Raw genomic sequence first — 131,661 nt, forward strand, 5'->3', positions numbered from 1 at the left:
TTTTTCACTTAAACTTGAGTGTTACTGGAACTTGACTTCCAGCATTACATGAACACTGAAGTTACTGTAAATATCTGAAAATAGATACAATGGAATCTCTTTGGTATGTGTGCGCACACTAATTTTGTAGGATTGACATATATTCACTTAAACACACCAAAGCAAAACTGTTTGTTTTTTAAAAGCTTTTGTTGGCTCTGTAATGAGCGACATAATTTCAGATCTTTTCAACAATGTGAATAAGGTTGAGGTTATTACACGTGAAGAGGCTAGCTCATGCTAATTCTATACCCACCACTAATTAACTACCTTTAGGAACTGTATGTTGAGGAGAAGAAAAAGTAACTTTAATTCTGAAGTCCTCCATTTACTTTTGGGTTATCTTGTACACTGCAGTTATGCTTTTTGTATAATTGTGTGGGAAGATTTTCACATCTGATATGTGAAAGCATGAAAAGCCCTTTTTAGCCAAAAGTCTGTACAACTTGAATAAGGAGAATAGTCCTTTTTGAAAATGCTCGTCAGGAGTGACGGAGAAATCTGTACATGGATGGGTAAGAGGGAAGGATTGAGTAGAGAGCTGTAGGTGACCAAAGGTGAATGGATGTAATAGTGTGTGTGTGGGGGGGAAATGTAAAAAAACCATAAAATTCTCTAGGGTGTGATAAGGTTAACAATGGCCTTGAGCTCTACACAGGAATAACTCCTGGCCCCAATCCTGTGCTTGACTAATATGGATACCGAGAAGCCAACATGTACATACAGCTGCTGAGTTAAACCTCAAGATTAGCAAACTGAAGTTCATTGTTCCTGCATAACTTGGACACAAAATGATCTTCTCCACATAAGGGTATCCTATGTTTAATTGGCATTGTACATTCATAAAACTGAAGTAATATGGCTGCTCTTCTTCCACCCTGATGGTGCAGATGTCTAGCTGCACAAACTAGAGAGAGCAATGTGCCTTTGGAATCTTATCCTGTAGGAATGTAGAATTGTTCACTTCCACTGTTTCCCATTTAAATTACTCTCATTTTTCTAACTCTTCCACTTTTGAGTTTACCTGGGTAGTAAATAAACATGCAGAACTCTGCAAGAGCACTCTCTAACCTAGACATGGCATGGAGTATGAAACATGTAATTAACTGGGGAATGCTTGTAGAAGGTACTGAGTAGCATACAAATAAGACTACAAAGCTTTGGATGTTTAGCCAAACTTATGATGATTGTTACTAGTGACTCTTGCATGCCTGTAGACTCTCAGTAGTCCTCCATTTCTGTCTGACCTGATACCTTGATCTGTCCCATCCAATGTAATTGGAATCAGGCCTACTTCCTTCCTGTGGCATCTTTTCCAGCAAACTTGTCTTTCAAAAGATCTATTACATCATCTAGTCACTCAGTGCTAATACAGGATTGTTTCTTACAGTGCATTTAGTTTTAAAAGTTCTAAAAGTAACAGTGGTTCTGCTATGTAACTAATCTGTGTTTTTCAACTGAAAATTTCCCTTACCCCTTTCTTGGGATGATCCCCATTGTGGGGGAAACAACCACTCTACAGATCTTAGAACAAGCCAGAATGGGTTCTGTGGATTGGTTTGAGTATGTGACAAAGCTAAAAGACCAACTAAAGTCTGAAATGATCCACAAAAAGCTGCATTCAAAACCCCTTTTTTCTTGAGGACTGGGGTATGTTTCATGTGTATTTCATGCCCAAATCTGAACTTGTGCTAATGCAGCATTTTTGCAGGAAATGCCACACTTGAAGCTTCAGACTGTAAAGGGCAAGTTTCTGAGATGTTAGTGCCAAGCAACTTTGTTTGTAGCTCTACCTACTATTAGCTGCTGTTTCTTTAAATCATCTGGCAATGCCACTTCCAAAAAAAGACACGTACTCAGTATTCTATCACTCATGATTCTAATTGGCTGGGGGAGGAGGTATACTTCAAAAATCTCTGAGAATTGTGCAGCTTAGTTTAAAAACTCAATTCCTATCCAAGTTTAGGTTTAAAACTGCTAAGAGTGTTTAGCTAGGCAGTACTAAATGCTGAGTGTTGCTTGTTTGGCTGAATAAATATACCTAATTTTGTCTTGAACAAAGTGTTGCATACGTGGAAAAACATAGTGAATTAATGCCACGAGCTTAATCCACCGACTACAGTAAACTGATTTCTGAAGTGAACAAAGTGTGAACTTGTACATCAAGTTTTATTCAGGAAATGCCAATAACCAGTTTAGCACTTCCTATTCTGTGGTATTTGATTCTTAAACATCTGTTCATGTGAGGACACTTGTCAGACTACTTACTGCAGGTTTTTCTCCTGCATCTGTTTATATCCTCTTTCATTACATATTAGGTGCCTAAACCTGGACATCAGTCAGCTGCAGAATTTTGCTGTACTTCTAATCTTCCAAAGGATCCTATACTAAGGAGGGAAAAACTGCAAGATTTGATGACTCAGATACAAGGGACTTACAACTTCATGCAGGTATGTGTCTTGTTTATTCTGCAAGTACACCTACAGGGCTTGGGTCCCCATTGTGCCAGTGGTAATATTGTAGCAAATTTGTAATAACTTGCTTTGTTACTGGAGTAGAGCTAGTTACTATTGACTAAATTAATGAGAGTTTTTAGCAGACTATAGAATATTTAACTTCTGTGATCTTTTTTTGATCTGAACAATCCTAATTTTTCCCATTTCATGAACTTGGTAATCTTTCTAAGGAGTCCATCCTGGATGTTGATAAAGCTTCACCAAGTGCTATTTGTTCATCACAACTACCGTCAGTAACTCCAGCAGGTAGTCCTGTAGGTAGGTAATATCTTAAATAGAATCCAAGTTCTGGAAGTTGAATGGAGCAATGTTTCACTTGCACTGTGCATCACCAGTAGCCATAATGGAAAAAAATTCTGTCTAGAATCTGACCATCTCCTTCACAATGTCTAAATCTAATGGCTAACATTTCATTAAATGGCCAACAGAATAATTTACAGCAACACTTAAATATGCATGAAGCTGCAGTGTTGTGGAACAATTGTTGTCTTGCAACCTGACACTTATACATGGTCAAGTTCTTATGGCTCAGTACTTTCACCTCTCACCTAGGATTCAGTCCTTCAGATTGTACTTGTGTACCTATCTACGACACAGAACGTTTTATAATAGAATTCTAACAACCTATGGAATTCCTACACATACCTATTGCCTCTGGTGCAACAGTTAATACTGAACTGCCTCTAGTTATGCTGGTGCTATTAAGGTTTGAAGGGTAACAGGACTGTTTTTAAAAATATATGAAGAAATTGTGTATTACAAAACAGGAAAAGAAGTCAGTTGTAATGTGTTTTGGGGAATGAAAGAAAATCTAAATGTTCATTCTTCTACATCTGAAACTTTGAATAAATTTGTCTTGAATCATTCAAGTAATCTTAATGAAATAGCTGTTCCATACATAAGTCTTTCTGTTGCTGGAGACTGCTTTGACCTTTAACTTCACAAGATGAAACTACACTTCCTAAATGTGAGTGACTTAATTTAGGTTTTAATTTATTCAGCTTTCTGGTGTGCTTACTGTGTGATGTATAGTAAGGGCAGTGTAGCTGCCCAAATTTAAGGATTTAAAAAAAAAAAATCAGATCTTTGAATTATGCTGAAGCTGTAGTTAAATTTAAGGCAAATATGTTGCTTGACTAATCCCTTACTCTTATTTTTACAAAGCTTCTAAAGAACAGAAACTGTCAAGTCAAAATGACTTTCTTCAACAGCCACCACAGGTAAACTTAAAATAAGGGTACTGCTCTATAGAATTAGACAATTGTGATTTTTTTAATAGGATTTATGTATTGTGCTTTCAGAAATAACTGAGGAATTGTATAGGGAAATTATGCCAAAATATTGCTGTCCTGAGACAGACCAAATTTTATTTGGTCTACCAAATTAAAACAATATAGAACTTTAAAATCAAGTTGTTGTTTTTATAATCTCTTCAAAGCTAACTCCCACCAGATATATAGCTCTATAGTCTAGGCTATATATCAAAAAAGCATTGTAAGCCATCTTAACTTCAGTGTAATAGCAGACGAGTGAAAATAACATTTATAAGCTCCATTTCACAGTATGGAAGATGTATTTGGATTTAGCTTTCCATTGCCAGCACAGCTAATGGAGGGAGAGAGGGGGAGAGGGAGAGAGAGACATCTGTTGGCGGAAGAGAAGCTTTCGAGCTCCAGAGCTCCTCTTCAAGTCTGGAAAAGAACCAGAGTTGTGCAGCTAAATACACGGTGGGACAAATAGTTAAGCATAAGGGGTTAATACAGGTGGCAAGAAACCACTTAAAATGAAGTGAGTGATTATCACTTCTGCAGTCACAAGACCAAGGAATATTAGTAGGTTTTGAATGGTTGTAATGAGCCATAAAACTAGTGTCTGAGACCATGACTTTTAGTGTCTGGCAGAGTTATGAATTTAAGTTCCCAGGCTCATCTTCTGAAGATGGTGTTTTGTGTAGGTTTGCTTTGAGGATGAGGACTGATAGGTCAGATATGAAGTGATCACTTTGAAAAGTGTTGGCTCATATGTGATAGGGTGTCTTGACTTGTCTTGTAATTTTTCTGAGTGAGTTCATTTGAGAGTGTAGAGATTTATCTGATTTCGCCCACACAGTTGGGGTATTTAATGGACTGGATGAGGTACGTCCTATGTTCTGAATAGGCACATGTAGGATCTGCACTAATCTAGGTAATATGAAAAAATCAAGAGAATTGTTTGCATTGCCTACCAGGAGATGGTTGACCTTGACTTTTTAGTGTGCCTATTGCAATATTATCTAAGAATAATCGAGCATCATCCTCCAATAACGGTATAAGGAAGAAATTTCCATTTCACTCATTTCAGACCAGTAGCACTTGAGTTTTAAATAACTGTTTCAAGTGGCTCAGCTAATATATTTAAAAGCAAATCTAAGAGCAACTTGAAGAAAAATTAGGATGAATTTTCAAAAATACTGTATGACATGTGTTGTCCTATTTAGAGCAATATCTAAGTGTCAGGAACCCTATATAATGGCCTATAGGCAGACATAAATGTTAGCGAAATTCCAAGCATTGGCATGAAAATGCTAATTTATAAACTAAAGCATGCACTTTAACAAAACTGCCAGAAGGCTTTTCAGAACTACTAAGTTTGAGGGTTGTTATCTCCAATTAACTTTATCTGAAGTAGTTTCTCTTCCTGCCAGGCTGCTGCTTCTCCCATTACCCTGCATGGCTCAAATACTTCCTTAGCATCTGCTGATCACACTCTTTCTGGTTCCGAAACTGATGATCTTATGACACCACAGACACCACAGGTAAGATATCAAGACAACACTGACACTTCCCACTGGAGTTTCGTTGGCCTTCATTGTGTTCCATGTGATAACTATGTTCTTGCAGAAACCATTTGGGGCCTTCTTTAAAGACATTGACTCCATTCAACTGCTTAGAGGTACTGCTGCTGAGTAACAAAACTGTTTTCTCTCCCTGTGCATTGTCTTGATTCCAGGAACCAAACAAGTCTCCCACACAGAAAAGCAAAATTTCTAAGCCATTACAGCAACCTCTGTTTTAAGGGAGTTTAGAATAGCACTAGCAAATACATGCATAGTATTGTGCAAATGTGTTTTGGTTATAAAGTACTAACAGCATAAAAGGAAATTGGGAGGCGGGGGGTGTCATTTTTTTTTACCACTTACAAGAATTATCTCCTTCGTAGTGACTTGAAAATACTGCCTTCAAGCCTGTAACTCTATTCAGTGTGATACAGATATTTTGATTAAAAAGTAACCTATGAGGAAATGATTGAATAGGACAGTCTTGCTTTTTGAGGGGAAATTATCGATTTTTCTGGGTAATAATTGGCTAAAGCAAACTGAGAATGCCATGCTACACATGTAGTTTTGTAAAAGATGTAGCTCAAAGTAAACACAGTGGATCCAAAGTGAATGCATCAACACACTACCTTTTATTACGGTAACACTTTTTCAAATTATAAACTTCCCTATTTCTGCAACATTCTACTGATAATTAAGTTACATCTGTTAAGGCTTTTGTCCTTTCAGACATCAGAACCACTTTCTCAAGAGATTGAGAATTATACTTCATCTCAGCCACCTTATCAGACAAGCCCATGCATCTCTGAGCCAGTAATATCCAAAAAGATTGAAATTGCCCAGGTGAGTAACTGCTTTTCACATATGGTTAAATCTCTGCTCATAAACTTAATTTGAACAACTCAGTCAAAATTAACAATGTAAATCTGAGTGACTAGGTGCTTCAGATCTAAATTAGGTTTTCCGTTTTACTTCGTATGCTAAATACCTGGTCTCAATAGTGCATCTCAGAAAGGTGGAAGCTTTCCTTTTTGTTAACCCTCTGCTTAGGGTGAGTTTTAAATTAGTCTTTCCTATCTACAGTGCTCTGATATGCTGCCAAAGCATTTTGCACTGATTGCAGCACACTTCATTTTAGCATTGGAAGGGACAAGTGTGGAGGCTTAAACAGCATTAATGTACTTGCACATAGGCATTGACTTGATACTGAAATGACCAAGGAAACTGTTTCAGCACTACGGTACTGACCACTTTGGTAATTAAACATTGAACCTTTCTGGTGGGAAAGAGGTCACCATACTTCTTTGTCTCTGGGATCAAGGAACTACTTTCTACATTTTGAGGCATACTTAGATCTGTATACAATAGGAGGCACTTTAATATCTTTCAGTTGTGGAAAAAGCTGTCTATGTCCATGTTGTAGTTTCCTTTTGTAGGAAATGATGATGGTTGGTATGTTTAGTAGTCCATGGACATTCTTTCACTTAATCAATAGACTGCAATAGAAGTACTGATTGCTGAGGATGCACAGCAAGATTTGAAATTGTAAGCAAAAGCTATTCTGTTGCTTTGCTATGTCCAAATGTCAACCTGCAGAAACTGCTGATTTTTGATGGTTTGTTCCAATGCCTAGACTAACTTTTTGTATTACTGCCTGATAACTATCAAGTGACCTCACTATGTATTTTTGTTCCTTCCTCAGGCAACTGTTCCCCTGCCAAGAGACCCACAGTCACCACTGCCTACTTCAAGTACCTCCATGTCACCAGTGTCACAGGGGCAAACCTTTCAATCTCCTCCAGCAAGCAGCAGTTCTGTTACCATAAATGCAGCTCCCTTTCAGGCTATGCAGACTGTAAGTATAGCTCTTGTAGAGGATAAACAGGAAAGCACTCATGACAAGAATGCTTAAAAATTATTACTTCAGCCTTAAAACTATTAAATGCACTGTCTAGGTTTCAGCGCAAAACTTGATAGCACATACTATAACTGAGGACCTCTCAATGTCAGTCTAGTCATAAATTTTGGTTGCTCCTGCCTTTCCTTCTGTGCTTCATTAGTAGGATATTTCCATGAGCTGAGAAGCTCTTCTGCTGCCATTGTGTAGGTCAAAATCAAGCACCACACCTTGTTAACAGTCAAATATTATTTATAATAGGCCAGCAGCTGCAGGTGACTGAATTCCTAATATGCTAATTTTTTAATCTAATCTGTTAATGAAATTCCTGTTAGTCAGGACCCCTTGTTTGTAAACCTTTTCACAGTTGACATGCTAGACATGACTGAGCCAATTAACTTCTGAAAGTACCAGTGGGGGTTGCTACATATCAAAATAAGGCATTGCTTTCAAATCATGGGGCTGGCATGTTCTCTACTAAAGTTAAAACCTAAATTTTTGACCAACCCAGATGGTAGTGGTTTTATAGCTCACTGAGCTATGTCCAGCCATGCCTAAAGATTAAGGATTTGGCCCTGTTTTCAAATGACTGAGTCTAGTCTGACCATGTGTTGCTGGGAAAGACATGCAACTAAACCATATGAGGGGAAGGAAAACTGGAGATGCCTGTTGAAAGGCATGCTGCTTCAAATGATCACATGGATTCCTCTCCATGTGCCTGAGAGAGATCATGTTCTCTTAACCAGCGGGGTGTGTTGGAGCTGTGTCCTAGATGTCCTTGTGACACTCCATCCAAGGGTGGAACAGGCCCAACCATTCCTCAATTCCTTTTTGCTAGCTATGGCAGTGGTATAGAACCCCTGCCATTTTGTCATTCTGCATCATGCTAGTGTTAGTTGTAGTGTTACTTCTTTTTTCTTTTTTTTTCTGCCAGTTGGCAAGAGACTCATCCTTTTAGGCTAAATGCTCCTTACCCTACAGAGGCTCTATATGGCAGAGACAAAAATCTTTGAATCAAAATTTGCCCCCTGTCTGAAGTTGGTTCAGCTTAATGATCAGGTGTCTATTTTGCCTAGAAGACTAATGTATTACATGGAAAAAGTCACTCAGGGATCATGCTGTCTCTAAACAGATTCAGTGCTGGAAAGGTTTGCCTAAAATTGTTCCTGCTGGAGCACTCTATGCAAGCCTCCTCAAATATCAAAAGGAAGGACGTAGCTAGATATAATTCCTTCCCTTCATCCCCCATTGAGCTATGATAGGGAATCATCTCCTACCACATGCTTCCTGCTCCCTCCTCCATTTGGGTAGCAGAGTGGGAGTTGACTAGGCATTCAGGGGAGGACTCAGTCAGCAGGAAACTACCTTGGGCTAACAGAAAAATCCCTCCTCCTACCCCTTATGTGCCCCATCCTAGTACTTATATTTGTATTAGCCCTGGATGCTCTGGAGTGTACAGCCATATTCATTCAAGCCTACATTTTCTGCCACGTCCAGGGTTAGATCCCCTGCTGAAAGAGGCAGTATAGCTCAACCCAGTCAGGTCAGCTAGTACAGGCTCAGATTCTGGAAAGGCAATGAGAATATCCTCCTAGCTTCTTTCCTCTCAATTTCCAGGGAGGTCCAAAGTACAATTGAGGATCTTCCCTTTGAGGGTAAATGAGCTTTTTAATTCTAAAATGAATGAGGTCCTCCATTCCCTAAAGGACTCCAGGGTGACTTTGCATTTTTTTTTTTTTAACTGTGCATTCCAACCCCAAGAAGGAAATAAGACCAGTCTTCCTTCAGGTAGCATCTCCTTGCCCATTCCTATTATCAGCCTCAGGGCTTTAAAGCCACTGAGAGAAACATGAGAACCTTAAACACTTTGTGCAGCTTGAATTCTGGTACCCAAGATAATGACTCATCCATGAGATGGCTTTAGATTTCACATTGCTTTATCCTCATGAGCTTGTGGTTGGTTTCTGGTGGCTGGGAATCTCTGCCATCCCAACAGCTTGTGCAATTAGAGGTAATCTATAAAATAGAAATAATAACCTTGCTGTTGTCCCCTGGATAATTAGTATACCTTATTTGCAAATGATAGTTAATTATTTTTATTTCTAATAGTTTGTCCCATCCCAAAAGAAGTTCAAATTGCATAATCTCAATATAGTGACAGAACTTCATATAGATGGCAGAGTGGTTTGCTTTCTTATACAGACTGCCTGCTTGCCTTTAACAATTCAAGCTGTCTCCCCACATTTCATAGTATATCTGTCACTGTACCATAGGATAGATGGCTACCTTAGTATGTGATTTGCAGTTAAAGGTAGAAGCTGAAGTGCTCGCCTCGTTGGGTACAATTTTGAATTTCTTGTCTCACTGAAGGTAACAAAGGTCCTTGTAGTGCCCAGCCACTTTACAAGACACTAGTAATGGTTCCACTACTAGTATTGCTAAAGGCCAAACAAATCTTCCTTTTAAGATTCTGAACTTGTCCATGCATCATTCTTAAAACACTCCCAAAAGCATTTTTAGGACTGACACTAAGCATCAAACAGCTTGTGCCGTGGCAGCTATTCTTCAGAAAAGGACAGCCTCAGAAAAGAATTGCCTCTGCTTGGTTAGTATATATGTGTAGTAAAAATGAAAGCAGAAAAGCCGCGTGCATGTGGTTAGCTGCCAAGAACCTGTTTCCCAACCAAAAATTTTCTAACTCAGCTGGTGCTGGGAATTCCAGTAGTGAGACTATTCACTGAGGTGGTACTACATCTCTGGACCAGGGTTTGGGTTTCAGTGAGTTTGGTAAAAGCAGGCTATTGCCAGCAATAACTAAACATTATAGTAAGAACTTTAAAAGTTAATTGTCTGGTGTTTGAAAAAGGTATGGGGTTGGGATGGGAGCCTTGGGTAAGGCACTAGACTAGGGCTTGGAGATCTGAGCTGAAGTCAAGGCTCTGACAGACTGTGACCTGGTGATGGAGGGCTAGTCACTGTGCCTCCAGTCCCTGTATCTAAAATAGGGTTAACTTCCACATTTAGTCTAAATAGACTAGATATTCTTTAGGGCATAAACTCTAACCTGCTATGGGACATGCAGAGGGTATAGCACAATTAGGCCCTGAACTGAGTCTTTAGGTGCTACTGTAGTATAAATGGTGAAGTATTAATCAACAGTTAAGCTTTTGCTTAAATAAAACATACTTTTTCCAGGTATTTAAGGTGAATGCACCCCTGCCTCCACGTAAAGAGCAGGAAATAAAAGATGACTCCTCATACTCTGTGGGATATAACCAGAGTTTTTCTACAGCAAGTACACAAACTCCTCCTCAATGCCAGTTACAGTCCACTCATGTTGCAGAGCAAAACTCTCTTTCACAAGAAACTTTGCCAACAGGTGAGGAAAATTCTTTGTACGTGGCTGTATCTTTCAAGTGACACTCTAGACTGATGTGACTATCAAACTGACACTTCAGTCTGTTAATCTGCTCCTGAACCTCTACTGCTTTTAATCCAGTAATCCCCTGCAGGTGCAATACAGGTAAAATGGAGTTTAGCTTTTATTCAATTAAGTCTGTGCAGTTGACAATGTAGTTGCATAGGTATTGCTGCCATTAATAACCAGTCCAGATTGCTCTCGCTGTGTGACAAGTAGCCAGCCTGACTTTCAATCCCAATTGGAGTTTGCAGGGATAGCAGTCTGAAACTAGTTACTTGTAAACAAAGTAAATTTGCCCAAATCAAATGAGAGCGAATGATCATTTTGACAGTCACTTCTTGGAGTAGAATTGTAATTCAAGGTGACCTGTTTGAGTGTTTTTGCTGAAGTATACTATTTTGAAACCCGAATTTTAAATTACTAACCTGGTGAAAAGGGATGTTCTAAACAGTGCACATGCATGCACTGGTTGCAGATGTAATTGGATCTTGGTATGATTGTGTGTAATTCCCAGTAGGCAGATTTAGTCACCAAGAAATGGTATTTATTTGCACTAAATAAAGATTTAATTTTGTGATAGTGGTGAACTGTTTCAGATAGGACTAGTCTGTCTGGAATCTCCAGTATTAGGCAGTAACCCTTTTTGTAAGTTGTCTGTTGCAGTATTTTTCTAACTTTGAAATGTCTTGAACTACTTTTGTGCAGGAATAAGTACTGTACAGATGGTACATTGATAGTATTAAAGGTAACAAATTAGTGTTACATGATTTCCATCTACCCTCAGAATTATCTTTTATCTCTAAGATAGAGGCTTCTGTCTTCAGGATTAAACTTGTATTTTCAATTTTCTTGTTTTTTGGGGAAAAGTTATTTTTGACTCTTGTAGTGTGCTTGTTTTGGGAACTCTTCTGCATAACTTGTATTAGCTGGAAAGGTCCTGGGAATAGAGGTAGTGGCAATAAGTGAGGGGAGAACTGCTTTGCACTGAGGACCAAATACTGAATGTATGTCCTAATGATGTTGGAGAAGGTAAACAGGAAAGGCTTCTAAGAACTCCTAACTTAAATGTTGCTACCTTTGCCACCATTTTCATGGAAGTAAAAATGTAGAAAATACATGGATAAACAAAATACTTGATACACAATGTGAAAACTGTCATAACTTGTTACTGAAAATCTCCCCCATAAATATAAGGTTTTATGTCTCCATAGAGATAAAAATACCAAGATTCTCTGTATTATGTTTAAGGAGTGATTAAGAGGGAGGTTCTTAAGCCATGGTAGGATGTTCTTGCAAGTCCCAATCCAGACTGAGGCAAATCTGAGCTGGAAGATTTTTAAATTTCAGATGTAAACAAGAAGCATCACTAAGTTCAAAGGCAAATCAGGAGTCTGTTGCATATGAAATTGATACTGCTGACTTGTCACTTTATAAATAAGTCATTCAAACTCTGCACTCAGATAAGCATTTGCAGTTGCCTTTGACCTCTGAGATATTATGTGCAATGAAGGACAGAGCTTTGTTCTTAAACCTGCCTGAAACAGGGATTGCACAAACTGTCAGTCTTTTCTGTTTTGGCAAGTAGAAATCTTGACAAATTTCTTTGTTTTTACACAAAAAACAAAAAGGGCATCTCTCAAGGCACTCCTGCTATATATTACAAAAAGTAAAATTAAAGAGCATAAAACTCCCTTCCCCCATAAATCTGATTCCCTTTAGAAGCTCACTTCCACTGTAGCCTGCACAGATCCAAGAAAACTTCATTCTGGAGTTGAGAACATTCTACCACTAGCCCCACATAAATCTAAGGGAATCAAGTGCTCTTGGTGGTTGTAACTGGCAGGATAACATGAGACAAAGTAGTCTCACATAGCAATATCCCCAGCTATTTAGGGCTTGACAGGTCAAACCACCAAAACTTCAGGCCAGAAACCAATAGGAAAGTAGTGCAGATCATGGGACATTGTTGTCATGTGCTGCAACTGAGAAACACCATTTAATAGGTTAGCCTCCACTTGCTCCACCAGCTTAAGTTTCCGGATTGATCCATGGGGTAGCCTTATGTAGAGCACCTTCAAATAATGCAATGTTGAGGTGACAGACATGGACCACTGTACCAAGGGCAGGATCTTACGTCAATCTTATGGCCAGGCACAATGATGGGCATTCCTGGGCACTGCAATGTTGGTTGGGGTTGTTGGATTCCCTAGTTGCGAAGATTAGTAACACATGCTGGGAACACAACCTTGATCAGAGTAGATTGGGCTCACCATATCTGGTTGTTTCCACTACTCTTAGCAGCATCACCTCACTCTGACCTGGACTGAGCATCAGCCAACTAACTCTCCTTTATTGCCAAAAATATTCATGGTGTACTGTGGCTGCCAGACTCTCTCTATGCGAAGTTTACTATTTTAGTTATCCTATGACCTAACAGGAGGACAGTGCTAGCTTAAAACAATGAATAAACTCTTAAATGTCTATATATGGACTCGATTTGTCATGGCTTGTCACAGGAGAAATATATAGCAAGACACTGAACAGATCTTGCCTGAATCTGTCCAGAATGGGTTCAACCAGTTTCTTCTGGGAAGTAGAGGGCTTGAATAGCGGTACTTGTTTGTAACAATTTTATGCCTTGTGCATCAGTTCTGTTCAGTGGTGAAAGGTATGGTTCAAAAACTTTCTGTGGGACTAATGGAAGGAACATTATTGCTTATTTTTAATGCCGGAAATAAATGCTGTAAAACGTACTGGGTTTAGTGCTTCCATCCAACATTGATTTCAATGCTGAAATAACTTATAGGTATAATAATTCACTGTCTAATTTCTTTTTTTTCCCTTTCTTAAACAGTTAATTACCAACCCGACGGAGCTGTTCCTGTAAGCAATGGTAGCCTTGCCTTTTATCCAGCACAGACTGTTTTCACCAGACCCACTCAGCCTTATCTCAATAGTCGTGGATCTGTTAGGGGATCTGCCAGAGGTGGGAGATCACTGACCAATTCATATCGTTCCCCTGGTGGCTACAAAGGTATACTTTCACTTGCTTCACCACCTCCCTGTGAAGGGATCAGTTCTAGCTGTAGTAGGGGATATAGCTCTAGAACCAGATACTTCTGTGCATTAATCCTAAGAGCTAATAGCATTGAAATTAGGAAAGTAACATACCGTATGTGAAACATTAGCACTTTATAGTAATTGGCAGAGGAGTATTAAAGAGCCGGGACGGGGCTTGTAAGAGGGGCTCAACTGCCTGTGCTTCAACAGGCATGAGCTCACTCCTCAACTCTCCTCTGGACCCCTCTGAACTAGTAGTAAACAGGATTACTGGATTACTTTGAAGAGAGGGATGGGGAGGAGCTGGAAGGATAGGCGCTTGGGGGCCAGTTCTGGCCCATGGGTCACGTTTGACAATTTTGCTATGGAGTATGGTCCTACAGTTTGATTACATGGACTTTGACAGATTGAACAAAGTATAAATGGGTCACACTTTATCAATTTGAGAGTCTGAAGGAACCTCGTTAGTTGCTGGTACTGCTTTGGTTTTGCTGGTACTAGTAGCTTACTATGCTCATATGAGTAGTGTTCACTTTATAACTACAATTAGCCTCTTGTTGTAACAGTACCTAAAATGCGTAAGAACTTGTCACCAGCTTATGATTACAGTAGTTCTTCATTTTGGCAAAGTACAGCATCTGGGCTTAAATCTGCCATGTCTGAAGGGCATTGCTTTAAAATCCTGCATTTTATGCAAGTCCAACATACTCAGTCACTTTAATGGCAGAGCCAATTTGAATAATACTTATGAGTACACTCTCTTGTGTCTGGGTGCTGTTTTCGTAAGTTACATTGTTAATGTAATTGAGACTCTTGCGGACTAGATTGACCATGTTCGGAATAAGAGTTCTAATAAAATGCTGTTATGAGTTTTAATTTTGACATTAATGATTATGCCATGCATTTGACTTCAACACAAAGCTGCTCTGAAATACGGAATAAATTGTGCATGCACACATTTTGTAAACTGTTTTTTTTTTTAAATGAATGCTGACAGTCCCTAAAGGAAAATTCTTATTTGAATGTTGGTAACATAAACTGACTCTGGCATTTTAATTTTATATTTTGAGCAGGTTTTGATGCTTATAGAGGATCCCCATCAATACCTAATGGCAACTATGGCCAGCTGCAGTTTGCTGGTAGAGATTATCCTGGAATTCCGTATTCTCAAAGGGTAAGGATTTACTTTTTTCTTGTAGCTTTCATGTGTCCTACATTTTGCAGGAAGTTAATGAGGTTTGGCTACAAACTAGAAAGTGAGTTCAAATTTCATAATACAAATTTTTTGTTGGTACAATACACAATGCTATTTTTAAATTTACTATTGTTTCAGATACCTCTTCTGCTAAGTGCTTTGTAAAATAATCTGATCTCTCCTACTAATCTTGGCTGACAACTAGGTTTAGACCTGAGGCTTGCCTTTCCTGACAAAGTGTAAACAGGATGTTGAACTGGAGGAATTCTTTCAGGACCCCTTGTAGTTTGATTTTTAGACTGAGGATAGTATAGATTGATCTGTGTTCTCTCCTAGCAGGTTAGATGCTGTTGGCATCAAAAAACTGACAAATATATTAGGCAATTTGCCTGCACATCCTTCAGGGAAAACCAAAATTGCTTATTTCCATTTTTTCAGAAGGTTGCATTAGACAACCACTATGCTCATCTACCACAGGTTTCTATTGTCATTCTGTGCTCTATAGGGGGCACAGGAAAACAATAGTTTGGATTGTAGGACCCTTCATGTCATCTTAATTCCAGTTTGAATGGTATTTTTCCCAATGCCAACTTGCTTTCCCAATCTAGAGGAAAGCAAGTTGGCTGAAGTTCAAAGTGGGTAGGGCTGGTGGATTTAAAAGATGCATCTGCTCCCAGTGTTGGGAGGTATGCCTACCCCTAGCATTGTCTTCTCTGCTCCTGGGTTCCTATGAGCACCAGTAGCCAATACTGTCTTGATCTACACATAGCTACCGAGATTCCTCTTGGTAACAGACTGCCAAATTATTTATGCCTTGTTATCTTGAGATGGGTTGATTGTAATGTGCTGTACCAGGGACTACCATTGACTGACAGGTCATCTTAAATAATGCTACTCATATGGAACTGTGTTCAAATGTCACTAGTGTCTGACTTGCACTGAACTGCAAATGGAAATACTGTATTGACTTTAAATCGCCACATGGTTTGGGTCCTGGTTATATTGGACGTGGTTCCAACTCCTGATGTCTGGGATGCTCAGGCTAACATGTCAAGGGTTCTTCTCTGAAGTTTAAGGAGCTGAAGGTGCATAGTAGTAGACAGGAGGATGCTCTGCTGTGAAATCTTTCTCTTCACTGGTTCAACAGAGCTTGTATTAAGTTTCAAGAACACTGCAGTACCTAAGAGGGTAGACTGAATGGCTGGAGTTTGGCAAATAGGAAGTAGATCTGTGAATATTGACTAAGGGCTGGTCTACACTGGGGGGATGGAATTGATCTAAGATTCGCAACTTCAGCTACGCGAATAGCGTAGCTGAAGTCGAAGTATCTTAGATCGAATTACCTGGGGTCCACATGGCACGGGATCGACGGCTGCGGCTCCCCCGTCAACTGCGCTACCGCCGCTCGCTCTGGTGGAGTTCCGGAGTTGACAGTGAGCGCGTTCGGGGATCGATATATCGCGTCTTAACGAGACGTGATATATCGATCCCGGATAAATCGATTGCTACCCTCCGATACGGCGGGTAGTGAAGACGTACCCTTAGCCTCTGGACATATGGAAAGCAATTTATGATCATGTATATTTTGTACGTCAAAAATCCCCAAGCATATACTAATTAACTTTCTAAGCAAACTAAGTGTACTGCCTGTGCTACAGAATACTAACTTTCTAGTTGGTAGTCTCATTCTTAAGATAATTAAGAGTACTAACTAATACTTTTGTTCCTTCTAGGATGTTAATTACCAGCAGTGCTATAAACGAGGAGGAGTAACTGGCGGTCCTCGATCAAACTCAAGAGGTAAGGCTAACATGATATCCCCAACCATGTGCCTAAAACATTTAAAATGTAATTATATTCTGAATAGTAATGGTATAAAAGGCATAGGGGTCACAAATATAACTTAGATCAAACTTCTGTTGTTCCAGAGTAAAAATCCTATTCAAAATAAGCACTAAACTTTGTCTGGGATCTCCAGTCTAGCAGTCCTCCCTGGCTAATAAATCATTGCAAGTACTAAAGATTTTGCAACTAGAACAGTTTAATTCTGACAGATCTAATGGTCTCCCATACCTCCATGTCTGCAGTATGAATAGAAGTAGAAAACATTCTTTAAGATGAATAGAAATATTCACAGGGTGCCAGTTTTGCATCCTGTAGCTGATAGCTAATCCTATTTCACTCAAGTCTTGGTTGGCCAGCTAAGTGTGTGTGTGTGTGTGTGTGTGTGTGTGTGTGTGTGTGTATCTATATTTAATCTTATCTATATCTCTCGCTCTAAGTATTATTTTGTGTGTGTATATGTATATAATCTTAGCACCTGTCTGTAGATAAGCTGTCTAGCAAATATGGATCCCAAAAACTTGGGCAAGGTTACACTTATATGGGAAATAGCTTTCAGTGTGAAGCTGTCATATTTTAGGTGCAGCGTAACTTCTCTCCAGGTTGGAATATAAACACTAAACAAATAGATTTTTGAAACTCAACCTTACTGATCCTGAAATCTTTGTTTGAGTACTAATAGGATATTCTGTATGCAAAAAAAAATTGCAGACTAAAACATTATAGGGTGGGGGAAAATGAGCTTGCTGTGAGTGAAGGAGAGAGGTCCCTGCTTTTTATTGCTGGGCATGGAATAAGTGAGGGAGTGGGGCTGCAGACCAAAATCTTAATTGTTTACTTTTAAAACCAAAATTTTGTTTTTAAAGTTATAGAAAAGCTAGTTTTACCAGGTCAGCAACTTTAGTACTAAGATCTGATCATGAAATCCTTAGTTCTTGTGTTTTAGGTTACAGACGAGAAAATAGACAGGAAGAAAATTGCTCATCAGGTAGAACTCGAGGTAGAACTCATGGTAGAGAGTACTTCAGAAGAAGGGAATTGAGGAAACCAGATGACTAAATGAGAGAAGCGGAGACTAAAACAATCTTGTAGCAGAGGACTGAGACAGATACTACTTCAGTTAGTGTTACTAATGAAGTTTGGTTTTTCCTATACTAAACTTAAAATGTTAGTTTATTATCTTCTTTGTAGGAAAAACAGAACTTGCCTTGAACATTTGGGGTGACTTATGTTTACAAAACTATTACATGCATGTCATGTTCTATCAGTGTACTGCATCTTAAAACTTTACTTGAATGAACAGCTAATGTAGTTTTTCCCTTTTTTTGGTGGTGTGCAGAAAGTTGCTTGAAAATGGTTTTCAGATTAAGACACTTCTAATATCCATGACAGTGGTACTGCATTCCTTATTTGTCTAGAGTAAGCCATCAGGACACACTAGAACTGACTTCATCAAACTAATTTAGCTTCCATATCTCCTCCTGAAAGCTTATAAGAAGGGTTGCTTCTGAAACTTAATCCTCCAATTGGTCACCATACGACCTTGAGCTAATCAGTAAAAATAAACATCCCGTACTCTGAGAATCTTCAACAGTTGGTGTACACTACTTTGGGATTAAACCTACATGGCAAATAGTTCTGCTAAAGCTGTATTTATAGCTGCTACCATATATCCTTTAGGGTGTGGAGAAAGACTAGTGAGCAATGAACAGTCTTTTGTTTAGCAAGATAGTTTTGACAGTGAATAAAGATTTGTTCTCACAAGGCTCCTTTGACTATTTATTATTGTAATAATTGTAGTACATTTATATATACAGTAAACATGCATGCAAGAATACCCATAAACTTTCAGGTCTTAACCTTAAACCTGCACTTTGAAAATTATCCTTCTGTCCAATTCTAAGAATCATTTACCGTTGCTAATGATCTTTAACAGCAGGATGGAGTGATTCTTCTCAGGTGAGCAGTCCAGAAAGAGACAATGAAACCTTTAATAGTGGGGACTCTGGGCAGGGAGACTCCCGCAGCATCACCCCTGTTGACATGCCAGTGACAAGCCAAGCTGCTACCATACTACCAGTGCACGTTTATCCCCTTCCGCAGCAGATGAGAGTTGCTTTTTCTGCTGCAAGAACATCTAACTTGGCCCCTGGAACTCTAGATCAGCCCATTGCATTTGACCTTCTGCTGAATAACCTTGGAGAAACTTTTGATATTCAGCTTGGTAGGTTTAATTGTCCAGTGAATGGCACCTATGTCTTCATCTTCCACATGCTGAAGCTGGCTGTGAATGTTCCACTGTATGTAAACCTTATGAAGAATGAAGAAGTCCTAGTGTCTGCATATGCCAATGATGGGGCTCCAGACCATGAAACCGCTAGCAATCATGCTGTCCTACAGCTTTTCCAAGGGGACCAGATCTGGTTACGTCTGCATCGGGGCGCTATCTATGGAAGTAGCTGGAAATATTCTACCTTTTCAGGGTACCTCCTGTATCAAGACTGAAATCAGTGTAATGTTTACAAAAGCTGCTCCAAACAAATTGGTGGAGGGGGGGGAAACTAGCTGTGCACTTAATACCGATTTCATAGAAATATGGTTCCATTATCTGGGAGATGGTGGTCCTGTTTTGCAAGGTGAAATTCTGGATCGGGTTACTGAATCAGCACTAATTTGGCACTTTATCAATTGTGATGTAGCCTTGCTAGTTAAGCTGTGAATGTATATTGTTTGCACTTATCCTTTAACTGTATTGATGTCCAGCTTACTACACTACTGATATAATTGCCTCAAGTATGGGCTATTCACAATGCCTTGTTGTGCCTCAATAAAACAAATTAATATGCATTTTAGTATTTATTTTTATAGTGTTTTTTATTATACAACTCTAGCCAGAAACCTGGTCCACTAGCTTGTGGTGTGAAGTATATTGTATTTTTAATCATGAAAATTTAGTCTTCACCCTGAATTTTAGGAAACTGTGCTTGAATTGTTGAATTTTTTTTAGATGAAGAGACCATTGGCTCATTGTTTGTTCCCTCTGCCAATGCTGTATATTCTCCAGAGCTCTGTCCTTTCCAGTGCTAAATGAATCAAAGTAATGGCTTGGACACTACTGTTGCTGGTATTAACTTCTAGATCTTTCAATTAAGAAATTGTTCCTGATTCAATCTAAATTAATCTCATTTTAGATGTCCCAGGTAATCTAGTTATATCCCTCTACATTTTTCCAGGGATATTCACTTCAGTCTCCCTTTAGTTATCACATAGCCTGTTAATACACTTCATAGTCTTAAACTTAACAGTTCCTCTAGACCCCTAATCATTTGTTCTGTATATTCCTTTCATTCTGATGTTCCTTGTATTGAATTCCAGAATTGAAACCAGTGTTTTAAGTGCTGTATAGAGGGTGTAAAACTCCACTGTGGTGTATGTAACCCAAAATCACACTTGAAGAAAGCCCAAACGTGCTGCAAACTCCTAAGCTGTTGACTTATCCCAAGTCTCAATTTGGTAAAATTGCTTTGAAATCTTGCTAAATGGACTTGAGTTTTTTCAATCTTTCTATCTGAACTCTAAGGTGTATCAGGATATTTCTCACTCCCATCTAAAATTTCACAGTATTGTTTAATATGCAGATCTCATTAACTCCCTCTTTAGTCAGCTTAAGCTAATCGGGTCTCACTTATCCCTGCAGCAATTCATTAGACAGCTCTTCAGTGTAATATTACCATATAGCAAAGTTGTTCAACCAGTGTTCTATCCGTGTTGGCTGCTCACGTCACGTTAACTGGAGTATAAGTACAGCTTTAAGGCATTGAAATGCAGTGCTTCAAGTACAATGTAAAATGTCATCATTCTGTGGTTTCATATATGTCTCAATTACTTAAGGTATTTATCTGAAGAAGGGAGGAGGGTCATATGCAAAGATCTGTTTTAACTGAAGCTTCATGGTCTGTTTATTTCTAGTTGCAGTTAGTCCCTGACCCAACTGAGGTATTTAGGATAGAATATGCAGCTTGATGTGTATTTCTAGGGGTAAGTTCTACAATTGATAGAGCAAGAAAAGCAGCTCAGTTGCCATTTTTTTTGTATTGGCTCTGCAACAGGAAAACGGAAGTTCAGTAAACAACTATAACACGGAATACATCAGATCTGAAGGAAAAAGTTGCCATTTTAGGCAGTTTTGATTACCCTACTTATAGAGTGCAGATGTACTCTCAAACTACACTACCTTCATCTGCTAATCATGTAATTCTGTCCAAACTATCAATTCCATGGCCAGGAAGGACCATGCTGATTATCTAATCTAACCAGTAAAACACATGCCATAGAACTTCCCTGAAACAATTGTTGTTCAAACTAGAGTGGGTCTTTTTAGAAATATAGTCTTGACTTTAAAAATTTCCAGTGATGGTAAATTGTTCCAATGGTTAATTACCATCACTGCTGAAAATTTACCCCTTTATTCCCACCTGAACTTGTCTAGTTTAATCTTAAATCTAGCAGACAAAACCCTGAAGGCTAGAAGAGCCCACTATCAAATATTTGTTCCCTGTGTAGGAATTTAGACTGAAAGTCACCTCTTAACCTTCACTTTATTAAGCTAAACCAAGTTGTCTGGCAAGATTTCTATAAAGATGCTGGGTATCCATGGTTCTGTTATCCCTTAAGAATATAGATTTTTTTTTTCTCCATTCAATTGTACTAAGGTTAATTACCAGGTGATAACTGCAAAGATCACTTTTTGAAGCCTTTTATTTGCTTGTCTCAATCCTGATTTCTCCCCACTTTTCTATGGCTCTTCAAAAATTGCTCATAGTTCTGTGAATTTGCTAATATCCCTAACACTTTGGTATGCAGATCATCCAGAGCTGTGTTTAACTTGTGAATACCTAAGTAACCTTAATCCCACTCCAGTTGTGTAAGCATAGTGTAAACGTGCTAGTTTTGACTCTCCACAGTAAAGTGTCCAATAGAGTGGCTTCTCCTTCCTTTCATATCAGGCAGTTCCCTATCAATAGAAATTAGGCTGCTGGAGGGTATGAAAGTCTTAACTATTTTCTTACTTTGAAGCTGTTTCTGGTTTTCAAGAAATGTTCACTTAGACAAAACTTGCACCAAGTATTGTGCAACAAAAGAAACTAATCAGGTATTTAAATTTTTTTTCTCTGCATCAAGGTAAACCAAAGATACAGCTTGTAGTGATTTTTTTTCTACAGGCAGATATAGGTAAAGTCTCAAACACATGTGAAGTTGTTTGCCTAGAACTGCTGCCTGACTTCATATTGTTGGTTAGCTTTAAGCTTCTTTAATCCACTCATATCCCAAAACTGTTTCTGTTGATTCCCTTCCTGCATGATCATTTCAGTTTGGCTTGCCTAGATTTTTAGCAAGTAGCAGCTGTTAAAACCCTTAAATTCTTCTCCAGTTTCCAATTCCATATGTTCATACTAATCTAATAGAAATGATTCAAGGTAGGAGTCACAGCTGGTAGTAATTGTATATCCCAGTTGACCATGCTGCTTCAAGTGAATTTTCTAGCTAAAACGTGACTGCATCTAAGTGCAACTCTTCTCATCTCTTAAATGCTGAGATGTCTTTACCAATCCACACTTTTATAACTGACTCAGCTCTACTCATTAGCATGCACACAAGCACCTAGATGTTTGCAAACTATGTGGAGGGTGAACAGATTTCCAAATAAGCCCTTTTCAACAATTCAGAATACATACTCTGGACTATAACTGTCTGTAATAATAATAGCTCATTCTATGCAAGTGAAAAGCATGAAGATATGCTAAAGTATATTAGTTGAAACAAATTCTTACCAGTATACAATTACCTTGCTAGTTAAGGTTATAAACAAAATAGATTATGGATGGCCGTAGTAAAGAATGTGATAGTTCATAATTTTTATCAAAACTTGAAAGATGGTTTATGCAATTTCAGCTGTTAAAAGATTTAGACAATTTTACATAAACTCTTAACTCTACACTACACGGCTTTTTTATCAAAGCTACAACTATTACAAGAAATTAGTGTAAAACACATGGGACAGTACCTCAAATGACTGTCTTCCTGTTTACAGTTCCTGTATTGACTACCAGCAAGTCCTCTCTCAACACTAAGGATTTTAACAGTCGTAGTCCTAGACTAGATGAAGTTCTAGTAGTTTCCAATATTCTCACCATAGTGTCATCAAAATCTAGGCAGCAGAGTAGACAGTTGAAGACTAGTACTCTAAACAAAAACATAGTAGCAGCACACAAGGTTCAAGAAAGCACCCAAAACCCAGTGGAGAACAGTCTGAGTTTTGATCAGGTGTTTGTTTAGGTCATTCATAAGCGCATAGTATATCTGAAAGCTGCAAAGTGCACAAATACAAGTAGATATTGTACAATCTCAGTTTAGTGTAGTTGCCTAACCCTAGACTGGTTGATGCCCTGGTCCATGCTTTCATCCCATGCCTAAACACCTACACTGTGGCAATCTTTGGAAATACTGTGTAAATGATTCTCTTTAAACTCCATGTTTTTAATCTAACAATATGTTCAGACTAAAACAAGACCTAGATTTATATTCATCTTTTTGGGAAAGCATTTAAGCTGGTAAATCTCAATGCCTTTTGAAAATGTTTAAGCAAAATTGTGGATGTGGTATGTAGGGTTAATGTAGACCTTTTCTGCACACTTAATCCTTTCCCCTTTCATCACTCTTTACTCATTTGTTGCTTTTTGAATATCTGCACTGCTAACACATCTATGCAGGATTCAAATTTAAATTGTAGATTTCATAAATCCATGGAAAAGAGGACACAGCACTACTCAGTTCTTGGTAAATCTTTTTTACTGGGCTAAGTCTTAAAATATGGTAGTATCATAATTATCTTACAATGGCTGCTGGAGACAACTTGTCTCCTGGCTGCAACGTAAGACAATTAGCATTAGGTTTTGTTTCAAATTCTGTTGAATGAAAAGCCTGTTTATAGTATACTGTAAAACAAGTTTCCTTAACTGTGGATTAATTTAATGGAATAGTGGAATAAACTTGAAATGGCAGTATTGAAGCTGACTTAAGATTTTTGCTTTTTCAGGCTACAAGTGTATTGAGGCAGAGATACAAATGATCTGCCAGAATTGTTGCATTTGACATAATTTTGTAGTTAAAGAAATCCACATCCAGCTGTGCTAAGATGTAATAATGTCATTACTCATCCCAGTAATGTCACCTTGGCTTTGCTATTTACCTCTTCCTCATAGACCACCTTCAATACAATAGACTACAGTTATTCTGCCAATAAAATAGGTAATAGATTAGACTAGTTCAGAACTGACAGTCAAAGCTTTATGACCGTGGGCCACCGCAAATAGCTTTTGATCTGCAGATTTGCCTTCCTAATCATACTAGGATCAAATCCTGATATTTGCCTTAGCTATTTGACAAATGGAGAAATGGCCTTGTATAACTAACCATGTTGTTGGAACTAGATAAACTAGTTTTATCTTGCATAGACATTTGTGAATAAGTCTTTATCCTGAAGTGTTGAACTTGAAATATGATGCTTGCCTTCTAACTGCAAGCAGTATATACGTTTGTATTTACTGTCTGAATCATTTGCTGAAGGATGAGAAGATCCAGGTGTGATGTTCCCCTCTGGTGTTATCTGGACTGGTGATCTGCTAGATCACCCCAATCCTTGACTCTGAGAGACAGCTTTACCCTGCTCTGTTGTGAGAACCCCCACTCCTGGGCTGTTCACACACAGCCTCTGGCAGATTAGCTACTTCCAACTGAATGACTAGCCAATATCGCCAGTCCTAGACACAGCCCTAGGAACCTCCATCTTGCAGTGTCCAGTTATGCCCGCTGGATGCTACAAACTCATATGAGTTTGTCAATTTAACAAAGAAATTGATATGTACCAGGCTTGTTATCCCAAGGGGAGCCTCTGACTTACTGCAAACCAAATGCACTTCTTCAGGTACAATAAAGAAACAAATTTATTAACTCTAAAGATAGATCTTAAGTAATTATAAGTCAAAGCATAACGAGACAGATTTAGTCAAATGAAATAAAAGCAAAACACATTCTAAGCTGCTCTAACACTTTCAATGTCCTTATAAACTTAGCCAGCCTAGGGTGAGAAGCATCTGGTTACTTTTCAGTCAGGCTCTCTCCTTTGATCAGCACTTCAGTCACTTGGTGGTGGTGGTGTCTGTAGATGGAAGAGAGAGAGCATGGCAAAATATCTCTCCCTTTTATCATGTCCTTTCTTTCCTCTTGGTTTTTCCCCCTGGTCCCCTTCAGACTCAGGTAAGCATTACCTCATCGCAGTCCTAAACTGCAAACCAAAAGAGTGGTACAATCTAAGCCAATACCAAGTACTTCATCTCATGTAGGAACAACCCCTACTCTAGGGCACCGCTCCTCTACCTCCAGGTACATGTGATGGAAGGACCTGAAGGTGTCTGCTATCTGGAGGGTTACATTTACCTGTGATGTGGGATATGAGATTTCCCCCGTACCAACTTCCTTTCCCTGCCTGTAAGACAGCATCTATCTCTCATCATTCCTATCTCAACTGTCCCTCTCTTATGAGTGTAAAAGTTTATTCTTCATCAGCCAGTAGTGGTGATTTGCCCACATTCTCCTATAGCTCCCTCCCCAGATTTTGGATCTGAAAGGGAATCTAGGCTATCCTATTGCTCTAAACATATAGACTATTGGGCTCCAATGTCATGGTACCCATCTCCCTGATCCCCTTCTCCACGTCCTTTTGGTGCCCCATTGTGGCAACAGTAAAACCCCTGGGGGCTTTTAAGGGAATACTATCCTCATGCACCCTTTCATACTGAGTAAGGCAACAGCCCACACCACCTCAAGCTCCTCCAGTTCAAATCCAACAACTGGAAGAACCCTTGAAGGAAGAACTACCCATATCAGCACTCACAGCAATCTCTCCTGTATCATGATGTCTGGCTGATAAGAACTCATAAAAAGAGTAGCTGAGGCACTCTAGATTCTACCTGAAGTTCCTCAAACTATTAAACAGTCTTATATGCTTCCATGTCAGGACAAGATGCCTCCCAATTCAGCCTGCAAGAAACATGTGACACATTCCTGCTACCATTTCCCTGACTGCTAAGAAGACAGAAAATAGTAATGGGAGCAGAATATCTATGCTCTCCAAAGGTGGCAGCTACAAATGAAAGGAATAGGTAACCCTACTCCAAGATGACCCCAGCTTAAGCATCTCAACCTCAACCGCTGAGACTTCTGTCTTTAAAATGTGTTTTAATCCCCTTTCCCACCCACCCATCCTAGATAACCAGCTATGTAAGGAGAAGAATAATGCTACTATTACATATAGATGTGACTTTAAAACACTGAAAAACCTAATTACATTTCTGTCCAATAGCAGGCTAAACTGTTGAAATGCTTGGAAACTGTTACTGGACCATTGACTTAGTTTACTGTCTCTCATTTAAGTGAAAACCCCAGAACAAAGAATACTATATGTCTTGACATTTTTTTAACCTCAACACAGCATCCTCTCTTCATTGTTACCATCCTTCTTATAAAAGATGGAGCACTACATAAACTATCACTTATTTGTACAAGAAATGAGGAAATACTGAACAAAGTGTCATGAAGGACAATATCAATTTCTTATTGAAAATGCCAGATTTGCTGTAATGGGGGTGAATATAGGACAGCAAGGTACTTAAACGTAGCCAGTTTAAAGCTGCGCTAGTTTAAAGCTGCAACAGAAAACCACATAAGCAGAAACAATATCCCTGATAAGGGGTGGTGTGAAGGTTTTTGATGCAAGGGACTAGGTTTCTAGTTTCATTTAGGCCAGTTGTGTACTGACAGAATAGTATTACAATCTGAACAATGTGACCTATGTGACATGACTTTGTAGTCTTAAAATTTTAAAAAGTACCTAAGTCATTTGGGAGCCAAGTCCATGTTCAGAAGTGCCTAAGTCACTTGGGTGCTTTCAAAAACAGCCTTTGTTCACTTGGCAAGGGGTAGGTACACAGACCATACATAATTGCTATCATAATTGGCTCCTTAACTAGCAGTCTCAATAGAGAAATGCTAAAGTTACTCTCCAATTTAGGGGGGATAATGTAGAGCAGTGGTTCTCAACTTACTTACCATTGTGTTATGTGGGCTGCAGGTTGCGAGCCGCTGCGCCAGATACACACTGACCTACACAGCCCTGTGCTGCCAACCTGCCCCTTCCCCTGCAGGCCAGACCCACACCATACACTGCACCAACCCTCTGCCCAGCTCTCCACTGCCCAGAGCCACCCCCCACCCCAGACTCCTATACCCAGCACCCCCTGTGGCTGCGGGGCCAGGAGCAGAGCCCCAAGTAAAACCTGGGGGTGCTGCAGCACTCCCCGTGAACCCCTAGTTCCTGGGCCTGTGCTGCCCTTCACACCCCTCCTCCCCACTGCCCGGAGCCCACCCAGCGACCCACTCTCTCGCAACCTGCCCTCCTGCCGCAGTCACCGACCCCACTGCCAGCAGGAGTGCTCCAGCAGGGCTGCTAACACCTCTTCCCCCTCAGCCGGCCCCACCCCCTGCCAGACAGGGAGCAGCAAATCTTGATTTTTTATTTATTTATTTTTTTTTTAGCACATACTGGAGCTGCAGCAGTGTGCTAATTGGACCGCATGTGGCCTTCGGGTTGAGAAATACTGGTTTATAGAAACTCATACTGTAGCTGCTTTCAGGAGAAGAGAGTTCAAGCAGCAGGGTAGGCAACTTGGGTAGTCTTAGCGCTCCAACTATTGGTCCAGGCTGTTGCCTAGAATATTTTCTTCACCCTAACTTCAAGGACAGCCGTTAGTGAATACTTACCTCCATCATTTTGCATGGAACTAAAAATCTGTATGCTCTTTAACAATTAAAATTGTCCAATTTAAGGAAAACACAAGTTAGGCTGCCCCATTTCCTTCTTTTCTTTCTCCCCCTGCCCACAATTGAATTATCCTACATACTGATGTATGAGAGTAGATTTATGTATCCTGGGAATGTGGCTAACCTGCAGAGGTGAAAGTAAGCCAGTACACCCTGGTATGCCGTACCGGACGCTTCCCCAGGTGGTAATTTAAAGGGTCTGGTGCTCCCAGCAGCAGCTGGAGCCCCGGGCCCTTTAAATTGCCTCCGGAGCCCCGCCGCCGCTACCCCAGGGCTCCGGCAGTGGGGCTCTGGCGGCAATTTAAAGGGCTCCGGCCGCTGCTACCACCCCGGGCCCTTTAAATTGTTGCCAGAGCCCTGCTGCTGGAGCTGGCAGAGATTTAAAGGGCCCACCGTGGTAGCGGTGGCCCAATCCCCGCTGCCAGAGCCCTAGGCTAGCGGTGGCAGCCGGGACCCCCGGGGCTCCATTGGCAATGTAAAGAGCCTGGGGCTCCACTGTGGTAGTGGTGGCTGGGAGCCCCTGGCCCTTTAAATCACCACCGGCGCCCTCGGCCACCGCTGCTACCCCGGGGCTCTGGGAGCAGGGCTCAGGTGGCGATTTAAAGGGCCCGGGACTCCACTGTGGTAGTGGCAGCTGGAGCCCCAGGCCCTTTAAATGGCCCCTGGGGCTCCTAGCCACCTCTGCAACTGGTAGCTCTGGCATTGATTTAAAGGGCCCCGAGCATCCAGCTGCCACTACTGCAGCCAGAGCCCGGGGCCCTTTAAATCTCAATTTAAAGGGCCTGGGGCTCTAAAGGCCCTACCTCTTCCAGTTGAGGCCATGCCCCTTCCGGTTGATGCTCCGCCCCCTGTTCAGGACTCTGGCGTACCGGTAAGTCCTTTAAGTTACTTTCACCTCTGCTAACCTGACTTCACTGGAGTTATGTCAGATTAACATCAATATAGCTGAGTAAAATTTGGCCTTATGAATAAATAAAGTAAAATTTACAACTATGCTAACTTGATGAAGTAAATATTACCCATGTAAAGGGATTGATTACCTGCCAAAAATTCAGAGGCACAACCAGAATTTTCCTAAGGAGGGGGCCCGAAGTGGAAGACATGGAGGAGGCAGCATGAAGAGAGAGCATGCCAGGATTCAGGGAAGCAGGGAGCTGGGTCTGGGGGAGTCCTACGGCTCCAGCTCCAGGAAGAGCTACTGCCTGCCTCTGCACCCTCAGCTGTGCTGGGCGTTGACAGCTTCAGTCGCCACTTCTTCCAGGACCAGTCCCAGCTGAGGACCTCTTATCCCATCCACCCACTGGAGAGACCAGGACTAGTTGGGACCTCTTCCTCCACTTCTCTCCTACCAGAGAGATGAGGGGAGACTGAATTTGTGGTAGCATCTATGGCCAAGAGGACTCCCACCCCACATCTGCCTCCCATTGCACCCCTGTAAGAAAGTGAAGGAATTTCCTTCTCCCTACCCTCCTATTGTATTTGCATAATTGACCAGGAGCATTTTCAAGGCTCTTTTACCTCTCTTTAGAAGGTTAGTATTGGTCCCTGGAACTAGTTAACTGCATGATATAGATGTCAAACAAGTGCCCGTGGGCTGGTTTAAACTAGCCTGATGTATGTATTTGGCCAGCAGGGTAGATACAGATTCTTTGCAATGTAAGCTTACATTTTTAAAAGTGAGTTTCTAGTCCTCATCGTTGTGAAGAATTCCAAATGTGAATGGAATACAACTGATGCAGTGCTGTCTTCCTGAATCTGCAGATACTATGACATTTCCTCAGTGTCAACAAAGCCTCAGCCTGTTTCTTCAGCTGCAAAATTGGGATGATAATAATACTTAACCACTACATCGAGATTATGTGAAGCTAAATTCACTGTTAATAAAGCACTTCTAGATCCTGTGATGGAAAGGTCTCATGAAGAAACTATTTTTTACATGAAAGAAAATGTGGCCTCATCTTTATTGGTAGAAAGAAACATGACTGCTAAAATGTAGTTGAAATCGGATGCTACAACTGTGGGATGTTATAAAAGAAATAACTATACTTATCAGGGTGAAGGGATGAGGTAATACTAATTAAAATTTCAAATTTTCAAAGTCCATTGGTTATACCTACATTGTCTCTAGTTAAATTGGGTCATATGCACTTGAGAAATGCAATTGTGGGACAAGCAAATACTTTTCTGTTTTGTAAAGAATTCAGGTATCTTGTCACTTGGGAACTTGTAAATGTTTAGGGCTACACTATCAATGGCCTTCATAATATAGCTGATTGTGTTTATTTTTATACCTCTCAAGATATTTCTATTTTGGTAAAATTGGCAATATGACCATCTTATTTAAAACCAGTTGAATTCATCTCTGAACTATTAGGTGGGGCCATCACTGATAGGTAGGGCCCTACCAAATTCATGGCTATGAAACCTGGTCTCCCCCTGTTAAATCTGGTCTTTTGTGTGCTTTTACCCTATACTATACAGATTTCACAGGGGAGATCACCGTTTCTCGAACTGGGGGTCCTGACCCAAAAGGGAGTTGCAGGGGATTGCAAGGTTATTTTAGGGGCGGTCACAGTATTGCCACCCTTACTTCTGCGCTGCCTTCAGAGCTGGGAAGCCGGAGAGTGGCAGCTGTTGGCTGGGTGCCCAGCTCTGAAGGCAGCACCCCGCCAGCAGCAGTGCAGAAGTAAGGGTGGCAATACCATAACAGGACACAGAGAAGGCTACTGTCTTCCACACTGAAGGGCCAAGACCTGTTAACCTATAAAATCCAAAACCCTTTTTAGGGCACCTCGCTGAGTAAGACACTGGCCTAAAAGCACAATGGATTGATTTAAATCCAAGTGGAAAGCCTCAATTTAAATCAGATTATAATCAACTTTTCTATTTGTACTTCAATTATATACTAAAGAAAGGGGCATTCTCATTGGTTGATATAACCATTAAAACGTTGATTTTCAACTAACTAGAACCTTTACACTAGATTTGATACATCTTTTTGCTAATAGCTAGGAGGGTACACTGTAACTATAAGCAATTATTTCTTACTCTAACTTTTTAGAGAAGGAACAAAGTAGAGCCACCAATCTTGGCCTCTGAGGGACTCATACCTTTCAAATAGAGAATCCCTGCTCCACTAGCAGGGCAAGCTGTGGGGGCATCTTGAAGAAAAGACTCTGGTTGCTGCAGCCAGCTTCCACCCCTTCTAAACAAATCTATCAGCTAGAGGGGCTGGTGCAAGGATCACCTCTACAAGCTGCAGGGGGAGGGGACAGAAACACCTAAACCAGGGGTTCTCAAACTGGGGGTCTGGACCCCTCAGGGGGTCATGAGGTTATTACTTGGGGGGGTCGCGAGCTGTCAGCCTCCACCCCAAACACTGCTTTACATCCAGCACTTATAATGGTGTTAAATATATACAAACGTTATTTTAATTTATAAGAGGGGGTCACACTCAGAGGCTTCCTGTGTGAAAGGGGTCACCAGTACAAAAGTTTGAGACCCACTGACCTAAACCCCCCAAACACCTTCAAGCTGCTGAGTGGAGCAGCTTTGACACCCTCCCCATAGACAACCCCCCTGAACAGTTTCCAGGGGAACAATCTCTCCCCTGCCCAGGAAAAAGCTGGAGGGAGCACCTGTGCCTATGCTCCTCCCCCCCTGGGGGAGGTGCACACCTCCATCCCTCCACCCACTTAAGCAAAACTCCAGTTGCGTGGCGACCGGGGGCACCTGTCACCCTCCCGTCAAACAGTAATGACAGGACCAGCGGCGCCGGGAGGGCGGTCAAGGAGACAAGTTTCCGTACCACAGCATGGCCGCCCCCATGGGGGACAGGGCGTGCTGTGGTAGCCGCCGTAAAGCAGCTCTGCAATGCCACTGTCCCTTTCCGTACAACAGTATGGTGGCCTCCTTTCCCTTGCCCCGGCTGCAAGAAGCTGAAGGAGGCGCGGTGGCCGTAAAGCAGCCCCCATTTCCCGACGCCCGGCTGTCGCGCGCACCGGTGTGAATGGCCGCGGGGAGCGGAGCGAGCTGGTGATTGCGGGGCGGGGGGCGGCTCTCGGGGCGGCGAAGCGCTGCCTCCCGGCGTCGGGGGCGACATGGATCCCAACAGGATCATCCAGGCCCTCAAGGGCACCATCGACCCCAAGCTGCGCATCGCGGCCGAGAACGAGCTCAATCAGGTGAGGGGGCCGAGGCCGGGCCCTGCCCCTTCGCCCGCGGAGACGGGGCCCCGGCGCGGGGGGAGTCCCGGTGATCGCCCCCCCCCCGCCGCTCCCGCTCCCGGCGGCTGGGGGAGTCTCCGCACTGCTCTGCCGGTCCCTCGCCCTCTTCCCCTCGCGCTGCCCGGGGCCGGGGGCTGCTCGCCCCTGCACCACAGCCCGTGTGTGAGTGTGCGGGGGCTCCCCCGGCCCCTGGGCGCTGCCCTGTGGCTCTTCCCCGGCTTGGCCAAGGGCAGGCGGATTCCCTCTGTGCCCTGCCAGCCCCCTTCGCTCCTGGTAGGGTAAAGTGGGGGCGGCAGAGGGGTCAAGAAAACCCCCGAGGGAGCCTGGACATCCCCGAAGCATCTTGCCCGGGAGCTTCTGCTTCATGGCTGCCCCGGCCACCACCTGCCGCGCGTCAGGCGTCCTGTGAGCGCTGTCAGCGCTGGGCCTCCATGCGCTGCTCTCAACCCTGCGCTGGACCCCAGCCCCAGTGATGCTAGTGCTTGTGGTGCTCATCTCTATGGGGAGTGAAGGCGGGGGGGGAGGGCAGCGAGGGGGACCTAGCGAGCACCATAACTCCCTCTCCCCCTTCACCTGAGCTGTCTGTTGAGCCTGTGCGGATGGGGGAATCTGTCACTTTCAGCATCTGACAGCTGGTTTTGTAGTCTCTGTGGAGTGGTGATAAGGGCAGGGCCAGCTTGGTCCTAGGCACCAGTGGACTCTAACTACAGACAGCTCCTAAATGGAAACAATGCTTAAAGGGATTGTCAGCTGAAATTTAAAATGGTATAAACCTGAAGTACAATAGAAATATTTCCACAATTAACAGGAAAATCTGATGAGACATTTTGTTGTGAAAAAAATATTCCCCTGCAGTGTTTGAAAGTTAAGGCATTGATACTGCAACTGGCTATGTATGAAGAGACTTCTGTGCCGCTGTGGAGTTCCACTGACTTCCCTGGGAACCTGTGTGGTTATAGAGGTCTGCCCGTGTAGCACCAGTTGCAGGATCAGTGCCTTCACTTTCTTAACTAAGTTTGTGAGCTTAAAAATATGAGTCAGGAAATGTCAAAGTAAAGGTTGCACCTGAATTCTTAATTTGGTGGTCTTGTACATGTGCATTAGACTTGAAATACATGATTGTGTACTAGTTTTTCAAGTAATACATATAATGTACAATACTTCAGTACATTGTATGTGCAGGTTGCAATGCTTGTGTGCCACACACCATTCACTATGAATATTGTACATTGACTCTCATGGATTCCTGATATATACATTAGATGTATAGATTATGCAGTGTTTGTGTATATAAGGTTCTGGAAAAACTGTGATACTCTTTCTCAGATATCACAGTATATCAGGTGGTCATATATTTAGACTACTGTAATGGCACGAGGGTATACAGTTAAGTTTATGCCTGCAATCATAATTTTGACACTTCCTGAGTTTTGGTTTGTCATACAATCTTAAAATTCTCGTAACATAGGTATTTTGATGGAATATAGAAGAATAACTTCAGTTTTGAACTTATTTTGAAGAGACCCACCTTTCGGGGTCTTCACTATATTAATTGAAATGATTAATAAGGCTTCGCAGGATTCAGGTTCAGTTTAGAAATTTGTCCTTATTCTAATTTTCCACGCTTGCAATTTAAAACCACTCCTGAATTAGTTATATCTAACACTCTCACTTTTAGTGGTGGCAAGTTCTGTTCACTGTTGATTGATAATGGGCATTTGAAATGCTGTGAGGGGTGGTTATATCAAAATGTTGCCACCTTCTTTATTTTACAAAGTCCATATTTATTTAAAAAACACAAAAACAAATGCATCAGTGCTTGTTTTATCCTTATTAAAAACAATATATGGGAGCAAAACTACACTAACAAACTGCTGTATGTTTGGCAGGGTTGAGCAAAAGAATGATTGTCTGGATTCCTGGATCATGTTCCTGACTGTGTCATTGATTTGTTGCACATGAGTGTTACAAAGCTTAAAGAAAGTTTTGAAGATTTTTGGGATCATCAGATGAAAGATGTGATGACTGCAGATTACTAGCAATATAATTGTTGTTCAGGATTCTGGTTCAGTTTCAAGGTTGCAGGGGTACTTAACAATGTTTTAAAAAGCATGTATTTTTTTAAGGAAAACTGACAGGATTTTTTAATCTGGTTTAAAAAGTGATTCCTGGAATTAAGAGAAATGTGTAATATTTTTGGAGGCCTCCTGTTCCTAGAGTGAGTGAGCATTATGGATTTAACTGACACGTATCAGGTTATCTTGTTATGACATACTAATGCATACAGCACTGGCTTTAACACTAATCCCTGAATGAATGGAACAAAAATGTTGCCTGAAGAATGAAAACTGAAGATAATCAGTTAGATATTCATTTTTGCCCTTGGAATTCTGAAACATTTCAGTGCTAACCTGTGGAGCAAGGCTTTAAAGCCTTGTCAAACTATAGTAAATCCTATGACAATACTGACCTGGAATTACACTTTCATATCTCAGAATCCAGATGCTGATTTATGTCATATGCCAGCAATTATACCAAGAATACACCTCTTTTGGTCACTAACGGCTTGTCTAAACACAAAAGTTGTACCACCTTATACTGGTATAGTTAAAGCAGTACAATCCCCTTAGTGTGGACACAGTTATATTGGTATAAAGATGCTTATACCAGTACTACTTTTTCCTATGGGCACGTCTTCACTACCCGCCGGATCGGCGGGCAGCAATCGGTCTATCGGGGATCGACTTACCGCGTCTAGTGAAGACGCGATAAAATCGATCCCTGATGGCTCTACCGTCGACTCCGGAAATCCACCGCGGCAAGAGGCGGTAGCGGAGTTGACGGCGGCACGGCAGTGGTCGACTTGCCGCCGTCCTCACAGCCAGGTAAGTCGACCTAAAATAGGCCACTTCAGCTACGCTATTCACGTAGCTGAAGTTGCGTATCTTAGGTCAACCCCCCGCTGTAGTGTAGACCTAGCCTATGTGTGAAGAGGAACAAGTTATACCAGTATAGCTGGGTCCATAGTAGAGGTTGTACTGGTACAACTATTTCAGTAAAAAAAAAAATCACACCCGTAGTTAAAATAGTTTTGCTGGTACAAAACCTTTTTGTCGACCAGGCCTACGTCACTTTTGATGAAACTGGCAACCTTTTATGTGTGTAATAGTGAAAACATTATTTAATTAAAAAAGAAATGCAAATAAAACTAATAGTCCACACACAGTTTTTTAACCAGTGTTTTTTCCTTTAAGAACATTCTGTTAATCCTCTAGTATCCCTTCTTACTTCCTCTTCCATCTCCGGAAAGCCTTTCTCTGGTGAGGAGATCCTGAAGCATTTATCTTGCGCCTTATCACCAACCTACCTTCAATTAGCCAGAGGCAATTTGTGGAGATTTATGCATGGCCCTCCTGACTTCCAGAGACTCCAGGCCCTAGGTCTCGCGATAGAAAGATGGAGTTTGGGACCCAATATGTTACAATCTCACTACAACCACTTGACTTGCACAAATTTATTTTTCAAAACGTAACAGATAAATGTGTATTATAACTTGTAAATAGATTACATTGTTTCTTCTGAGGCTTACTGAATTTATATATCTGTAGAGAGGGAACTGATGAAGAGAATACTTTGCACTGATACATCCATTTTTATTTGAGATCTCAAATTACTTTACAAAGATTAAGCCTCCAAGCACAAAGCAGGTTAGAATCAAACCAGTTTTGCAGATGAGTAAACTGAGAGCCAGAAAGTTAAGTGATTTGGCAAAGGTGTTGCAGTGACAGAACTATTAATTGAACCTACAGAAGGAATCTTGATTCACCTTTAGTTGGTGAAGAATTGTGGGGCTGGACAGAGAGCTAATGATTTCTTTCCATTTCTTTGAATCCAGCCCAGTGGATCATGTGTGATCCAAATTGTATTTGTTTTGGAGTTTAGGCAGTGACTCATTCATTGTGCTACTAGCTCTTTTTTATAAAAACCTCAATTTTAAAACCCCCATCCCAAATTATAAAAAAAAAAAAAAAAAAATCCTTCTTTGAGTAGTGTCCTTATGGGTGCTCCATTGTAGGTGTGTCTGCACCTCTGATCAGAGAATTTTCGTGGCAGTCTCCATTCAGCCTGCCTCCCCCCCCATGCTCTGCCACGAGGCTAACCAACAATGTGCAGACAAACCCTCCTCAGTTTCTTCTCAACCGCCCCTGGCTAAAGATGGAGATTTAGCTGTCCATTAGCAGATCATTAACTTCTTCAGAATTGTTAATTTTAGCTACCTTTTTTGGAGCTTCCTTTTCTTTTTCTTTTTTTAATCTTTATTATTAAAAATAAATAAATCCTACTTTATTTTGGACATCATTTTTCTTTGACCCTCTCCTTCCTCTCCCCCGGGTCTGGGAACCCCTCTGTACAGGGTATGCCTGATTCACAGGGCTTCAAGAAGTGTCTTAGTTGCAAGGAATTTATCCTGGTGACTGACACTCAGTGGGTCCACTGCCTGGGGAGAGAACCACATACCACAGAAATGTGGTTTGTGCCAACAACTGATGGCCAGATCCAGAAAGGTTAGAGAACTGAGCTGCAAGGCTCTCTTAATACAGGTGGCCCTTCAACCACCCTCTGAACTGTGTCAAGACCTGGACGATGGGAAGCCTCACTGCAACCCTCTACTTCTAAGGGAGGTGAGCCCAAGAAGACACCCACAAGCCACTCACGCAAGACCTCTAAGAAAAGGGCCATGAGTCTCCACAGCAAGCCCTGACCTATCCGAAAATGATTTTTGGCTTGCTCAGTGTCATCAGTACTGATGGCACTGAAGCTCTCTAAGTCCGGTACCCAAGGCTCACACGGTACCGCCCCAACAGAGCATGTTGGGCTGCATAAGGACCCAAAGGGCACAGGCAAGGAATCATCAGTACTGACTGGGTGCGAAAAATCCAGAAAAGCTGCCCTGGGGAAGGCTCCTATGGTGTGGACATCAACATCAGTACCATCTTCGTCATGCCAGGCACCAGCAGACCATACTATCAGGTTCACATCACCAACTCCTTCGGTGCAGACATCTCGGCACCAACAACCACCACCGGTACCGACGCCTTTAGCACTGCCAGACTTCCGATACGCAACAGACCTTTCGTGTGTGGTGCACTGGATTCTCCTTTATTCAGTACTGGGGCCTCAGTACCAAGTCCACCCAGAGCTCCAGACTCACTGGCAACATCATGCCATACTCCACCTTTTTCATCCACTGAGTCTGATAGTGAGAAAGAAGACGTGTTCTCCCGCTGCTCCTCTCATCCACCCTACGGTGCCCAATTCCAGTATGGACCTCAACCATGCCATCCCTCTGATCCCCAGTCTCCTTGGTATGGGCAGCCATTGTACCAACTAGCGCCCCTCCCCAGTGGCCCTAATGGGATCGTAGGCAGGCACACAGACATCGTGCTTCCAATGGCACTAGCGTGGCCCATCAAGAGCCAAGGAGACATCCTCCTTCAGCTGCTGCAACGAGGGCATCCTAGCCTCCTGAACAATTAAGAGAAGAACAAGAGGCAGAAGTCAAGGAGAAAGCTATCCCCCAGACTAATTTCTCATCGTCATCACCAGACGAGGTGGGGATGCCCCCATCACCATCGTTGGCAGATGACTTTAAGCTGTTTCAGGAGCTGGCCCAGCGGGTGGCAGAGGCACTGTAGATAGCACTACAGGAGGTGACTGAGTCACACCACAAACTAGTGGACATTTTACATTCTTCTACCTCATCCAGAGTGGCCCTCCCTATTAATGAGGCCCTCTTGGACGCTGCCAAACTCATACGGCCGACTCCTGTGTCGGTCCCACCAACATGCAAGCGGGCCAACAAAAAGCATTATGTGCCAGCGAAAGACACGGAATTTCTCTTCTCCCACCCACCTCCCAGTTTGATCATCTTGGATGTGGTGAATTCAAGAGGCTGCCAACCCCATCTCACATCCACACCCTACGACCAGGACTGGAAGCATCTAGATCTTTTTGGGAGAAAAATATATTCATCAGCCTCTCTTCAGTTCCATATTGTGAACTAGCAAGCCTTAATGGCAAAATACAATTACTTAAACTACTCAAAACTCATTTCCTTTATTGAGCAGCTCTCAGATTTGTACAAAGAGCAATTTAAAGCAAAGACATCACTCCAGTGTGCACTCAATGCATCTGACACAGTGGCACACTCCATCTCTACTGCCGTCGTGATGAGATGAACCTCTTTGCTGCACTTATCCAGGTTCCCCAAAGATGTGCAAACAACTGTGGAGGACCTTCCTTTTGAAGGTACAAAACTGTTCACTGAGAAAATGGATGCTTCCCTCCTTACTTTAGTTTAAAAGATTCCAGGGCTACTCTTTGATCGCTCGGAATCTACACACCTGGGCAGAAGAGAAAAGCCCCCAGTCTTCGTTCAGACCCCGTTTTGTCACAGTATTCATCTCAGAGATTTTATGAACTCCAGAGAAAGAAGTCCAGGTTCCCCAAATGGAAACCATCAGACTCAACCTCCTTCTTCCTAGCCATCCACCTTAAAATGACAGTTTGGTGGGTTAGTCAAGGTGCCTGTAGACCACTCTCCTCAATGCTATCCAACACTGAAAAACCTCCCTCATCCCTATGGATGCCATCTCACCCCGCTCCGCAGCACCTGGGAAAGGATAACCTCCGACAAATGGGTTTTGGAGATTATTCGAGATGGGTATTCAATCCACTTCACAACTCCTCCCTGCCAACATCTGTCCCCATCCATCTTCAGGGACCCTTCTCACAAGAGCCTGCTATGAGACGAGATTGACCATCCCCTCAGCGTAGGAGCTGTAGAGCCAGTGCTCATACATCTAAGAGGCAAAGGCTTTTACTCTCGCTACTTCCTGATACCCAAGAAAAAGGGAGGTTGGAGACCCGTACTAGACCTCAGAGTGCTCAACAAATTTGTCAAGGCTCAGAAGTTCAGGATGGTCACATTGGCAATGATTATCCCAGCATTAGAAAAGGGAGACTGGTTCTCGGCCCTTGACCTTCAAGATGCTTACTTTCACATTTTGATCATATTGAATCACAGATGACACCTCAGATTCACACTTGGTCAAGACCACTACCAGTACAGAATACTCCCTTTTAGCACCTTAGAGGTCTGCAGAGTATTCTCCAAAGTCATCTTGGTAGTTGCAGCCCACTTAGTCTCCCAGGGCATTATGATTTACTCTTACCTGGATGATTGCCTCCTCACGGCGTGTTCCTTCACCAAAGCCCAGCGCATTACCCAGACTACCCTGGATCTATTCAAGAACCTGGGCCTGCAAATCAGTGCACAAAAATCAACATTAATACCGGTACAGAAACTAGAATTCATAAGAGTGGACCTCGACTCAGTCCAAGCGAGAGCGCTCCTCCCACATCACAGATTCCTCAGTCTCTCCACACTTATAGAGACAATGCATCCAGCCCCCAGATATTGGACAGACATTGCCTTTAGCTTCTGGAACACATGGCCGGGGCACATCGCTGATACTTCATGCAGGACACTGCATGAGATGCCTCCAATCATGGTTCAGTTAGGTTTACAGACTGAAAAGGACAACATAGACAAACTGCTATTGATGCCCACCAAAATCAAACAATCCCTGAATGGGTGGAAAGACCCAGCAAACACCTGCATGGGAATCTTGTTCGTTCAACCTCCCCCATCACTACTACTCACTACCTACGCATCCCTCATAAGATGGAGCACACATCTCAATGGTCTCACAGTACAGGGCAAATGGTCTTCATCTGAGACGTGCCTTCATATCAATTTACTTGAACTCGGAGTGTTCAGGAACGTATATATTCACTTCCTGCCGATGATCAGAGGCGCACACACACAAAGATCATGATGTATAATATAGCCTGCATGTATTACATAAACCGACAAGGAGGCGCGAGATCACCCTCTCTTTGTATGGAAGCACTAAAGCTATGGAACTGGTGCGTTTCCCACACTGTTACAATATCAGTGGCTTACCTACTAGGAGTACACAACATGACAGTGGACAGTCTCAGCCACAAATTCCCCCACAATCATGAGTGGAAGATAGACTCAGTGGTACTCTGCAATATATTCCAATGGTGGGGGGACACAGATAGTAGACTTCTTCGCTACTTCTCAGAACAAGAAACGCCCATGGTACCGCTCCAGAACAGGCATCAGCCAGCGCTCCATGGGGGATTCTCTCCTCCTCTCATGGGAGAAGGGCCTCCTTTACGCCTTTTCCCCCATTCCCTCTATTGCTGAAAGTCCTGGTTGAAAGTAAAAAGAGAAAAAGCAAACATAATATTGATCGCTCCCACCTGGCCCAGGCAGATGTGGTACCCTTACCTGTCACAACTGGTGCTGTGTCTACCGATGACTCTTCCAATCGCTCCTTACCTCCTCTTGCAGAGTGAGAGATGCACGCTTCATCACCAACCTACAGATACTACAGCTCAAAGCCTTCATGGTTCCAGCACTTAGAAACATCATGTTCTGAAGAGGTACAAGAAGTGTTATTAAAGTGGCTATCCATTGCATTTACCTACAGAAGTGGTCCAGATTCTGGATCTGGTGCCAATCCAAAAGGGTCACACCAGATACCACCACTCTACCCATAGTCCAGTGGCTCTCAACTTTTCCAGACTACTGTACCCCTTTCAGGAGTCTGATTTATCTTGAGTACCCCTAAGTTTCACCTCACTTAAAAACTACTTGCTTACAAAATCAGGCATAAAAATACAAAAATGTCACAGCTCACTATTACTGAAAAATTGCTTATTTTCTAATTTTTACCATATAATTATAAAATAAATCAATTGGAATATAAATATTTTACTTACATTTAGTGTATAGTATATAGAGCAGTATAACAAGTCATATGAAATTTTAGTTTGTAGTGACTTTGCTAGTGCTTTTTATGTAGCTGTTGTAAAACTAGGCAAATATCTAGATGATTTGATATACCCCCTAGAAGACCATTGCATACCCCCAGGGGTATGCATACTCCTGGTTGAGACCACTGTCCAAGACTGTTTGTTGGAGCTCAAGTAATTGCGACTTTCATTAGCTTGTTAAAAGTACACTTAGCAGCAATAGCAACCTTCCACCGGAAGGTGGAAGGGTACTCAGTTTTTCCCCACCTGACTATGAAGAGGTTTCTCAAAGACATAGCGAACCTCTTTCCCCAACCCAAGCTTCCTGCCCCATAATGGGACCTCAGTGTAGTATTAAAAGGACTGACTAGACCGCCCTTTGTACCTGTGGCCACTTGTTCTTTAACTCACCTTTCCATGAAGACAGCGTTCCTGATCGCCATTATCTCGGCAAGAGGATAGGGAAGATGCGCTATCAGAGAGCAGCACTGATAGCGTATCTCCCCTTCACAGTGTTCTTCCGTGACAAAGTTCCACTTAGACCACATCCCAAGTTCACCCCAAATTGATTTCCGCATTTCACATGAATCAACTCATTCACTTTCAACATTTTATCCCAAGCTTTATCAGGATAATAAGGAAGCCATCCTCCATACGCCTTTTATTTGGATAGGACAAGAGTTTTTAGAAAATCTCCAAGTCTCTTCCTCGCCGTTGCGGACAGGTCTAGAGGTACAGCGATTTCAGCTCAAAGACTCTCTAAATGGGTCTCAAACTGTATCAAACTCTATCAGATTTGCAACTTAGCACCCCTATCTACAATCTGCACACATTCTACGAGATCGGTCTCCTCATCCGTTGCATTCTCCAAGGGTATCCCTGTATCAGAAATCTGCAGAGCAGCTACCTGGGCATCTGCACATACCTTTGCAGAACACTATGCCATCCTGGGGGACTCTGCTGCAGACACCAGATTCGGCGCCATGGTACACTCATCCATAACAGACTCGACTCAGAAGCCCCAACCTCCAGTGGGGGGATACTTCTCGGGAGTCACATACAGTGGAGCACACATAGGGACACTACTCAAAGAAGAAGTTACTCACCTTGTGCAGTAATGATATGTATCCCTATGAGTGATCCATGATGTACCCTCTTCTTTGGAGTTCTCATCATAAACTCTGTGGCAGAGAAGAAACTGAGGAGGGTTTACCTGCACACCGTTGGTTAGCCTCATAGCAGATGATGGGGGGCGGGGGAGGCAACGCATGCGTGGACTGAGTGGACGCTGCTACCAACATTCTCCAGTCAGCAGCACAGGGACGCAGATACATCTACAATGGAGCACCCATAGGGAAGTTACTCAAAGAAGAACCATTGTTACTGCACAAGGCGAGTAACTTCTTCCTTCTCTGCAATTCTGTGTGTTTGAGGGCTTTTCTGAGCCTTCTTATAACCAGCCCTCCCAGGGTATAGTGTCAAGATGGAAATCCTTACCTGGTTTGCTGAAAAACCTGGTGGGAAACAAATAGACTCTGATCTTTCTGCTCAGAGTTGGCAAAAGAGACCTGCCAGTTTGTGCATGATGGTGTGTATCCAAGACCAATGATCTAGATTCCTTGAGCCTGTATCAGTCTCCAGAAGCCCTTGCATATTTGTTGTGTTGCTAGCTGTTACTGCTGTGGCATCATGTCAGGCTATGTTGACACTACAGCTTATATCAGCGTAACTTATGTTGCTCGGGGGTGAATAAATCACCCCCCTGAACGACAACATAAGTTACACCAACATAAGCGCCAGTGTGGACACATTTCATTATGGAAATTATCATTATCTCATTATGGAAATGCTAGATCAAGGCATCCGGGCCATGAGAAAGAGACCTCATCGTGTATTTCTGAGCAGTTGAATGAGGTGCAGTCCAAGAAATGATGTAGTGTAGTTGTGTTCAATTTTTAGTTTAAGTTCTGACCTTTCAGCTAGGAAAACCATCAAAACCACTAGAGCTGCCAAATGTAAGTTATCTGAAGAGTATTGGTAAAGCCCTTCCACAGGAGATGAAATAAAGAAAGCTGCTGTCATGCAGACACTGGGGAAAAGCTCTTTGAAACATCCATTGTCTGGAGCTGAGAGAAAAGAGATCATAACTGACTAATAACTACAGATGTTGCTGAGGCTGAAAAGTCACTGAACCATGCAGAGTTCCCTATTCCTCATGCAGGAGGACGCCCATTGAATTGTGGCAGTATACTGCTATCATATTTTCACCTTTTAATCTGGCATGCTTTGCTCAGAAGTTCACTAAGCAGTGTTTCCACTTAGTTCTTCAGATGTTCTGAAAATGGAGTGTCTGAAAAGTTCCCAGAAAATACACAAAAACTTGTGGCTTTGAAATCTAATCTGTCTGCACTTGATTTTAATTATGTATGGCTAGTCCAGTAGGTTTTCCAGATTTTTAACTTTTCTCTTATGTTACTATAAATTTAATCCAACAGTTATATTGCATATAACAAAAGCATTTGCCAAATATATTTTAATGTTATTTAAACGATTTACTGATTTTAAAAGGGAGTGTGGTAGCATTTCCATTAAACTCTGAAGTGCTATGTATCTGTGAAGCAAATCAATATGCATTTGACTCTTTTAGGGTAAGTATTTTTTTTTTTTTTAAATAATTCAGGCACTTCTGCAGAGGTTATTATTTGTAGTCAGTTTTGTCTAAGTATGTAATATCTCAGAATCTCCAAGAAAGTGCCTTTGTCACATCACTAATGCCACTTCCTTACCTATCTGTGCTCAGTTTCATAAATAAATATTTATGGTGCCGGAGGGGGTGAATTCGACAGAAGTGAACTTCCATTCAACTTCCCGTGGAAAGTCTCCAAACACTGTAGTAACTCTCTCAAAAATGGTCATCCTAGTTTTCTTATTCATTTGGCAATGCAATATTTTAAATTTAAAAAAACCCACGAATTTAACTTTGTGTTGTTTTGTATAAATTTCAGTCGTACAAGATCATAAATTTTGCTCCCAGTCTACTACAAATCATAGTTTCGGATCAAGTTGAATTTCCAGTACGTCAAGCAGGTGAGCTAACTTCTTGTTTCATTTTCTTCCTATTGTAAAAAGTCAATAAGATGTTAAAACAAAGTGGTGAACTATTGTCATGTCATTAAAATTGACTCTATTTTGGCCTTTGAATTAATATAGGTCAGTGAAGGAGCCATAATGACTTAGTGATTCACTTTCCGGTGTGGGGGTGAAATCTGGTTATGGCACACCAAACCTTCTCCCTTACTTTCTTGTGTTTCTAGTGATCTCTCTTAGATTAGTTCGATTGCCCTCCCTTTCTGGGCAAAATTTGGATATACAGGAGGGCATGAGGAGCTCAGATTTTTTCTTATGAGGAGAGGTGGAGCCCACATGAAGAGGGTATGTGGAGATCGGGGATTTTATCTGAATGGGTCTGTCACTGTTTTGAATCCTTAACTTAGAGAAATAGAAGTCCTTATTAACATGGCCAGAGTCAATGCTAGATACTTACAGACCCTTCCCCCAAAAACAGATCTCAAGAAAGATCCCTTAGATAAGTTATGGGTATATAGCTAGCTAAATGCATCTTGAAGAGAATCCTCATATGCATGTGATACCGGGTGTGTGGTATAGTTAATATTAAGCATGTGTGTAACTCTTTGCAGGATCAGGACCTAAATTGTTTGTTTATAAAACATGTTGATTAATCCTGTACAATAGGTGGCTAAATGTGAACCTTTAATTAGAACAGTGAGTATTCCACTTTTCCAAGAAGAGTTTGATGGGGGTTTTTCACTCACAGTTCTCTTTTTAGCATATGAAATAGAATTTTCCATAGGAGGTGGGGGGGGGTTGTTTTTTTGAGGGGGGGGGGGGGGGGAGTTAAAAAGACCAGTTAATCCCCTGAATGCATTGGGGCATGCTGATGTATGCTGTTCATCTTATTTGGCCTGTATATTATCGTAGATAATCCAACTGTGAATGGCATTGTTAGGACCATGTTGGCATAAAGGGAGGCACTTCATTCAGGTGTCACTTCATTCATATGGTCATTTTAATAAAGTAGACTCTTATTTTAATTTGTCAGAACAAAACAAATGTACGTGTGGAACATATTTCAGTATTTTTTGGAGGGAAGGAGGTGGGGAATGGAAAGACAGTAAATTTATACCAAATTGCTAAATCAACAGAATGCTACAGTTGCTGTGCGAGCAAGAATTTATTCAAAATCACAATCCATGTAGAAAGCACATGTCCTGGTGTGACCTCAGTGTGTTAAGCTATTGTATTGGTTGTTCTGGTCCGGTTTTTGTCTGAATACTCTGGTCCATCTGAAAAACAAGTTTTTTAATTTCTGACATCCACTTGACCCTTTTAACATGCTTTGCACACAAACTACAGAATTTGGTTAATACTCTTCAATCTGTCAAAATTGAGAAAAATATTCTACTCCAATGTGCCTGATTCATGCTTTAATATGCTTTAAAATCCCAATCGGGAATTAACTAAAAAGAAAATAGTGAAAGGATTAGTATTCTAAAGGTTTATTAAGAACTTTCTGCTAATGTTATGTCTGAAAGAATAGTTACAGGCATTCTTTAGGAGTAAGTGATATTTTCAGCTAAGGATTACCAGATACCACTTTTTAATGACCTTTCATTAAAGGCGATAGGGAACATCTCTGTGGAATTACAGAGAATTTTAATGATGAGATAAGACTTGGGGACGTTACAGTGGACCTTTTTGCTGGAATAAAAGGTATGCTCCATGCCAGTTCGATACCAGGCAGTTCTCCCACGTAGAACGTACAGTTATGCTTTGTTTTAAGTCAGCCCTGCAAAACTCTACTTACTGTGGGTGAGTAGGTTATTTTGAAATTGAGTGAAATATTGTAATTTCCATTCATTATAACTATGACAAATGACAGATGAGTAGCTTTTGTGCCTAGGCTGGTAAATTGTTGTGACAGTTTTGCAAATCTGGTTGTAATAAAGAATACTGTCCAGTAAAGGCTGGCTGAAATAATCCCATATTCTGTTTAGGACCACACATTTGACCCTGATGTTTCTAGTGATGAAAAGCTTGGGTTCGTTGACTAAGATCTCCCACAACAACTTATGCTAAATTATCTATTTGATCTTGTATTTAGTTGTGACACTCTTCTTCAGATCTGGGAAAGGTACTAAGAGCTCTGTGTTGCTTGAAAGCTTCTCTCTGTCACCAGCGGATATTGGTCCAATAAAAGATATTGCTTCACCCATCTTGTCTCTCTAATATTTGCTAAAGGACAGATATTCAGTAGTTCTTAGCCTTCTGCTCTGTTTGTTGTTCAGCATCACTTTGTACCACCTTCAGTTGTAATCCACATTGAATGGTAGAGACTTTGCTACAGAACTGAATTTAAGTAATCCTTTCCATGCTGCTATGTTAGGATTTTTTCTGTAATTTAGCTGCCATTTACCTGAAGAACATGGTGACGCAGTACTGGCCGGATCGGGAACCACCACCAGGAGAAGCTGTATTTCCATTCAACATTCATGAAAATGATCGCCAGCAAATTCGTGATAACATTGTGGAAGGAATTATTCGGTCTCCTGACTTAGTGAGGTACATTATACTGTGCATATGTTGACGAAGGGCCTGACTTTCAGAGGTGCTCAGCTTCCGCAACTCCTTTTATTTGTCTCATTAGATTGGACTGTTTTTAACTTGCGAGTGTCTTCTGCTCACAATAAGAGATTTACCACAAAGCGTAGAAAGTTTAAAGCAACTCCTGAAACTTGGTCTAGTCACTTTCTGTTTATTTTGCTAATTCAGAGGAGATCGGTGCATGGGGCTGTCATGGTGGTTATTTCAGCCTGCCACTGACCCTCAATTCCAGATAAATACCATTCACATCATAGCCTGAAAATGTATTTTTTTGGTGCAAAGTCCGTTACTCAGCTGCTTTCATTATTTTTATACATGTTGGAAGAACTTATTTCAATTAATGTTTTCAGTACCAATGTTTTACAGACCTTAGGAAAGCTAAGATATGCTTCTCTGCTTTTGAGGACAGTGGTCTAATTCATAGGTTTATTACTAGCGATGACTGTTCATTGGCCTAAGTAAAATTAGTTTGATAGTTTGCATCAGGTTTCTAGCAGACAAGAAGAAACCATTTTCCTTCACAAATGCCAACAGATGGGTTCCTTGTTGGTAATCTCATCAGAAAGGTATTTGTGGGGGAATTCTGCACCAAAAAAATTAAAAATTCTGCACACAATATTTTAAAATTCTGCATATTTTATTTGTCAAAATAACACAATATAATCACACCAGTTTCATTTATTTTGGTACTTTATTTCAAAATACTTGTCAGTAAGTATGTCTGTAACAATACAGACAACAAAAAAGATTCAGGAAATGTTTTTTGACAGATAGATTCCTTACTAGCCATATTAATACAGAAGTTTGAGTAATAATTCATTTATACTACAATATAGAAACTTATTTCCTGCACCCCTCAGAAGCAGTGCAAAGGCTTGGGAGAGTTAGGGGTAACGAGGAGCTGAGGGAGAGGGAAGTAATTGCTGGGAGCCTGGGAGTGAACCTGGAGGGTTGTTGAGTGTGGGTGAGAATTGGTTTTTTTTTTTTTTTTGAGGGAGGGATTATTAGGGAGTTGGAGAGCCTGCCCAATGCAGACCAGGCTGACCCCAGCCTCTCCCATTCATTCAGGCATATCTGTCCCCGTCTTTCCCTGCTCCCCCCCTCCCAATCCCCATGTGTCCCTGCACCCCACTCTCATTCAGCTGTTGGCTCTTTACTGTCACCCCACTAGCTCCTGTGCCCCTGCCTCACTCTTTCCCCCCCACTAGCCCTTCTGAACCCCACTCTGTGACCCCCCCCCCAGCAGCCATGTGTGCCCCGCTGTATCCGTCCCCCCCATATACCATCCCTCCCCTCAGCTGGCCCCACAAGCATGTCACTGTAAGGAAAAGCAGCCTTTGCTCCTTCCCTCTCCTTGGCTGGCTGCTCCAGCTGGTGAACCAGCTGCCCTCTCTTCTGATGCCACAGCAGAGGAAAAAAATCTGCAGGGGGCATGAATTTTGCATGTGCGCAGTGGCACAGAATTCACCCAGGAGTAAGAAGAGTAAGGGATTGAATGGCCACAATGACTGAATAGTATCGCAGACACTTCAATTCTTATGTCCGAATTGTGAGACTCTCACATTTGAACCCTTTCTTTCACTCAAGTTTATATCTGAAATCTCACTGAACGGAGCTCAGAACTGGGAGCAGGAGCCCATGTAACAAAGCCCCTCAAATGTGGCCCGGTCGTCCCTCCATCATGCGAGCAGGGAAGGGTCTCCACTATTACAACACCCAGCTTTGGTTATTTCCTCCATGTTGGTGGAGTGTGCCCTGCCTCCATCCACTGCTGGTGGAGCCTGGCCAGAACCTTATTGGCTCTCAGCTCCCAAACAATCAGCCAGTGGGGAGGCAGTAACTGGAATTGTGTGGGATGGGGTGGAGTCAGAGCCTGTGTTGATGGGGCAGCAGAGCGTAGCATAGTGGAGTGGTATGAAGCAACAGCTTCACTAAAAGACTGCACCCATCAGAAACCCAACTTAATCTTTAAAAAGAACTTTTTCTGGAACTGTCCCCCCTCCCCTCTCCTCCCCCCGTCTTTCTGTAATGTTGTATTAGTATTCAGAAAATCACATGCATTACAGCTTTTCCAACTTGAGATCTCTGGTGCTGGTGACTAGAGTTTCTATTAAAAGCAGTGGTCTCTCCAGGCCAAGGTTGTAGCACAGTGTAGGTACCCTTGCACTGCTGTTACCTGTACTGTTACTGTTTAATGGATAAATAGTCCTACAGTCTCCCCTGGCATTGTTCCAGAACCACAGTCAGCACTAAGTTTGGTTATGTCTACCCTACGTAGCTTTTAGTGACACAGCTGTGCCACTACAAACATGCCGCTAAAAGGCATGCAACGTAGCCACTGTTTGTCGGCGGGAGAGAGCTCTCCCGACGACGACAAACTTCCATCCCCAACGAGCGGCGGTAGCTTTGTCGGCAGGAGAGCGCTCCTGCTGACAAAGTGCTGTTCACACCAGCGCTTTTCCTCGACAAAACTTTTGTCTTTCGGGGGGAGGCGGAGGGGCGGCTAATGCCTCTGAACGACAAAAGTTTTGTCGTTCACTTGCCAGTATAGACAAAGCCTTAATCTGAAAAGCACAAAAAAGAAGTTTGACAGGGTTTTGCCATATCATTTTAATTGGTGAAATGTCCAAAATATTTTGATGTTGACCAAAACAATCATGTCTGAAAACCAGTTGTTTAAAAGTCTATAGGAAGCAATCACCGGGGGTAATGCTTTTAACTTGCATAAAGTAGAGGTGTTCTGTCAGTGCCAAGTAGGAATGTGGTGATTTGCTAGAAGGGTAAAAAGAAGCAAGGTCAAACAAACTTTATTATAAGTAGAGCAATGCTGTGGAGGGTATCACCTTTTCCTTGCCAGAGCAATGGTAGGAGGGTGCAGATACAGAAAGATGGCAGTGTGAAGCACAAACTGCAAAGGGATGAGAGGGAGGGGGAAATTGAGGCAAAGCTAAAACGATTAAAAGATTGAGAGCCCCTTGCTGAATAATGACATCCCTCCACTGAGTGCTTGTATGGAGAATTGCAAAGAGGATTTTCTACAATAGAAAATTAGGTAAAGAGAAAATATTTTTGCAGACTTTTTTCCTCCCTTGGCAGAGTCAAGAACATTGATTTCTAGATGATCCAAGGAAAATCATAATTTGGTGAGGAAACTTCAAGCTGGATCACACACAAGACAGTTTCATGTTATAAAAATTTGCAAGCTTACATTTTTTTGTTGCTCCTTTTAATTTCACCGTCACTTAAAAAAACTCCTACAGATTAATTTTCAAGGGGTAGTGCTAGTAGCTTTCATAAAGAAATTGTATGTAACACTTGGTAGGTGTGGAGAGTGAAAAGGACTGGAGAAAAAGCAGCTAAAAAGCCTGAAGTTGGAGGAAGAGCGGGTTCCCTTAACATTAACTTCAAGTCTTTTTTGTTCTTCCTTTCTCATCTCCTGGCCCTCTCCCCTCAAACTCTTCCAGTGTTCTCAAAGTATGTATAATCCAGTACATTGTATCCATTAAATAATGAGAGTCCAGGATCAGGTCTTTAATATAAACTGTTCGCTGTTAACATATTTATCTTCTTATAACATATTGCTTTTTCTTCCTTTTTTAGGGCCCAGTTGACAATGTGCCTCCGTGCTATCATTAAGCATGACTTTCCTGGCCATTGGACAGCAGTTGTAGACAAGATAGGCTATTACTTGCAGTCTCAGAACAGTGGGAGCTGGCTTGGCAGCCTGCTGTGTTTGTATCAGCTGGTGAAAACTTATGAGTAAGTGGATTTCCATCAGTGGAATAGAAATCAGTGCTATCTCAGCTGATTTCTTTACTTGGAAAGAAAGAGCCGAAAGAGTATTGACAGTTCTGTAGGGAATTCAGATGAAGGATGGGAATTTCGGATGCCCATAAAGCTTTCTTTCTTGTATGTAAATGAGAACTTTTCATCATATCTATATTGACAGCAATTTGAGAGCAGAAAATACAGCAGCAGTCAGAGTTTTAGGGTATGTCTGTGCTGCAGAGAAAAACCCATGGTGCAGAGTCTGAGAGCCTGGGTCTGTTGGCTCAGATTGCAGGGCTAAAAATAGCAGTGCAGATGTTCCTGCTCGGGCTGGAGACCAGGCTCTGAAACCCAGTGGGAAAGCGAGGGGGTCTCAGAGCCCAGGCTCAAGCCTGACCGAAAGTGTCTACACTGCTATTTTTAGCCCTCTGAGCCTGAGTCAGTTGTCCCAGGCTCTGAGACTTGGCACTGTGGATTTTTCTTTGCAGTGTAGACATACCCTTGCTGATTTTTCTTTTTCCAATCTAACTTTTTTTTTTTCCCTTGAGTTTCTTCCTTGGGTATTTTACTTGAGTAGAACTATTTGTGAATAACTAAATGTATTTGTGAATAACCTAAATGTATGTAACAACTTTGTTCTAAGGCTCCCAAAATGTTTTATGCACCACACACAAGAATCATGATCTTTATATTCTGGTAGTGCCCAAAATGTGCTATGCAGTGTCCATAGTCTCTACCCCAAAGTGTGTCCGGTCTAATCAGACAAGCACCATAGGAAGAGTAGGGGAGAGGGATTCTCTCAAATACATACATTTTACAACGTAACTAAATATCAGCTCTCTTTATTGTTGTGTCACTGAAAGTGCAGCCTACTTGGGTCAGAAATTATCGCCAGATAGCTAATCCACACATAACAGCGTGGTGGTGGGGAGAAGGAAACGTTGAGTCACTACCACAATCTGTATACTAACATGAAATGCTATGGGATCTTTGGGGTCAGCCAGAACTTACCTGACACGCTGGATTGCAAAGTACAATAAATACATCTTTGAACCTGTTTCATGAGGCAGGACCTGAACAAAAAAAATTGGATAACTCATTGATTTGTAGGACTTGCCTTCCTTTTGACTGAGCTTATGGAAATGTGGAGTGGGGAGAGGAAGAGGAAGTATGAAAAGAGAATATGGGAGTGATATTGATACACACAATATTTAGTGCCTAACAATCCATCAGTGTGTGGGTTATGCCAAGATAAAGTCTTGAAATATTTTATCCCTGCTTCTTATGTAGGGGTGTCTGTGGTCAACCCATGCTCTTTCATGTAGAGGATCCTCTTGCAGTGAAGTCATCACCTTTGTCCAAGCTGGCCTGTCCTTTCTTGTTTCTAAAAGAGCTGAATTGTGTAAAATGGGAGAATTTGGGGAGGCGGGAGAGGGGGGAAAGGGGCAAGGTAGCTTTGGATTGTAAGGTTGCTCAACTAATCTGTCAGCCACAAGACTTAATAAGCAGTAATAGCCTTGCCCAGTATGGAATCCATGTGGACTTAGAAAGTATTGAAATGTAAAGTTAGTCTAAAACTGAAGCTACACTCTGTTTTCCTTGACATCCAACTTTTGTAATTGTATTCAGGGCCCTGAATGTGTAAACCACACAGATAGCAGTTTGCACAGATGCACCATGACACTTAGCATTTCTCAAGAGTTGCTGCCTCTTTACAGTGCTTTCTGGCACTGCCAAGATCTGAGAGAATGATTAATTCTTGGACACTGCCAAAACGTGGAAGTCCACATTGAAGGCTAAAGTACTTTTTCTTTGTGAAGGAGTAGAGCCATCTGATGGCCCTTAGTTATTGTAATGCCTTTGTACACATTTGGAGAAACAGCTATAATTTACTGGATAACAGGATACAACTTATTTTCTAGCTGTGCTTCCAAAGAAAATGCTGGATTGTGAATATGGAATCTGCTTTGTTGTATTGTTATTCAATACTATACATACCCTGGGCCTGATTTTCAGAGGTGCCAAACACTCTCTACTTCCTCTAACATCAGCTGGAGCCACAAGCATGTGGCATCACTGAAAATTAGTCCTATTCGTTATAAAAAATGTTGACCAGTTATTTATATTTATAAAAGCATAAACATATAAATGTTAAGAAGAACCCAAAAGCCTAGCCAATCGAAAGAGCTTTCACTACCTGTTGAAGGCTATTCACTTATTTACTGAGCACCAGCAGTGAGCTTGGTACTACAAGAACATATAAAAAGTCATAGTCCCTGGTCCAAGAAGCTTACAGTCTAGTCGCAAGGAAAATATTATTTATTATTTGTATTACTGTAGCACCTAGGAGCCCTCGTCATAACCCAGAACTCCATTGTGCTAGTTGCTGTACAAACACAGAACACAAAGGGGGTCCCTGCCCCAAGGAGCTTACAGCCTAAGTAAGATTAGTCCTGCCCATAGTGGCATTAATGTTTACTTAACCTTTGTTTTGACATTTTTCCATCTGCTGGTAGAAGGGTTAGGTAGCATGCATTGTGTGGGCTGTCAGATGGAGGCTGGAGGAGGGGAGAAATGTATAAACACTGCACTCATGAATGTCAGGGTTGTTTTTTTTTTTTTTTATAAAGGTAAAATAATTGGATTGTGGGGAAGGAGTAGGCATTAGAACTGGGAACACTCAGACCCTTGACATCTATGTTTGTCCTCTTTTGCAGATACAAGAAAGCAGAGGAGCGAGATCCTCTCATAGCAGCAATGCAAATATTCTTGCCTCGGATTCAGCAGCAGATGATCCAGCTTCTTCCTGATAACTCCCATTACTCTGTACTGCTTCAGAAACAGATCTTAAAAATCTTCTATGCACTTGTGCAGGTAGGCTTCTGTGCACCGAGAGCGATGTGAAATTGTAGATTGCTGGGGACAACAGCTCACTTGCACACACAAAGCCAGTTTGATAAGATACTACTGATTCTGTACATGTATATAATTAACCAGCTAGCAATTCAGAACAACAAAATGTGTTGCATTTACCTAAAAATGCTATTCCACCATGCTCAGAGGGTTCCACAAGCCTTAGCACATACAATCTTTGCAATGTGCCCTAAAAGTTAATAGATTCAAGCCACTGTGGAGTAAGAAGAAGGAGCAAGTCACAGGGCTGGTCTAGACAAACAGTTAGTGCACAGCAAACTGGGGTGTAAATCTACCCTGCACTAGTCTGCCACATGCTCACTGGCTATGTGGACCCTGCTGCCATGTTCTAAGTTCTTCGAGATGTGTTGCACATGTCCATTCCACTGTTGGTGTCTGTGTTTCCCAGAATGTGGCCATCGGAAACTTTTCCCTCAGCAGTACCTGTCCGGGCGGCTTGAGTGCCCTCTGCTGTTGGACGACATCATGCAGTTATAAAGGGCAGAGCCACCCTCTTCCCCCCTCAGTTCTTCTCACTGCCCATGACAGTCATTGGACCTGCTTTCTATTGCTTTGGCAACACTTGTCAGCCTTTGTGTAGATAGTTTTATGTTTAGTTGTAAATAGTTTTGGAATTTTTAGTAGTTTAAAAAAAAATTCTGTTGCTGTTTCCTGTTTAGAGTGCTGTGGCCGGTGCTGGGGTACGCCCCTGTCACCAGGCTTCAAGGCCTGTGCTTCCTGCACAAAATCCTTGCCCATGAGTGATCCCCACAACTCATGTCTGAAGTGCCTGGGCAAGACTTAAAAAGACCAGTGCCAATTTTTTTGGGACTTTAAGCCTAGGACAAAGGAGGACAGGGAAGCTAGGCTGAAGTTCCTGCTAGTGGAAGAGGCACTGAGATCACCCTTGGAGCTATCCCAGTCTGAGTTGATATTGAGTGCTGCAGCTTCAGTCAGAAGTATGCCTTCACGACTATCCAAATCCCGGCACTGGTCTCCTTCTCTGGTGCTCTGGAAGAGGTATAAACCTTCCAAAGGGGCATCAAATCGAGGAAGATCTCCACCCTCCAAGCCAGCTAAGGAGGAAAGAAAGAAGTCGAGTAGAGTGCATTCAAGTTCGAAGTACTCCTCCTCCAAGTATGTGGCAATAATGGCACTGTTGACTCCAGTGCCAGTACAGGCTCCGAGTCCAGAACCACAAATGGTACTGTTGACTTCAGTGACATTGCATCGGTCGGAGATGATCTTGGTGCTGGCTATGCCATAGGGGTTTGCTGCAGCAAAACACCTAAGTCTATCGGTACTGGTGTCTCCAGTGATACAGGAAATAGTTCTCCCAGTGCCATAAGATCTCCCAGAACTGACTCTTATGGTGCAGCATTCGGTACCGCACCACTCTTCAGTTTACAAATCAGCCTAGCTGTTGGTACTGTCGACGGGGAAGCTAACAATGATGGCTTTCCTTCAGCATTCGAGATCTCTGCACCATTCTCCTGTACCAACAGGCAGCCCTTCCATGGTTGGTGGAAAGAGAGTCCTCTTCTTCAGACTCTGAAGCAGAATTATATGTCTCTCAGCCTTGGGGCAAGACTTGCTATTCCACTCTTAACCCTACCACCACCCAGGATACCTTTGGGATCCTGCCTCAGGGCTTGCTCCGGTAATGTGGCCAGGAGGCCCTTGGGGCCCAGTTCCTTATCAGCTGCCTTTTTGGAACCCTTGGGGGTCTCCTCCAGCCTTCAGCTCATCCCCGCACCCTTCCTACTCAGTATCTTGATCCAGGTGAGGCGAATCATTGCACTGAGTTGAACCTGCTCCTGTGTCCAGTACTGGGCCTGATACTGAGCAGCTGGCAGAAGAGGTTCAACTGAATCCTGAGTTGACTTCATCCTCATCCTCTCCAAATGAGGTAGCTTCCTCTGGGACAACATCATCCCCTCCTGAAGACTATAAGGTGTATCAGGAGTTACTATACATGGTGGCTTCATACCTGGACATTCAGGTCAAGGATTTCAGGGAGTCCCTCATTGCCTCATTTTGTCTATAAGAAGTTCATCTCGAGTGGTTTTGCCAATCAATGAGGTTATTTTGGAGCCTAAAAAGTCCCTGCAGCAGACCCTCATCATCGTTGCCTCCCACATGAAAGCATGCGGGGCGCAAATATTGTGTGTCCTCCCAGGGGTTTAACTGCCTGTACTTCCATCCTCCTCTAGGGTTGCTAGTAGTTGCAGCCACTAATGAGAGGAAATGCCAGGATCCTCAAGCTGCCACCCCTGAATTCAAAGATGTAAAGAAGCTGGATTTATGTGGTAGAAAATGATATTTGACGGGGGGCGGGGAGAGGGGTTGCAGCTTAGAATTGCCAACCAACAGGCTCTGGTGGGATGTTTTAATCGTAGCTTGTGCGGTTCTGTGGCTAAATTTAAGGACCTGCTGCCTGAGAATGCTAGGCAGGAGTTCTCCTCATCGTGTCTGAGGGCAGGTCACTGGCGAGGACTTTGCTTCAGACCAGGTTAGGTTCTGAAGACTTGGCTGCTAGGTCCATGGCATCTGCAGCCTATGAGAAGGTGCTCTTGGCTATGGTCTTCCGGTTTACCCCATGAAATCCAGCAAACTATCCTGGATTTTCCCTTCAAAGATCCTCTGTTGTTCTTGGAGCAAAAAGATAGCAAGTTCCATGGACTCAAGGGCAACTTTGAAATCTTTGGTTTTGTATACACCTGCCCCAGCAAGAAAGCTCTGTCAGCCTCAACAGTTGTGCTGGTGTATGGCTCTGGTTTCTCGTAGGGACCTGTCTAGGAGGAAGAGCAGGGATTTTAGGCTTAGTCCTGCCCCTCCTTCAGCTTCTGCATCAGCCCCTGTCCCTTCTAGACACCCAGGGAGTTCTAAGTAGACATTTTGATGGCTCAGTCGAGAACATCATGCCAGTCACCACAATTCCAGATCCTGTTTTGAAAATTTTCTCCTACTTCCTCAGTGCTTGGTCCTGAATTACTTCAGACCAATTGGTCTTGAGCAGTGTGGAAGTGGGATATACCTTCCAATTTGTTTCTACCCCTCCCTCCCTTTTCAGGGACCTCTCTCACAAGGATCTCATCCTGCAGGAAGTTCAGGCTCTTCTTCGGATGGGTGCCATAAAGTTTCAGAGGGATGGTGTTTATTCCACTATTTCCTAATCCCAAAAGCAAAGGGTGTGTGTGTTTGTCTCAGACCAATCTTGGACTTGTGTCTTCTTAACAAGTTTTTTTAAAAAATAGTCTTGCATGGTCAGTTATCCCCTCCCTGGATACTGCCCTCAACTTGAAAGATGCCTACTTCCATATGGTGATCAATCAAGGTTACAGGAAATATCTCAGATTTCTGGTAAATAAGAATCATTGCCAGTTCACTGTACAATTGTTTGGTGTATCAGCAGCTCCCTGACCTGAAGAACTCTGTGTAAACTCTCAAAAAGTTTTTCTCTCTCACCAACAGAATATGATCCAATAAAAGATATTGCCTCACCCAGCTTAGCAGCTCCTAGTGTTTTTACAGAGGTGTTGGCAGGTGTGGCTGCATTCCTCAGAAGATCAGGAGTGTAAGATTATTCCTGTCTGAATGATTGGCTGGCGAGACGCTGATCCAGGATTCAGATGTTGTTCAGTGTATCTCTAATCCAGTCAACTTTCGGTGCAGTGGGTCTGTTAGTCAACGCAGAGAAATCTCTCTTCTTCCCAGTCCAGAGGATATAGTTGATAAAGGACAGTGCTGAACTCGTCTTAAGCCAGAGCTTGCCTTCCAAACTCTATGTTTCAGACAACGTGGGCCATTGTTCTGGATCTCAAGTCTCACCCAGTCATAACAGTACAAAACTTTTTGAGGCTCCTGGGGCATATGGCCTTGTGCACATGTGTGGTCCAATATGGCAGACTGGGCCTAAGAATTCTTTGGTGTTGGCTGGCATCAGTTTACTCACTGAACTATTTTCCTTTAAATTCAGTAGCGAGGGTGCCCTCCCAAGTTCTTGCCTTCCTAGATTGGTGGACAAGTCTGGACAATGTATGCTGGGTTGTCCTCTTTGCCCACCCTCATCTGACCCTCATGTTAGTGACAGATGCATCTGCACTCGGCTGGGGGACCCATCTTGGTGCTCTTCAGACTCAGGGACTATGGTCTTCAGGAGACCTGTCTTTACATATAAGTGTCAGGGAACTGAAAGCTATCAGGCTAGCATGTTAGGTTTTAGTTCCGCAGGTCAAGGGGAAGGGCCTATTAGTTCTCACAGACAACACAGCATCAATGTTTTACCTCAATAGGCAGGGAGAATCCTGTTCTTTCCTGCTCTGCCAAGAGGCAGCTTGACTTCGGGAGTTCTGCATTGCCAACTTGGTAGATCTCAAAGCATCTTACCTTCTGGGGTGCAGAATGATCTTGCAAAGCACCTCAGCATATCATTTACTAGTCACCACGAGTGGATCTTCACCAGGATTTGCCCAGACATATCTTCAAGTGGTGGGAATCTCCCCAAGTGGACCAGTTCGACACGAGAGTTAAGAGAAAATGTCAGCAATTCTGTTCCCTGCAAAGTCACAGCCAGGGTTTCCTGACAGACATGTTCTTGCTTCCTTGGTCAAGCAGGCTACTCTATGCTTTCCTGCCCATACCGGTTATTCACACAGTATTGCTGAAGATAAGACGGGATGTGTGCAATCCCTCAGCGAAGAAAAAATGGTTACTAATCTGTTCCATAACTGCTGTTCTTTACGATGTATTGCACATATCTATTCCATGACCCACCTTCCTACCCCTTGGAATCAGAGTTCTATCAAGAAGGAACAGAGGGGGGAAGGGAGCGGCTCTGCCCTTTTATACCTGCATGCAGTGACGTGCACAGCAGAGGGTGCTCGAGCCACCCAGATGGGCACCACTGAGGGAAAAACTACTGGGTGCACAGACAGGAAAAGTGGAATGGACACGTGCAATTCATTTTGAAGAACTAAAGTTATGGAACAGGTTAGTAACCATTATTTTTCCTAATGTGCTTTTCTGTTTGGGATGGATTATTGGGTGTCACCATTTTAGGCCTCATCAGGACGATGGGTGATGCTGACATGGGGTATGTTATAAGCTGGGTGAAACCTGGCTATGGGGTGAGTTAAAACCTCATTGAAATTGATGTGTGAGTGCACCCTTCACTTAAGATAGTTGTGAGACAGTTAAGGGGCCATATTGAAAACAAGGCCTAATAGACCCTTCTCAACATTTTTGGATTGTGTGGGTGGAGGGACTTTTGCTGAGTATTGTTTTGTGTAGGGGTATGTGTGCATGCGAGAAGGCAAAACAGACAAAAAACGGGAAAAGACTTGAAGAAGCAGCTGAAAGCATGGTGGCTGACCATAGAAGAAACTTGGGAAGAGGTTTTTGCGTCCAGGGTGTAAGCTAAAAAGAGAGCTGTTGGTGATGTGAGCAAAAGAAGCTGTTTCTTGCTGTTTGATTTCTTTTGTGTTCAGAAATACAGGACTTTGTATATTCTTTATAAATAAAAATGCATCAAAGAAGAAATACCTGACAATCACCAAATTCTCTCCTGCTAACTGAAACACCCTGATAGATCCCAAATTTTTGGCTAGCTACTTGGCTCAAAAAGGATAACGTTCAAAGTGCACTAGAGAATTTATTGCATGGCAGCAGACTCCGTGTGGCCAGTTATTGTACGGCAGGCTAGCAAGCGGTAAATTACACCCCTGATTGCCACGCACTAACAGTTCATCTAGACAGGGGGCTCTCACAGAGAATGTCTTGTCCTCCACCCCTTGCTTATCTACTAAGGAGGATCTAGCTTGAGTGCCTCACATAACAACACACTTATCTCGCAAATGTCGTCATTTAAAAGAGCCACTATGATCCCTGCCATTTTCTCCAGCTTCTTTTTCCAGCTTCCCATCACCAGTTTTGTCTGGATGGACCCATAAGAAACTTGCAAGTTGCTCTCATTTATGTGCCAGTCTCAGATATTGTTTGAGGTACTTGACTACATCTTCTAGCTCACACAGAACAGAGAGAGAAAGAAGGGTATCTTCCATGTATTGAACATACTGCACGTTAATTGCTAGGCAGCTTATCTTACATTTCTCACTCTGTTCACTGCTTCTCTAGAATCAACAGTATTTCAGCTTGATTGACCACTTATCTTTTAATCACTCTGTTTTGTTGGCTTGATATGTTTTCCCTTAAATTTTTTCTCACTAAGCCTTAGAGGTAGTATAGTGCAATTTTGCACTATAATAAATAAAACTTGTTTAAAGAGAAGCTACAGTTTCCTAGAGAAGTGTAAATAATGTAGAAATGTCTTATGTTGCTTTGAAGAAAATTAACTTCATTTATCCTTATGTTTTCTTCTTCCCCTGTTTCAGTATGCATTGCCGCTCCAGTTGGTGAATAACCAGACCATGACTCAGTGGATGGAGATTTTCCGTACTATCATCGATAGGAATGTGCCTGCTGTAAGGTTTACTTCACTGGAGAGAGACTCACATTGATTTCTTTAGGGTGGGAAAATGGGGATGGTCCAGGTGGAGAGATTATTGAACTAATCTCTAAAGATACCATCCAGGCAGGTGTCTCTGATACAAGTCATGCAGGCAACTCAAGTAGCTCTTAAGATTTTTGACTGTTTGAGGTAGCTGTACAGTATATACTCCAACTTTGGGTACTTCAGAGATTCCAAAACGTTTTAGCCAGTTTGTTTCAGAAACAGGAAGGAAAAGCTCAACACGAACATATAGATATGCAATGTCCACTCCATGAACATATGGTGTAAACACACAATCTGTATCTGTTCCTGCCCTCCATCCTTTTTCCTCATAAAAGACATAAATAATTCCAAAGGAATGGGTTTAAGAACAGCATCAACAGGATGAATCCATATAATTTAAACCCTCAAACTCTGAAAGAAGATGGATGGGTAAGAGTCAGTTTTCCAAGATACATTCAGAGAAGCAGAATTACTAGGTATGGTAATAGTCCCTTCTGAAAAGATACCTTTTGTACAAAATTCTCATTCATGGAAATTAAGTAGCCTTGGGGCAAATAGCACCAATAAACACTTTATCTCAGGCAAATGTGAGCAAGGAATTAGGAAGGGTTACTAAATTTGACACACACACATTAGGGAGGAAACAAATTCTCACAGAGGGTTTGGATTCTCATGTCCTGGAAGCAGAATCATAGATCTGTAAGATTGAGGCTGGAAACCTGCCAAGAGACTGAATAGAAGCAATAGTTTACTGTCTACTTCTGGGGGCATCCTGCGCCAAAAATTTAAAATTCTGCAAATTTTATTTGTCAAAATAACACTACATAATCATGCCAGTTTAAATTATTTTGGTAATTTATTCCAAAATACCTGTCAGCAATACAATACAGACGCACACAAAATTTTCCCCAGGAGTAGAAAGTTAAAGAAACCCTATGACAACCCAGTTCCTGTTTCTCTGTCCCCTTCCTCCCCCCCAATACACCCGAACCCCCTCCCTCCGGGCCTCAGGGCATACCACTCAGAGCATGCTGGGAACTGCAGCTGCCAGGAACCCTCTAGCTCAGGCGTGGCTCCACTAATTAGGTGCCTGGAACCTGGAGAAGACGCACATGTAAGGTGAAATGGTGGCCTTGGGAGGGGAATAGAGGGTAGGCGGGAGGGGGCAGTAGGGTGAGAAGAGGGGGTGGGGGGAAATTAGGATGTGCAGGGCTGCGGTGGCCAGAGAAAGAGGCGACTTTCCCCAGCTCCAGGTCTGTAGTTGCCAGGGAGCGATGGCCTTCCTCCCCAGCCTCAGCTCTGTGGCTGCTGCGGCGGGGGAGCAACCCACCTCCTTCCCAGCCCCAGCTCGGGAGCTACTGCGGTGTGGGAGAGAGGGCACATCCATCATATTAGAAAGGTAAGACTATTGATATTAAAATATGAGTTGTGTGCTTTTATTTGTAGAACAAAAAACATTTATTATTGGGGTTTTTTTTATATATATATATATATATATATATATATACCGCTTTTATCCAAAGCGCTTTACAATAGTTAGCTAATGGTACAAACAACATTTGGAAAGATCACTAAGTGGTCTGCCGAGACCCTCAGAAATTTTCAAGTGGTCCATGGAAAAAAAAAAGTTTGAGAACCACTGCTCTAGCTCCTTCTCCCTCCCCCCAGCAGTGTCTTCTGTGTGCGAGCTGGGCTCTGCTGGATCCAGTGGCAGCTAGCAGCACTGAAGCACGTTTCTGTTGGGGAAAGGAAATTCTGTGTGCACAACGTTAATTTCTGCAAAATTCTGCATTGCACAGTGGCCTAGAATTCCCCCAGGAGTATTTAGAGTGTGGCCATGTAGTCAGTATACATATATATGTAACTGAGTAACCTGAGCCCAGCAGTGATGTGGAGTTCTGTAATTAGATTGTATTTCAATGCATACGCAAAGGGATGCACAGTTAGGGGTGCTTGTGCAACCTTAACTTTAGCATTTCCTAATTTCTGAGTGCTTCACTTCGCAATCTTATTCTCTTAACATCTTTTGTATGAATGTATGGTATATGCATATACACGTGATTATTTTATATTATATCTAATATAAGAGTGCAAACATAAATACAGTATATACAGCTTTTTTAGATGGGTCATTTTCAACATAATAGTACATTTGAAGGATCACATCAAAAGAAAAAAATCCTATCGTTTTATTCTGGTAGCTAATATTATCACTATTAATAAAATCAAAACGTTAATGTTTGTATCTGAATTTGTATTAATCCACTCAGTATGAGTGTTTTTTAAATTTAACGTTTGTATACTTTGGCTGATTGATTGATTGACTGATTGATTGATTTGTAGGAGACATTACAGATTGATGAAGATGATAGGCCAGAGCTGGTGTGGTGGAAATGTAAGAAGTGGGCATTGCATATCGTAGCTCGTCTTTTTGAACGGTAATATAGTGATTAAAAACTAATGTGGCATAAAAATGTTAATTTTTACTTAGCTATCTTTTGTGGATATTGTTATGCAGAATATATATCCTATATTCATACTGCACAGGCACTATATGTTTATGATGTATGTATGTGCAGGTATTCTGAGAGATAATATACTAGTGGTAAAAGCTGGGGACTGGGAATCCAGATTTCTGGATTCTGATCTTAACTCTGACGCTCACATTAGGATGTTCAAAACTGGTTCTTTAACGGTTGAACCATCCGCTCTGGGTAACATGGTGACTAATGTTTACCAAAATTAAGATTAATTCTGTTGAATCCTGAAAGATATCTCCAAACAAACAAAATGCAGATTGCGTTAAGGTTGGAAATATATATGTATGTATCTTAAATTAAAAACCAAATATTTAGAACGGGGCGGGCAAACTTTTTGGCCCGAGGGCCGCATCAGGTTTCGGAAATTGTATGGAGGGCTGGTTAGGGGAGGCTGTGCCTCCCCAAACAGCCAGGCGTGGCCCAGCCCCTGCCCCCATCCAACCCCCCCCCGCTTCTCGCCTCCTGACGGCCCTCCCCGGGGCTCCTGCCCCATCAATCCCCCCTGTCCTCTGTCCACCCCCGAAACCCCCACCCCTGACTGCCCCCCGCTGCCCCATCCAACCCCCCCCTCCTTCCTGACTGCCCCCCGGGACCCCTGCACCCATTCAACCCCCCTGTTCCCCGCCCTCTGACCGCTTCGACCCCTATCCACACCCCCACCCCCTGACCACCACCCCGAACTCCCCTGCCCTCTATCCAACCCCCCCGTCTCCGACTGCCCCCCGCTGCCCCATCCAATCCCCCCTCCTTCCTGACTGCCCCCCGGGACCCCTGCACCCATTCAATCCCCCTGTTCCCTGCCCTCTGACTGTCCCGACCCCTATCCACACCCCAAACTCCTCTGCCCTCTATCCAACCCCCCCTGCTCCCTGCCCCCTTACCGCGCTGCCTGGAGCACTGGTGGCTGGCAGTGCTACAGCTGCGCCGCCCGGCTGGAGCCAGCCACGCCACAGCGCAGCACAGAGCACCAGGTCAGGCCTGGCTCTGCAGCTGTGCTGCCTGGCCGCCCAGAGCATTGCACCGGCGGCACGGCGCACTGAGGCTGCGGGGGACAGGGAACAGTAGGGGAGGGGCCGGGGGCTAGCCTTCAGGGGCAGGAGCTGAGGGGCTGGGCAGGAGAGTCCCGCAGGCCGTATGTGGCCTGCGGGCCGTAGTTTGCCCACCTCTGATTTAGAAGCTAGAAACTCTGAGTTAGGGCTTTTTGTGGAAGCTTAACACTTTCTATCCCTGTCCACCATCCTTCTATTATTAGGATTACAGTTACAATAATGAATATTAGAGCAGCTTAGTAACTTTTCACATCAACTAAACATTTAAAATAGAATACATTTTATACATGTGATGGCTCTTGTTTTTCCTCTTTGAGGAATGAACAAACATTTTTATCTGCACGCTATTATTATAAACATCAATTTCCATTTGAGTGTTTCATCTGACAGTCTGTAAGCATAATACTATTGTTACCCTGCTTAGTTAAGGGTGCGGTGACATTTTTGAGGAACCTTGGGCTGGCAGGGGCTGAGATTGCTTTGAAGGTGGTGCAAGCTAGTGCTTTGCCACCATTAGCTTTCATAAATAAAGCTATTAGTTTGTTACAGTAAATCAGTGATGCTCTGATTATGGAGAAAGGCAAACACCACAAATTTATAGTTTTTAATTTAAAAAAACTTAGGTTGCATTATTTTAAGCAAAATATGCTTTTCCAATAAAACTGTTAAAAACCATATAATTGATAAAACTCGTGTTGTAATGTCTATTGGTCCGATTCTGAATGAGGATCTGCTACCATGTGACAAACCAGTAGCTCTAATTTGAGTTCCTGCTCTCACAGGCTTCAGTACAGTCAGGTTTCACTTGCTAGTTCTCAGTGCTTCCAGTAAAATTCATTCAGCTTTTCATCACTGCGTTCACCTGCCCATGCTTAAATTCCGAAATATCAATGCATGAATATTAAAAAAAACCCCACACACTATGGAATTCATATATCCTGTGACAAAAATGCAACTTTAGTTATTGGTTACAACATTGTGCTTTGTGCATAGGTAAGAAAAATGGGGAAATGGATCATTGTGTGGGATATAATGGCCTAGAATGATGTTTGTGGAAAGAGATTATTCAGTGTATATATCTCTGGTGAAAGATGAGTTCTGCTTCAATGGCTTTTGTATGTTTGCAAGCTTAATCAAGGACTATGTTGTCCTGGTAAACAGAAAACTTTGCTTCAAAAGTGTAAATACCTGTTTTCTTTTTTTGTTTAAAGGTATGGAAGTCCTGGAAATGTAACAAAAGAATATTTTGAATTTTCAGAGTTCTTCTTAAAAACCTACGCTGTGGGAATCCAACAGGTAAAGATGTTGTTTCTTGTTTCTGAATTAGGATAACTTCTATAGAACAATCATGTTATCTTCCTGTAGCGTCTTCATATAAGACATAGGACCCTTTAAAGAAACCACAAAAAACTGGTCAAATATACATCGTAATCAATGAGAAATGGCTTGGAACTCTTGTTAGTAATGATATTTCCATCTTGGGGGAAATAATCCAAATTGCAGTGATGCAAAAGGGGGGAGAAATCCAAAAATCTGCAATGCTGCAAAAAACGTAAGGGTGATAGGCAGGAAATGCTAGTAAAAAGACTGATGCAATTTGGGCCAGTTACATAGAGGCATCATAGCAAAGAAGGTCTTATTTCCAGGTCACGCTTCGTACGTGGTTCTGCTGCAACTAACCCTGGAATACTGAAATCTCTTCTGGATGTGTCGTTACCAGGAAGACATAGGCAGATTGGAGGGAGTTAGGAGCTGATCGGAAATACTCAGAATGATTTTCCATTGGAGAATGCAGGGAGGTTTGACGGTTTGATTTTTGACAAAGTTGCAATGGAAAACGTGCAGATTGTGAAACTGTCCCCCTCTCTGGTGTCCTGTCAGCTCAGCAGCTGAGGGTTCTGGGCTCCCAGCTCTTTGCCAGCCTGCCTGAATCGCTGTCAAGGTGTGGAGCAACCAGCTCACCTAGGGCTTTCAGGCTCCTGGCCCCTTCACAGCTTGCCAGGAGGACTGCAGAGGAGCTGGAAGCCCTGAGAGCTGCGACTCCCAAACTCCAAGGCTCCCAGCTCAGTCAAGGCTCCCAGCTCATCTTTGGCCCACCAGGCGAGAGTACAGGGAATTCAGAGCCTGGGAGCCCCAGCTCACAGCTCCTCAGCAACCTGGTCTTCCAGCGTTCGCATCTCTGGTGCTGCCTGCCAGGCAGACTGCCCCAGAGCCTGGGCTGCCTTCCCTTTGGTAGAGAACTTGAAAAGCTTTGGTCTAAATCCGAATGAAACCAAATATTGAAATCTCTGTGAAACGTAATTGCCTTTCTCTGCACAAAAAAGGTTGAGATTAAATGTGTAAGCTTGGCTAAAAAGCCCAGTAGAGAGAGGACATGATAATTCTATGTACATTTGAAAGAGCTAAACATCAAAGGAGATAAATTATTTTGGAGGTACAATTAGAAGTAATGGATGAAACTGAAAAAGAAACTGTCCCGTCACTTGAAATACTTAAAACTTAGACTCTCTAAAAGACTAGGAAGTGTACCTTAGGGAACAATTTGCCTTCTAAGGCAAATGGTCTAGTTGATCTACATAAGTCTTTTCTATTTCTAGCTTTTAAGTTCATGATTCACCACGCTTCTCAGATGTATTGAGGCTGTAGTGAAACCATATTGCTAAGTATTCACTATATATTTATTGATGGTTAAGTGCTAACATTGTGTTAGTGACTGTATGAGATAGAGACAGTTCCTGCCCCAAAGAGCATGTAGTAGAGAAGACAAATATAAGACCCAACTCCCAGGGAGCCCGAGAGGAAGGTATATGTTACAAAATATGCTACAGTGTGTTTACTACTCTACTATGAAGAATTATTATGAAACAAAACTATCCTTTTGAAAATAAATGACCAGAGAATATTTTGTGATTTGTGTACTTGCCAGTTCTCCATCCTTGTTAACTCATAATAGGTGTCCTGTCATTATTAGTGACCTACTGTAAATATTTTCTTGCTTGCAATATACACAGAAACCTCCTATTTATAGAGAAATACTGTAGAATGAAAGGTCCCAATTGTTGCAATGGATTGCTGTTCTAATCAAAGAGAATGAATGTGATCTAGTACAGTGTTTTTCAGAGTTTGGGTCGCAACCCAGTACTGGGTCGCGGCATGTAAGGCACTGGGTCGCCTTGCTCAGCACCCAGGGACCCTAGCGGCCCTAGTCAGCACCGCCGACTGGGACGTTAAAAGTCCCGTCGGCGGTGCTGCCCAGCTAAGGCAGGCTAGTGCCTGTCTGTTCTGACACTGCGCTGCACCATGGAAGCGGCCAGCAGCAGGTCCAACTTCTAGGCAGGGGGGCCATGGGGCTCCGTGTGCTGCCCCTGCCCCGAGCACCGGCTCCCCCTGGCCAATGGGAGCCGGGGGAGGGGGAGCGGGTGTATGCGGGCGAGAGCCACACAGAGCCGCTTGCACGCCTCCGCCTACGAGCCGGACCTGCTGCTGGCCACTTCCGGGGCGCAGCATGGTCTGCGGTGCCAGGACAGGCAGGAACCCTGCCTCTGCACCCCGGCTGCGCCACTGACCGGGAGCTGCCGGAGGTAAGTCCGCGCTCCAACCCCCTGCCCCAATCCCCTGCCCCAGTCCTGAGCCCTTCCCACACCCCAAACCCCTCATCCCCAGCTCTGTTGGGTCGTGGGTATCAACAATTTTCTTCAACTGGGTCCCCAGAAAAGAAGTTTGGAAACCACTGATCTAGTAGTTATAGCATGTAGTTGTTAGGACTCCTGCCCCTCTTCCTAGCTTTGCCATAAACTTGTTGCAACCTTAGTGAAGTCACTTAGAGCTCAGTTTTTAAATTTGGATTTCTCAAAATTTGGCATCTAAATTTTAGTCACCTAAATCCTATGTATAGATTTAGGTCCTCCTACCTTTAGCTACTGAAGTTTGAACATATAGCTCTTAACATTTGTGCTTTACTTTTCGACATCTGTAGAAATGAAGACATAACTTACTCCACTGAGTGCTGAGACTTATTTAGGCCCCAATCATGCAAACACTTATGCATGTGTTGAATCTCACTACTGCTAGTAATTCTGTTGTGGGAGAATTCCTGGTAGTAAAGGTTTGTGGTCTCAGAACTTCAATGTTTAAATTATTACTGATGTTTGGATAAAAGGCATTATAGAAGTGATTAATATGTGAGCTTCTACTTAAAATGAAATTGACCTGTCAAAATGTCTTCACTATAAATTGGTTACATTGTGTGTTAAAATCTTCATGCTTCATTAAAACAAATAAATTTACTATTCCTTTAGGTTCTCTTAAAAATCTTAGACCAGTACAGGCAAAAAGAATATATTGCTCCTCGTGTCCTTCAGCAAATCTTAAACTATCTGAACCAAGGGGTCAGTCATTCTGTAACTTGGAAGCAGATGAAGCCACACATACAGGTCAGTGCAAGAACAGAGTCATAAACATTTAAATAACATTATTGCCATGAGCTGAAGTTGAGACTTCTGCTTTTATGAAGGGGCTTGGAGAATCTCTCTCACTGCAGTCAGTCTGGAAAAATAGTTTTCACAGAGATGTACTCGTCTGTTACTTTATTGTTCTGTTTACCTTTTGCCTTTAGCGCAGATATTTGCATTTGAATAAGAGCTTTTAACCTCCCAGAACAGCTTTTTATTTTGCTTGATCCTGCAATGAAGTCACAATCTTATGTTTTTGATTACTCAGTCTTTTGCCTTTGGGTATGATTCCTGGAAAGATACTGGAACAAATTATTAAACAATCCATTTGTAAGCACCTAGAGGATGAGAGGGTTATAAGGAATAGCCAGCACAGATTTGTCAAGGACAAATCATGCCAAACTAACCTAATTTCCTTTTTGACAGGGTTACTCACCTAGTGGATGGAGGGGAAGCTGTAGAAGTGATGTATCTTGATTTTAGTAAGGCTTTCTACACAGTCCCACATGACAGTCTCATAAGCAAACTGGGGAAATGAAGTCTAGATAAAATTACTGTAAATGGGTGCACAACTGGTTGAAAGACCATACTCAGAGCGTAGTTATCAGTGGGTCTCAGTCAAATTGGGAGGGTGTGTCTAGTGGGGTGCCACTAGACACACCCTAGCAGGGATCAGTACAGTATTAGTCAATATTTTCATTAATTACTTGGATAACAGAATGGAGAGTATGCTTATCAAATTTGCATATGACACTAAAGCTGTGGGGAGTTGCAAGCATGTTGGAGGACAGGACTAGAATTCAAAAGGATCTTGACAAATTTGAAAATTAATCTGAAATCAACAGGACGAAATTCAAATAAAGACTAGTGCAAAGTATTTCACTTAGGAAGGAAATATCAAATGCACAACTACGAAGTGGGGAATAACTGGCTAGGTGGTAGTACTGCTGAAAAGGATCTGGAGATTATAGTCGATCACATATTGAATATGAGCCCACAATGTGATGCAGCTGTGAAAAATGCTAGTATCCTTCGGAGGTGTATTAACAGGAGTGTTGTATATAAGACATGGGAGGTCATTGTCCCAGTTGGCACTGGTGAGGCCTCAGCTGGAGTACTGTATTCAGTTTTAGGCACCACGCTTCAGGAAAGATGGGAATAAATTGGAGGGAGTCCAGAGAAGGGCAACAAAAATGATAAAGATTTTAAAAGCCTGAACTAGGAGGAAAGGTTAAAAAACTTGGGCATGCTGAGTCTTGAGTAAACAAGACTGAGAGGGAGCCTGAGAACTGTTTTTCAAATATGTTAAGGGCTGTTATAAACAGGATGGTGGCAATTGTTCTTCATGCCCACTGAAAGTAGGGTAAGAAGTAATGGACTGAATCCACAGTAAGGGAGCTCTGTGTTAGATATTAGAAAAAACTTTCTAACTATAAAAGTAGTTAAACTCTGGAATAGGCTTTGAAGGGAGGTTGTGGAATCCCCATCACTGGAGGTTTTTAAGAACAGGTCAGATAAACACCTTTCAGGGATGCTCTAGTTTTACTTGGTCCTGCCTCAGCGCATGGGGATAGGCTTGATGACTTCTAGAGATCCTTCCCAGTCTTACATTTCTATGATTCTATGATTGTAACTATAGATATTCAACATTATCTGCACTGTAAGATAAAGGAAGGGAAGACAAACTGTGAGGGAATGAGCTCTTGTTTAACCACTTCTGTTGTCATTAGAACATGTGGAAAAAGCTAAAGAAAATTATTTTCATCTCCATATTTTGTTTTCCTATCATAAAGTCCCCATGTTTAATTAACTTATCAGAAGATAAATCCCGTGAGTATTAGGAAGATGAGGGGAAAGTAAAAGATTTACTCTCATCTTAGTGCCACATTTTGAAATCCTCGCACAGAATGATATCTTTTGCTATTCTTAGATTGTGCCCTGCGGTATATTTTTTGTGTTGTACTGGAGTATGGTGGAGTAAAATTTATTGCTGCCTTCTGAGTCCTTTGAAAAACATGATGTGTGTATGGTAAGATTATCCCAGTCAGTAAAAATAATTTAAGAGGATTAATTAAACTAACTTTACTTAATTTTACGAAAAGGTACAATGTAGTAAACCTTTTGAGGGGGGGAAAGCTATACTTTAAATATGTTCTGTGCACTTGAACATGTTTGATTTCTCCGCTCTTAGAGTATATCTGAAGAAGTGATTTTCTCCCTAATGTGTTATAAAGATGAGGATGAAGAGCTGTGGCAAGAGGATCCATATGAGTACATTCGCATGAAATTTGGTAAATGTTTGTGCTTAGTGTTTGCTCCCTGTTTTTGCTGTAATTGTGCGTTATAGATCCCTGAATTACAAAACTGTATTCGCCACTATGCCACTGTAATTGTATCTTCACCAGAGTTCGAGGGAGACTCTAAAAGTGAGGTGAATTGTTCTTTAAAGCCTAAGTGGGAATAAGCTAGTTTTGTCCATTTAAATAATGTGTTATATTGAAGAAGAACATGAATAAATGTAATGTTCTTTTGTCACCCTGGTTCTGTGACATCCATCCAAAGCTCTTACTCTACGTATATTTGAAAATGATCTGTGAGAATTTTATTATTAAATTGTACTCAGTGACTGAAAACACTTTCTTTAAACATTGTTAGATGTGTTTGAGGATTATGCATCTCCTACAACAGCAGCCCAGAATCTCCTCTACACTGCAGCAAAGAAGCGAAAAGAGGTACTGAATTATTCTTTTAAAAAAAATTCTTTCTTTAAAAGGGCATCTGTCTGTCTCAAATGGTTCTGTATTATCCTCAAGCCTTGAAGGATCTACCCTGCACTGAAAGAGTGCTATCAACTTCCACGTAATCAAAACTTCAACAGCTGGGTGGTGGGTTGATTTCTCACCTAAATGTTCCTTCTGAACAACATGGGTGTTCCCCTATTTTCATATCAGTCTTTGGCTAATAGGTTTAGTCTTTTGGCTACAAGATATGTGGTAATGTTCTCAACACTGTGAGAGAGTGGGGTAGCAGCGGATGAAGGGAGTGGATAGAAGAGAGCTTGATGATATATTGAAAAAAGAAATGCTATATTTAGAAAGAAGTTGGTGGGAGAGCTAACAATTTATAGAAGAGAAGGTAGGGAACACAGTGTATGGAAAAAGACACTGAAAACAGCCAAGAAAAGGTAGACTGAATTTTTATGGGGGGGAGGAGAGGAGGGGTGGAAAAATAGCATGAAACCTGGAAAGGATAGAAGGTATGAGGAAAGCAAAAGAGATGGAGTAAGTTGCATTTTAAAGTGTATTAAGTTGATTGGCAGTGATGTTAACTATGGTGCATGATAAACAGTATATGACTATTTATATTCCCTTAAATGGCAAGGGATATGGTTTTATGCGGTGTAACAGGACAAGTATTTTCCTGGCTGAATACGCTGGTCTTTCAGGCTGATAGGTGTATGAGTAAAATTTTCAAGCTCTTATTATCTTTCTAGAACAGTTGGCTGGAAATGGATATGAAACTTTCCTTTGCCCAAAACCTATTTCTTTTTTAAAAAAAACATTTTAAGGCAACATTAAGACTAAAAGTTTTTTAAACACAAATCAAGAAATTCAAATGCTAAGCATCTCAGAGACAGGTATACTTTCTCATGTTGCACAGATGCATTTTTTATTGTTAGTTAAATTGTTAAATATATATCTTAATATATTACCAGGCAAAAAACTTCACTGAGTTTCAGTTAAGGTTGTAAATATCTGTCAATTAGGTAATGAAAAAGCCTTTGAGACAATGTTGTAGTTTTCTTAAAGAACACGGGTATTATCCTGAAAAGTCTGTTTAGGTTAGACTGCAAAAAATCAAGAATTAAAAAGCGTAAAGATGCAGTATTAAGGATAGCCAACCAACTTTGTCTCTGCCCCTTCCTCTGACCTACCTTTTTGTGTAAGATCAAACAATTTGAGTTTTTGATACATATTTCAATGTGCACTTTTGCTCTGAAAAGTGACAGTAAAAATGGCACTTTCCTATGGATCTGCTTGCTTTGTTTATTCAGAATTATCTCTTCTGACTTTAGTGACTAAAGTACACAGCTAAGATGGAGTGAGCTAAATTTGATTCCTTTGTCTGCATGTTTGTTAGAATTATTTACTAAGTTCTGAACGGTTGAAAGGGAAGGGGTGCAAAGGTTAAAATGAGGACCTAACTTTCCTGCAGAAGTTCCATTATTTTTGGTGACGTGTGAGAAGGACAGAAGCCAGCCTGGCCCTGAATGCCCAAGTTGACTTTGCAGGGCTAGTAGTTAGAACAAAGCACATTTGATACTGGAAGTCATTTGAGACGCAGTAAATGTGAAGCGTCAGGCTGCTGTTTCTATAGTAACTTTTCAGAGTCAAACCAAGTCTGCAGCTCTGAACACTTAGTCTATATAAGAAAGTAGATTCTATGATCTTTCCCCTGACCTGCCCCAACGTGATTCCTTGCCTGCCGCCATCCCCATTGTAGTAGTCTGCATTGGGGTCTTTATTTCATGAAGTCTGCAAAGCATATAATAAATGTGAAACCACATTAAATGAATGATTCTGCCAAGAGACCTTTCCAAGTCTTGTAAAAACCAAAAAATTGGTTGTAATCTGGAGTTTCTAGACCTCGCTGTTCTGGAATTTATATAGAACGAGTCAGAAAAGAAGTTGGGAAGAAATTTAATAAGTGAGATTACTGCCTTGTGTGAACCCCTGTATCTCCAAATCACCTCTTCTAATTTGCTTTGAAGTATCAAAAAAAATGTACCTCACTTATGATTACTAATGTGAAATTTCAGGCAGATGCATCTATTTTTGACAAATTTGAGGGTTGTGATTAAAAAGAGGCTTATAATAGGGCTTTCCACATTAACTGGAAAGAGACTGCCATGTTGCCGTAATACATTATGGGCAATGTTGGTTAGTTCACATTGGTACAATATGAAAGCTCTAAGTTCTTGAGTTTTCAAACTTTAAAAGAAAGATGCTAATAAACAGATTTAAATAGTTCACTGACCCCACATACAGATTATCCTCCATTTTCTGTTTGTGTCTTACTATATTTAGGTATTACCGAAGATGATGGCATTTTGCTATCAGATCCTCACAGAACCAAACATTGACCCTAGAAAGAAAGACGGAGCATTGCACGTGATGGGATCTCTAGCAGATATTTTACTGAAGGTAAATGGATGACGGCATACAGTATGTGTATGATCAGAATCTGTTATCAACTGTCCTTTCTAATTTAAAACATTAATTTTTAAAGTGTGGCTAGCCCTGAAGCATACTTATGAAGTCTGTGAAGTGATTTTTGCTGTAAAATACCAATCTGAAGTTCTTCTTAAAAAAAAAAAAAAAAAAAAATTAAAATTACTTCAACCACTTCTTTCTCTTCCCATTTTACAATCAGCCCTTTCTGTCAGACTACTTGCCTTGTTACAGAACAGTTCCTTGTGCTGTCCTGCTTTACTGATGAAATGGGACCATGTTACAAAATACGTTCCAACAACAATTGGAACCTTGGACACACTGATTACCATGACACCTGTCCATAGCAAAAAATTGCTCCTGGTCTTATAGGCTTCTTCTGGTTCTGTTAATAATGTTTAAAGTGTTCCAGCAATATGTTGTGTAGCCTGCCAGCCTCCCATTCTTCAATATGTGCCTCTTGCTCCCACGTCAAAATGCCATCTAGAAATTAGTCTACATGTATTAAATGGGATAGAAACAATTCATGTGAAGGCAGAGAATGGTTTTATTAGTCTGGATTTGACAGTTAATATGGGTTACTGAATAATACAGTATATCCAAAAATAAAGACTGCTCGAACTTAATTTTTTGTTTATTTCAACAGAAGAGTGTATTCAAGGATCAAATGGAGCTGATGCTACAGAATCACGTATTTCCATTGTTCATGTCTAATCTGGGGTATCTCAGAGCAAGAGTAAGTTCACCAAAGTTTATAGACTGCAATATGTGTCAGATTATTTTCTTTTCAGGTTTATTTCACTCTGAATAACAGACTGAAATGTAGCAGTTCCCACATGTGTCACAAACAATAATTTACTTCTCAGCAACTCCATTGTACAGAAACCTTTTCAGCATTTTGATCTGAAATGATATGCAAGTAAAACTTATTTATAGACGTTTGAAATTCTAGGTGATCCATTTCTGTATGGCTCACTTTCAGCTCACTGTTTTGATCAAATTGGGAAACTTGAGCATTGGATATATGGTAACCTGTGGAGGTCCTTATATGATCCTTATGTCCAGTTTCGGGCACAACACTTTTAAGAAAGATGTGGATAAAGTGGAAAGAGTCCAGAGGAGAGCAACAAAAATAATAAAAGGTTTAGAAAACCTGACCTGTGAGGATATGTTAAAAACTGGGCATGTTTAGCCTTGAGAAGAGAAGTGTGAGGGGGGAACTGATAAGCCTTCATATATGTTAAGGGCTGTTATAAAGATTGGTTGTTCTCTAGATCCTCTGAAGGTAGGACGAGAAGTAATGGGCTTAATCTGCAGCAAGGGAGATATAGGTTGGCTATTAGGAAAATCTTTCTAACTATAAGGATAGTTAAAAACTGGAATAGGTTACCAAGTAAGGTTGTGGAATCTCCATCACTGGAGGTGTTTAAGAACAGGTTAGGCACACCTGTCAGAGATGGTCTAAGCTGGGGTGGACAAACTTTTTGGCCCGAGGGCCACATCTGGGTGGGGAAATTGCATGCAGGGCCATGAATGTAGGGCTGGGGCAGGGGGTTGGGGTGTGGGAGGGAGTGCGGGGTATGGGAGGGGGTGCAGTGTGCAGGAAGGGGCTTGGAGCAAGGGGTTGGGGCGGAGGAGGGGTGCGGGGTGTACGAGGGGGCTCAGGGCAGGGGGTTGGGGTGCAGAAGGGATGCGGAGTGTGGGAGGGGGCTCAGGGCTGGGGGTTGGGGACTCAGGGCAGGGGGTTGGGGTGCAGCAGGGGGCTCAGGGCAGGAGTTCGGGGTGCCGGGGGGGGATCAGGGCAGGGGATTGGGGTGCGGGAGGGGTGGGGGTTGTAGCAGGGGGCTCAGGGCTGGGGGTTGGGGTGTGGGGTGCAGGAGGGGTGCGGGCTCCGGCCCGGCACGGCTTACCTGGAGCGGCTCCAGGGTGGCAGTGGTGCTGCACCACTAAGGCAGGCTCCCTGCCTGCCCTGGCCCCGGACCAATGGGAGCTTCAGGTGTGGAACCCACAGGCGAGGGCAGCGCGCGGAGCTCTCTTCCCTCCCCCCTCCCCCCAGGGGCCGCAGGGAGTGGCACGGCGCCACAGGAGTGGCAATCCCGCAGGCTGGATCCAAAGCCCTGAGGGGCCAGATTCGGCCCATGGGCCGTAGTTTGCCCACCCCTGGTCTAAGCATACTTGGTCCTGTCTCAGCACAGGGTGATGGACTAGATGACCTCTTGAGGTTCCTTTCTGCCCTAATTTTCTATGGTTATATGATGATTCAGTAGCAAATCTCAGGAGTTTGAGCTAAAGCCAAAACCAGTTTTCAGAGAGCAGTTAATGCCACTTTGAGGATGGGCTGGGTTTAATCCCTAAGCTCTTCCCCCCTGTGCCCACATCAATCAGTAATGAGTGATTAATTTTCCTGCTAAGTGTACATCTCATTGCCTAGGAAGAAAACTTTTAAAAAATAAATCCCAAGCTCTCTTGTTCCTGATAGAAGTTTAGTATAACAATTACAGTTATATATTGAATCTATAGATGTTTGGGGAAAGGAGCAGAAGAACCACTGTAGTGTGAAACCTGCAGAGTATGTAGTATTGCATGTATACTCTGTAAATGTGCAAAGAAAAGAGCATCAATTTAAAACCGATAAAGAACTGTTAGCATGTAACTGAAATTCTTTAAAGAATTCTATAACTGCAGTAGCTCCTGACTTGCTTTCTTCTTGTACGACAGTCCTGTTGGGTTCTTCATTCATTCAGCACTTTGAAATTCCACAATGAACTCAACCTAAGGAATGCAGTAGAGCTGGCAAAGAAGAGCTTGATTGATGACAAGGAAATGCCTGTCAAAGTAGAAGCTGCCATAGCTCTTCAGGCATTAATAAGCAATCAGGAGCAAGGTACGCTACAATGGTTCATTGAAGTATATACTGATTATTTTCCCTGCCTAGATGACACGTTGCTATAATTTGCTGTGGATGTATATAAACAGTTCTTGCATTTAGAGATATAGATCCCTGGAACACTTAATCACATTTAGACAAGTTAATTTGCTCATTAGCTACAATGTACATCATGGAACATTGGCTACAGATTTTTCTGACAGGTTTCTGAACAAAAGAAAACTGAATCAACACAATTCAGTTAACAAACTGAATGGTATCTTCTTTTTTAACATTGAATTGAAACAATGGGTATGTTTAGGGCCAGATACTAGATGTGCATGTCTCTCATGGAAGTAGATCATTTCTGTGGACAGAATTCTAAGTGGTGGGAGATGTCTGAGTATATACATTATGTAATATGTTTGCATCTAAAAAGTACACACTGTTAGACTGACTCAACTTTTACTTGAAATGAATTGTTTTAAGTGTTTTTGCTTAAGAGAACAGTAAGGTTCCTGATAACTGAGACAGATTGTATATTTGTTTTTATGGAAAGTTGATTTTTCCTAATTTTGTTTTGTTGTCTTATTAGCAAAGGAATATGTAAAGCCGTATGTCAGGCCTGTTATGCAGGAGCTGTTACACATCGTTAGAGAGACAGAAAATGATGATCTTACTAATGTTATCCAGAAGATGATCTGTGAGTACAATCAGGAAGTAGCTACGATTGCTGTTGACATGACACAACACCTGGTAAGAGACAGTAGAACAATATTGTAGTCACAGTCATAGGCCTAGCTTATTAAACATTGTTGCAAGCTTGTTTGAAATGAGCCTTTTTTTAAAGGGACACTGTCAGGTTTAAAATCATAATTTTAAAAAATTCCCACCTATATTGCTTACAGCTTCTTTGATTATTTAAAATAAAGAATCTTTAAAATCTGATTTGCTTTTCACTGTTTATTCTGTTTCCTTTTGGATTTCAGCTTGGATGATGAAAATAGCCGAGTCATCTAGTTTGTTCTGTTTCAATTCTAGTCTGTTTCACCCTCTGCCTGTTCATGCAGTAGCATGATGGCATCAAATTCTGATCTGCATACCCTGCATGTGTTAGCTCCAACATAAGCTGTTTTCACTGATGTTTTTAAAACACTTTACTGAAAACCTATCAATAGTAGCTCTTGTAACTCCCCCCCCCCCCAAAGTTTAAATTTTGGGGTTAAACTACCTGACAGTTTCTCTTCAGAAAGTTAAACTTTAGTCCTTAAAATTACAGTAGTTTTGACTGTTTTGATAGCTGTTACTGTTCTAAGCTGGGATATTTAATAGCTTTGATTATTTAACTTAAGTGACTTGCCACAGTTAGGTTTATCAGAGGAGGGAGGAGAAGGTTTTTCAATTTCCCAAACTTCCCCAGTTCCCTTATAGAAGTATCAGGTGTGCCTCTCACCACTGGTGGCTTCATCACAGATGTTTTAATAATTTGAGGACACTGCAGCCACTTCATTATCAGTCAAAGGGCAATCCCTCGTTTCCTACGAGGCAAGCTGGAAGTATGAGTTGCCTCTAGAAGATCTGTCTGTTTGCTCTTTTCTTTTCTTTTTTTCTTTTTAAGGCTGAGATATTTGGTAAAGTTCTTCAGAGTGAAGAATATGAGGAAGTTGAGGACAAGACAGTGATGGCAATGGGAATCTTACACACTATTGACACTATTCTAACAGTTGTGGAAGATCACAAAGAGGTGAGATGACTCTCAGTTACACATCTAGTCTTCTCTCATTTTATTCATCACAACAAGCAGTTTTATGTATATATTAAATAGCTTGAGTTGAAAAGAGCATGTAATAGTTATGTAGCTTGGTGTATTAGGATCAAGTGATCCCTCTCAGTAAACATGAATTTAAAGCTCAATGTAAAATGCTAATTTTCAGTTGTACAGTACTCATCTTTAAGAGATAATTGACATTTCTGAGGAAATAACACTTTAGCCTTTACTACAGCAAATATATTACTAGAAAGTGTTACAGACTGTTACAAATACATTTTAAGCTAAATTCTCCCCTGAGAATGTTTGTTATAATTCACAGTAACTGCAGTATGATAACTATTGGTAATGGCAACGTACATTTTGATGTTGAACTCAGCAGTTACCTGGATGGAATTGATGGAGATTGAGCCACATATTATTGTACTGCAGGATGAGTTCTAGACTTTATATATTCATGAGCTATCTGCAGGAGGAACTTTTTTCCTAATTTCATTATTAGGTAAAGTTCAGCTTAGGGTTGCCTTCTGCTTTTTTCTGATTTTACAACTGTGTCGATTAAGGTACAAAGAAGGTCAGTTGACTTGCCCCAATGTCACACAGTTGTTGGGTAGTTCTGAGCTTAGCTGGTATTACAACAGGAAGATGTTTTGTCCTTGATCAGTGGTTTTCAAACTGGGGTACGCATACCCATGGGGTATGTGAGCTCTCGTCAGTGGGTATGCAAGAAAGATCCTGAAATGGCAGACAATGCATTTTATTTAGTACAGAGGATTTCAAACTGGGGGGTACGCCACCCTAAGGGTCATGAAGGGACATTGGGGTGGGGACAGCTCTGCACAGCTGGGCTCAGGGACGGAGCGCCACCTCCACCCCATGACTTGCTTGTGGCAGGTCTTGGGGAGGAAGCGCTGCCTCCACCCCCTGATTCACCTCAGGTCAAACCCCGCTTTGAATTACAATTTTTGGTTGTGCCCCCCCAACCCTTGGGTGGCCCACTGAGGTGAGTCAGGGGGTGGCGGTGGCGCTCCCTCCCAGAGCCCTGCTGTACAGGGCCTGACCCCCCCCAAATGTTCCTCTAGCTTTTTTTGAATGTTTGAAAACGTGCCCCTGCGTGCCCCTCACCACTTGTCACCTGTGCGTATCTCAGATTGGGTACATGGTAGACTATTTGGAAAGGGGAACACAGCCTAAAACATTTGAAAACCACTGTCCTAGATCATGCTGCTTCCTTGGTTATACAAGTTCTCATCACAAGAAGTAAACCTATTTTTGAGACATATCAGTCATCTGACAAGAAATGTCTGAAAAGGTTTTCTTGGTGACCACTGCATTTCAGCTAAGATTTCAAAGCATCTTCAATTTTTCATAAAAGATCTTTTTCCATCTTTTAAGAAATAGAATGGAAACTAGGATCTAAAATGAGCTTTAGCACTGGTAGCTTGACATACTGTTCTTTGGGGTTTGTTCAGCCTTTAGTCTAGTGGGCATCTAGGTTAAGTTAGTCTTTTTGTGAGAACTTAGCAGCTCTCTGTTTTGTAGTATGCAGCACAAAAAAATGCTTAACACTTTATCTCAGGATCTTTTACACATACATGAACACTACAATTTACTGCCTTTTCATGGAAATAGACTATGGTCAAGATTTGAAAAAGAACCTAAAATTAGACCCTTCAATCTGTATTTAGGCACCTAAAGAATTGGCCTGACTTTCAAAAGCACAAGGAGCTCCATGGGACAACCTGTGCTTAAAGCTGAGCATATGCTCAAGAGCTTTGGTAGACTGGGGGCAGAGTGCTCCACACCTTGCAGGAGTGAGCCCTTAATGAATGTGTCTGTTAATAAAATTAAATGTCCGTGTTTGTTGGTTTTATGTAGGCTTCTAATGCGGACCTACACTTCTCTTTTGTGACTCTGACAGTTTTCACCCCTAAATACATTCTCCCTGCCCAACAACAACAAAATAGCTACTCACAATAAAACCTGCTCATTCCAGCAAATGGCACCCTTTTCCCCAACACAATCATATACTGTCTTCTGGGAAGTTCGGTATGGGCCACAGGCAGGAACATCTTTTCTTTTTTCTTGCTCTTTTTCCCTCCTCAGCCCTATAGGGTTTTTGTGCAGATGTCTGTCCTCAGATCCTTTGGATGCAGCAGCTGGAGCAAGGGGGTGCTCTTCCAGTGTGACGGAGCTCTCAGCTAGTGTATGGGTAGCAACCATTAGTTAGGAAGTATTAAAATGATGATCAGTCTGTTAAGTAAACAGTTCTAAGAACGATGTTCAGGAAAACTATCTTTTAAAATAGCTGAGTACTTATAACTGAGTGTGTCCCTGTAACATTCTCATGATAGTTGAAAGCGTTTAAACCAGGATGGAAACTCTCTTTTCCTTGAAAGAACTGCTTAGTCAAACTGAATTAGTCAAGTGGATGGATCAAGTTACTCTGATTGTAGCTTTTTAAATAAACTGTCTTATTTTTATTTCAGATAACTCAACAGTTGGAGAGCATTTGTTTACAGATCATTGGCCTCGTTTTGCAGAAACACGTAATAGGTATATGCAGAAGCTGGCTTTTTGAAGTATCCAGTTTGTTTTATATGGCAGAAAAAAGTTACTAATGCAATATTTTTAAATCTAACAGAGCAAATAGTACTGTCTTCCTGCCGAGTACTTTGTCAGGACTTCAGTTCAGGCTTGAATAAGCCACTTCTCTCAGGACTAAAGGAAGTTCATTTTTAATTCTGATTTGTGTATCCTGATCTCCTATTTTCATGTTACTAAAACTACTACAGTAAATTACATTAGTTTCTGTGCATTGGAGCACTGAAAAGCATCAAACTCAGTTCCGTATAAAATTTTAACTTGATTTGAAATTAAGGGGAAGTGACCTTTGATTACATTTATGCTCCTAGCAGTTCCCTATATTAAAAAGCTTCGGAGTTTTATGGTAAAGCCTGAAAATTAAAACAAATCTTTAGAGAATAGAAAAAAGTGTGAAAATGTTTTAGAAACAATTTCTTTAGTTCACTGTGTGATGGGTTGAATCACAGAAACCCGCTTGGGAACTGCCAAGTGATGTGCCAAGACTACTTCTGCCCCTGCTTTCCCTGCCACCCTGGGACCCCAGCACCCTGTCTTGCTGAGCCAGACACGCCCGTCTGCTCCAACACAGACCCAGGGTCTGAATTACTTGCCCCAAAGCTGCAGACTTGACTGAAAGCAGCTTACAGAAGTGTTCTTGTCTTTAACACTCAGATGCCCAATTCCCAATGGGGTCTAAACCCTAATTAAATCCGTTTTACCCTGTATAAAGCTTATGCAGGGTAAACTCATAAATTGTTCGCCCTCTATAACACAGCTAGAGAGACATGCACAGCTGTTTGCCCCCCCCCCAGGTATTAATACATACTCTGAGTTAATTAATTAATAAGTAAAAATGATTTTATTAAATACAGAAAGTAGGATTTAAGTGGTTCCAAGTAGTAACAGACAGAACAAAGTGAATTACCAAGTAAAATAAAATAAAACACGCCAATCTAAACCTAATACAGTAATACAACTGAATACAGGTAAAATCTCACCCTGAGAGATGTTTCAATAAGTTTCTTTTCTCAGACTGGACACCTTCCTAGTCTGGGCACAATCCTTTCCCCTGGGACAGCTCTTGTTCCAGCTCAGGTGGTAACTAGGGGATTCCTCATGATGACGACTCCTTGTTCTGTTCCACCCACTTATATACCTTTTGCATAAGGCGGGAATCCTTTGTCCCTCTGGGTTCCCCCTCCATGGAAAAGCACCAGGTTAAAGATGGATTCCAGTTCAGGTGACATGATCACATGTCACTGCAAGACTTCATTACCCACTTGCCAGCACATACGTATATAGAAAGACTTACAGGTAAAACAAAGCCGTCTGCAGTCAATTGTCCCGGTTAATGGGAGTCATCAAGATTCCAAACCACCATTAATGGCCCACACTTTGCATAATTACAATAGGCCCTCAGAGTTATATTTCATATTTCATATTTCTAGTTTTAGATACAAGAGTGATACATTTATAGATTATTTATAGATTATAAGCTTTGTAATGATACATTACAAGAGACCTTTTGCATGAAGCATATTCCAGTCACATTATATTCACTCATTAGCATATTTTTATAAAATCATATAGCCTGCACAACGTCACACACTGGTAATGCATTTTTTCAATGATTATAAGAAACTAAATATAGTGTGATGCCTTTTTTATTGGAATTTTTCGGTCCATATTCTTCAGTCTCTCACTATATAACATTTTACCTTTCCAAAGCTGTCTGCTCATTGCTGTATGGCCTGAGGGCATGTGTTTGAGAGATTATGGTATTTGCAAGCAAAACTTCTCTTTTACAGACCCCTACCTCAAATTTTCTTCTCTTCAGAGTTTTATGAAGAAATTCTCTCCTTGGCATACAGTTTGACGTGCCAGATGATTTCCCCCCAAATGTGGCAGCTTTTAGGTGTTCTGTATGAAGTTTTCCAGCAGGATTGCTTTGAATACTTTGCAGGTATCTTATGGCGTTACTTTCTTTTGGTCTGTATTAGTGAAAAGAGCACATGTGCTTGAGCCTTGTTGTGAACACCCCAGTACAACACGGTGAGCTAATGCCACTGTTCTTTGCTTGGAGAAATTTGGCCGAATAAGTCAGTTTTACACATTGTAGTAGGTCCAGAGCTCAAAGGAAAATCCTAAAAATTATGAAACGATCAATTCGTTAGCTAAAATGTAGTTATGTCTGTTCTAATTCTTTTTCTCTATCTATATTTAAAAACCCCATCTCAGAAAGGCATCTGCTAGCACAGATAGCTGTATGCAGAAGCTTTAGGACTCCTGTCATGCTCAGGGATCCAAGCTAGTAGATCCCATTGCCAGGTCAGGGCCTTAATGGTTAGAGTTTTGGGGGTGTTGGTTTTATATAAAATCTTTTCTTGTTTTTTTAGATATGATGCCTCTCATGCACAATTATGTGACCATCGACACTGATACTTTACTGTCTAATCCAAAACATTTAGAAATCATTTACACTATGTGTAAAAAGGTAAGACTTGTATTCCTTGTCATAGTCCTCACCCTTGATGTTTGAGCATCAAATATTCAAAATAAGAGTGAGCAAAGCTTGCCAGTTAGTGGTGGTTGATTGGTCATGGTGAAATGATAAGCCTTAGCTCGGTTCCCAGTGGACGCATCTGTCAAGGCTGTATCTCCACTTTGAACTTTAGGGTACAAATGTAGGGGCCTGCATGAGGACTTCTAAGCTTAACTACCAGCTTAGTTCTGGTCCGCTGTCACCATTCCCTTCCCTGGGAAGCTTTTAGAAACCTCTCACCAATTCCCTGGTGAATACAGATCCAAACCCCCTTGGATCTTAAAACAAGGAGAATTTGACCCTTCCCCCCCTCCTTCCTTTCACCAACTCCTGGTGAATACAGATCCAAACCCCCTTGGATCTTAAAACAAGGAGAAATCAATCAGGTTCTTAAAAAGAAGGCTTTTAATTAAAGAAAAAGGTAAAAATCATCTCTGTAAAATCAGTATGGAAAATAACTTTACAGGGTAATCAAACTAAAAGAGCTCAGAGGACCCCCCTCTGTCTTAGGTTCAAAGTACAGCAAACAAAGATAAACACTCTAGTAAAAGGTACATTTACAAGTTGAGAAAACAAAGTAAAACTAAGACGCCTTGCCTTGCTTTTTAGTTACAAGTTTGAAATAAGAGAGACTTGTTTAGAAAGATGGGGAGAACCTGGATTGATGTCTGGTCCCTCTCAGTCCCAAGAGCGAACAACCCCTTAAAACAACGAGCACAAACAAAAGCCTTCCCCCCCCCAAGATTTGAAAGTATCTTGTCCCCTTATTGGTCCTTTTGGTCAGGTGTCAGCCAGGTTACCCGAGCTTCTTAATCCTTTACAAGTAAAAGGATTTTGGAGTCTCTGGCTAGGAGGGATTTTATAGTACTGTACACAGGAGAGCTGTTACCCTTCCCTTTATAGTTATGACAGCATCACAGAAACCATTTCCACAATTGTAACCGATATCCTCCTCAGAGAGGCCACGGTTTAAATGGACATGGGAATTGAATTGCCCCTTTCATCCATGAAGCATGTGGATAGACCATTGTGGAAGAAACTTGCCATGCTGTTGCTCATGTTGTACCTGTTCTGTGGAAAACAGGACTTCACTTTGCCAGGCTGTTAATCTGCCATTAGTCACCAAAACTGAAATCACATTGCAGAAAATACCAATTATCAAGGATACTCATAATAACTTTTAAAATAATGTTTTCCTCAAGAAAAGGACAAGCACTGAAATAACATAATGGAAAAATGTTAATATTTGTAAAGAATGATATGGATTTTGCAAGCTCTAAGGTCAGTTTGAATTCTCCAGTCTTGTGCCCCTTCACCATGGTTTCTTATATATACATCTCTCCATACACATGCTCTCTCTCATGTGTGTATGTGTATTTCCACAGCAGATTGCATACGATGTTGTTGGGCTGAATTATCATTCTTGTTGTTAGGTATTAACTGGAGATGCAGGAGAAGATGCAGAGTGTCATGCAGCCAAACTTTTAGAAGTAATTGTTCTTCAGTGCAAAGGGCGGTGTATTGACCAGGTAATATATTACAAACAGCCTTTTATAGATTTGATGCTGTGTACACACTTCTGTATAAATGCGACCAGATTCATAGGAGTTTAGTAGATGAAAAATGTAGATTTAAGGAACAAATGTAGGAAATCAGATGTTCTAAATGGAATTGTCCTCCCGCACACTGACTGTGCAAAGAGTGGAAATGAGTTCAAGAGATTTTTTGGGGATTTGTTTCTCATGGAGGAGATTAAAGGACATGGCATCTTGAAAATGCAAGAAGATGGGATTAAAACTGAACAATAAAAGACTGGTACCTTGGGTAGGATTCTCTTTCTGTTTCCTAAATTTTCTCCTGATAGCATTGTTTGTTCCGAATTGAATGAGACATTTTAATACATTGCTATGATTTAGAATTTAATCATGCAAGTCAAACTACTGGAGTTGTTTCCCACAGCAATATGAACTCAGATTTTTTTTATTATTAGTGCTGTATTTTGAATTGCTGTATATACTGTAAAATCTATGACTTAATATTTGCAGTATGGCTGGATTATGGTTGCTGTGAGTACCATAACTACAAATTTCCTGGATCTTTGTATACACATTTTCAACCACTATCTGGAGTAGTGTATTTTTCACATTAAGGGCTAAATTCTTCTTTGTTATTTTTGTGTAAAGCCCCAGCTCTGCACAGCAAGAACAGATTGTGTCCATTTGTTCCTGGACCCTTAAATTTACTGGATAATTCTGGAGTTAATTTAATTGAAATCAGTAGAATTCCACTCATGTAAATCTGGAGTAATTGAAGGGAAAATTTTGCTCGGAATTTTTTTTACAATGAGAAATCTGAAAGGGATGGAATTAAATTACAGACATTTTCAATGAAATTAATGTGTAAAAGCGCCACATCTGTGTTAATGAAATGATTGCACATTGAAATCAAAACTTGCTCCCATGCTCGTAAACATGGGATATACCTGCACCTTCTTATAGGGAACTGTTTATTTCATAATCTAGACATACAAACTTGCACAATGCAAATACCTGAATAACCATACTCTTTGCAGACTTTTGTAAGAAGTTTTTCACCATACTTTGTTACAATTTGGCAGAATATATATTTCTTGCTGAGGGTTATGTACATGCCTAGTGAAGCTTTAAAGCTAAGATGTTTTTGATTTAGCTTAGGACAAGAATATATTTGAGCTCTTTTCCCAAAGCTTGAAAATGCCTTTTATACACACTAAAACAAATCCTACCAAATTTCCCCAAAATATTTACCTTTGTGTTGAGACTAGCCATAACTTTTAGTCCAAAGGGTAATTGTTTTAGAAAGCTTTATAAGCATGCAGAGTCTTAAGGTGAAGGTACACTCTTGCTTTTATATTGGGAAATGAATATACTGTACTATTTTGAGCTACAAGCAGAATTCCAGTTGACTCTTTGTCTTCAGCAGGTTCGAGACTGATAAATGCTTTTAAATTGTCATGCAAACTGGCGGTATTTTTAACATTTAATTTTTTCCCCCTCCTGTGTCCCCAGTGTATCCCACTCTTTGTAGAAGCTGTGCTAGAGCGATTAACTCGAGGAGTTAAAACAAGTGAGCTTCGTACCATGTGTCTTCAGGTTGCCATAGCTGCCCTTTACTACAATCCTGACCTACTTCTGCACACGTTGGAGAACATCAGATTTCCACACAACCCTGAGCCCATCACAGCACAGTTCATAAACCAATGGATGAATGACACAGATTGTTTTCTTGGGCAAGTATTAAGTCTTTTTCTTAAAATCCTTGTTTATCATTTCTTGGCAGCAGACTTCTGAGCTTGTTTTGAATCCCTAGTCACATTGATTCAAGAAATTAAATTCCAAAGCTAAGTTTAAATGACAGTTACCCACACCAAAAAAATCTAAGTGCCGTGGTGCAGTTAAAGGTGACCTGCACGTATTAAGTTTTTCTTTTCGTTACGTGCTGAGTATCCTGCATAGCAACTATAAGATGGCATTGAGCACTTAATCAATTTTAGCCTCTCAGGTGCCTGAGGTTACAGAACATCTGCCTCTGCATGAGATGGTCCAGTATGCACTGTGCTGGGGATAGGGTGACCAGATGAAAGACATGAAATATTGAGACAAAACAAAAACCGAGAGCTGGCGGCGGGGGGGGAAAGAGCCACCGGAGCATAGGAAAAATTGGTGGGGGCTGAGCACCTACCGGCAGCGCCCCGCCCCCCACCACACCAGCTCACCTCCGCCTCCCGTGAGCTGGCTGCCGCGTCCTGCTTCTCCCCCCCCCCCCGCCAGCGCTTGCACCGCCATACAGCTGATTCGTACAAGCCTGGGAGGGAGGGGGGAGAAGGAGGAGTGCGGCGTGCTTGGGGAAGGGGCGGGGCCAGGGTGGGGATTTGGGGAGGGATCCAATGGGGCAGGGAGGGGGCGGGGCCAGGGCTGAGTTGGGGGCGGAGGGGGGCACGAGCCCCCTCCGCCTGTGCGCCGGAATGCAAAATATCGGGACAATTCGCGTCCCAACGGAACATCAGTCAGGACGCGGGACAAACAAGTAAATATCGGGACAGTCCCGATAAAATCGGGACGTCTGGTCACCCTAGCTGGGGATCTCAATCACTGAAGCATAGAACCAACCCAGCAGGATTTCAGGGAAATGATTGGGTTTTTTCTGAGTATGTGGAGTGTTTATACAACTTTTTTCTATTCTAAATTTTTAAAGTGCACTGAATGTAGTGTGAGGTTTTTTTTATTTTGTTTTTTTTTAAATAACCCAAACCACCCCCAACCAAAAAAATCATCTACTCTGTTCCTAGTCATCAGGGCCAGCTCTAGGATTTTTGCCGCCCAAAGCAAAAACAATTTTGGCCGCCCCCCCGCCCCTCCCCCCCATTTTTTAATTACCCCACCCCCGGCCCCGCCTCAACTCCGCCCCTTCCCCAAATCCCCAGCCCTGCCTCCTCCCCCCAGGCTCTCAAGCCTAGGAGGGAGGGAGGGGGAGAAGCGGCGCCCGCGCCGTGGCCACTCAGAGTCTCCCCCTCCCTCCCAGGCTCTCAAGGTTTGAGAGCCTGGGAGGGAGGGGGAGCAGCGGCGCGCGAGCGGCAGCAGCAGCGGAGGTGAGCTAGGGCGGCCGGGGCACATTTTTAGGGGCGGCATTCTGGCGCCGGCCATGCCGCCCCTAAAAATGTGCCGCCCCAAGCACCAGCTTGTTTTGCTGGTGCCTAGAGCCGGCCCTGCTAGTCATGCTCCCCCCACCCCCCAGAAAGAGAGGCTGGCTGCATGAATCAAAAGGGGCTTCACGGCTGACATTGCCAACATAGTGCATACTGGGGCATCTCAGCGAGATGTAGGTATCTGCAATCATTTGTGACCCCAAAAGGCAAAGAAGTCTAACATCCATTACATGCTGAATGCCTTGCGCCCTTCATTCAGGACATTTAGCACATAATATTTTTGAAAGATAATGTTTTTTCTAAAGTTTGTTGAAGCAGTGGTTTGTGTGGAGCTGATTGTTTTTCTTAGGCAGTTATTGGCTAAATGTTGGGCAGCATCTCACCGTGAAAGTCATTCTGATCCAAGATTGGAGATGTAACTAGCTTTCCAAGCCAATTCGTTACAACACTGTAGTAAAGTCTTAGTACCATATGTAGTCTGGAAAAAATACTTAGTTTTGGGGGTGTCCTCTAGGATCCCACACCCATTCTTCCTCCTTTTACTTGTAGTTTTTCCCCAAGGTCCTTGCATTGCTTTGACCCTCCCTCCTATCTGAAACCCTTTAGCACTGCTATCAGCTTCAGCCAGAGAACGTGTACATTATTGGCTGCAGTGGTTGAGCTGGTGCAGGGTGTGTTGGGACAAACAACACAAACACAATTTTAATTAACACAATGCATATTGCACTTGGGTTACTTTGGTAGAGGCAGGTGGGGCATAACCAGAAAACAACTGAAAGGTAATGTCTCCTGACATGCCGGATGCTTGAAAGGCATATGCCACATGCGTAGAGTAGATAGGTTTATCTCTCTCTTACTCTTCTTTACTTTTTAAAATGTATTACTTAAAGTACACAGTTGGGAAGGGGAACAGGAAGGGGAACAGTTTGTAGGCTGCAGCAAAGCAGGGAAACCCAACATTTCTCAGAGGTTTTGGTGAACTTCCAGGTCCTGTGTGCACATTCTGCCAATTGGACCAACACTGCCAGCATAGCAATGTGGCAGAGAGGCCAGTTGCTGCAGTATAATTTGGCTATAGACAGGTGCCCAATGGAAAATCTCATCCTAGTATTGTCTGTTAGGTAATGGTTTAGTAAGGATTGGTTGGGGAAAGTAACATAGCTTGAAAGAAATGTGAAGTGTGTCACTTACAAAGGTTACTTGAATTGGTGATTGAAAAGTAGGGAGGCTATTTTGTGATGATGTTGGCAATCTCATATTAAGGAATTCATATACATTTCTTATAACATGTACATGGCCATACACTTCTGTATGTTGGTTTGGAAAGTTGAGAATCTCCTCTGTCCAATGGTATAAAGCTCCAGTTTCTTGCTGTGCTGGATTACAAGGCATTGGAGCTGAAGCCTGTCGCTGGTCTGAAGCCTTGAATACCAAGGGGAGGGATGGAGAGTGAATTCCGTACTTCAAGAGAAAAGATGAATATGTCTCTTCTTCATGTAATTGTCCACATGGATCCCATTTCTGGTTTGCACATGTCCTGGATGCAGGAGGGAGATTGGGTTCTTCTGGCCAGCAATGTCCATTGAGGCAACACCAGCACCCTGGATGCTCTCGCTCCCCTTCCTTAACCAAGGACATAAGGGGCAGAGCAGTTCCAACCATCCCTCTGTTCCTTCAAACAACTCGTGCTATGTCTCCTTTTATTGTGCTCTATACAACTTAAATCTGTTTTGTATGTATAGTTAGCATAATTGTTAGTTTTTCTGATTATTTTTATGCCTGTTGGCTTAAAAACCCCTAAAGCATGACTTGTTAGGGACTTCCCCGGTACTGGATCTAGCTTCTGTGGCTGAAGCAAAGTCTGTGGGGTTCAAAACTTGCCCCTCCTTGTGATGCTCTAATTCCACTGAAAGATGGTCAAATGAAATGCCTCTTTTGCCTTGAGGACATGTGTAGTTCAACAGACGTTTAATTTTATCATTCCTTTTTAAAAAGAATTCAGAAGGCAAATGAGCCTTAAACTCCTCCTCCTAGAGCATTCAATGGGAGCCTCCTTAGAACTGGAGGAAAAAGGCTCTAATAGGCTTCATCCCTGAGTGCTCCTATTAGCCATGTTAGATTCCAAGTCATCGAAGGCTTATCTCCCGTAAGAAAGATTCCAGACCACAGTGGACCTTGTCAACCACCTGCAGGCTTATTCAAAGACATTAGAAAGAGCATGGCTCATGCTTCTGAGTCATATGACTTTCTATGCCTACATGATGTAGTTTACTAGACTTCAACTATGCTTCATGCAAGGATGGTTAAAATCAGTGTATTTGCCAAGCAAACATCACATGGCCATGCAGGAGACAATCCCACAAGAAGTTGTGTCCCCATTAAACTGGAGGAAAGACACATTACAGGTGTTTAAGGGAGTACCCTTCTCCTCCCTTCTGCCAACCAAGACTCCGCTCAGGGATGAGCAGCTCATTTAGAGCACTTACAGACTCTGGGCATGTGGTCTCAGCAAGAAACTCGTCTGTACGTAACTGTTCTAGAACTCAGAGCCATCTGCCTGGTATGCAGAGCGTTCCTTTCCTCTCTTCAGGGATCTGCAGTCCAAGTGCTGACAGACAACATCACAGAGGGCGGAGCAAGTCATCTCCGCTCTGTCAGGAAGCTGTTCGGCTTTGGACTTGGTGTATTATTGTAAAGAAAGTAACTGTTCTTTTAGGTTTAGTTAAAAATATGGTGACTCTTTGGAGCTGCTCAGCGACTTGGAGTGCTAGAACTAATCCGTGGGGGGGGGTGTTGAGCTGGATTAGACTGCCCTGTATAGATGAAGCATAAATAGAGTTTATCCCCTGGATATTGCACATTTGTGGGTGCATATTTGTACGTATATAATGTGCTTTGTTTGGATTGTTTCATGTAGACTGAAATATGTATTGTGTAGTTATTTAAGATTGAATTAGAGTGAGGGTGATGAAGAGACCTGTAAAACCCTGTGTACGTGTGTTATTTGCCATCTTTTCCTCGATGGCCTGAAATTTGAATGAGCCATATTTTGCATGCTCAGTGTTTACTGTTCCTAGTAAAGATTCTTCTACAGAAACTAAAATGAAAAGGAAAACTTAATTTTGGTTTGAACATGTGAGAAATCAATAGTTGAATTCTCTAAAAGCTGAATAGGAAGGTTTAGTTGATGAATAGGAATCATTTGACTTCAAAAGAGCCAGGATTTCACTCATAATCTTTTAAAAACTGATGATTTGTATTTATTTAAGCAGAAGATCTGATGTAGGAAATTCAGGCTGGTCCAAACTCTGTAACCTAAAGGAAATGGCTAATTATCTGCAACTCCGAAAGGAAATGCATTGATGTGACTGAAAGAAAATTGATTCTTAACACGAAAGAGGCAGCTAATCAGTATAAGAAAGTCTTGCTGGTTTCCCTTTGAATTTCCTAGGATTCAATTTAAAGTAGAAAAGATCCTTTAGCTCCTTCTGTCTATTACTGAAACAAGCGTTTGTGGGCTACAGAAGGGCTTGCAGATTATGAAGACTGCACACCACATGTTAAAAATAGACTTGCCTTATGGTAGTATGCTGTGCTTCCATTTGGGGAACAGTCTGGATCCTTAGCACTCCAGGCTGAGAGTGCTGTTCAGGTAGCAAGGAAAGTGCATGTCTGGTGGAAGAGTGTTTTACATTGCTGACCAACTGACTCAGGATCAACACTAGCGAACACCTCAGGGAATTGTGTCCAGGCCGCCTCATGCAGGTGGAAGGGTTGCTTCAGTCTGGGCCTATGGTGGGGTGAGACCAGATGGATGCTGAAGCATCCTTCCCCACTACAAAAAATATCCTATTTGGTTTGTTAAGTCTTCTTGATACTTGATACAGACTCAGCATAACAGACTGCTGAACTTTGAATAAGATGATTGCTAGTTCTGCTATTCATCTGTGGCTGACAGGCAGAAGAAGCAGTTCTTCCTTTGTCTCAAATTCACTAAAATTGGCCTGGTGCCCGAGTTTCAACTATCCTTCTGGGACCTCTAACACCACAATATATGTCAAGAGCACACATTCGTTCTTGCAACTGCTCATTTAAATGCTTGAAAACATAGGAAAATAATTATTCTATATTTGTGAAACTATTTGGGTTAGCTCCTAAGTATTACCATTTAAAATGGATTTATTCTTGAGTCCTCTAGTCTCCTTTATTGTCCAAGAAGGGGAATTTACTAGGAAGTGGAGGCACTAATTACTATGGCTTCTTGAATTTTTGCTGTGTTCCATTTTGGAGTTGGCATTACATGACTGTAAAGCATTGACACATATTATAAGATGTAGTAACCACATGACATTCACTGTTCTGGTGCACGTATAGTAAAATTAGTTCATTGCACTGTAGGGACTTGAAGAAATTTCAAGACTCCCAGTGTCAAGCTACGTGTATGGATTTGGGGGCTATAAGAGGCTGCTATCATAGAAAGGAGCTGCAGGAGACAGGTGTGCAAGGATCAAAATTAATGTTTTTTTCTCTCTGGTCTTACAAAATTCATCTTGGTGATCTCCTTGTACATTTGTGCTTTGCACATATACAACACCTTTAATCTAATAATATCAAGGGGCTTTACAAATATCAAGCCTTACAACACTATGGTGTGCGTAACTGGTAGTGGTAAGCCTATATTAGTGATGGGTAAACTGAGGCACTGAGCAATTACATTTTTTTCCCCTGGTTGCAAAACTGGAAATGGGATTCCTGAATTCTATCACCCCCCTGATTTCAGTCCTAGCCTGCCTTCCTGTTTTGTGTGTGTGTGTGTGTGTGTGTGTGTGAGAGAGAGAGAGAGAGAGAGAAATCCTAAAAGTTAGAGAAAGAGAGGATATCCTTAATGCCTGGTTGCCGTTCATCCATTTCTCAAGGCAATAAATGAGGGAGATGGCAAACACCATGCAGGCAAAACACTCAGCTTGATATGCTGGTTGACTTTACTTTCCCTTGGATGGACTATTGTAGCCAGAAGGCTGTGCTTGCTCTTTTTAAGTAGCTTATTGCTATTGTGCATCACTCAGAAAACAGAGCTGCTTTGCTAAGCCCAATTGGGACTAACATACTAAGAGGCCTAATACAATTCCTAAAAATCCCCATTCCTGTGTAAGCTCTTATTTATTACATCTTTGTAACCACTTGGTTTGCTTGATGCCTGTCTCAGATCTGGTTGGGCACCCCTGTGTGCCAGTCGCCAGACTGCTCTAAGGGGAGCCTCTGGATCCCTGGATGTTCTAAGCCTCTGGTGTCTGAACAGAGCTCAGTCACTGCCCCAGTCTTGGGGCCCAGACCCTTTGTCTAGTGCCCATTCCTGAGATCTGGAACCCACAGTTCAAAGGCCTTGCCCCTGGGCTCAGTGCTGACTGCTCAGATTCCTCTGGTAGCTTAAATACACTGTTACTTAAAGGTTTGGGGTTTCTTAATAAGATGTCAAGTAATCACAGTGAACCAAATTTATCAATCCATGAGTGTTAGAGATCAGTCAGCACAAATACAGAAAGATACGGGTTAAACCAGGGGTTCTCAAACTGGGGGTCGGGGACCCCTCAGGGGGTCGCGAGGTTATTACATGGGGGGTCGCGAGCTGTCAGCCTCCACCTCAAACCCCGCTTTGCCTCCAGCATTTATAATGGTGTTAAATATATTAATAAGTATTTTTTATTTATGAGGGGGGTTGCACTCAGAGGCTTGCTATGTGAAAGGGGTCACCAGTACAAAAGTTTGAGAACCACTTGGTTAAACCCTTCCATTGATCTGGGGATACAACCAGCAGCATGGACTGCTCCAGAAATATAACTTGCTGCTAAATAGTATATATACCTTAGGTTGTTACCATCAGTGCAAACTCCCAAAAAGTAGTTTGTGTCATTCTTACCCTAATATTTCCATTGCCATGCACTTGCTATCCAAGGTTGTTGGAAATTTGTGCCTAGTTTCTAGCAACAATTATATCAGTTGCTTATTATTGTCAGAAACTTCGGCAAAATACTACTTTCAATGTGTGCTCCAAAAACAAAAGTTTACACACACTTTTTACTATCGTAGAATCATAGAATATCAGGGTTGGAAGGGACCTCAGGAGGTCATCTAGTCCAACCCCCTGCTCAAAGCAGGACCAATCCCCAACTAAATCATCCCAGCCAGGGCTTTGTCAAGCCTGACCTTAAAAACCTCTAAGGAAGGAGATTCCACCACCTCCCTAGGCAGGACCGGCTCCAGGCACCAGCCCAGCAAGCAGGTGCTTGGGGCGGCCAAGGGGAAGGGGCGGCATGTCGGGCTGTTCTGCGGCAATTCGGTGGCGGGTCCCTCTCGGAGGGAAACATCTGCCGCCGAATTCCCGCCAAAGAAGAAAGAGGCGTGGTGGAGCTGCCGCTGGAGTGCCGCCGATTGCGATCTCGGCTTTTTTTTTTTTTTCCCGCCGCTTGGGGCAGCAAAAACCTTGGAGCCGGTCCTGTCCCTAGGTAACCCATTCCAGTGCTTCACCACCCTCCTAGTGAAAAAGTTTTTCCTAATATCCAACCTGAACCTTCCCCACTGCAACTTGAGACCCTTACTCCTTGTTCTCTCATCTAGTACCACTGAGAACAGTCTAGATCCATCCTCTTTGGAACTCCCTTTCAGGTAGTTGAAAGCAGCTATCAAATCCCCCCTCATTCTTCTCTGCTGCAGACTAAATAATCCCAGTTCCCTCAGTCTCTCCTCATAAATCATGTGCTCCAACCACCTAATCATTTTTGTTGCCCTCCGCTGGACTCTTTTCAATTTTTCCACATCCTCCTTGTAGTGTGGGGCCCAAAACTGGACACAGTAGTCCAGATGAGGCCTCACCAATGTCGAATAGAGGGGAATGATCACGTCCCTCGATCTGCTGGCAATGCCCCTACTTATACAGCCCAAAATGCCGTTAGCCTTCTTGGCAACAAGGGCACACTGTTGACTCCTATCCAGCTTCTTGTCCACTGTAACCCCTAGGTCCTTTTGTGCAGAACTGCTTCCTAGCCATTCGGTCCCTAGTCTGTAGCAGTGCATGGGATTCTTCCATCCTAAGTGCAGGACTCTGCACTTGTCCTTGTTGAACCTCATCAGATGTCTTTTGGCCCAATCCTCTAATTTGTCTAGGCCCCTCTGTATCTTATCCCTACCCTCCAGCGTATCTACCACTCCTCCCAGTTTAGTGTCATCTGCAAACTTGCTGAGGGTGCAGTCGACGCCATCCTCCAGATCATTAAGGATCCTATATTTCAGGATAGAGAGTGCTGTGAAAAGTGGTTCACTTTAGCATAAGTATGGATTCTATTAAAGATGTATAATATTAGCTAAATAATTTTGGTAACACCCTTACCCAGAACTCCACCCAAAAGTGTAAATCTTCTGGTAACTCTCCAAAGGGCCACATGGAAGGTGCGAGACATAACACATGCAGATTTTGCACACAGCTTTGTTCTTTAATAGCAGGAGAATTACACAGATCTACACAAAAGTAATAAACCCTATACTAATTTCCCCTCCCTGTGGCTCACCCTTTCTTTGCGGGACCATCTGTATTCAGGTAGGCAAGGTTCTTCTCCCCTTGGCTCATCCAGCTCCTGCAGCAGTTTCCCTCATCTTAAGCTGGTGAAAATTGCCAAAAAGAGCCAAAAGATCAGCTTCTGTCTTTCAAAACCTTCCAGTCCCTCTGTCAGATGACTCCTGCATCAGGAGGATGATCATAGATACTTACAAGTGACTTCACTGTTGGGTGTCCTGTCCCGTGATAAACTGTTCTCCTGGCTGGGAGCCAGTCTGTTGTTGAGAACTATTTAACTTCAGCGGGAGAGCACTTTAAGTCAGTGGCCCTCTTATTAAGCTTTTGCCACTACTCCTGTTGGAATTTAGGTCCAACATGGAGGTAGTGAACAATAGAGAGAGCAAAACATGCATATTCAGAATGGAGTTTGCAGCTTGGTAAAGATACATACAGAGAATTTATAAATTGTGCAGATTCCTTGAATCATCACAATGCCCACTGTGACTTAATACCATGGTATGTGTGGCCTTTGACTAGGAATGAAATTGTAGGAGTTTTTTTAATGGTTAAAACTGGGGGGCTCCCTGTAAGTTTTATTGCAGACCTTGCTATTACAATATTGTTTTAAATGTGCATCCTGTTAGTTTTCCAAGTCTCTACATGCATTGAGCCATCCTTCTAGTTCTAAAAAATACTAACTCTGCAATAAAAGTGTCTCCCAAGAGCCTTTGTTTTGTTAGATGCCATAACTTGCAAGGCCACACCATATGAGAAACCTAACCATGTTGAGACTATGGAAAATGACCGGTTTGTTACCAGTTGAAAACATCTTATGATCAGACAACTAAAAAGGGATTTCTACCCCTTTTATCCTTTCCTGTTTCCCACCCCGTTACAGTCTTGTTAGCAGTAACATTTTGGAATGGATCCAGGAAACTGGATAGGACTGCTATGTTGCATGGAGGAGCAAGGGAATGAGAACCTGCCAACCAGGTTGGCAGTACATATTTTATGGTAGCTCAGGGGAAATTATCTTTCCTGTAGGATATTTCTTGTCCTATTTGGAGTTTGCACAAAAGCTGTCAGTAACTGAGAATTTTAAGAGTTTCTTTAATAGTGAAATGCCGTATAGTCAGAAACACAGCTGAACGGTGTTTCTAGTACTACCCAGTATTCTAAGTGCAGTCTAAAGAGTGTCAGACAGTAGATAAGGATTTACCCCTGTTCTGATGGCGGTTGTGATGCTTTTGCTTATGCAGCCCAAAAGCGCTTTTTAAAAAAAGTGATTGCGTTATAAGCTCTTATCTAATTTCCTGCATACGGTCAATATTAGGGATCTTTCAGCTGCCACTTTACAGCCAACTCCCTCCCATAGAATATCTTTGGATTACTTTTCCCTGGGTGTGTTAGTTTGCATTTTTCCTGATTAAATCTCCTGGTCCATTATTCTGGATGCCTTTGAATTATTTCTTTCATCTCATTGATATTTGCAACGTCTCTCAATTAAATTTAATCTACAAATTTAATGTACAATTTGACCTGTTTAAATCAGGGGTTCTCAAACTTCATTGCACTGCAACCCCCTTCTGATGACAAAAATTACTTTGTGACCTCTGGAGGGGGGGACCGAAGCCTGAGCCTGCCCAAGTCCCACTGCCCTGGGTGGGGGGGCCAAAGCCTGAGCCCCACCACCCTGGGCAAGGGGGCCAAAGCTGAAGCTTAAGGGCTTCAGCCCCAGGAAGAGGGCCTGCAACCTGAGTCCTGCAACCCAGGGCTGAAGCCCTTGGCCTTTGGCTTCGGCCCTGGGCAGTGGGGCTTGGGCTTCAGCCCCAGGCCTCAGCAAGTCTAAGCCAGTCCTGGCGACCGCATTTAAAGGGGGTCATGACCCACTTCGGGGTCCTGACCCACAGTTTGAGAACCCCTGGTTTAAATAAAACCAGCCCCTGTGGCACTCCATCAGATCACCCCCCCCCCCCCCCCAATTCAGTATATTACTGTTTGTCATTGCTCTTTGCTTATGGTCCTTTTTTACCAGTTTTCAATCCATATGACAGTACTCCTATTTAAACCAATTCAAATAGATTTTCCAGTCCAGTTTAGTGATGTACTGCGTCCAACGCTTTACTGAAAATCAGATAAATTACACCATTAACCATGTTTATTTAGCATTACATTTCTTTGTATCTGAGAATCCTAATCAACAGCTCTAGGAAGTTAGCCAGTGTGCGATAGGTGAGCAATCAGTTATTACATGCAGTACTTGCTATTGGGAATTTTGCATTTAAAAACCTAGCGGAAGAATATATTTAGGAGCCATTGCTTAGTACTGTAACTCTACTCCTGTGTCCTCTGTAATCTATACAAAGGGACCTGTTTCTCATGTAACATATTGGTATTGTTTTAGACTTCATGACAGAAAGATGTGTATAATAGGACTGAGCATCCTAATGGAATTGCAAAACCGACCTCCTGCAGTAGATGCTGTGGCTGCGCAGATTGTTCCTTCAATCCTGCTCCTGTTTCTGGGATTAAAACAAGTGTGTGCTACGCGAGAATTTACGGACCATGAAGACCAGGCTAAAGACGAAAAACACGATGCAGAAGATAATGGTAAAATCTCCCATTTCCACATTCTGGATTTAATTTTAAATGTGTTTGAAATTATAGTTCATTTTAAGACTCGTCAGCCAGTCTGCTGAATTGGTCTGGTTTATTGGATGCTTGGAAAGATCCTCTTGTGAATTGGTCATTCCTCTTAAAATTAATGCTAAAGCCCTTTTGGGGTGCATCTATGTCACTCTTCCTGCAAGGGCAGTTTTGTTTTAAAAATAATAAAAGCTGCAAATCCATGCTGCCCGATCACAAATGTGCTCTGTAAAGCAGCATGCAGGAGACTCCTGACTAATAGGCCTGCAGAAATTTGGCAGTGCTGTGGAGGCAGCATTCTTGGTCCCTGGAAAAAAAATGTCCCCAATAGCTACCTCTTCAGTTAATTTAAAAAGCAATGATAATGGGCTTGGAAGGGATCCCTGGCACGTCGTCTTCTCCCAGATGGAGGGTGGCAAAAAGAAAGGTGGATTCAAAAATGACTTTTTGAAAAAAACTGATATTTTAATTTAAAGGGGAGTTTTTGATTTAAATAACATAGGTTTATTTTTAAATGAAAATTTATTTACAATTAATTTTAAGTTGTAAGGAAAGTCAAACCACTGAACTAGTGAAGTCATTGGCTCGGCATCTGGAACCAGAGTTTGTTGAAGTGCTAAACCAGCTTTTGACAGCAGTAGCTTCTTCTGCAGGAGCAGAAAATATTTTCTTCTTTTCAGTTTAATCCAGTGCTTCTCAAAGTCGGGCCGCCGCTTGTTCAGGGAAAGCCCCGGCGGTCCGGGCCGGTTTGTTTACCTGCCGCGTCTGCAGGTTCGGCCAATCACGGCTCCCACTGGCTGCGGTTCGCCGCTCCAGGCCAATGGGGGCTGCGGGAAGGGCAGCCAGCACATCTCTCAGCCCGCGCCGCTTCCCGCCGCCCCCATTGGCCTGGAGCAGCGAACCGCGGCCAGTGGGAGCCGCAGTCGGCCGAACCTGCGGACACAGCAGGTAAACAAACCGGCCCGGACTGCCTGGAGCTTTCCCCGAACAAGCGGCGGACCAGCTTTGAGAAGCACTGGTTTAATCAACTGGTTCAGTTCAATGATTAGTTCATTCAAAGTTAAGAAACCAATCGTGAGTTGAAAAAAGCAGAAAAGCTTGTTTTCCTCTGCTAATCTATGAATAAAAACTAGGCGTGAGAAGATGAGATCTACTAGTTCTAAAAACTTGAAGGGCGGAAACAATCAGTTTAATTCACTAACTACAGATAATGCTTCCTTTGTTTGATAAATCCATTTTAAATGGAAAACCATGTTTTAATTAACTTCATTCTGTTGTATCCAGCATATTTAAGGTAGTTTTGTTTAATAAAACAACTTTAAAGTGCTCTTTTTCTGCACTTTTAATTGAATTCCAAGTTCCAATCTTACTAGAGATTGACACAAATTTTGAGTAAAAAAGAAAATCCTCTAGTAAATAAGAAATGCATCATTGACTATTTTCTAACATCATAAAATATAAAAATTAAGAATGTGAATGAATGTAAATTAATCTATATAATTGCTTAAATAACTGTGTATAGATAGTATATGCTCCTGGTTAGCAAAATGTACCAAATTTAGTGGAAAGGCTATATTTTGTTCCAAATCCACATGTTTTAATGGCTTGCCAGTCAATGAGAATCAGTCTTTCTTTAGGAAAATAAACAAATGCAAAACGAGATTAAAATCATTTATTTATATAAAGTTTCCTGCTTACTGCTTTAAATCATGATCAGACTCGGTGATGTAAATTGTTTTGGTTTAAGTCAATCCACCCTGGCACAAAGAGCCTTCAGGACAGGTTTACAAAGCAGGACTTGAGATGATCATGATTCCTGTGGCAGAGAGGCCTCCTCTCAATCTATCAGGCAAAAAGGAAAAAAAATCCAGAGAAGTTTCTGCACTGGAGAGTGTATATTACACAGCATTAATGACAGATTATTTTATTGTCTGGATATATCTAATTTGCAGTATGTCTAATTTGCAGTCTGAGATAAAACCATTGTAGGCTCTAATGCTTAAGATGGGTACAAATGAAATGCTTTTAAGAGTTGCAAATTTCAGACATAATTGTAATTAAATTGAGTTGCCTCTACTTATTGAGCATAAGAATGTGATACAGTAGCTACGCAATCATTTCAGTAGCCATGTGCTGCTCAGATCTCTGCACTGTGATTTGCCTAAAACTCCAGTCCCACCCATTCCAGATTGCTGTCCATAAGCCCATAGCAGATATAACCAATTCCACTCATTTTATCCAGCTGACAAAAGAAAAACTTGAAATGCTGTTTTTAGCCCCCGTTATATTCTTGAAATATTTCTTAGATATTTTGGCATAGTAACTTGAGACCTTGCTTAAGTCAGAAATAGCAATGTTTGGAACTTACATTTCGGGTTTTTGGTTCAGGATATGATTGCTGTTTCATAAATACAAAGCTGGGTAAAACTATCAAGGGAAGTTGTTTTAAGTGTGTGCAGTTAAGAGAGCTCTCTAAAGGTTGGTAGGCAATAAATTTGACAAAAATCTTTTAACTGTATATGGTACCTGTTTGTAAAGTCCAAGTAAGTCTTTATTTGCTGTATTTTATTAAAAAGCAAAATGACAGGCCATTTATATTACCGTATATACTCGATCATAAGCTGGTTCATTTATAAGCCGATCCCCGCAAGATGGATAAGTAAAAATGGAATTTTTTTATAACCCGTTCATAAGCCAACCCTATAATTCAGGGGTCAGCAAACTTTGGCTCCCGGGCCATCAGGATAAGCCGCTGGTGGGCTGAGATGGTTTGTTTACCTCGAGCGTCCGCAGGCACAGAGGTAAACCTAAGTAAACAAAGTGTCCCGGTGCGCCAGCTGCTTACCCTGACAGGCCGGGACAGCAACTGGTGGGGAAATGTTTTTGGGGGGAGAAGCTGGGAGTCAGGGGAGTAACCCCTGTGACCACCCCCCACATGACCCCACCCTTAGCCTGGGACCCCCACACTCTCCCCATCCCATCCCTTCCCACCTTATCCGTCTCTGACCTGGCTGGAGCTGCTCCGGCAGGCTGGGCAGCGCGGCCGCAGCCTGCTCCAGTGGGCCAGACTGGGCAGCGCGGCCGCAGCATGTTCCAGCGGGCTGGGCCAGGTGGCACGGCCGCAGCATGCTTCAGCGGCCTGGCCACAGCCTGCTCTGGGGGGCGGGGCCGAGCGGCACGGCTGCAGCCTGCCAGCCCCGGAGCTGTAGCTGCTTTGGAGACTGGGGAGAGAGCAACATGGGCAGAAGCAGAGAGACTCTGGCCCCACCTCTTCCCTTCTGGCTCTGCTGGCTGTGCTGCCTCTCCTTGCTCCCTATGTTGGGGGGAGGGGCTGTATCCCACCTCTCCCTCTCTATACCTGTTCATAAGCCGACCCCCATCTCTGGTGCTTCCCTTTTTTACTAAAAAATTTCAGCTTATTGAACGAGTATATACGGTAATTTAAAGAGAAAAGTTGCTGTTTTGCTCCTACAGCAGTCTTTTACTCACAAACTAATCGGGTACATGTGAGAACAAATTTCAGTTTCACACTTCCAAGGTGTTATTAGAAACAGAGCATAACTGTGTTCTAAAATGTATGAAATATTTTGATGACTTCCTTTTTCACATCTTCAAGTTTGTTTGTTTTTAAAATGTGGTCCCTTTTCTGGCCAAAAATGTACATATACATGTTCTGTCCCTTAATATTTTTAATTACTGAAACCATATGATGATTTTAAAAAGAAAAATGTTGATACATTTGCAGAAGAGATCCCAAGTGATGAAGAGGAGACAAATGAAGTGGGTCAGGCAATGCAAGAGAATCATGGAGGAGGTGGTGGTGGAGGAGAAGATGAAGATGAGGATGACGACGATGATGACTGGGATGAAGATGCATTGGAAGAAACTGCTCTAGAAGGATTTAGCACTCCTCTTGACCTTGAAGATGGTGTAGATGAATATCAGTTTTTTACACAAGCACTGTTAAGTACGTACATGCCTGTATGCATAATTCTTTAATATGATAGTTCAGAGGCACTTATGTTAATAATTGTTTAAAATCCTTATCTCTGGTATTAGTAACCTCTTGCACTATTGAAACTGAAAAATAACCTAAGATCTTTTTTGTATGTTTGCTTCACCATTTATGCTGATTTACCTCCGTTTGGATTTTTGAAAATTTTCCCCCTTTCTACTAATGAGTTTCACTTTCTGATTCTCCTGTTCTGACATAACCGTGAAATCTTTGGCTAGCACACACTCAAGGATACATCTAAAGCTGAACAAGTGTTCTAACTGAAAAGGTCCTGAAATCATTTCTGTTCATACTATCTCTATTGCAATTTTTCAAACAAAACCTAAATTATAGGGCCTACATTACTTCAGTGTCTTTTGAGTGCTCAGATAGAAGTATTTATCATTTTCTAAATTGTCAAAACCCTAAAGGAAAAAGCATATTTCTCCTGTCCAGAAGGTTTAACAAGTATAGTTTTTATTTTTAACTTTTGAAATGAGTCTAATTTTCAGCATAATGGATGCATTTTGACTGTGAAATTGAACATGGCTGTGAATATTGGGCACACTTTGAAACATTATTAAGTCCCTGTTTCCAGAAAGCTCTTAAGCACATGCTTAATTTTAAGCTTCTCAAACCCCAGTCTCTTTTGGAAATAGGCCAACTTCATCTGTGTTCTGAGAAGCTGACAGAGGTGCTAAACCAGTGTTGCGGGGTGAGGTCTGTGTTTTTTAACCACAAACCCAGATCTTCTTTCTCTCTGTGTCTTTCTCATCTTGTCCTTCTGAAATAGTCTTAAAACACAGGCTGATAATCACTTTGCATCCGCTCTTTGTTTTGACAGCGGTTCAGATCCGGGATGCAGTCTGGTACCACTCACTGACAGCACCACTGAGCGATGATCAGAAGAAACAATTACAGGAAATTTACACATTAGCAGAACACCGGCGAAGTGCTGCAGGTCAGTCATTTCTCTGGGGCTGTCATGTGTTGTAGGGACTCTGGAACAGAATATGCCCCTGTAACAATTATATAGGGTGCAGTGGGCCAACGTGAGTCTCTGTGCACTACTTGACCTGGGTCTTAGAGGAGGTTTGAGGAGCATAAGCAGTGCGTAGGGCCTTATGCTGTCTCTGCACTGAGATGAATCTCACCTAGAGATTAGCATTGCCTCTAATTTGTTGACTCCTATCTGGCAGATATAGTTGTTTAAATAGGGACTGAGCTAGATTTTCAGATGGATTTTTCACATAAAGAGTAAATTAAGGTATTACCTGGCTGACAGCCATTCATTTGATCAAGACTGTTATAGATCAGTGTGTTTTACAGCTGTTTAATTTTTTTACCACTAAAATTACTTTTCACAGTAAATATAAGCATTTGAACATTTAAAAAGGGGCCTGCATTGATGGAAGTAAGTTCATTAAACTGAGGAGCATGCAGTGCAATGTCATGTACAATTATTTCATAATAAATTAATCTTTCAACTTCTGTCCTAGAGAGGGGTGTGGAATGTTACTTTAAAAAAAGAAAATCTAATCTACTGCAATTTATCACTGCCATGGCAGATCTGAGATTGAAATCTTGGTCAATAGAGTTTGTTCCACAAGCTTCCTCTTCCGCACAGGACTATGTAGATCAGACGCAATTGCTCTCTACTTTCATACCCCTTTTCTTTCCCTTCTGTGAATTCTAGAGACTAAGACGATAGAACAACAAAGTGGCTACACGTTTGACAACAAAGGACTGATCACAGCATTTAACTTTGGTGGAAATGCTCCTGGAGGCAACTGAAGGAGAAATTGCAAAGGACTCTGGGAATGGCTTCATCATTACATTTTATTATAAAACAGTCATAACTTCTGAGTGTGTGGGGGAGGGTAATCTGATGTTCCCGAGGGTTTCCCCTGGGAGACAGCAGTGTGGTTTCCCCACCAGCCTGCTCTTTCTAGCCAGCTACTGTAAGGGTCAAATTCTTGTGGTGTTTTTATAATTTGATGGACTGAAAAGAAAACATCTGCCCTCAAGGAAACTGAATGACTGGGAGGGGCTAGGTTGAATCTAGTTGAGTTGCACTTCTCAGGTTTTTGCTGTGCAGAATTGGTGGATCCCTATGGATAACAGTGCCTTCTGTTGTATATGGATTAGCTGAACAAATGAATTTGAGTGTATTGTAATTTTTTTAAGTGTAAGGATTCTTCTAGATGCACTGTAAGCCTCGGTTCCATGTTTTCCTACTATCTGTCTTTTACTACATGACTTAGTTGTTTGTTAATTGCATATACATTGCTGGTTCCAAAAACATCATCTCAACTTCCCTCCTTGGTGTAGACCTTTGTATGTTGGGCATTCTTTTGGAATTATAAAGCATACTCTGGGGCTTTCAAAGGTTCTTATCAAAAAAGCAGGTTTTTCCCTTGAGGCAATGGTCACCTCAGCCCACGTCCTTGATCTCTCCATTAAAAGACAACCCACTTGAGTTGTAATGGCACTCATGCCCTGGCAGGTTCAGATCAAAACAGACACTGGTACCAAATAATTTCCATCTCCATAAGTGTGAGAGTGATCAATCTCTGGCCCTTGCGAGTAGATGAGCTACGTGACCACTTGTCTCCTTTATTGCTGAATATTGGGTTTTTGATTTTGGGACCCTGTAAATTTTTTTTCCTTTAGTAATTCATTATCATTCCAGCTATAGTACTGAAAAACGGGGGTCCATAACATTTTAAAGCAATAATTTATCTTAGTGGAGGGGAAAGTAGCTCCAAATCTTGCTTTTTTTATGTCTGAATTTCTACTCTGCATCCCATCTGGCTCCTATTCCCAGTGCTGTAATTTAGTCATGTTTAATTTTCCCGTGTTTAACAGGTCAGTCTCTTATACTCAAATATACACAAATACCTAATTGTATGTGTGTTGGTACAGTGAAACTTGTCTTAAGCAGACACCCAGCTAAATACTGATATGCACAGAAACCCCTCTTCTATAACTAAGGGGTTAACAAAGTTATAGTGGAAATGATGGGGATACATTAAAATGGTTAAATATTTTAAAATGAGGATTGAAGGTAGAATCTTTAATCCATGTTTCATGTCTTTTTTGTGTCTGATCACTTGTTCAGGGCTTGAAAGTGTTTACTAGACAACTGTTACCCCAAGACTGACATGAAAGGTGAAAAGCCCTTTGCCTGGGGTGGTACCCAATTGAAAAAGCTCAACTCTTCCTTCCTTCCCCATCACGTCTTTAGCTACTGCAACGGGGGAGGGTGCTGTCCTTGGACCCTGCTCAGGGCTCTCATCTTTTATACTAACCTCTGTCTCTCCCACTGCCCAGCTGTGAAAATACCTCTCTCCTGTTATCCCCTCCTCCTGCCCCAGAATCTTCTGCCTGCGAGAACTGCTGGGTGGAGAGAGGTCCTCTTCTGCTTCAGCCTTCCTACCTCCTGCTGTGGGGGTCATGTGTCTGCTACTTTACCCCTCCCTCAGCCTCAGTGTTAGGTCCTCTCCAGTGGCCTTCTCTGCCACTGTTTATAGATTTTTTTTTTCAAAGCAGCCCCAGAATGAAATTGACTTGGTTCTTATTCGTTTTCACTGCTGCTATTCAAAACCCTGGGTGCAGCAGTGAAAAACTATCCTGTCTCTTAGAACTGCTTTCATTCCGCTAAAGCCTGAGAAAGCTTTGAACCCTTGAAAATTCAGGCCCCAGTTCCTTTGCTAATAAAGTGATTGGTGATTTTGGATGTCCAATATGAGACCCTTCAAAGAAGCAAGAGGCCTCTGTACTTTTTGAAAATCAGGCCCTAAAGTCATTGGTCACTTTCAGAGATTTAGGTCTGGAGATGTCTCCCTAACACTCTAGATAGATAACACTACATACTACATCACTTTACATTCAGTTTACAGTTGGGATTTCTTTACAACCATAAAAAGCTAGAAACTTGTTCACAACTCTAAACAAAAGTTATTCAGAAGTCGGTGGCATTGATTTCTCCACACATACTTGGCAACGGAAGCTTCCTTTTTGCCATTTGGCATCTGGCAAATGGAGTTTTTAAGCTCTGTGTTCATTTATGTATAAAATGTTGATTGTGAGTCAGTGGGATTTCCTTCAAAGCCTCTCCTCCCACCAGAACTAAGAACAAAAGGATTTTTTTTCTTCCACTAATGAAGGTCATTGCATAATCAAAAGGTAGTTTTCAGGAGTTAACATGTTCAAGCCGAAATCTACCACTGTATAGCACTATCCTTGTGTCCACCCCTCTGAGTCATGGTTGTTCCCTTAACGCTGCTGCTTGTATACTTTTCAAATGAACTGCCAAGATTTCATCCAGATGTTTCTGACAATGGATTTGAATCGCTATTTGGTATCTCACAGTTGTGGTCAGAGGGGAGATTTTAGGAGATGGTGCACAAAAGGGTGACTAGCTTTCTCCTTCCCAGGAGATTGAGTAAATGTTTCTACTGGCAAAAAACAAACATAAATTTATACCCTTTTTGAAAAGGTATTCAATTAAAGAAATAGTCCAAGATTTACTGGGCTCCAAACTCCCCTTTTACATGTGGTTCTCTTTTAATGTGATAAATATGCATTCATACACAATCATAATAGGTAAGGGATTGTAGGGATTTCTTCTTGAGATGTCTCCAGCTTGTACTACATTTAGTACAAATGTGCATTACTGTCTCATGTTGAAGCCAGGGTAATCGTGGAACGTCAGATACCAGCAACATTGAACTGAGCAAGATGTAGTCGCCCTTGGAAATGCAGAGACTTATGAATGTATTGTCAAATAAAACAAAGGTTGATAAAAGTAACCTTTGCTGCCCTGTGCCAGCATTCACTAAGTGTGAAGGTGACTGTATGGACGCTATGGGTGCTTAAGTATGAAATTAGATTTGTGTAGGTTATAATTATAGCAAGTGTTAACTTATGTGGTAAAAGATCTTTTTCAGATAAATTAACCAGTCCTGGGTGTGAAATTTCAAATGCTGTTTTGTCATTCTTAAACTTCTGGTGACTCTTATTATTCTTTTGGTTTCCCCTTTTTGCTTTGGCTGAGTCTTTCTTTGAAGGGGGAAGAGTACAGTCTGTTTTTGCAACAAAGCAAACTCTACAACCGAAGAGACTAGCTCCAGGAAGAAAGCAGAATACCGAACTGAGGAAAACGTGCAGTGATTAAAATTGACATGCTTTGGTCAAAATATGTAAACCATGTTCTGCAGAGTGTCATAGTAAGATTCTTTGCTTCCGTGAGAAAAGGATGTTTTGGGGGTGGGGATGGTGAGAGAGGAGGTATTGGAAATAAGTGATTTACTACTTCAGAATCTGCCATTTGTCCAGGTGGAGAAATGTAGTCTCTACTGAGTGTTAGATTACGTAACAAGTTAGTAGACCAGACCAGCCATCGGAACGGTCGGATTTTGGAGCCCATCAGGCAATACTATACCAGGCCACCCGTATTTCTGCACAGCTGCCGGCAGCGCCGCTGTCTTCAGAGTTGGACGCCCAGCTCACTGCTGCTGCTCTCCGGCCGCCCAGCTCTCTAGGCAGTGCAGAAGTAAGGGTGGCAATACCGCGGCCCCGACTACAGTAGCTTTGCGACCCCCATTTTGTGTTAGGACCTCCAGTTTGATAAACTCTGATTTAAGGGCTTTTCAAGTTTATATTTTGCCCTTTAAAAATACATATTGTGATAGAGCAGGACCAGGGAGCAGTGGGAGAGAGGTTGAGGGGAGATATATAAGCCCTAGGCTAATTAAGGCATGGTTCCCTGTAGACTAGGGAAGGTTACTACAGGTTAATTGGTGCACCTGTAGCCAATTAAGGCCCTGTCAGGAACCAAATAAAAAAAACACGCTGCTTTAGGCAGACAGGGTGGAGAGAGGACTGGAGTTTGGAGGTGTGTTGCTGAGAATTGAAAGACCAGAGAACCAGAGGAAGGGAGACCCTACCCTAGCAGAGCAGGGAGACTTCTAGTTAAGGTTCTGTGCCGTCCCTTGTTAATGTCAGCCAGTACTGTGGGCATCTCCCCATGTCTCTGCTTCTTCAATCATTCTTAGTCCAGGAGGTTTTGTTGCTCTTCAGGTGGGCAGAGAATCATATTTCCCCAATCCCAGCAAAGCACATAACACAGGTACCTTAACAGCTGCTTGATTGAGCAGAAAAAAACACTTTATACAGGCGTAGACAACACTCTCTCCTTGAAATGTGATCGAAGCAAGTGGGGTGTAGTCATTTACAAAAATAGCAAAGGTCCTGAGACCCTATTCCAGGAAGAGATTAGAAAGTCTTAGATATAGAGAGAATATATAGACTGGTTCAGTTGCCTGCTTAATATATCTCCTCCAATGCCATTACTTGTGAAAACAAAATACTTTATAAAGGAAGGTAGATCTAAATAAGTCTTTTGCTTTGGACTGGCAGAGACATCCCTGGTCCATGCATCTAATCAGGATGCTCTCTGCAGACATACTCATATGCCTTTTACGACAGGATCAGCTGAGCCAATGTGCAGTCTCGCTCTGGACAGCTGGAGACTGAATTTGACAGCCTGACAAGTGAGAGATCAAGTCAAAATTTGGCTGTCTGTGTTGGGGTGTACTCTCCACACTGGCTCTGAGAGGGCTGAATTAGGCCACATGGGCCCAATCAACCAATTAGGTTGCGAAGGGGGGAGACTTAAGCTGGAGGAAGCTAATTAGGAGGCTCGCCTGTGAGGGAACAGGTGGTGCTTCTACAAAGCCAGGAGGCTGGCAACAGTGTGAAGACAGCAGGAAGGACGCCTGCAGTTCCCTCCATGAGGCAAGGGAGAAGAAGCCTAGTAGGAAGGAGTCCAGGGGGAAGAGCAGTAAGGTGGTGGAGATGCACATCTTACCTGTTCACTACAGGGCCCTAGACTGGAACCCAGAGTAGAGGGTGGGCCTGGGTGTTGTACTTAAAGTACTGCACAGGATCTTCTCGGGGGATAAGGCAAAGCGCCACATTTATTGGTAATACATGTATCAATCAACACTGTATCATATGCATATGATCTATATTACACTCATGCACTCACATACACACAAGCACACTCCGTCTTGTTTTTGTTACTAGTTGCTCCCCTTAACTTCACTGGCCAGGTGAGTTAGATGGGAGAAGGGTGGAGCCAGGCTTCTGTCGATCCGGATCGATGCTCCGATGTTGACAAGACGAGACCCAGGGTCCTCTGCAAGAGGCCTCACATTTATAGCAGCTTCCCCCTCATGTAAATCTATGCCAGATGCAAAATCTGTGTCTGTGTTAGTTGGTCATCTGTGACGCTTCCTTCTGGGTGTTGTCTTAATGCTGCCACATTTATTTTCAAAGAGGGTGTTTTCGAAAGAAGGTGCTTGCTTCTAACTCCCAAGGCCGTCAATATGTCTGATCTTCTTTAATGAGCCCACTTGACAAGTTTTATTGTTCTTGGGTCTGGCTTCTATCCCCTCTCCAACCATTGTAGCTGTCTGGAGGTGCTTGGTTTCCATGCCTTACTCATTCACACCTCATTCATTCAACAGGACAATTGATAAAAAGGGGGGGAGATCTTATTCTACTCCTAGCGAAAAGACATTTTTCTTCTACCTTAACTATCCTTAGGGGCTATAACATTATACCAGGGGTCGGCAACCTTTCAGAAGTGGTGTGCCGAGTCTTCATTTATTCACTCTAATTTAAGGTTTTGCGTGCCAGTAATACATTTTAACGTTTTTAGAAGGTCTCTTTCTATAAGTCTATAATATAGAACTAAACCATTGTTGTATGTAAAGTAAGTAAGGTTTTTAAAATGTTTAAGAAGCTTCATTTAAAATTAAATTAAAATGCAGAGCACCCCAGACCGGTGGCCAGGACCCGGGCGGTGTGAGTGCCACTGAAAATCAGCTCACGTGCCGCCTTTGGCATGCATGCCATAGGTTGCCTACCCCTGCATTATACCAAGGCTCAATACAAAGTTTCTCTATATGGATTTGATACAAAGTTCCTATATCAAAGGACTTGATATAAAGTTCTATGAAAATAGATGTTATATATGGAAAGACTTAATACAAGGTTATATGAAGAGGCATAATACAAAGTCATATGAAAATGATACACAGTTATGCAAAGATGCTTAATGCAGAGATTTATCTACATGGGTTCCCCTACCAACCACTGCAGAGTGGTACTGTTTGGGGACAGACTACCTGAGTTACTTGTTGGAGTGACAGGATCAGGGCAGTGGACATGTGGACTGCCTGGCGACATGTGGACAGAAAAAACAGAGACCACCAGGGAAGGGGAACCCAATTAGAGGGTTGTGTCAAGAAGAGGCTGGAGCAGCTCCTAGAGTGAGAGAGGGGCTGCAGACTGAGGCCTTGGCTACACTGGCGCTGTACAGCGCTGCAACTTGCTGCGCTCAGGGGTGTGAAAACGCCCCCCCCCCCCCCCGAGTGCAGCGAGTGCAGCGCTATAAAGCGCCAGTGTAATCAGCGCCTGCAGCGTTGCACGCTCCCTCGCAGCGCTGCAAGCTATTCCCCTCGGAGAGGTGGAGTACTCGCAGTGCTGAGAGAGAGCTATCGCAGCGCTGGCGGCGCGACTACAATTCTCAAGTGTAGCCAAGGCCAGAGAGAGAGAGAGGGGGAGCACAAAGGCAAGAAGGGGAATCAACCATGCAGAACTAACCCCCAAAACAACCAGGAGGAGGCGACAGATCTGGTAAGTAGAGCCCCTCTTTCCCCCCCACTCCTCCCGGTCACACACTGTCTACCAGGTAATAGATGTGACTTTTTCCTCAACACCATTTAACAAACTTACTCTAGACTGTAGCTGAACTGTTAGCACTAGTGTTCAATCCTATTGTATCCTTTCTTCAAGATTGTCTGTGGGTGTCTGCAGTAGGGGTCCTTAACCATATTTAGCGTTCCAAGGATCACCGCCAACTGACCAGCCTTTACGTGACAGGTTTTTGGGAACAGCAATTCAGAAAATCCCCCATGGAATTTAAATTTGTGGTGGGATGGGCATTAAGAGTGTCCATTTGAACTAATGAGATCAATTTCTTTGTATGTTTTAGATCATATACACTGTTCTTAATTTTGGTTAGCTCTGTTAGATATGTAACCAAGGAACAGTTCTATGTATTTGGAGAAATTACAAGCAGAAACTTTTCCTAACATGGGGAATGTTGTACCGTATACTTTTAAACTCCTAAATCATTTTAAATATTAATGTTATTGGTTAGGTTCAGTGCTACATGTGTTGTACATTTGCTTGGTAGGAATAACACTAAATTTTTTTTTTCTTCTTGTGGAACATGCCGTAAACCAGGGAACCTAATCTCATTTGTAGTCTCTCTTCATATTGCTTTTAAAAATCTACTTGCAAAAATAGCCAGGAATTACATTTTTCACAAATTCAGAGTTAATACTTTCTTTCACACTGAGTGTAGCAATATGTGTCTGTTTACTTGCTGAAATGGTTATGCTATCCCATGGATTTACAGAAGCACGTAGCAGATGCTGGTTTCAGGGAAGAACATAAAAGATGTAATGCAAAGACATTTCTTCATTTTACTGAGCCTGCCTGTCTTGCATTTCAGCAGAGCAGCTTCCTAGAATCACTTACTGCTGGAGCTTGGACCAGCCTCCCTGGGTTTGAGATGTTTCAGACTTCATACTAATTTTATATAAGAATTATATGATCTTACTGAACTTCCAGAGATCCAGTGCCTAGTCCTGCTGCCCACGCTCAGACAAACAAATTTTTATAAATCTTGTATTGACATCCATGAGAAATTTGCCTGAGGTGAGGGCTGCAGATATGGACTTTATAATTGATTGCAGCATTTAATAATCCTTAGCACTTGTCTTTGAAACACTTTACAAACATTAAATAAACATATTAACGCCCCTTGGAGAGGAATATTAGCCCCATTTTACAATTGAGGAAACTGAATGAGTGACCTGTCCAAGGCCGTAGAAGTGTGCTCTCTGTCAGAACTGGCATTAGAGATTGGGGGGGGGGGGGAATCCTGGCTTCAATTAAATTACTGGCAAAATTCCCATCCGATTTCAGCAGAGCCAGGATTTCACCCAAGGAGCTGCATGAGTTCTCTGCCCTGTGCTTGGACCATGGGATTCTGTTTTTCCTTTTTCTGAAACACTTCTGGAAAATATTTCATTATGGAATTCTTTAACAACAATGGAATCTTTTGTTAAGATGCCATTTTAATCTATCTAGTGATGACATCAGTTAATTTTATTCTCTCAGATTGCTTGGTCCAAAAGAGTTTTTATGTGGGGGAATAAATGGGTCCAGACTATGGTGAAGAATCACTGAAATGGAGGACTGGAAGGTACCTCAAGATGTCATCTTTTCAGTCCCCTGTGCTGAGGCAGGAACAAGTATAGACCAGCCCTGACACACATTTGCCTAACCTGTTCTTAAAAACTTTCAAAAACAGGAATTCCTTAACCTCCATTGGAAGGCTATTCCAATACTTAACTATCCTTCTAGTTAAGATCCCCCCCCCCCCATATAACCTAAATCTCCCTTGCTGCAGATTAAGCACATCACTTTTTATCTCACCTTTAGCAGACATGGAGAACAATAGATCACAGTCCTCTTTATAACATCCCTTAACATATTTGAAGACTGTTACCAGGTCCCTTGTTGGTCTTCTTTTTAAACATGCCTTTCCTCATAGGTCAGATTTTCTAAACATTGTCTTTTTTTGTTTTGTTACTCTCACCTGGACTCTTTCCAATTTATTCGCATTATTCTTAAAGTGTGGCAGCCAGAACTGGTCACAGTACTCCAGATGAGGTCTCACCAGTACTGAGTAGAATGGGACCGTTACCTCCCATGTCTTACACGACACTCCAGTTAACACACCTCAGCATATTAGCCTTTTCTGTAGATGACTCACATTGTTCGATCTTTCAGTTAGTGATCCACTCTAAGCCCCACCAGTACTTTTCAGCACTACTAATTCCTAGTCAGTTAGTCCCCATTTTGTATTTGTGCATTTGAATTTTCTTTCCGAAGTGAAGTACTTTGCTCTTGTCTTTTTTGAATTTCATCTTACTGATTTCACATCAATTCTTCAATTTGTTATGGTCTTCTTGAATTCTAATCCTGTTCTCCAAAGTTCTTGCCACCCCTCCCAGTTTGGGGTTATCTGCAAATTTGATAAGCATAGTCTCCATTCCGCTATCCAAGTCATTAATGAAAATATTGTACCAGACCCAGGACTGACACCTGTTGGACACCACCAGATACACCCTCCCAGTTTGACAGTGAACCGTTGATAATTATTTTTGCGTATGGTCTTTCAACCAGTTATGCATCTACCTTATAGTAATTTCATCTAGATTACATTTCTTTAGTTTGCTTATGAGAATGTCCTGTGGGACTGTGTCAAAAGATTTACTAGAATCAAGACATATCACATCCACAGCTTCACCCATCCACTAGGCCAGTAACCCTGTCAGAAAAAGAAATTAGGTTGACCTGGTATGATTTGTTCTTGACAAACCCATGTTGGCTATTTCTTATCACCCTATTATCCTCTAAGTGTTTGCAAATTTATTGTTTAAAAATGTGTTCTAGTATCTTTCCAGTTAACAAAGTTATCCCCTGGATCCTCTTTATTCCCCCTTTAAAAGATATTTTGTTTGCCTTTCTCCAGTTCTCTGGGCCCTCAACCATCCTCCATGAGTTCTTAAAGATAATTGCTAATGGTTCTGAGATTGCTTCGGCTAGTTCCTTAAGTAGCCTAGGGTGAATTTCATCAGGTCCTGCTGTCTTGAATACATTTAACTTTTCTAAATATTCTTAAACCTCTTTCCCTATATTGGCTTGTGTTCCTTCCCTCTTGTTAATATTAATCATGCTAAGCATCTGGTCACAGTTAACCTTTTTAGAGAAAACTGAAGAAAACTGTCATTAAACACCACCTCGGCCTTCTTAGTGTCATCGTGTTATTAGCTCTCCTTCCTCCACTAAGGAGAGGATCTACACTTTCCTTCATCTTTGTGTTGCTCTTAATATATTTATAGAAACTCTTCTTACTTCCTTTTAGGTCCCTTGCTAGTTGTAACTCATTTTGTGCCTTAGCCTTTCTGATTTTGTCCCAACATGCTTGTACTATTGTTTTGTACTCCTCCTTAGAAATTTGTCCATGTTTTTTCACTTTTTGTAGGATTCCTTTTTGATTTTCGGCTCCTGATGAAGCCATATTGGCTTCTTCTTATCTTTCTTTCACACTGGGATAGTTTGCTGCTGTGCCTTTAATACTGTCTTCTTGAGAAACTGCCAGTTTTCCTGAACTCATTTTTCCCCTTAGATTTTCTTCCCAGGGGACCTTTCCTACCAGTTCTCTGAGTTTGTTAAAGTGTGCTTTTTTGAAATCCATTGTCTTTATTCTGCTGCTTACTCCATCCTTCCTTTCCTTAGAATCATGAAATCTTATAATAACCCTTTCACTCAAATTGCTTTCCACCTTCAGATTCACTACCAATTCCTCCATGTTGGTCAGAATCAAATCTAAAAGGTCTGTCCCCCCTGATTACTTCCTCCACTTTCTGAAACAAAAAGTTGCCCCCAATGCATTCCAAGAACTTATTGGAAAATTTGTGTTTTTTCACATTACTTTTCTAACAGATTTCTGAGTAGTTAAAGTCCCCATTACTACCTGGTCTTGAGTTTTAGATATTTGTTCTAGAAAGGCCTCCTCCTCACGACCTCCTGATTTGGTAGTTTTATGGTAGATCCCTACTATAACATTACTCCTATTTTTTTCCCCCTCTTTGCCCACAGACTTTCAACAAGTCTGTCTCTCACCTTGTCCTAGACATCAAAACAAGTAACTACATTCTTGATGTACAATGCAACACTTCCTCCCTTTTTCTCTGATGTCTGACCTTCCTGAGCATGCTCTGCTCCTCTGTACCAAAATTCCAGTCACGAGGTTTATCCCACCAAGTCTATATGATGCAATCAACTCATCATTTTGCTTGTGTAGTTTTGGCGAATAAACAGGAAGAACTATTAGTCTTACTCCTTGCATTTGTGTATAGACACACAAAATGTTCAGATTCCCACACTGATTTTTCTCTTGTTGCTCCTATTGTAATTTTCCATTCCCCCCCCCGACTCCCAACTTCCAGCCCTCTGTCAAGGTGATTTTTTTTTTTATACTTACCAGCAGGTTTTTGTCACCTGCCCCTCTTGAACCTAATTTAGAACCCTCCTCATTAGCTTGGCAAGTCGGTGTCTCAAGATACTCCTTCTTCATCATCAAATGTGTACCCCATCTCTTCCCAGCAGTCGTCCATCATGGAATGATACTCATTGTAAAATGTTTTGGTGGATTGAAATGAACCTGAGGATGTGGCACCACTGAATACTTTCCAGATGGATGAGAAGTAGGGGGGGGGAGTGTAGAGCTTCAGATGATCCATTGCATTGCCTATATCCAATATGCTAATGAGCCTTGCAGTTTCTTTGGAAGAGCTAGCCAACATGTTGGATCAATTATGAGGTCCATAGGTTTTGATGGTCTAAAATATGCAGCAGACTTACCATGACAGTGATTCTCCTCTCGCCGTGACAACCAAATTGCTTTCTTGCCTCCTGCACAGCATAAGGATGAAGACTAAAATATTGAACTCCTGTTGGCCAAAGTTTGATCTTAAATTAAATTCTGCCTGCAAAGTCCTAAAATGTGAGCCATGGCTGTCCTCTCCCTGTAGAGGCCAGGTTGATATTGCAGTTGATAGATTATTAGAGGTTGCTTGATTTCAAGGAGCCTCCAGTGATTGGGGGGGAGTGTGTGAGAGAGAGTGTGGTATAAACTGCATATTTGATGTGCACTTTATTCACATGCTCCTGGCAACTTACCAACATTGCTCTTGATGTTGCAAAGCTTGGGGCCCCTTATTATATGTGTGTGCTTTGAAATCTATCCTTAATTATATGGATTATATCAAGAATTTCAGGTTTAAAAAATGATCAACTCCTCCCTCTGAGTACTTCATACTAGTAAATCAGTAATGGATTCTCTCTCTCCCTCCTCCCCATTATTGTAAGATGTTTTTCTAATGGCCTGTAGGGCCATGTATAAATGGTGGTGTTGTTTTTTTTTTATAAACCCCAGTAGCTAGTTGCAACCAACAATGGGTGCCCACTATTTCAACTTTTCCCCAGTGTGTTAAGTGATCTGACATGAATTCATTCCTTTATGATGATACTCTTTTTAGTATAATTTGCCTGATCTTGCAACAGGCTACACGTAGACATGGTTCCTGCCGGATGTGCCATATTTGAAATTTTAGGTCTGTACTGTCACAGGGACCTTCCAACAGTATTGGGGCCATAGTTTGTACTTCTGTGGCTGCTTTCAGACCTGGTTCTCAAAGAGTCAGGGATTCCTGGAGCAAAGTGAGACTTGTCCCATTTTCCTCCCACCCCACCATCTGCATTGTGAATTTTAGAGAGACAAACCCTCCCACAATGTTCAAAGCAGCAGCATGAGGTATCTGTGTATTGGGGGAGCCAACATCCACCATTAACTCTTTATGTAGAGGCAGCTCAGTAATCTGACAACATGAAAGAAGATTAAACCGATGTTAGCCAGTTCCACAGCTCATTAAGGATCATGATCTCTTGAGCTCAGTCAAAGAATCAAAGCAGTGAAGTTACTACACATAGACTAGCTTGTGGTATATCACTATTTCTTGAAACATTTGCAGGTATGGTCACCGCAGGGTCCTGTCTATTACACTGTGAAATAGACAAAGTGCTAGTCCTAGACAGAGTCCATGGGGAGGGCAGGGGAAAGCACTAGTTACCTTGAGGAGGATGGAGTCATTGCTTTGGCTTGGAGGGCCGATAAGGGTATTTCCAATTGCCTAAAAAGATAAATGTAGAAGGTTGCTGATAGAAGCTGTAGGTGGTTCCTGGGGGAAGGCAGGAGAGCAGCAAGAAGGGTTTGCTGACTCACCTACCCAAGCTTGGAGAGGGCTGAAGGGAAAAGAGCAGTAGAGGGGCTTACCCCCTGACATCTGCATGCTGGAGAGAGGGATGGAGTGGGCTGAGGGCCAGGGGAACAGTGGAAGGGCCTGTCTTCTGGCCTGGCTAAGATGAGAGGTTAACAGAGCAGAGGGAATAATGCATGGTCCCCTAGTGTGGCCTAACCCCCAGCAGACAGGCTGGGACACTTCCCCCTGGGGAGAGTGGGGTTACACGCCAGCTATGAGCGTCGGGCTGGCTGTCATGGCAGAATGACAGGCGAGAACTGTAGAAGAGCCCAGGTGTGGTGGAAGATGCTAGTGTGTGTTATGTGCAATGTTGAGGGACAAGATGCTCTGGGAGTGATAAATGAACTGTTCTGAGACTTTCCTTATGCATTATCTGCCCTGTTCTTGTAATAAACCAGACACAGTGAGTGGGATTATTGAGGCAAGAGAACCTGTTGTGGAGTCTTGAGGGGCCAGAGGGGAGAAGTGGGATGCAGGGCCAGCTCCAGCGTTTTTGCCGCTGCAAGCTGCAGGGGAAAAAAACAAAACAAAAAAACCCGCGATCGGCAGCAGCTCTACCGCCGCCGCTTCATTATTCGGCGGCAGGTCCTTCCCTCCGAGAGGGACTGAGGGACCCGCTGCCAAATTGCTGCCGAAGACCCGGACATGCCGCCCCTTTCCTTTGCCCGCCCCAAGCACCTGCTTGCTGCGCTGGTGCCTGGAGCCGGCCCTGGTGGTATGGTAACCCCTGTGTAAAGGTGCCCAGCTGCAAGGGAGCGCTTGGGCATGGGGAGGAATCATTCACCAAAAGCTATTTCTATTAATGTTTAGTAACAGAGTATTTATAAAACACCTTTTCCTTAATTCAAATGATTTCGGAGGTTGCTGATCTCATAAATATGACTTTCCAATGAGCACTAGGGGGTTCCTAAACTTTCCCCAATCACACTCCCTCTCTCCCTCTCCAAATATTTATTTACAACAATAACTTTCAAAACACTGCCTGATCCAGCCAAGTTGATGGAATAAAGGAACCTCTCTGGGTTGCCAAAAATTGGACCAGAGTGGGAGATTCACCAATCCCTAGGGTGGCCTAAATTCATGTCGTTATTTCCTCCCCACAGCTATGAATGGATGTTTGTCATTGGTCTGTGGGTTTCTTTAAAGATGTGACTGGTGTTTCTGCCACCAATAAAATAAACACAATGAAAAACAACTGGTGTGGGGAGACTGAAGTAGGAACTCTTTGTGGTTACAAATCCAGCCAAACCTACCCTTTACTAGAGGGGAGGGGAGGGGAGGGGAAGCATCCTTGTGTTCACATCTCCATGTTCCCCATCTGGTTGGACAAGCAGTGCTTCCTCTCTGACTTTGGCACACACTATGCAACTAGAGCACGTGTGTCTTTCAGACAGAGGAATATCTCTGTATTTAACTGGGTCTTAGGCTTCTGTTTATTTGTAAACATGGACATTTTCCCATTAATCATTTAAATTCTGCGACACCCGTCCCTGAAGATTCAGCTCTCCCTGCCACCACACACATCTGCAGGGGATGGTCACAAATCACACTTCATGAAATACTGACTTAGGAGAAGTTGGGGGATGGGTTACAGATTTGCCTTCTGATGAGCCTTACCATAGAACACAGATTAGTTATAGAACATTTCCATGCCCTTGCTTAGTATTTTGTGTACTGATTTGCAAAGGAGATTAGTGCTGGGCTTTTGACAGATTCTTCAGTACTAGGTTTAGTGTTACAGGCCCTAGTTCAGGAAATATGTGCTGGATTTAAGCATGTGCTTAAGTGCTGTTCTGATTAGGAATGCTTTCCCCAATTTGGCCTTCAATGAACAAAATTCTGGAACTATTCTTGAAGAAAAGGAGAAAAAAAGCGAGTAAGTCATATGTTGACTGTGTAGACACAAACACTTTAATGAGATTATTTTGTAAACTACATATGGTCAGTCTGTAATGTTATATCCTTATTCTGTTACTGATTTTGGATTTTAAGAACCAACACAAGTGAATTTACATTAAAATAAAAAGGGTATTCTTTATTCAAAGTCTTGTAGTTTTAAAGCAGACTGCTTTTTCCTGTACTGCTGCTCTGAATCTCCCACATAGAGCACCAACGACTTACTCTGTCAAAAAGCTTATTCTAGTTTTATTTTGCTGCCATCTTGTTGGCTGTCCTCTAAGGTCACCTGTCTTACAGGAAGGTGGAGTAGACGAGCTATCCCGCTTTGGCAGATCACTTAAAGTGACACCACCAATCTCAAATCTAGTAAACGTCAAAACCCAGTTTAAAGTAACTTCAGGTGGCAATCTTCCCTTCAGTCACCCTGCCATTTTTTTGTGGTTTTGCAATAGTATTTTCTTACTGATGCTGTGAAAGACCCACACAAACAGGGTAACTGACCAGCTATGGATCTGATCCTACAAGCATCCTCAAGTAACTTTACTCACATGAAGAGTTCCATTGAAGTTCTGTAGAGTTACAAGTATCACCTAAGATGACTATAAGTGAAAGAGATTGGAGAGAGACTCCAATGCCCAAATAAATTCGTTAGTCTCTAAGGTGCCACAAGGACTCCTCATTTTTAAAATGCTATTTTGTGCATTTGGTAGCACTTTTGTACAGTTGGTTTAATTGTTACCCTTTCATAAGGTAAGAGCCTGGAAACACAGGAATAATTTAACTCACATCAATAGTCCTATTCTGTTGTTCCTGTAAGAGAGATTACAGCTGCTTCTTGTCCATAGCTGTGTTATTGCCTTTTCCAGTACAGTACTGTACATTGCTTTAATTGCATCACTCATCTTGCAGCTTTTCTGTCTTCAGCCATGGACCCTCCTGCCTCAGTAAGTGATACTGCAGCATTCAGAAAACATCGTTATGCTGTAGAATTAATGCAGCATATCAATGCTATAAATAAGCTCCTATAGGACAAACTGGAGGTAAAGACTGTATTATACCAAATAAATGCATTAATCAGTAAAAGGTTAGAATTCCATCAGCGGATTACATCCAAAGTTGTGCAGGGCTCAAACTGGGGGTTACTAGGTGGTATGGCACACCACCACTTCTTTTAAAATGCCAGATTATGTTCCAGACTCTAAGGTTTCTTTGGAGGGGAGGAAAAAAGTTTCTAGTGCTCTAAGGTTGTGAAGAAAATTTGCAAAGGTGAATGGAATACAGTATAATTGTAAATGTGAACTGCAAGATCAGGATCCGTTTTTTTTCCTTTTTATTCAGAGCTGAGCAGTGTTTTGGTTTGCTGATGGTGACTTGTGTTTTTTTTTAATTACCTGCCTGATTACATTTTTAGGCATGGAGACTGGGGGAGACTGATGCACATTATATCTAGGGATTGGTTTATTACTCAGGTTTCTTTACTTTTATATTTTTGGTGAGTCAGTTAAACTCTCCTAATATGAATAGGATGAGAACATGTGAATTAATCATAATATGGCAGGCACTATAAAAACTTCCTCTACACTTACTACCCTGTGGGTGCACCTCTTTCTTGACCTGCAACAATCTTTAAAAGAAGCTTTGTTAGAAAAAAAATGTGAACGCTTAAGCTTAGTGGGGTTTGTTTGTTTGTTCTAAAAAGAGAAATCCCTGCAAGAGACTTGTGAAGTGGCTGAAAACAATGAGGGGAGAAACATAGCCTGTTTGGAGCTAGTCATGTTATAAATTTGCAAGCAGAAGGAAAAGCCGGAGAAATGCAGTGGTATATTATTACGTCCAAAGCTGCACAAGAAGAAAAGGTCAATGTATCTGCTACTGACCAAGTTTCTACTGATCCTGTACTGTGGAGAAAACAACAGGCAGTTTTGGATTGCTAAAGGTTTGGTGGCCTGTGGAAATATGAAGATAGAAAACTTCCTGGCTTCTGCATGAACAATTGCAGAGAAGAGGACAGCATTACCTTTTGAATTATAAATAACCGTGTCTGAGACCAAATGGGGGTAGGGGGCTTGCTGAATAACAGACAAGCTCCACTGCAAACTATGCTACTAAATGTCATTCCAGAAATGCTATAAATCCAACTTAAAAATAGTTCTGATGGTTTTATGTTTGAACACACTAGCTCCAAGCTCCACACATAAGAAAAGAATAAACATTGTGGGTGGCATAATTGTTACTTTTTATATATATATATCCCAAACACATGCGTTTAGCAACCAGGACTTCATAAATTCTAGCTCTCTGCTTGTCAGTATTTGGCTTCCCAACAAGGGCCTTTCTACTGCATTGGCCTCACGCCAGAACTATCATCTTGCCTCCATTGATGGCTGCAGGTCTGAGGGTCTAATAAAAATACTAATTTAAAAACATAATGATATGAATGAAAGACAGGGCTTCACAGGTAGAAATAATGAAGTGATGTCACTTAGTTTCAGAATTGCCTTTTTAATTATGATCTCCTTCCCAAATCACACTTCCCCTTGTTTATGCCCTCTGCCTCAAGCTGGGGCAATACTCCCATTGAGTCCAGAAATCCTAGGCTTTTGCAGTCTATGCTGCAATAGTCTCATCTTCTATGAAGTCGCCACTTGGCTGATCAGACACTAAAAGTTGAATGGGTCTGTCTGAGGGACAAGCGTGAGAGCCCCAGAAAGCTACAGGAGCCACTTGGCAACATCATCTGATTGCACTGACCTCTTCAGAACTCGGAGTCTTGTTCCATTTCACACGCCCTCCTGTAGCAGCATATTGACCTGCTGCTATGCCCAAGTCCAACCCTCTCTCGTGTAAGAGAGTGAAACTGCTGTGCGATTAGAACACCATGTTAGTGCACTTTTGTCTGGGACAGGGGAAGTATTATCATTTTTCCTTCTTGTTTATGCCTCCAACCTCTAATTCTTGCCCTCTCTAACACATACAGAGCTACCATCTGCCAAAGCCTCTCAGTGATAGTCTCCTGTAGGCTGGGATTTGATGTCTTCTGAACCTATATGGAGACCATCATCTCCTCCTGTATGACCTCCAACCTTTCCCTCTTCAGGTCTCAAATCACCAGGAGTATTGCCATTCTCAGAACAGGAGAACTTAGCAAAGATCCCTTTTGGAACTGATTTACTGTACTCAGTCAGCCAGCAGATATCACTTGATGTGCGTGAGATTTCCCTTCTCCTGGGAGCAGAGTGCACTCCTATAGTTTTATGAAAGATGCTTGTCCTGTACCGTAAATTACAAGCTTGCCTATTTGCAGCAAGTCAATGGTAGATTGTGATTATAAAATTTCATTGGTGTCAAGGAAGCATGGGGAAAAATCAGGTACCCACATTTTGTTGAGTGTATCTTAAGTAACTCCAGTGGAATTACATCAGGGATAAATTTGAATGATTCCTCTGAAGAAAAAAATAAAGTCAGAATTTTATAATTTAGTGCATTAAGGTGGCAAACACTATAGCTAATATTCCAATTTATAGTATAACACTGTTCAATTATTCATAACCATCTCCAAAAAAATCTCCTTTCCAGCCAAAATTTGTAATACTTCTCCAGCACAAAGATTAAGATATGTTAAAGTTAAGTCTGGAAGGGCAAAATATTTCTATTTATTTAGATTGCAAGCTCTTTGAGCTGGGAACCTTAGATAGCTCAGTGGTTTGAGCATTGGCTTGCTAAACCCAGGGTTGTGAGTTCAATCCTTAAGGGCACCCTTTAGGGAACTAGGGTAAAAATCTGTCTGGGGATTGATCCTGCTTTGAGCAGGGGGTTAAACTAGATGACCTCCTGAGGTCCCTTCTAACCCTGATATTCTATGATTTATACTTGTTAGTAAAGTGCCTAGCATGGTCTATAAAAATAATTTAAGGCTTCTTCTGCACATCACTCAAACTGCTAAACTTTAATGGCTAGAGGATTAAAATTGCACACATGGAAAAAATGGGTGCATATTTTATTTTGAAATCCTACTCTAAAAGTTCATGTGTGTCTAGTCCTCACTGAGGAGCAGTCATTTAGTAATGTTGGTGTTTACAAAATAAATAACATTTGGCTTTTATGCATGAGCAGTTAAAATACTCCATCACCATTGTTTTTAGCTGGATTATTGCCAGTGGCACTAGTTCTGAAATGAAGTGTTTTGTTCCCCCCCCCCCCAGTGTGAACTTCAAAACCTATAGCATTGTGCACAGAATGAAATAGTGTGTCCCAAGAGTCTCAAAGATTGGGTGTTTTGAGTCCTGCAGTTCATAGTATCTAGAAATATAGGGCTGGGAGGGACTCCAAGGTCATCTAGTCGATCCCTCAGTGCTGAGGTATGGAGTTGTACAGTTCTGCTTTGTACATTTCTCTCTTGCTTTTATTTCCTTTTAAGGCAATGAATTGCAAAAGCCAGTTAATTTTAAATTTTTAAAAATTTCAGGTAATCAGAATTAGTGTTACTTAAGAAATTTAACTCATTCACATTACACACAAACACATAGTCTTCTGGATTACTCGTTTTGCTGATATAGGGACACTTTAATGTACAGCATATAAAATGTGGGCGAGTTTCCATTCCTATGAGAACTTTAACTTCTGTACTTGTGTGTATGCGTATAATACATGGCTACAGTAAAGTACTGGGAGACAGATATATTAGTCACAGACTAAACAAATCCCTGTTACCAAGATAAGCAAATGGCAGCTGCTCCAGGTCAATTAAGACACCTGGGGCCAATTAAGATCTTTCCAGAAGGCAGGGAGCTAGGTTGATTGGGACACCTGAAGCCAATCAGGGGCTGGCTGAAACTAGTTAAAAGCCTCCCAGTTAGTCAGGTGGGGTCACGTGTCAGGAGCTGTAGGAGGAGGCTGCGCTGTTGGAGAGACTGAGCAGTACAAACCATATCAGGCACAAGGAAGGAGGCCCTGAGGTAAGGGTGAAGTAGATATTGAGGAAGTGGGGGCTGCTGTGGGGAAGTGGCCCAGGGAATTGTACGTGTCCTGTTTCTAAAAAGTCAGCTACCGTAGCTGATACTATTAGGGTCCCTGGGCTGGAGCCTGGAGTAAAGGGTGGGTCTGGGCTCCCCCCCGATTAATCACTGAGACTGGGAGACAACAGAGACTGTGCAAGGGAGGATAGCTTCTCCTCACCTCCCTTGCTGGCTGATGATAAAAATGGCTCAATAGGCTTGCCTCTAGAGAGAGAAGGGCTATGTGGATGGTCACAGTGAGCCTCTGAGGCTAGCGAAATCCGCCAGGAAACGCGGGACCCACGGAGACAAGATCAGAGCTTTGTCACAATATATACACACACATGCCCAAGCAACCTGAGTTTGGGCCCTTTGTGCATATGCATTGTGATAGTCTATAATTATATAATCACATCTTCTTTTTCTACAGGACCCTTTCCTCGTTCAGTGTGCTGGGTGGATGGTACTCCATTGATTAGGTATCCTCATTTTTGAATGTGCGTCATGCATTATTTACTGCACACCATCCAAACCATGCACTGAACACATGGGTTTTTCCTAAGGGGCTTTTTATTACACTTCTCATTGTAGCAACTGATTGTTTCACAACCATTAATGAATTTATTTTTACAATACACCTGGAAGGGGAGGTGGTCTCAATATCCCTGTTTTAGAGATGTTGAAGTTAGGCAGAGAAAAATTAAAGATAAAATCATTAATAATATTCACTAATTTTGGGTGCCCAGCTGGAGATATCTAGTGTTTGATTATTAAAGTAGTTAGCATTTTTATAGCACATTGTATGTTCAAAGCAGAGCTTTAATTAACTTCAGTTGCAGAGGGAATGCAATTCTTTAAATTGGGCCCCACGTGTTTTAAATTGGGTTGTTAGAACATATGTAACCACTAGTGGGAAGTTTTTTTTTGTTTTTTTTAAATGACTTGCCCAGCATCACACAGGATCTCTGTGGCAGAGGCAGGGATAGAATCCAGTTATCCAGGGCAGCATTCAACTGCTTAACCATGAGACTGTCCTTTCTCTTCCTGCAGTCCCCTGCCTCATTTGTTACACACCTTCCAACTTCCTCAACAAATGAGGCAGGGGGCTTACAGATAAATTATTCACTGCATAACCCTGACTTATTCCTTGGGCATCATCAGTCCAGTGCACAGAATGAGGCCAGGGTCCTGTGGGGAAAAAGGTGATCATGTAACTAAAGCCTGTATCACAAGGGGAACAAATAAGATTGCACAGGCAACCTTAATTCTGGCATTCCCTAACCTTTTAATGTATGGCTGTGAAATCTTAATGTTCTTGTAGTGCAGACGTTTGTGTGTAACTTCCTACTTCTTGTTGTAAAAAGCAAACTGAAAAAAACCACCACAGATTTTTCCATCACGTGGAACCATATTGACCCCCACATAGGTCATCAGTAGGGCTGTGAGCTTTAGATCCACAGCAGAGTCCTCTGCCACTGAACAAACAGTGGTAGCAGTAGTAGCTTGGGTTCTCTATGTGGACCAGTCAGTAGAGAAGGATACACCATATACTTTGTAGTGGAATTCACATCTATTTGCGAGACAGCAGGTGACTATTGAGACTCAGAGCATGGCTACATTTGCAGATATAGAGTGCTGTGAGTTAAACCAGCCTTCGGAGAGCGCAGAAGGGAAAGCGCTGCAGTCTGTCCACATTGACAGCTGCTTGCGCACTGGTGTGGCCACATCTGCGGTACTTGCACCGCTCCCAATGCCGCTGCATTATGGAGAGCTATCCCACAGAGCACCTCTTCCCATTCTGGCGCTGTGGCTTGTGGGAAGGGGGTGGCGGGTGCGGGTCATTCTGGGTCCTGTCCCAACGCCCCATGATGCATCGGTTCGCATCCCAGCATTCCCTGTGCTTCCATCCACGTTTGGCACCATCTTTCAACGTTTTGTTTTACTGCGCACTCTGTCTTCCCTTTCGGTCTGCGGGAATGGAGCCTGAACTGCTGAGGAGTATGCTGACGAGTCTCGCCAGCACGTCACGTTTGGCAGTCGAGTTATTCCTTAGGATCCAAAGTGACAGTGAGGGCTCCGATGATGATTGCGACTCGAGTAACGCATACGACACGAGTTTGCTTATGGCATTCACGGACATAATATACGGGAATGTAGCGGACATAATATACCTGGACTTCAGCAAGGCTTTTGGCACAGTCCCACTTATCAGTTGGAAGTAACAGAGAAAGAGACAGAAGAAGAGCGAGACCTGGGTGGAAGGTCTACACTAGAAGTGCTACATTGGTGCAGCTGCACCAATGCAACTGTGCCACTGTAGCACATCTGGTGAAGACGGTCTATGCCGATGCCAACCTACGCTTAGGTTGCTGTAACTTGTGTTTCTCAGGGGGGTGACTTTCTCTAACTAGCAACTTAAGCGGTTAATGTAGACCTGCCCACAGGATGACTGAGCCGTGAATGTGATGCAGCCATGAAAAAGGCTAATGTAGTCCTAGGGTGCATCAGGCAAGGTATTTCCAGTAGAGACAGGGAAATGTTAGTACCATTATACAAGGCACTGATGAGACCTCATCTGGAATACTGTGTGCAATTCTGGTCTCCCGTGTTTAGAAAGATGAATTCAAACTGGAACAGATGTAGCAAAGGGCTACAATATGATCAGAGGAATGGAAAACCTACATTATGAGAGGAGACTCAAAGAGCATGGCTTGTTTAGCCTAACCAAACAAAGACTGAGGGGAGATATGACTGCTCTTCATAAATACATCAGAGGGTTAAATACCAGGGACGGATAGGTGCTATTTAAGCTGAGTGCCAGTGTGGACACAAGAACAAATGGCTATAAACTGGCCATCAACAAGTTTAGGCTTGATATTAGATGAAGGTTTTGAACTCCCAGAGGAGTGAAGTTCTGGAAGAGTCTTCCAAGGGGAGCAGTGGGGGCAAAAATCCTAACTGGCTTCAAGACTGAGCTTGATAAGTTTATGGAGGGGCTGGAATGATGAAGGCATGTAGCATATCTGCGTCTGCTAGTAGCAAATATTTCCAATGGTTGGTGATGGGACACTAGATAGGGAGAGCTCTGAGTTACTACAGAGAATTCTCTCCCAGGTGTCTGGCTACTGGGTCTTGCCCACATGCTCAGGGTCTAACTGATCACCATATTTGGGGTTGGGAAGGAATTTTCCCCCAGGTCAGATTGGCAGAGACCCTAGATGCATTTTGTTTTCCTCTGCAGCTTGGGGCCTGGGTCACTTGCAGGTATAAATTACTGTAAATGGTGGATTCTCTGTAGCTTGAAGTCTTTAAATCGTGATTTGAGGACTTCAGTAACTCCGCCAGTGATTATGGTGGGTGGATGAGGTTCTGTGGCCTGCAATGTGCAGGAGGTCAGACTAGATGATCACGATGGTCCCTTCAGGCTTTAAAGTCTGAGACTATAATGTATTTCCCATTTAAAACAATGTACTGATGGCACTCCTAACTTAGCGGGACACTGCTATCGACTTTTCATTAATTTACTCATACTAGAAGAAGTAGCGGTACAACAAAGAGAGGTAGAGTTACCTGCTTTTCATTCCCTTTAGAGTTAGGGTGCGGGGAGGCATGCAGAGCAGTTTATGTACCCAGGGATGTCTCTTGAACCCTCCTGAGAGATCTTGATGGAACGTTCATGGAGGTATCTGCAGTCCCCTGCTGAAGGTTTCTCGGGATGGCAGCCTTATTTCTTCTTCTGGAGTAGGATACTTTTCCATGCCAGTCAGCGATAGCTTTGGCAGGCACCATTGCAGTACATAGGCTAGTGGCATATGGGCCTGGGCAGTTTCAGGATGCCAGCAGCAGCTGTGCTCTGTGCCTTTGTTACCCTCAGGAGGAAGATATCAGCTAAAACCACGGCCTGTGGAAAATGGTGCCAGTATTTAGTGCCAGTGCCCTATTCTCATAGCTTAATGCAACTGAGCAATTCCCTTCTCATTTCCCGTATCCCTGGTGGGTCATATTCACTATGGCTGGAGCTGTGCACAAGCACTCTGAAGCAGAAGTGTCAATAAGCATGTCTTGCTTAAAACTTTAGGAGAGCAAGGAAGGGAGTTCTGAACCGTAACTTTTGCTTTCTTGTGTGGCTATACTGACAGCGGTATCTCTGTGTTTTCTCAGCATCTGCCACTCTGGCGGTTCCCCCGCCACATCAGCGGAACACCTAAGGCAGATAAGGAGGAGAAAGAAGAGGACTTGGGATTACATGTTCAGTGAGATCCTGCAAGCCAGTGATGCATCAGAGTGTGAGCAGAGGATCTGGAGTGTTGATATTTCAGACTGTGTAGAAGGAAAGAGCAGACAGGAGACAGACCCAAGAATCCCAGGAGGAAAAGGACAGAGTGGGTAAATAGCACCATCACCCCTCCAATCCGTCAAAACCACATTCAACTGTCATTCTGCATCTGCTGAGATGGTAGTTGAATCTTTCTTTGGTGCTGTCGAGGTGGCTGGTGTACAGCTTCATGAGCCGGGGGGGAAGGGGTAGGTGGGGTCCCCCAGGGTCGATGTTGGCATTTCAACATTGCCAATAGTAATCTGCCGGTCGGGAAAGCAAGTCCCTGCTTGCAGCTTTCAGAGCACTGCTGTGTTCTTAAAGATTACAAGTGTCCTGCACCTTCCCTGACCAACCAACACTGTTGGTGAAGCAACAGCAGTAATCCACCAATACTTGCATAACCATAGAAAAGTAGCCCTTTCTGTTGATATACTCCAGGGCAATGTGGGCTGATGCCAAAATAGGATATTCATGCTGTCTGTCACTCCACTGCAGATCAGAAATCCTGTTGCTGCAAATCTATCCACTATGTCCTGCACATTGCCAGGAGTCAGTCCTGTGTAGCAGGAGACGATTAATGGCTCTGCACACTTGCATGACAATGGTCCCCCCACAGTGGATTTGCCAACTCTAAAATGTTTTTCCATTGACTGGTAGCAATCTGGCATTGCAAGTTTCCACAGTTTGATCACCACTTGCTTCTCTACTGTCAGTGCAGCTCTCATTCTGGTGTCCCTATTCTGGATGGCTGGGGTGAGGTTGGCACGCAAATACAGGATTGTGGCCTGTCCCATCCAAAAGTTCTACAGTCGCTGCTCTTTGTCCCAAACCTGTATTACAATACAATCCCTCCCATCAGTGCTTGTTTCTTGGACCCAGAAGCAGCACTCCGTCGTCTGTAGCTGCTCCTGCTACCAACACCCTTACATTGGTTTTTACAATATCTCACAGCAATCTGTTCTCCACAAAATTGTCACGTTCCCTGCAGATACAGTCATTCTTGTGGCTCTGCAAATACCAGTGAATCATTCCTCCTTTGCTTGCAACATTCACATCAATAGTGCAGAGCTCTGCAGGGTCCATGCTTCTGACAGAGATGGCGGACCGTGAGAAGGGCTGTGTTGGTTCCTGGGACTTTTCATGCCTTTTTAAAAAATAAGTATGGGACGGGGTGATGGGGTGTATTCATCCTGCACTGGATGGGGAAGGGTTAACTCCACATTGTGGGCTGAGGAAGCCATGCCCCCTCATAGCTACTGGGCATGCTCCAAGAGTTGCAGTAGTATAAAAGGGAGCAGCTCAACTCGGTCTGGGCTGACTACAGCCGAGGAAGAAGGACGCTTTCTGCAGGCTCTAGGCCAGGAGGCACCAGAGGCTCTCACAACGGAAACCAGGGATGCTGAAGCCCAGGCAGAGACTCGGATGCTGGCGGAGGCTTGGGAGAACCCAGGGTCACTCACTGGGAGCCATCCGCATCAAAGAGACTGGAGACCCCGGAGATACCTGGAGCACGACTACAAGGGATATGGTAGGAAGTAGCCCCTGGGGGGCGGGGAATAGGGGGCATCAGTCGCATGGCTAATGACAGTCTGCGTGTTGTGGTCAGGATCCCTGCCATTGACTCAGTGGCAGAGACCCTCACCACTGACAAGTCTCTGGGCTGGGACCCAATGGAGTAAGGAGGGTCCAGGTCCCCCTATACCTGGCTGCCACCCACCTGTAGGTGGCAGTCTGTGTTCCTGACTCTCTGGCCATAAGCCTTACAGCCCTGAGAGCCAGGGCCCCACCATTGACTCTGACCACTAGACCTTACAGCCCTGAGAGCAAGGGCAACCCTGCTGACCCTGTCCACTAGGCCAGACTGTCCTGAGGTCAAGGGCAGTCAAGAGGACTTAGCCACAAGTCTGCAATACCCCTCCTGCCCCAAAGGGGGGTAGGGTGCATTTACCCTGCACTGGATGGGGTACCCCCACCCCATCAGAGATGAAGACAGTTGCATGCTGGGAACTTGACCTCTTCCAGTCACCTCGTATGACTCATTTCTTCCTTACCTTGCATTGCCAAAACTTCCCAAAACACAGTGCAGTGGGCCGGGGAGAATTGCACACTGAGATACCTACCCATGGTGCACCACACTGCATTGACACAACCACTCCTGGTGAGTACATGCAGTGCCAACACAAACAACCAAATATGCATGCACACGAGGGATATGCTAACTGCGGCAGCTTTATGATGATGTAACTTGTGGTGGCCAAAGTTTGTAGTGTAGACGTGGCTTCAGTTAACCATGGTGTGGTCTGATTACGATTTTTCAGAATGTGTGCTTTGGCGGTTTTGAGCATAATAGTTTTCATTTTATTACAAAGTTCATTAGGGTTATTCCTCTCTTTCACCTGTACCAATGACTGAAACTCATTCTGGACAGAAGTTATATGATTGGCGTTGATTTTGGGTAAGTCCAAATGCAGCGGACCTGTCAAGCATTGTATGTTAAGTTTTAATTTTATGTTTGGGGCTTAACAACTGATGTTAAGACTGATCCACAGTCTTCACTCAGGAAAGTTTTTTTCCACTTGACATTCTGTCTCTAGAGTTGCTGTATCATTGCATAACTGATTTGGTTCTTTGGCATAGAGGCATTGATCATGTGTTTAATTAACTACCCAAAAGCTTTTGATGCTGTCCAGCATGATTGTCTTTGGAGGATACTGGCAACCATGGGGATTAGAAAACATCTCATTTAACTCATTTCAAGTCTCTACAACCACCAGCCAACCACGGTGAGAAAAGCAGTAGGTGACAGTGATTAGTGTTCTACTGGGCAGGGTGTGAAACTAGGTTGTATTTTGTCCCCAAGCCACTTTAACATATACACAGAATATGAGAAAAGCCATGGAAGGTTTTGATAAACTGAAAGGAGCTGTAATCTCCTTGGTGGACACCTCTTAACCGACCTCAGATATACTGATGACAAGACATTATTTGCCACAACCACTGATGCAATATAACAAATGTTTGAGTCTGTAAAAAGAGCAACTAATATGGACAATTCCTAAATACAACAAAACCAAAATGCCTGTACGTTGACACAACTAACCAAAACTGGATGCAAGCAGACATCATGATTAATGGACAAGCTATAGAGGCTGTAGATTAATTTAATTATCTGGGATCATATATATCCAACCGAGGAGGCTGTTCCAACACAATCAGAAGATGACTAGGGATGTTCCCTCAGTTATGTCCTCCCTTAAGGAAGTGTGGGGGGAAAATGGCATCTCAAAATGAATGAAGGTGTGACTGGGTGAAAAACAATTTTTCCCCAAGATGATTTATGGATGCAAATCATGCTGCTGACACGAGGGGAAACAAGCTTTTGAAATGTGGTTCTGGTGAAAACTTTTTTTGCATATGTCCTGGATGGGAAAAATAGACAAATGTCTATGTTAGAAAGATTATTGGAGAGAAGCAGGCCCTGATGTCGGAAATCAAGAGACACAAACTTATGTACTTTGGTCACATTAGCTACAAAGGTGGAAATAACCTCGAGAAAATTATGAAAGGAATGATGATGGGTTATTGTGGTAGGGGACAACCAGCGAGGAGATAGACGGATGAGGTGCAGCAGATCACTGGAAGGTCAGATACTGGAAGCTCAAAGTTAGCAATGGATGGTGAAAACTTCTGAAAATTCTGTTATGATGTTCTGCTATTTGGACACGAATAAATAGATTTACTTACATATTTCATTCCTCTCTGTGACACTGCAC

At 42.3% G+C, this 131,661-nt stretch overlaps 2 protein-coding genes across 5 annotated transcripts in view; both read left to right on the forward strand.

Moving 5' to 3' along the window:
• The window catches only part of CAPRIN2 (caprin family member 2), a 63,258-nt gene extending 43,621 nt beyond the window's left edge, over positions 1 to 19,637 (forward strand). For 3 of the 4 annotated variants that reach the window (XM_026657532.2, XM_026657533.2, XM_026657534.2), the window contains 11 exons: positions 2,358 to 2,489; positions 2,726 to 2,813; positions 3,720 to 3,775; positions 5,239 to 5,349; positions 6,100 to 6,213; positions 7,073 to 7,225; positions 10,463 to 10,646; positions 13,543 to 13,722; positions 14,822 to 14,922; positions 16,677 to 16,743; positions 18,722 to 19,637. In XM_026657532.2, the coding sequence (XP_026513317.1) occupies positions 2,358 to 2,489; positions 2,726 to 2,813; positions 3,720 to 3,775; positions 5,239 to 5,349; positions 6,100 to 6,213; positions 7,073 to 7,225; positions 10,463 to 10,646; positions 13,543 to 13,722; positions 14,822 to 14,922; positions 16,677 to 16,743; positions 18,722 to 19,290 (1,755 nt within the window). In that variant the 3' untranslated portion in view covers positions 19,291 to 19,637. The remainder of the gene's footprint in view (positions 1 to 2,357; positions 2,490 to 2,725; positions 2,814 to 3,719; positions 3,776 to 5,238; positions 5,350 to 6,099; positions 6,214 to 7,072; positions 7,226 to 10,462; positions 10,647 to 13,542; positions 13,723 to 14,821; positions 14,923 to 16,676; positions 16,744 to 18,721) is intronic. The other variant, XM_026657535.2, reaches the window with a different exon arrangement.
• A 12,156-nt stretch (positions 19,638 to 31,793) lies between these two features.
• IPO8 (importin 8) lies at positions 31,794 to 103,959 on the forward strand. Its single transcript, XM_026657491.2, has 25 exons — positions 31,794 to 31,907; positions 43,865 to 43,946; positions 46,343 to 46,499; positions 50,142 to 50,300; positions 53,027 to 53,183; positions 59,615 to 59,704; positions 62,080 to 62,174; positions 64,537 to 64,621; positions 67,624 to 67,758; positions 69,968 to 70,067; positions 70,432 to 70,508; positions 72,864 to 72,980; positions 73,654 to 73,743; positions 75,726 to 75,891; positions 76,469 to 76,629; positions 77,492 to 77,617; positions 80,131 to 80,197; positions 82,065 to 82,190; positions 82,624 to 82,721; positions 84,203 to 84,298; positions 85,817 to 86,037; positions 97,407 to 97,612; positions 101,394 to 101,615; positions 102,487 to 102,603; positions 103,339 to 103,959. The coding sequence occupies exons 1-25, from the start codon at positions 31,824 to 31,826 to the stop codon at positions 103,434 to 103,436; spliced, it is 3,132 nt and encodes a 1,043-aa protein (XP_026513276.1). The 5' UTR covers positions 31,794 to 31,823; the 3' UTR covers positions 103,437 to 103,959.
• Positions 103,960 to 131,661: the final 27,702 nt, after the last annotated feature.

The sequence above is a fragment of the Terrapene carolina genome, unplaced genomic scaffold (assembly GCF_002925995.2).
Source record: "Terrapene carolina triunguis isolate 2854851 unplaced genomic scaffold, T_m_triunguis-2.0 Scaffold247, whole genome shotgun sequence".
Classification (NCBI taxonomy): Eukaryota; Metazoa; Chordata; order Testudines; family Emydidae; genus Terrapene; species Terrapene triunguis.

Coding starts and splice junctions, on each gene's coding strand:
- IPO8 (XM_026657491.2), top strand. CDS start 31,824: ATGGATCCCAACAGGATCATCCAGGCCCTCAAGGGCACCATCGACCCC. Junction 73,744..75,725: donor TGGGGTATCTCAGAGCAAGA/GTAAGTTCACCA, acceptor CTTGTACGACAG/TCCTGTTGGGTTCTTCATTC. Junction 82,191..82,623: donor TTGCTTTGAATACTTTGCAG/GTATCTTATGGC, acceptor TTGTTTTTTTAG/ATATGATGCCTCTCATGCAC.